At 46.2% G+C, this 144,179-nt stretch overlaps 2 protein-coding genes and 1 long non-coding RNA gene across 5 annotated transcripts; 2 read left to right on the top strand and 1 right to left on the bottom strand.

Annotated features, from left to right (window-relative positions):
- Nucleotides 1-34,075: 34,075 nt before the first annotated feature.
- On the top strand, nt 34,076-37,403 carry ppp1r15a (protein phosphatase 1, regulatory subunit 15A). The gene is made up of 3 exons (XM_039758137.1): nt 34,076-34,306; nt 36,110-36,843; nt 37,139-37,403. Exons 2-3 carry the CDS (start codon nt 36,115-36,117, stop codon nt 37,355-37,357), a joined length of 948 nt encoding a protein of 315 aa, XP_039614071.1. The 5' UTR covers nt 34,076-34,306; nt 36,110-36,114; the 3' UTR covers nt 37,358-37,403.
- Nucleotides 37,404-57,675: 20,272 nt separating this feature from the next.
- LOC120532267 (beta-1,4-galactosyltransferase 1-like) lies at nt 57,676-131,672 on the bottom strand. Its single transcript, XM_039758136.1, has 6 exons — nt 131,128-131,672; nt 74,044-74,279; nt 70,885-71,072; nt 69,577-69,699; nt 66,472-66,576; nt 57,676-58,678 (listed from the first exon to the last, which is right to left on the bottom strand). Exons 1-6 carry the CDS (start codon nt 131,420-131,422, stop codon nt 58,543-58,545), a joined length of 1,083 nt encoding a protein of 360 aa, XP_039614070.1. The 5' UTR covers nt 131,423-131,672; the 3' UTR covers nt 57,676-58,542.
- Nucleotides 118,885-123,391, top strand: LOC120532269. Of its 3 annotated transcripts, XR_005634270.1 has the most exons (4): nt 118,885-119,646; nt 120,299-120,561; nt 121,025-121,104; nt 121,217-123,391. It is a non-coding gene; the product is annotated as an uncharacterized LOC120532269 (long non-coding RNA). The 3 variants fall into 3 exon arrangements; XR_005634268.1 differs by having other exon boundaries at nt 121,025-123,391; XR_005634269.1 differs by lacking the exon at nt 120,299-120,561 and having other exon boundaries at nt 121,025-123,391.
- Nucleotides 131,673-144,179: the final 12,507 nt, after the last annotated feature.

Here is a 144,179-nt window from a genome sequence, read left to right as displayed (position 1 = left end):
CCCAGCATGCATCAGGCATAAGGCACGAGCAATCCACACACACGCACACACACTCACACTCGGCCAGTTTAGCAAGGCCAGTCTACGAAACCTGCATGCCTCTTCTTTCCTTATATTGTGAGATTTTAACATTTCTGATTTGTGCTCCTCTGGTTTTATTGACTGTCAGTGCAGGGCTGGGGAGGCGCCTGTCCTCTTCAAATCACAGGTGTGGACAGCCATGACAGGCCCAGAAGACTGTACACTGAAGAAGAAGAAGAAGAAGAAGAAGAAGAAGAAGAAGAAGAAGAAATTCTATCAAAGTACTGTGTTATAGAAAGGCAATATAAGACAGCTGGATAGATATGAAAGGCACTATATGATAGACAAATACACACCTAGACATATGTAAAAGGTGCTATATGATAGATAGATAGATAAGAAAGGCACTATATAATAGATAGATAGATAGATAGATAGATAGATAGATAGATAGATAGATAGATAGATAGATAAGAAAGGCACTATATAATAGATAGATAGATAGATAGATAGATAGATAGATAGATAGATAGATAGATAAGAAAGGCACTATATAATAGATAGATAGATAGAAAGGCACTATATAATAGATAGATAGATAGATAGATAGATAGATAGATAGATAGATAAGAAGGCACTATATAATAGATAGATAGATAGATAGATAGATAGATAGATAGATAGATAGATAGAGTGAAAGGCACTATATAATAGATAGATAGATAGATAGATAGATAGATAGATAGATAGATAAGAAAGGCACTATATAATAGATAGATAGATAGATAGATAGATAGATAGATAGATAGATAGATAGATAGATAGATAGATAGAGTGAAAGGCGCTATATAATAGATAGATAGATAGATAGATAGATAGATAGATAGATAGATAGATAGATTGATAGATAGATAGATAGATATGAAAGGCACTATATGATAGATAGATAGATAGATAGATAGATAGATAGATAGATAGATAGATAGATAGATAGATAGATCTTCTATGTGAAAGGGACATTAAGGTGAGACATCAAGAAGCTGCAGTTGGTGCCACCATTCCAGTGCTCTGAGATTCCTGTTCTTTGTTTCTGCCATTGTCTGTTTTATTTTTATTTTTATTGTATTTGTTTTTCACCCCCCACCTGGATAGTTTATGGAGTTCAGTAATTTTGATCTGAGTAGACGTGCATGGAGTCACATCACACAACACGTCACACAGCCCGCTGTGCGACCAGAAGCGCGACACTCCTAGCGGGGACATCTCGTGTCTGTTTTTTTACGGACTCCAGTGCCCCCGATTTGCAGCTCGTATTCCCGCACTTTCATATCGTCACTCCCAGATTAATTCCATCACAATGGAAGGTGCGCAGACCCCAAAAGGAAAGGGAGAAGAGAAAAGTTTGTGCCGCCATCCTCGACGAGAACTGGACGGACGGACGGACAGACAGACGGGCAGCTCGTACGTTCAGTGTGCGTGTCTTTCCGGTTGTTTCCTCCTTCAGGTCTTCTCCTGTCGTTCTTTACGCCAGTGCCGAGGAGAGACATCAAAGGGGGCTCCTGGGGGCGATGGGGACGTGTACCATGGCCGCTGATTCGATTGCCGCGTGTCAGGCTTTGAAATAACGAGCGCCACGTTTGTGTTCACCGCCATCAGGGCTGATCAACTCAAGAGCCCGACACACAAACACACACACGCGCGGTCTGCTCGCTGGATTCGCAAATCTCGTTTCTTTGATTTCATAAACTGTTTAACAGCTCCCACGTGGACGTGTCGTTGAGATAACGTGGAGCTGCGCCGCTCTTCGGCATTTCATGTTCTTATCAGCCGGGCCTTGAAATTCATTCTGCTGTCTCGTTTGAAACCTGAGCTCCGGGCCCGCTTAGTATGGACACGAGGTGCCCACCTCCAGCTTATTGTTCTTATTTCTGATGTTAACTCCACAAAGCCACATCTTTAAAATACGAAACCTGCTGAAGGCGCACAAGCTGCCAGTCGATTCCAGAAGCGCAGCATTTTCAGGGGCACAACGGCCGAGCGGGTTCGTCGTGCTCTCTCTGTGCCAAAGTGGCTTCACTCTCACACTTTGTTCATTTATACAGCATTGCCATTAACCAAGAGCTGCAGTTCATATACTAAGCCAGTAGAGGGCGTCATCACACAGTCAAAGCTCTAAAATGACAGGATTTGAGGGGAATGAAAAGGCAAATTTAGGCAAAGGCCTGCCAAGTGAACTGCTGGACTGCACCGTCAGAAAGAAAATCATTGCAGCTAGGGGGCTGATCAGTAGGTGGCACCCCTGAGCTGTCCACAAGCCTAATGTGGTGGAATTGTGAAAAAAAAAACTTTGGTTGAACCCCTGCTAGAGCACCCAGCCCAGCTCAAGTGTGGCCAGGACACTGCTGGCACAAAACATGTGGTCTCTTTGGCCTGAGAATGAGTGTGGCATGAGCGCCACCTGCTGACATGCAGCCACCTGGTCAATATTCAGTCAGCTCCTCATTAGATAAGGTAAGGATGAGCACTGTGCCCACTGGCATAGGCATATCAACAGACAGACCTGGCAAACTGAGTAGATGGCCATTGAGCTTGAATGAGAAAGAGAAGAGCGTAGCCTGCCATCCCAGCTCAGAGTACCAATGGAGCCCCTCAGGTGACAAGGCTGGCATCGGCCCAGGGAGTGACATGTAACATGCAGCAGTTGATCCTGTGGGCACACGCTTCATCACAATCAATGAAATCAGACCTTATATAGTGCCTTTCACCTGAGGACTAGCTGAGAGGCATTGTCCAAATTCCCAGTCCCTTTTTATGTAGTGCCTTACACCCTGAGCTTGACTTTACCTAACATCAGGAGGTGACACCCCAACTGAGTTGATCAAGTCCCCTTTATATAGTGCCTTTCATTTAAAGGTTAACTTTACTTTGGAGGTCTCCCCATTCACTTAATCACTTCTGTTGTTTATATAGTGCCTTTCATGCAGTGGGTCAGTTTATGTAGTATCAGGTGGTGATGCCCCGATTTTTATGTAGTGCCTTTGATGCTGAGGTGGACTTCATCTAATATTGGGGGGTCTTATCCCCACTCAGTCTATAACATCCCATTATTTATAGTGCCTTTCACACTTTGAGTGTTGCCCCACCTCATTTAATGACACACCATTTGTATATAGTGCCTTACACCCTGAGTTTGACTTTCTCTAACATTGGGAGGTGATGTTTGAGTTCAGGTAGTCACACCCCATTTTTATAGCGCCCTTCACACTGAGGTTGACTTTATCATTGAGAGGTGACACACCGGCTCAGTAAAAGACATGACATCTTATATAGTGCCTTTCACCCTGCTGGTGACTTTGTCTACACCCAGGAAGTGATGTCTCCACCTCTGAGGACATGCCTCAGACCCTGAAAGGCACTATATAGAGACAACCTCAGTGTGGCATTTGGACGAGTGGTGCTCACAAACTTCCAGCTGCCCCTCTGAGACCTCGGATTCGGTTTTGTTGCCCGCCTTTCATTTGCCATTTGAGGAATTCCAGATGGCTCGATGAGGACTTTGGAGGACTGAGGAGCAGAATCAGTGCAGGCTGACAAATGGCCGCCGCCGCCGCCAGAGTTTGATAAGCGCAGGTCAATTAATATCTGGAGAGCAAGTGGACCCTAAAGACACTGGACGGACCCCTGGACTGATGGGTTGGTGCTTTATGGGTGTTTTGACCAAGTTCACCCAGCTGATGTCATTTGTGTTTGTGACCACAAGGGTGACACCGGCTGTGACAAGACCCTGCCAAAGTGAACTAAAGCACACTTTAACTGCTTAAGGACCCCCAGGTGACCACGGCAGAGTGCTCAGCAGCTGGATGGCCACATGATGCTCGAATGTCACCACGGCCCCCCCAGACGCCTCCTTGTGTTTGTTTGAATTCCATTTTGGCCGCCCACTTAGCGTCCATTTCTGTTCTTTCTTTCTTTTTTTGCTCCTCTCGATGATTAGATTATGTAAAGCACTCGGTGACAGCGCCCGCCATGAAGGCCCCTCATGAAGTCCAAATTGATTCACTGATTGCCTAAATGATTGGAAAGCCTCCTGAATGGGTTTCATTATTCCTCTCATTTTCCATTCGAGGCGGCAAACAGAAAAGCAAACTCGATGCGTTCCGACGGCGTGTTTCCCATTACTGGCGGCTGGGAGCCCACCTGGCACGCTGTGCCATCGCTCTCTTTTATGTCGCCGTTGGACCGGCCCTTGCAGGCTTGGCAGTCTAGGAGCATCAAGACAGCAGATGCCCGTGTGGCTGGACCGGAGCTGGCAGCATCTGAAATGCTGAGGGGGTCCTGATGCTTTGTTGGGGTGGGCAGGCATCTGGTGGGCTCTTTTTAGGGGGTGATCGACTCGAGGGGTGGCACACTAGAGCTGCACATGATCTCAGTGGCGCTCATCAGGGGGACAGTCGCCATCGTATGTCACATAGGGAGGAGTAAAGGGGGCTTATTTAAGTAGATCACTCTGTGGCTTTTAAAGTTTATGTTGGCACAAAGGCTGCCCACTTTTTCAGTTATTGCCCGGGGTCTCGTGAATGTGTAGATGGTTTGATTTTTTGATATTTATTACGAATTATTCACCCGCCTGACGTGTTGAGCTCACTGATCTCATCTGATAAACGTTTATTAACTTCTGTCAAAAGTTTGCATAGTAAAATTGCAATATTTGCACGTACCAAGTATGCCACCTACCTATGTTTTGGTGCCCCAGTCAGCTTTGGCCCACCAGATCAGCTCCAGTCTTGCAGCCCCCCTCTCCAGTTCTTTACTTCCGTGTGTCTTTACAGATGAAATTCCACGGATTGTTAGCTCGGCCCGGAGAGGAGAAGCGCCGCCGTCTGCAGAGAATTACAAGATAATGTCGCACAATTAATTAGGGGGCAGCGGAGCGATGGTGGCAGCTGGCAGGCGGTTGGGGGTCTTTGTGATTTTTTTATCACACACGTCACCACACAACGCCCCTCATTTCAGATGTCCTTTGTGAAGTTTGACCTTTGATGTGAGGCCTTGTGACTTGTCACCTGGTGCCCTCCAGCACGTCCTGCCTGTCAACAGCAGTCACTTCCCAGTGGGCACTAGCGCCACCTGCAGCTCTGCTAAGGTATGCAGTGAGTTGACCTCCTGCCAACTTCAAATGACTTTTGTGACAGCAATCTGAAAATGAACAAGACGCAGGTGACTTTTTCATCAGTTCATCTACAAAGAAGAAAGGTGACAACAGGCTGAGAGGCGTGACAATAAGCTGACAATGGGCGCGCATTCTGAAATGTTACCATGACTTGAAAGGTGGCTGCTTTGATCCAATTTCTTTAAAGGAGGATTGCAAACACCAACTAGTACGGGGGTCCCAGGAGACCAAAGTGAGGGATCACGTGGTGAAGCCTTAAGTACCCCCCGCCCCACTCAGTCCACATCCCTGAATGTCAAGGTCACCTCAGGCACAGTGCCCGCCGTCACCTGTCCACTTTAAGCTCTGGTTACGCTGCACTCCTACCCAGCCCAGGGCACTCTGAGGTGACACCCCTTGGGTGACCCCCATTTACTGTCAATTAGCTCTTTGTTTGGTGCACCTTGTATGTTGAACCTGAGGAGGTGGAGCCTCCAGATCAAGGACCGCCCATCGCTCATTTGCATGTTTCTAATTTCTTTCAGCTTTGTTTTTTGATCACTCATTTCTTAGGTTGGTTTGGTTTTCTTTTGGTGGTCCTCGGTTTCTTTCCCCTTTTGCTTATCTTTATGATAATAAACTTTATTTCAGATGAATGAGCTTTGTGCCGGGGGTTTCATGGTTTCCCTCTCCCATTTGAGTCACATAAGTTTTGGCACTTTTGGGACCACAAAGCCTGCTTTTTGAGTTTGGGGGGCCGGGCCTGCTTCATACTGTTTTGGGAGGTAAAGCCCTGCAGGGTGACAGCAATGAGAGAAGGTGGGCAGCAGGTGCTGGTGCAGGTGGCGAGGGTCTTCTTTGGTTGGAGTTTCAAGCACACTGGGGGTCCCCTTTGTAGTTCTGAGTGCATTGATTGACTGGGGGGTCCATTTGGAGTTTCATAGATGATTATCTACACATTCTGTTTATATACCTCAGCAACTCGGACTACTGTATGTTTTGTGAGGAGGGCTCGTCAGGTTCCTGAGGGGGCAGCACAACCCCTACGCCCGGCCTTGCAGGACATCAGAGCAGTGAAAGCGAGAAGAATGAGCTCAGCTGTCAGAGGCAGAGAGCAAACAGAGAATATCAAAGCACACAAATCGAGCAGTTCAGCGAGACCACCACACACGGACCCCTCAAGTGTCCATTGAAAGAGAACAGGAGAACTAAGGATGTGTGTTTGTAGAGAGCCTTGTGCACTTCAGAAAGGCGCTATATAAAGTTAAGGCCATTTTGCTGTCACTTCTGCCCATAATTCTGAGTTGGGGCTGAATGCTCTTGTATATACCCCTCGTTTGGGAAGTCCCCTTGGAGTGGCACACTCTGCGAATGACGCTATATAAATGAATCGATCGATCGATTGATCAATTGATAGATTGGCATCTGGTCTATGGATGGTGTCACACAAGCCGGGCCTGACCAGACAGTTAGAGGCCCAAATGAACTCCTTACATTACTGGAGACTCAAACTCCTCCTTTATATAGCGCCTTTTGCAGTCTTAACAGAGCAAGTTCCTTAGGGGATGGGCCTATGGAGGAGCTGGGAGTGCAGTAGCAGCTTGTGTCCTATCAGTGGCGCCCTAAGGCCAATGGGACACTTCAGGAGGTCGCCAGTGTGCACTGATCTGGGTACTGTATGGCCTGTGCCAGCGTAGGGCACATGTGCCAGGCGACACTAGATCAGGCTTTGTCTTTGTCATCCATTGTCTCCTTTTCCAGCATTGTTGACAGGAAGCCTCCTTGTCCTCGCCCGGCTCTGGTCCATCGAGCACATTAAACGCGTCCCCATTAAATAACCGGCTCGGCTTCATTAGCTTCTTCAATCACACGGGCACCAGGAGTCCTTGAGAAGCTTTTAACTTTGCCAATTGGTCCTTGGGGGCCTTGCTTAAAAAAATAAAATACAAGAAGTCTGGCATCGATTTTCCCATCATGACTTGAAATGACATTCATATTGATTGCCAGAGGATAAAGGGGTGGGGGCTGTGACAACAGAGGTGAGATGCCTGGCACTTTCTGATGGGGCCGTTGGCCAGCGCCACCCAGAGGCGGGCACACATCTGGAACCCTGAGCTCTCGGCCAATCCAATGTCTCCTGGCTTTGAAGACCAGCTGTCTAGTGTTTGACTCCGCCTTCCTGCTGTGAGTTGCCATGGTAACACTTGTCTACACTTGTGGATTCCAGTAATGTTCACCTGTGGACTCTGCTGGGGACCTCCTGCTGGTCCTGAGTCTACACCAGAGCAAACCCAGTAAGGGGCACCCAAAGAAAGAGTGACTTGACTCCTGGTGACAACGCGGGGACCTGGTAACCCTGCTGCCACCTGCACACACACTTTTTTCCTTTTCAGAAGGGTGGTGGCCTGAAGTGCATGTAATCCTGGGTTCTCCTTCAAATCTTAGACCTGGCGCAGATGGCACCAGTTATCATACTACATTAGTATGAGCAAGCATTGTCACCTAAGGTGACTCTCCAATGCCCCATAAAGGCCAATAGGGACCACACTTTTTAAAATAAAGCGCCCTTTATTGGGCACACAAACATCAGGAAGGAGGGATGATTATAGGAAGACCATTAAAATGCCCTCCTGCACTGGGCCTGCTGTCTTTTATCTTTCTCCCCAAAGTGTCTGCTCAGTTGGTGCCCACTTCTTTCCATCTTCCTTACATGCCAGCAGTGGTCCCTCACAGCCCCTCCCCCATGCCACACTTCTATCTGTCATTGCTCAGCTCTCATCACCAATTTCAGGGATCAGATGACATCTAGTGGCACTCAGGAGAACTTCAGCCTGGAGTCTCGAGCAGCCGTTGGTTATGATGGTCAGGCCTGCCCTCTAATGCAGTGCCCCCTCCTGGTCTGGAGGTCAGTCCTGCATGGCTTCTCTAAGCACTTCTCATATGTTGGTGGCCACCAGAAGGGGGTGCAGAAGGACAGCCAGGAACAGGCAGAACGGGTAAGGCAGGTCACATTCAGTCCAAGGGCCACTTCTGTTTACTGAGCATCCAGAGAACTCAAATGACATCAGACATGGCTGAGTCTCAAAGTCTTGCCAACGTCTGCCAACCAGAAGCCCACCATCCACACGCCACATGACCCCCACACCATCCATCCACTTTCACACCTGGCACAATTTACCCACAATGCTCTGTTGGAAGCAGAGAGTGGCAGAGTCCTCCCCCACCTGTCATCTATCTAAAAGTGCCAGTGGGCATCACCATCACTCTCACAGTTTCATTCCGACAGTCCCCAGTGTCACAACTGGCACCCTGACATCTGACTGCCCTTGTACTACAATCCTGCCTTTTGGACTGGAGGGGTGCCAAGAGCTTGCTGCCAACAAGGGCCACTCATGAGGTTTAGGGTTGACAGCGTCTCTTTGATAAGCGACAGCACTGGCACTCTCTGGTTTGAATGGTTTGAGTCCCATCTGTCAGACTGGCATGCCATTAAAATGCTGCTGGCATCGTCTCCTACATCCACAGCTGCCTGTCCATGTGAGCACAGACACATGTTGTGCCATCAGTAGCGGTGCTCATGTTAAAGTGCCATACCTGCTGGGGTGCCTTCTTTGTGCTGTGCCAACACAGCACCCCCACTCTACAGGGGTAAGAAGTAGAAGAACGTAAGAAATTCAACAAGCGAGAGGAGACGATGGACGTATGGCCAGCCCTGCCATGTGGCCCTACTTCTTCCTGCAGTGCCAGGACATTGAGAATGAGAGCGGCACAGAGCCCACAGGAGCTGCTGGCACAGCAAGTTACTTGGGCCTCAGTGCCAGTCTAGGATATTCTAAATGAGTCATGCTGCAGAGCGCCCTCTGGCTGCAGACATAGACTGTAGCTTGCCAGCCTGGTCACTTTGGGTGGCATTACCCCCAAGTAGCAGTTAGTGGCCACTCCTCTGCCCCTCTTGCTGTAAGTGCACACAGGGATGGCAGCAGGTGTGGACAATTGACTGAAATGTGTGACAAGGTGCCATATGGCATCCGTGACAGACCCGTTTGATGTGGCCACCTCTGGAGCTTCCCGTGGACGGACCCTTCACACCTTCACTTCTCGCGCCTTTGCTTTCTGGTAGCTAGGCTCGAGTATTCTGGGATGCATTACCCACACAACCAAATGCAGACACAGGCGACTCTGATTGGATGACGCTCTGATGGTTCATTTGCATGTGCGGTGGACCCTCCTGGCTGATTTACACCCTCGTCTGTGTTGTGTTTGCGAAGCCCCCATTGTGGAGATGAGGGTGGGTTCTGACAGCGGATCTCAGCGGCACAACAGAAGGGAAATCCTCACTGCCAGCTCCTGCTCTCCGTGTGCGTCTGGAATGGACTTTCTGTCAAGGAGCAGACGTCCCGGGGTGTGGATGGTGGCCTTCCTAGGAGGACTAAACTTGAGGAGATGACTAAAGTTCAGAAAGACAAGGAGGTGGGGGGTCCACACGGCGTCACCTGTGCTCAGGTAAAAGACACAAGACTTGTCCCCATGATCAGCGCGCACATCAGGAGCCGACGTCCAAGGATTTCCTGGCACATAAACGGATGAGGGGATTTGTCAGAGCGCCGGATCAATAACTCATTTCCTTCGGGCGTCTGGGAGCAATTAGGCGGCGTCCTCTCGTTACAGACAATGACAGGGTGACACATCGGTGAGTGGCCATCGACGCCCTCTGGCTGTCATTGTCCACATCACAGGTAGTGGCGTCCTGCCCCTCAAAAGTCTCGTCACTTCATGCACACTAAGCACCGCCACTGTATATAGCGCCTTTCATGGCACCACCAGCCACAGAGCTGCACCTGCCGGAGAGCTCCGCCTGGCATTTGACTTAAGGTAGCCCACTAGAGGGACTGCCAGTCAGCCTTTGTTTATATAGCACCTTTCACAGCAATGCCCACCACAAGGTGGCATTCAAAGTCACTGGAGAGAAAACTGACGACAATGAGATACTTGAGGAGATTTCACATGAGACCCCCGTGTCCTCAAATCGAGTCTTCATGTCCACCCCTCTTACGCCTCTCTGTGACAGGCTGGCACTGTAAAGCAGGTAGTGACGCTGTCTACAGTGAAAGCAGCGACACCGGGGGTCTCCTTCAGGTGGGTGTGCGGTGTGTCCACAGCTTTGAGGAGTGCAGAATGGACATCACTCGGCCAAAGTGCAAGGAACATAAAGACGAGAACAAAGCAGGATGAGCGGGGGGCACAAAAAGGGTGGGTGGCCTTCAGCGGGATGTCACAGCTGGTGCTCTGCGCCATCACACCTGCTGACGGCTCCACTTTTAGTTTAATTTGCGATCTTTTGATTAAAATTCTTGTCTGTGCAGCCCAGTGGTGTGCGTTGATCAAATACGAGCGGAGTCGAGCAAATCGGGACACCCGAGCTGCAAGCCTGCTGTGCCCCCCGCGGGTAGGTGACTGGCATTACTCTGCTCTGGCACCTCCCATCGCCTCAGTCACATGGCAAAATATCAGTCAGCATGTGCCCACTCACACATGGGTGCCCCCCACAACGTGAGCTCCTCTTCGGGTTTTTCAACACACTTTATACATTTTATTACCTGGCGGACCACTTCTGTAGTCTCTGAGATTGGAGCAGAAGTGACGGCTCAGGGTCACACAGCACAACGTCGGGGTCCGCAGCCCGTGCCCCTTAACTTTCAAAAAGATGACGGCGCCACCAGTGTGGCTTAGTGGATTGACTGGCTGGGTATTAATGCTATTCAACAATTATTATTATTATTACAATTATTAATCATATCACGAAACATCTGATTATGAGGAACCAATAAACTGAATTCAATTTTACAATTAATAAACCTTCGCTTGGAACTTTCAATTGTAACAATTCAACAATAAAAATAATAACAATAATAATAATAATAATAGATAGAGTGAAAGGCGCTATATAATAGATAGATAGATAGATAGATAGATAGATAGATAGATAGAGTGAAAGGCGCTATATAATAGATAGATAGATACAGTGAAAGGCGCTATATAATAGATAGATAGATAGATAGATAGATAGATAGATAGATAGATAGAAAGGCACTATATAATAGATAGATAGATAGATAGATAGATAAATTTTTTAATTTTTTAAAATAATCTTTATTGTAAAAATAAGAACATCAACATAATATACACAGTCGAAATGACAAAAACAAATTTCAGAATAAACCAAAGAGCCATACATCAGACCACCATTACTCCCCCTTTACACTCCTCCTACTCCGCACGTGGTATTGATGCCCACCATTGCTGTCTCTTTCTCTTGCCCACCACAGTGAAATCAGAAGTTCATTTTCAGCCCCCCTTCATCAACTGAGCACAGCACCCGTTTCACCCCCCACACATTTTCAAACCCCCCCCATTCTATTCATCTGTTTATAATATTCATATTCCATTCTTATTCTTGAATAAACATTCAATTTAAAAATCCAACAAATATCCGTAAGTTCAGATCCACGTTGCTTATTATTTCTACTTTTTAAAATGGCCAGCTTTGCTTCACCTAACAGAAAGTTGAACAGTTGTATCCTGCATCGAGTTTTCTTATTATATTTACTTCCAAAAATGAACAGGACTTCATTAAAAGTTCCAGTCAATTCAGTACACAACGCTTTAAAAAATCTGAAGAATCCCGCCAGTCGATAACAATACAAAAACAAATGAAAAACTGTTTCTTTCTGTCCACAGAAAATGCAAGAATCAGTTTCAGCTTCTTTAATAATTTTTAAAAAGGACTTGGTGGCAATGATCCCATGCCCGATTCTCCACTGTAAGTCTGCAGTTCTTTTGTTGCTCGGTGGCTTGTAGAACTCCCTCCACGCAGGCCCCCTGTGCCCCTCCACTGCCAGCTTCTCCCTCCATGGAGTGTCCAGCACAGACGCCAATGCAGTGAAGTGAGTCACCTTGACGCAGTACTCATAGAGCTCTCTCTTGGACAGAGAAGCAAAGCCCACCACTGTTCCTTTGGTGAAGTGAACAACTGAATGTTCTGGTAGTAATGAGAGGTCCACTGCGGGGCAAACATCCAACTTATTAACAGTGGAGCCGATGGATTCATTTAGCAAGTGGTAATCTTTAGCTATGGAGGACAGAAACTGCTGAATCATCCTGACTGACTTTACTTCGAGAAGAGAAGCCAAGACATCAGCATCAATGAATGATTTGGTAGTGGCATCATAAATCTGTGCCAGTTTCAGTACTTGATGCTTAATAAGAATTGAAACAAAACTGTCACTGTGCAAGAGGGGGCATGAAAAGACAGAATTATAAATTAAAGGCTCATTTTGAAGCCACCCAGTTGTATTAAAGTTCCTCCTAAACACCACGTGCCATGTTAAAAGGACACCTCTGTAAAATTTTGGTAACACAGAAAGGTCCAGTTTTTGTAGATTTATAACCAAAAGTGCTTCATCAAACCTAACCCGCCAACACGATGAAGGAAACTCAGCGCTAACTCCCTCCAACTCAGGGAATATGAAACGCAGAAAAGCTTCTGTAAGACTTGGAGCCTGAGGGCTGCGACTTTTGAGGAGATATCTAGAAGTCCCTGACCGCCTTCTTCCAACGGTAAAAACAGCAGACTCTGCTTTAGCCAATGCAAGCCATCCCAGAAGAAATCAAGCAATATTCTTTGGATCTTCTTTAAAAGCCCCAGAGGGGGGTCACCACACATGAGTTTGTGCCACAGCATTGAGGCCACTAAATTATTGATGACGATCACCCGCCCTCTGTATGACAGTTTAAGTACAATCCACTTCCACCTGTTCAGACGAGAGGTCACTTTCTCCAAGAGTCCCTCCCAATTACTCTCGTCCACCCCCTCACTGCCCAGGACCACTCCAAGATACCTGAAGCACTTCCTGTTCACATCCAGACCAGGAGCCCAGTAAGAAAGCGTTACTCTTAGTCCAATTGATTTTTGCAGATGATATGTTCTCAAATAGTTGTTGACAATAAATTAAAACTTCAATGTCACCCTTCGATTTGACGAAGACAATAATATCATCAGCGTAGGCCAAGCATTTGAAATTAACATTTGGGCAGGATGGAAAAGTCACCCCTGTAGTCTCCGCTGCAGCTGAAAGAGAAACGGCTCGATGGCCGATGCGTAGAGCATGCCGGACAAGGGGCAGCCCTGCCGAATTCCCCTCCTGACTGGAAACGGTGCGCTCAGAGTGCCATTAACTTTTACAATCCCAAAAACGTTGGTGTACAGCAGTGCAATCATCTGACCAAAATTATCACCAAACCCAAAACATTTCAATGTTTTAAACAAAAACCGGTGATCTACTCGATCAAAAGCTTTCTCCTGGTCAATGGATAATATTCCTAAAAAGATTAGAGGCTGAAATGATATCCCGCAATGCAAAAATATTATCATAAATAGTCCTGTCAGGCACACAGTACGTCTGGCAGGGACTGACGAGCAGGTCCATCACAGTCCTCAGGCGGCTGGCCAGGGCCCTCGAGAAGATCTTATAGTCCGTGCACAGCAGGCTCACCGGGCGCCAGTTCTTTATTTGACAAAGGTCTCCTTTCTTAGGCAGCAGAGTGACTGACGACTGCTCTTCTGCAGCTCAATGGTAATTCTCCATCCTGTAACTTTGTAAGAACACCTCGTACACCTCGGCACCCAGCAGGTACCAGAAATGTTTATAGAACTCAGCTGGGATGCCATCGAGTCCTGGTGCCTTTCCAGTATTCAAACCAGCCAGTGCATCTGATAGCTCCTGAAAGGTGATGTCTGCCTCCAGCTTCAGCTTGACCGTGTCTGTAAGTTTGGGTAATCCGTTCAAATATTCCAACATGGCCGAATCATCAATTACACCATCCTTAAATAAATCAGAGTAAAAAGACACAGCAAAGTTCCTGATCTCCTCCGTGGTGTGCAGCTCGTGACCTTCAGCGTCCTGCAGCATGTGGATCACCTTACTCGGCCTCTTTCTTTTCCAGATTAAAGAAAAATTTAGTAGGCGTCCAAGTGATGTAAAGTTTGAAAACGCGAGCGCACCAATGCACCTTGGGCACGAAGCTCCAGGAGTTCAGCAAGGGATTGTTTTTTAGACTTTAAAACAGCAAGCGTTTCTTCACTAAAGTAGTCCTGTAAAACGCTGTGCAGATTTGTGATGTCCTCCTCCAAGCTCTTCATTTCGTGAAGACACCGCCTGGTCACATGCTGAGTGTACTGCTGGCAAAAGACTTTAATCTGCACCTTCGACACATCCCACCATTGCGAAGAGATGGGAATCTGGACTTGGTTTGAGTCCACTGCAGCCAGAAAAACTCCAAACACTTGAGGAAATGAGAATCCTCTAACAGGGAGACATTAAAGTGCCAAAGAGATTGAGAGGAAGGTTTTTTAGGGACAGAGACATTCATTCCCACCAGAGAGTGATCGGAGAATCCGACTGGGCAGATATAAGCCTTAGTGACCGTATTCAGCAGGTGCCTCAGACAGTAAAAACGGTCCAAACGCGCCATCGAAATGCACCCACCGCCCCCCTTTACCCAGGTGTACTGTCTATCTGACGGAAATTTACTTCTCCAGACGTCCACCAGGTCTGAGTGGTCTAATAAGGAGCGTAAAGCACGGACAGACGCTGGGTGAGGCTCAGCACCATTACGGTCCAGTAAGTTATTCTCCGTACAATTAAAATCTCCTCCGACCAACAGGATCTCCCCATTAACAAAGGTCTCCAACACCTTCCTCAGAGCTTTAAAAACAAAGTCTCTCACCTCCATTTGTTGGAGCGTAAGTGTTAATAAACACCAGATCTTGGCTCTTATCCTTCACCTGAACTACCAGGAGGCGCCCAGCCACCACCTCACTAATGTTAGTGATTTGTAAAGTTGACGTGTTAGAGAACAGTATGGCCACCCCAGCACTGACGTGTGAGCCATGACTCAGGACAGCCTGACCCCCTGACCCACTCACGTAACCAGTCCGGCTGATTTCTAACATCAGAGTGAGTTTCCTGTAAGAAAGTGACCTGAAGAGCCTTTTGGTTTAAAAGTCAAACAGAGCGGCCCTCTTTGCAGTCGCCCTACAGCCATTCACATTTAAACTCCCAATGTGTAAAGACTGCATTGATGATTCACAAATGGGAGTGAACAGTATTGCACAAGTCAACCAGAAATAAAGAAGTTTCAAAAAACTATCCATTATTTCTGAAAAATGGACTTTCGCACCCTGCTAATCACATTTTTAAGACGGGTAGTTTCCTTTTGGTCCATTCCCAGACGTGCCGCTTTGCGCATCACCCTTTGAGCGGACACCACAAACAATGGAAGGTCAGGAAGTGATCCTCCACTTTAACACCCTCTTGCCTTCGATGAAGTCTAAAACTTCCTAATACTTGCAGTATTATACCCGCCACTGAGTCTGTATTGGGACGAGGTCGTACTCCTCACTGAGACGTCAGTGTCACCGCCTTCGTGCTCACGATCACTCAGGTCGCTGTGACAATCACTCTGACTTCTAAGAATCCTGCTCGATACTTGCGATGGCTCGCCAGCCACGTGACTTTTCTTTGCAGATTTTTTAGTGTCTGATTTTTCTTTTCGTTTTCGAGTACGAACTGTAAAATCCTCCTCACACCCCCACTCCTGCACTCTCCCTCTGATCGGTCTCGCCACTCACACCCGCTGCTGTTTCACTCCTCTGTCCTTCCACAGAGCTCATCTCAGTGCGCTCAGTCAGGCGCCCGTCAGCACACGCCGGTGTTTCTGCGATCACGTCTGTAGCCATAGCTTCATTCACAGCGGGGCCGACGGGCGCGCACTCTCTGTGCCGATCATCGCCGTCTTATCCCTCCGCTACTGACCTCCGCAGTCTCCGGCTCATTTGTACTTAGTTCTCCTTCCACAGACTCGCACTGAGCACTTTGAACGGACTCGTTTACAACAGGATCGCTGGGCTCAGCCAACGCATTCCTTCGGTAGTCAGCAGGCTCGCCTCAGGAGCGACTGCTAACACTACAGTGGGGTGCAAATCACTCACAACCTGTGATCCGGTTACGAGCTCAGCTACCTCTGCAGTCTCCTCATCCTCCATACTGTCCACCTCCTCACCGCTGTCATACTCCGTCTCATCGCTTACTGAAGCAGGGGCAGCGCTTCGGCCCACCGGTAAAACGGTCTCATTTTTACATTGAGAGGCCTTGTGTCCGGCCCTCCCACAGTTAAAACACTTCATCGAGTCCGAAGTAACAAAAACCACATAATCACAGCCATCAACCTTGAATCTCAGAGCAACATTTATGTCCTCCTTCATGTTGTTTAACACCATAAAAACCTGCCTCCTAAATGAAACAACGTGTTTCAATTCTCTCATTTTACAGCCCAACGGAATCATCACTATATCTGATAAAACCTGGCCATAGCGGCGGAGTTCCTGCACCAAAACATCATTCTTTAGGAACGGTGGGACATTTGAAATAATAATCTTTACTGTAGGCGCTGACAGAGGTAAAACAGGAACCAAAGCGCCATTAATAATAATCCCTTCTACTACAAGTTTATCAACTAGAGATTCCTCGTTAAGAAAAACTACTACGGCTTTATTCATTCTGGAGGCTGAGCGAACATTCTTAAAGCCAACAACTTTACCGACAGCCACAACACACTCTTCAGCCGAAACGTGCGGCTCAACCAGTACTTTAGCCCCATGCCGGCGGGAAAGATTTTCATAAAACCTAGGCATTAGACCAGGCGACGACACTTTGGACATGGCCATGGCTACACGCCAAAAGCCGCGTCTTATTTGATAAAACCCCCTGATATAGAAAAATAAGAAAAGGAGTTAGAAATAAAGAAAAAACTTACAGAAGACAGAAAACACGTCCGACTTCCAACGCCACGACTCAGCCACGCCCACCCCAGACCACACTAATCGAAAGACACACCGACAGCAAGACAGTAGCAAGAGATAGATAGATAGATAGATAGATAGATAGATAGATAGATAGATAGATGAAAGGCGCTATATAATAGATAGATAGATAGATAGATAGATAGATAGAGCGAAAGGCACTATATAACATCAGCCTGGAGGGGCTGCCATTTCTTTTGTCCTTCTATGTGAAAGGGACATCAAGGTGAGACAACAAGAATCTGCATTTCGGTGCCACGATTTGAGTGCTCTGAGTTTCCTGTTCTTTGTTTCTGACATTGTCTGATTTATTTTTATTTCATTTTATTTTTATTTGTTTTTCTCCCCCCTTGATAGTTGGAGTAGTTCAGTACATTTGATCTGAGCAGACGTACACGGAGTCACATCACACAACACGTCACAGAGCCTGGCGAGCGACCAGAGACAAGACATTTCTGGGTGGGGACAGATAGAACTATATTTGTCCCAGGATGGACTTTATAATAATAATAATAATCCAAATGGAACAGCACAGGAGACAGAGATGCGGGACGTGACTCTATGCACTCCTGAAAACTTAAACTTTGCTTAAAAATGGGATGTTGGTTTTATTTTATTCCTTACTAGTTAATGTTATTTAATACAATGTTTGATTTTTAAAATATAATTTGTTTTAATTACTACTTTTATTTTTTACAGTCTATTACAACTTAATTTAGTTTCATTTTTGTATGAAAGGTGCTATATACAGATACATAATAATAATAATAATAATAATAATAATGTTTATTATTAATATTATTATTATTCTCTGCATTTCTTTGGATTTCTCGCCTCTTTATGGCCGCTCAATAAACTTCATGGCAGAGGACGCGGCTGGAGGTTTTGACACTTCAGGATGCCCAGCGAGTGTCCGACGTGATGCCCGCTCCAACACAACACCAGGTATTCGTGACTGCAGGCCATGCCAGGGCGATGTGTGGCCTTCCGGTTTCGTTGTATTCTTTTCTCAACGTCCACGAAGTGTCCGATTGTTTGTGAATTTCAGGTTCACGGCTGGACTTCTCGCTTTGACAGACATGGTGGTCGCTTGGTGGTCCGACGGGTCTGCAGCCCCGAAGTTGTCACCCTGAAGTCCATAGCCCTAAAATCCTCCATTGTTTTTTGCTTTTGTCAAACTGTATTGGCATAAGCGTCACTTCGGTGCTCCGCTGACCATCCATTGGAGTCTCCCTCCTGCTTTCTTACTGCAGCTCGGGGTATTGGGGATCCGCCATAAGTTCTGTCATTTTTGCTGTCCTCTCATTTTCTGTTGCTTATCTAAGATATGAAAGGCAAGGGGAGCAAACGTAACAAGGATGACGAGTGCCACTGCTGCCTGTCACGTTTCCTTGGATTTTAAGAGCAAGAATTCTAAGCAGAGAAATTAGAATAAATCGATGAGAGCGCCATGTTGCGGACCATCACGGTCCCATTTTGAGTGGCTTGACGTGTGTCACATTCTTCCAGCCTGTTCATTGAGCAGTGGAGTGGCGTTGGGAGCCCACTAAGCTGTGAGATGAGGTGACAGACTCGATCAGTGTGACAAATCTGAGATAACGAGGCCCTTAGCTGTCCGGTTTAGACAGAGAGCTGACTGGAGCTCAGGTGGGCAGCACATGTGATGACCACCTCTGGCCTTTACTGGGGTCGCTCACCATCAGCTCTGTAGACATTTCTGATGCCCACGCCATTCAGTCGACCAAAAGGTGAAGTCGACAATCACAAAAAGCACAAAGCGACGTCAAAAGTCACAGCCGCACAAAGTCATCGTGTCCGCAGTCCAATGAGAATCTCAAGGTGCGCTCATCCGAAAAGCACGACTGGAAAATAAAAAAATAAAAAAAAATAAAACGTGTTGAACGAAACGACGAGGCACATTCGGTAAAGGGCATGGAGGGCACGACAGGCACCGTCTGTAGGGGGCACGGGGCTCCTCCAATTCCTGTAGTTGGGGGCTTCAATGCATGCAATTCTGGAGCGACGCTAGAGAAGGAAGTAACGTCCGCCTTTGAGTCGGCAACCATAAGGTGATGGCGACAATGACAGCAAAACGGCAAACCTCGACGTGTATGAAATAAAAGAAGCGAAATCTCGAAAGGACTTTAAATTCGGAGCAGTGCTTTCATCTATCAGCGTGACGGAGACCGAAAATCACGAAATTGGCAGGAAGAGAAGAGAAGAGAAGAGAAAAATGACATGCAGTTGGCAGCGAGCAGCGCAGCGGAGACCGAACCCATTTGGCAGGTGGGCACACTTGTAGACTTGGACTTCACTGAACTGGCAGCACAGGAGGTGGCAGCATGGCATCGTCTTCACCGTGTAGATTCAGTTTCTCCTGTCTGAGTCTCGTTTGCTATGCCAGTTTGAGGATTAGTATTAGTGGTAATAATCGTAGTATTATTAGTACTGTGTTAGTGTTGTTGAAGTTCACAAATTTCACTTTCAAGTGAAGAATTTATTTTCATCTTGTTAGTTCAGAAAGTCGTGAACTTGTCACTCAGTCTTCAGGTCATACGTGTAAATTTCATGGACTTTGTATAATAATAATAAAAATAATAATCATAATAATAATAATCCATCCATCATCCAATCTGTTATATACCAACTACAGGATCACGGGGGTCTGCTGGAGCCAATCCCAGCCAACACAGGGCGCAAGGCAGGAATCAAACCCTGGGCAGGGTGCCAACCCACTGCAGAATAATAATAATAATAATAATAATAATCTGCATGGATAACAAACCCAATCTCCAGACACCCATCACAGATCCCACAGAGTTTTTTCCATGCAGAATGATGAAAGTTACCACATGAGCCATGAGCAGAGGAAAGGCGCTAAATACAATAAATACAATATCTTATTATTATTATTATTATTATTATTATTATTGTTGTTGTTGTTGTTATTTGGCTCACAAGGAGCAGCTTGTGATGGACTCTGTGAAGCTCCAGCCAGTACTTAACATCCGAGGAGCTCCCACACACACACACACACACACGGATCGCCGACTATGAAGGCCTTGGATGGCGTCGCACACACACTGCTAGCCCAAGCACTTCACTTCTACACGACAGACCCTCGTACTCACACACTGGTGGGACAGTGGAGGACACCACCATGTGGGCGTGTCATCAGCATCTCGGTGTGACACACACACACACATACACACTCAATGCACATGTGACCAGTGGTCTTTGCTCCCTTCACCCTCCCTGGTGGTGTCTCGCTTGCAGCCCCCCATCAAACAGATGACAACATGGAGATAAAGTCATAAACCAACACCAGCATTGCCCTGTAGGAGATGGATGGGCACCCTGGCCAGGAAAAGGGCTGGTTGACTACCCAGACAGGAGGCCAGGATGGTACAAATGTTGAATTGACCAACAGGATGGAGTGAAGCCTCTGTGACCAGCTGTTATAAGTTATGGGGGGATCATCAGAAACTGAAGTTGGCTTGGGGTCTACACCTGGACGGGACGCCCATAATGTGGAAGAAGAGGGGAGAGCAGTCACTCCTGCCTATTCTATTGTCTCCCCCACACAGTGGATGCCACCAACCCTGCATAGTGGTACCTGTTTCGACACCCTCAGGGAATGCTGGGAATTGTAGTCTGGTAGTGCAGCCCTGCTGGAGTCTGGCGGTGCCACCAGGGGGTGCTACAGGGAGATACATTCACTATTATTTGGGACTTCTGTATGATCCAGAAATGCTCCCAATGGGCGAAGCCCTGACACCTGAGGTACTCCCGGGTCCTCCCTAAAAGACCCCCACTGCCTTGTCCAGGAGAGTCGGAGCTGGGAGTGGAAGTGGGAGCAGCAGTGCAGAGAAGAGAGAGGGAGCGAGGAAGAGGAGAAATGGAGCCCTTCATCATTGTAATAAAACCCCCTTTGATTTGAACCCAGGACTGTGTTTGTGTGTTCATCGTTGGGGTTTGGGGCTCTGTGGCGCCCCCTAACCTTCACAGCCCCCATTACATCCCTCCTATGTGGACAACATAAAGAACAAGCAAACAATGACAGCGGCTGCCAGAAACAATCACAACACTCACTGGACCTGACAAGGGGACAACAGTTGAGACTCAGGTTGGGAGGGGACAGTGTCCTCAAAATGGCAACCGAATGGCGGCGATGGCAGATGGTGAGCTACACAAACACCAGGCATTCCAGCAGCACCAATACATGAAAGGTCCTCTTCCACTAAAACACACACTTCACGGCGTTCACGAGTCCTCGACACACCGGCATAAAGCCATCAGCACACACGCCATTCTGAAACACATGGTGGTCCTTCTGTGTGCTACGCTGGTGACAATCAGACCTGCAACAGGACCACCGCAAAGCAGCCATTGAAGGACTAAGAGAGGAGCGAAGGGATTCACACAACATCCAGAGGCGCCCACTCAGTGCCTGCCAGAGACCCTCATGAAGGTCACCAGCCAAAGAGCCAGCTGAGCCCTGCATGGCGAGATGATGGGCGACACAGAAGGGTTTCTGCCAGCCACACGGGGTCAAGGGGTAAACACAAGAAACGACAGGAGATCAGCGTGACACCCGTGACCAGCAGAGACAACTCAACATGTCACACCAAAGACAACAACGTGGGGCTCACAATCACTTGAACAGACCCTGCACTTTGACAGCCCCCCAGTCTCGAGTCCTACAAAGATGAAAAAAAAAAAACAAAATCACAAAAACAACTTCAAGGGAAAAAATGGAAGAAATCCTGGGAAAGGCAATTCAGAGAGGGACCCCCATAGACTCCTGACGCAGCGAGACGGTGTGGCAAACAGCAAGAAGTGGCACAACAACACAGACTTGTGGGCACACACGGACCAGAGGGGGGGGGCACTCGCAATGAAATGACAGGCACGAGTGACACAACCACACCAAAGACACAGAAGTGCGCACAACTGACGGGAGGAACACACCGGTAAAGAAGAATGGACAAGGTGGTCTCCACCACGGGGTCACCGAGGCGTGCGCGTCTGCCTTTTGTACTTTCAATATTCCAAGCTACGCGTCACCAGGGTCCTCGAGATCTTGTGGAAGCCTGATGACGTGACAGTAAAAAAAAAAAAAACATGCGCAGAACAACAGAACGAAAGACCGCAGCCATTGAGAATACACGTCACATGGTGAGGGGACCCCTTAGGACAAACACAAGCCCCTCATGCAGCGACGCTGCAGATTAACACAGTAGAGAAAACTGACCTGTATCTGAGTGGCAACCATCCGAGAAAATACTTGGAATAATAATAATAATAATAATAATAATAATAATAATGAATATTAATAATAATGATAATAATAATAATAATAATAATAATAATAATAATAATGAATATACTACTACTGATAATAATAATAGTAATAAAATAGTAATATAATAATAATAAATAATGAATAATAATAATGATAATGATGAATACTAATAATAATAATAACAATGTACTAATACTTAATAATGATGATGAATATTAATAATAATAATAACAACAACAATATACTAATACTAATAATAATAATAATAATAATCATACTACTACTACTGATAATAATAGTAATAAAATATTAATCATAACAATAATAATGATTATACTAATACTAATAATAATAATAATAATAATAATAATAATAATCATACTACTACTACTGATAATAATAAAAGTAATAAAATATTAATGATAATAATAATAAATATTAATAAATACTAATAATAATAATAATAATGATAATGATGAATATTAATAATAATAACAGCAATATACTAATACTAATAGTAATAATAATAATAATAATAATAATAATAATAATCATACTACTACTACTGATAATAATAAAAGTAATAAAATATTAATGATAATAATAATAAATATTAATAAATAATAATAATAATAATAATAATAATAATAATCATAACAATAATAATGATCATACTAATAACAATGCAAGTAGCTGCTGGTGCGGAAGGCAGGATCAAGCGCGGGTCAAACGCGTGCCCGAAGGAATCTCTCAGTCCAAAGGTTTGTTTTAAGCTTTAGTGGAAATTCAAATCAAACAGAAATAAAGTCACACACGTAGAATAAAAAGCAAAACCAAACAACTGGAAACTCGTCTCTTCCCCAAACTTCGCTTTTCTTGTCAAACTTCACTCGTTTCTATTCATTGAGATGTTTCGCTTCGCCTTCAGTAGGTGGCACTGCACGTTTCTTTCTATTGCGCACGTAAGGCGCGGTTTATAACTGCGAGCCCTCGGCGCCTGACACGCGACCGGGAAGATGGCGACTGTGGTCAGAGAGACGTGACAGTCCGGCTACAGCAGATAAACTCCGCTTGTGGGGGCTATCAGTGCCCCCTACACTACTGTGCACTAACATACAGGCAAACCTTCAAGATAATCCAATAACACGTAAATTGCTCTCACACATCCGGCCCCTAATGATTTAAGCGGTTACTTCAGCGTTCCAGTGAGAGCCTAAACATTTCAAGAATATTTTTATAAAGACTTCATCCCAAACTTAAATGTAAACTTCTACTTAAACGTTAAATCACAAACACAATTAAGCATGCAGATGTCAGATTAGCCATTCCAACTGACTGCTGTTTCTGTGGGCACAGTTTAGGTATTCCCAAGTCTGCCCACGCAGTGCCAGTTTTCTTTAAGGATTTGCTGCCAAGCACGTGAGTGTTGTGTGGTGAGCGAGTCATTCATGTGATGGAGTCTCCTCAGCCACTCGTCTTCTGACTTCAGGCTGTGAGTCCGCGTCTTTCCTATGGCTGTGCCCATCTTGATGGCTGGTCTGCTGGGTCTGTGATTGTGAGGGCTCCCTCATCACTGTGACTCTGTTGGTGACAACGTTTTTATAGCGAGCATTGTCATTTGTAACATACCTTAATACGGTGGTGCTGTCACTCCAAAAGGTCGACTCTGGCAGGACGATTCACAGGTTGTGTTTTTGCATCTTGTTGTCCATTTTGACTGCTATCACTGCTGCTCTAAATTCTAACCTTGGTGTGGTGACAGATTTCAGTGGAGCCATGTCTCTTATGTCCTTTATCAGTTAGGAGAAGGTAAGAAACAGTGCCATAGCCGTCTTTGGAGGGGTCTCCAAAGTGGTGCAGACATCATGTAACCAAGCCCAGTCGGTTTGATGCCCCTGCTTACATTGTAATCCACAAGAAGCTTCAAATTGTCCATCCATTGTTTCCATTACTAGACATTCTTAACCTCCACTTCTTCATCCCACCCATATTTTTCTTTACACAGCCCCCTTAAATAAGTTTGGCAGGCAATATAACTGGCAGGATACCATGTCTTGTTAGCAGCTTTACCTGGCACTTGAACCTGTCAGTCTGTGTGCCCCACTGAACACCTGAGGCTCTCTCAACTGGTAACAAATCATGGCTTAAGTCCAAGTCCTTCTGATCAATCGCCCGGTCTTCTTCAGGAATGGACAATAGGACTGCTCTGCTGTTACTCGCCCATTTGGTAAGATGGAGCCCTCCAATGAAACACAAAGGCTTGAAGAACTTTGGCCAGTTTTATGTCTTGTTCTTCTGTAGCCACTGACTTTAGATGGTCATCAACATAGAAATTGTGAAGCACACACAGGGTTAACAGCTTCTTCTGAAGTTGGGCCTCTGGCATCCTCTGCTGTGCTCCATAAAGCATACAAAGCACAACTGGGTGATGAAGTGGCACCAACAAGATGGACTGTCATTTTGTATTCCTCTAGTCCATTGTTTAGATTACCTTCAGGCCACCACAGGAAATAAAGAAGATCAGTGTCCTCATCTGGAACTGTCACCTGGTAGAACATTGACTTGATGTCTGCCATGAGAGCGACGGGCTGCTCTCTGAGTGTGTAAGTCAGGTCAGGTCCTTTCAGCAACTGATCATTCGGTGAGAGGCCTCAGTAGGTGGCTGTGCAGTCAAACGCCTCTCATTTGATGGACCTTTACGAGTGACGGCTGTTCTGTGGGTCCCTGAATGGCGTATCCTTTGTCTAAAATGTCTTTTGTGAAAATTTTGTAACCCTCGTAGAACGTTGGATTCCTTGTAAGTTTTCTCTCGAGTCCATTAGCATGTTGTTCTGCAATGCAGCGATTGTTTGGCACTTTAAGGGTCTTATCTTTAAGGGCAGGTTGATACAACTGCTTGGCAGACTCTGTGGCTATGGCCTCTGGTGACGTTTCCTCCTCCTCCTCCTCCTCCTCCTCCTCCTCCCAGCTCTGCTCTGGTAGGTCGCATTGTATTGCTGGAGTAACACTTGTTCTGTTTCCATTACGGATGCCCGATTGACTGAGTCACTTGGCAGTCTTTCGCTGTCTGTCCCTTTGTTGGGCCATTAACAATCCATCCAAGGACCGTCTTGACAGCGTAAGGGCCATCGCCTCTACTGTGTATGAGCTGCGGTGGCTCGCTGACTCCACGGACATCTGTGCCTATTAACAAGCCCACGTCTGCTGGGGTAGATGCACGTCTTTGAGGTAAGACCATCTGGAGATATCCTCTTGCACTGGGATGTTCTCCCTTTTCCCTGGTATAAAGCTCGCGGTGTACACCTTCGGCAAATCGAAGAATGTGGTTTCTTCTAGCCCGCCGACTTGTGGCCCCGACAACACCGAACATTTACGGAGTTTCTGCTTATTTCCTTTGTCCGTTACAAGTGTGTTGAGGTGGACTTGAGCTTTTCTTCCGGAGACGTTTAATTGCTCTTGCAAGCGATCCATGCAGAATGTGGCTGTGCTGACGTAGGTTATTAAAGCATACGTTGTGGCAGGTGGCTGGGCGTGGTCACCAATCAGCCACCTACTTAAGGAGCCGCCGCCCTGCAATCAAGCCTGGAGTCGGGTGAGGAGGAGGAGGAGGAGGAGGAGGAGGAGGACAAGGAGGACAAGGAGGACAAGGAGGACAAGGACAAGGACAAGAAGGTCAAGGTCGAGGCAGAGGAGGCGAAGAGAGGCCTGAGTATTTGTGTGAAGAGGACTGTGTTTGTGGACTTTGGGGAGCTGGGGGTTTGGTGGCGGTGCACTTGACTTTTGTATAGCATTGTGTAAATAAACGTGGGTGATGATTAAAACGGTGTCCGTCTGTGTGTGTCCGGGCCGCTATACTTCACAACGTCTCTACGCATCTGTCACTCAGTCGAGATCTCACTTTAACTGGGACCACCGCTGTGACATTCTCTTCACCGGCCCCGTCTAGTCCTTGCACATAAGTACAGTAACACCAGATGCTCTCCGTTACCGACTCGGCGAGCTCCCTTTTAGGAGGCGTGGCTTTACCGTCGCCGGTGCCCGTTTCCTTCTTCGTATGCAGAATGACTGGATGGAGATGAGCGCATATTTGGCATTTCATTTTTTTCCCCACGGTCTTTACTAAGATGTCCTTGCCTAAGGCACTTGAAGCATAAGCCCTTAGATTCCAAAAAGCCAATTCGTCAGTTTCTGGATCGCACCGCATTCGGCAAGATCGTGACTTTCACTGCAAAACAGACAGCACTTACCGCACGCACGACCGGCCACTGAGGTCTCCGTGCCCCCCCTTTCAGCAGCAACGGCGAAGCTTGGAGCTGAACGGCTCTTTCTCAGGCCGCCTTTCGCTGGAAACTTCCCCCGATCAGCAGGCTTGACTTTGTCCGTCTTGAAGGTACGGCTTGGAGGGGCTGAGCCGCACACTGCAGGACCCCACGCTATTGCTGCCTGCTCTTCCAGAAAGTCCACCAGGTCGACCACTCGTGCGCGTCTGTCTTCCGTACTTTCAATATGCCAGGCTGCATGTTGCCACGGTTCCAGCAGGTCTTGTGGAAGCTTGGAGATGAAAGTACAAAGGTTTGCGTGGGTGTCAAATTCACTTCCGTCCCTCAAGATGGACATAACGTCCATACAGTTACAAAGGAAAGCTGCGTAATCCCTCAGACCGACTCCATCGCCCGGCTTTATTTGCGGCCACCTCTTCGCTTTCTCCAGGAATGCACAGATTATCTGTATCTGGTTTCCGTAGGAGGTCTCGATCTTCTTCCTGGCCCTTATGTAGCCTTCCTCCGGTGGCAGGATATTCACAGCTTTGAACGATTTCATGGGGTGAGCCTTCGGTAAATTGTGCTAAGAAGTGTAGTTTATCTCGGGGGTCCTCCATAACTTCACCCACTGCGTGGTCAAATGCTCTAATAAATTCCACATAGTCCAATGGGTCGCCATCAAACACTGGAATCGTTCTGTAAGGTACGTGTGCTTTGTTTTGCTTCTCATAATGTTTTGAGCGAGATTCATATTTCCTTTCGCCGGTACGCAAACAGCTGCGCCACCTGCCTGCGCCATACGGCTCTTCATGCCTCTCGTCTGAGTTTTGAGGAACATCACAAGGACTTTAATTACTCAGAACGGGACTTCGTCCTTCAAGAGCTCTCAGTTTTGCATTGGATTCTACAACTGGAGCTTCTAACGTCAGCTGATCTCTTTGAGCCTTTCGCTGGGCTTCTTCAAATTCTCGTTTGGCTCTCGACTGCGCCTCTTCCATATCTGCCGCCTGTGGCGCGTGCAGCCCTGCGTGTTGCGCTTCTCGTGCCCTGATGGCCCAAACAGAACTCGCTGCTGAACTTGCTCGACTTTTAGTGTTTGCACAGACTTCAGCAGGAGTGACATCCTCATTAAATCCGTACCCCTTGGATTGGTTTGCAGAATCGGGAGGCGGCTCGAGGACACTTTTATTTTGACGTGTTTCCAAAACCCATTGCATCGTCTTTCCCATAAACGCACGTAAATGATTCAGTTTAGCATCAAACCCCTTGCGTGGCCTTTTCTGTTCGTCTTCGTCGCTTTGCACGGAGACTAATTTATAGCTTAACCTTGTGTACTTTGTTATCAGAGCGAGGGAATCTGTCCCGATAACTGTGTTTATTTTTTCACAGTTCGATTCATTTTTTTGTAAATCCTTCACGTGTTTCACCAGGCTGGATAACTGTCCGTATAGTTCGTCAATTTCGGCCTGGAGATCAGCATCTGGTTCTGAAGGGTCGTCCAGTAGTGAAAGTCCGGAGATCGACGCGGGCCCGGTGAGCGGCTTGCTGTCGTCATGGAGATGGTCCTCCTCTGTTGCGTCACGACGGCCACTCGGGCTCCCGTGTAGAGATGTCGTGTCGCTCCTGCACCAGGACAAGTTCCCTTTAAGGTACTTAAACTCCATTATCTTAGTTTATACAGTCACACAAGGAGCGCTAGCAGTTCTCTCAAATGTCCAACTCCGAGATTAAAAGCAGCCGTCGAGTCTTTCAAACTGTCCTTGTTTTCTTCCGTTGCGGACCGACGTCAGGCTTAAACAGGACGGTTTTAAACTGTTAGCGTAGCTGCTGGTGCGTAAGGCAGGATCAAGCGAGGGCCGAACGAAATGTCAGTCCAAAAGTTCGTTTTAAAAGATTTAGTGAAAATTTAAAGAAAACAGTCCACACAAGAATAAAGAAAAAAGGCAAAAATAAAAATTCGAAAAACGGTCTCTTCTCTAAAAGTAGCGTTTCTTGTCAAACTTCAGTCGTTTCTGTACATAAAGATGTTTCACTTCGCCTTCAGTACGGCGCTGCACGTTCAATAGAGCGCGCTATCTGTCATACTATTAGGTACGTAAAGCGAGCTCGGGTCATTAACTGAGAATAATTAGCAGTCAGAGAGACAAGAAACAGTCAGAATATACCAATTCAGTGCAGATCGTGGGGGTCGAAGAACCTCCCATAGACTGCTAGGCACTAATAACCGGGCATGACTTAAATAACTGGCTCTTACAATGAATGCATATAGCTTCTATCATACGAAAATAAAGCTCAAAGAACTTTTAATAGAGTGGGAAAAAAAAAGTTGTAATAAAAATACAAGATACAATTTTAAATATTAGTGTATTAAAAAACATATATTAGCATATAAGGAATGAAATAATTAAAATTAATATGCAGTCCTTAAGGAAAGTCTTCAATAGTGCATTTGCAGCCAAGCAGCTGAAGTCACGTTGTCATCGTGTTGGTCATTTTGAACCTTCTCGGTCTCCTCTGCTGCTCCATTTGGATTATTATTATTATTATTATTATTATTATTATTATTATATCCACTCCTCCACCCCATCATAGACACGCCCCTCACACTCTTAGCCACTGTCCCATCAAATCCGGACTCCTCATCCTCACTCACTCAAGGAAGCGTGCACGTGATAATTCACAACCATGCAAAAGCAACAAGAACTCTCAGTTCATTAAAGAGTCGGACTCCATGTGCAACTGAAAGTGCAAGGAAAGTTTCCTGGATGGGTTCAGGGGCTTCGTTCGAACCGAAATCTCGCAGCCCACCTCAGTATTTCAAGCGCTCATCCTGCTCACAGATCGACACTTGAATGCCGACGGACAGCATTCGTATTATTTGTGTTGTAGCCCCCAGAATGTTTAGGACAGCTTGTCTCCCAAAGGATGTAAATATAAAGGAGCGAATCGAAAGGAAAAAACGAAACGTGGCCAAGCAGAAAATTAAAAACGCGTTTAACAGCCGCGTATAAACTGGAAATTGTGAAAGTGTAAGATATTAATTAAAGACTGGAAACGTTCTGAATAAAAGAAAAAAAATCCATGCAAGCGGGAAAAGTTAACTTTGATGTGTGGAAAAAAAAAACCTGATGTGTGGATAATAAAAGGAAACTGATCTCGCAGACTGCGCAGATGTTCTGCGTAGAAGTCCCTCAAACTCCAAGCTCACAATCCGAAAGCGAAAGCCTAATGCGCAGCGCCGAAGTTAGAATACACCGAAAAGATAAGAAAAGAAAAGAAAAGAATGACGTTTGGATATGGATGCGTGTTGCGTGGTGAGCGGGTGCACGAAGTACTCGTGTGAATCCACACACACACTCTCAGACACACGCGCGCGCATGTATGTAGCAAGCCAGCCATTCAATCCGTGTGTAATTCGACGTACCCTTTTACTTATTTTAACAGTTTATTTACATCTTCTAAATTTTTAACTAAACCGACCTCGGCTGTTGGTGAAACACAATCTGACGGGGCACTGCAGCCAACCCGAGCAGACGAGCCGGTCGATGGGCGCCATCTAAAAGGGGCGAGCGCGTTCCGAACCACAGACACGACAAGGACAAACAAACACCCGCACAAACAGATGGCGGTCCGCAACTCTGGGTAATCCCAGGAAACATACCAATGACAAGGCGCCTTTACTGTATAGTGGAACTGCTCTTTTTGTCTTTAATCATTCATTTTAGAAAGTCTGATGTGACTTTGATGAGTGTTGTTATCTGATCCATCCATTTTCCAACCCGCTGAATCCAAACACAGGGTCACGGGGGTCTGCTGGAGCCAATCCCAGCCAACACAGGGCACAAGGCAGGGACCAATCCCGGGCAGGAAACACACAAACACACCAAGCACACACTAGGGCCAATTTAGAATCGCCAGTCCACCTAACCTGCATGTATTTGGAAGGAAACCGGAGCACACGGAGGAAACCCACGCAGACACGGGGAGAACATGCAAACTCCACGCAGGGAGGACCCGGGAAGCGAACCCGGGTCTCCTAACTGCAATGCTACCACTGCGTCACCGTGCCACCCTTGTTGTCTGATATGATATGATGTATGTATGTATGTATGTATGTTTCTATAAGGCTTCTGTAGAACATTAAATTTCCCCCTTGGTCCAAACTGAGTACTATCTATCTATCTATCTATCTATCTATCTATCTATCTATCTATCTATCTATCTATCTATCTATCTATCTATCTATGTACTTTATCCATCTATTTTTTACTGCCCTTTACGTCTTTCTATAACGTTAGCCCTCGGATTTTAAAATGTCTTTTCAGTATGCAGTTCCCTCTTTGATCGCTAGAGGGAGGCAGCGTATCGACACCGTGCGGCCATCCCTATATACATTTAGCATACGCGTCCCCGTTGAACGTCACGAACGCGCCTTTCTGCCTGCGCGAAACGCCGAGTTCCTCGCTGCGATGTCATGAGCAGGCAGTTCCTTGCACCCCGCATGAGATGGCTGTCCCACAGTCGCGCAGTGTCGCGTGGTGATCTTAAGGATGAAGCGAAGGCCCCCTCAAAAGTGCGTCTCTAATGCTGTTTATTCAACTAAGTGCATGTGCTGTCTGTCCACCTGTATGTCTGCCCGTCTGCCCACCCGCGTTTCTGTCTGCCCACCTTCATGTCTGTCTGCCCACATCTGTCTGTATCTCGAGTGCCACCCTTTAAGTGCAGCAGATGATTTTTTTTTCCATTCTAAGCGTCCGGCCCTTTGCCGACTCGCTTTGGTGAAGATCGGCACTTGAACCTGAGGTGCCATTCTGCTCGACCCCCTAATTCCATAATCAGGACTGAAGCTGTAAGACCACTCGCCAATTTTCGGAAATCCTCCTCTTAAATAAAACGTGACAAAGATGATAACGGAGAGCCCAGGGAGTTTTGCTCCTGCCTTGCAATTCTTCTCGTCGTGCCCACTTTTCATGTCTCGTCTTCAGGCGGCATGGTGCCATCTCACACCTCCCCAGTCTTTCAGGTGGGTTTCCCTGGCATCGTCGTATTTTGTTTTACCCCTCCGTGAAGTGAAGCAGCGGCAAGTCTAAACAGTCCAAGGATGTAGCGCCATTTCCGGCACACAGGGCACTGTATACTGCAGACCAGTCAGTGGCAGTTAGAGCCTGGCATACCGAGCAGGCAGCCAAGTCAAATATAAAAGTGAAAGAGTGGAAGTGCAGACGTGAAAGACGCAAACGAATCAGTAGCCAAGAGGACTGGCACTCATTTTTAAAACCCTCTTTGATATCCACCTCGATTGTCAACCTCTGGCAACAGGAATCCCTCCATACCTCCTTCATGGCTTTCTTATGGACCAATAGAGTTGATGGCAAGGTCCAAAGCCAGCACCTTTGATTGGGCTACACATCACCATGGCTCTGGTGTGGCACAGTCCCTTACAGAGGTGACTGGGGGCCCTCAAGGAGCAGAGTCACCAACTGCCCACGTACAGTGAGGGCACAAGCACCCCCCACCCAAACAGAATGACTGCCCAAGGGTGGCAATGGAGGATTTTCCATTTAGAGCAGACGGGTTGTTGTAAGCCCTGGCATAGATGTGGGTTACACAGACGTGTGGCTCAATAGCGCGAGCTGTTTCTCTGCCCTCTGTTCCCACACTGTCACCATTCATGATGGCTGTGCCATTCTGTCCTATTCGACTCATTTTGATGTTGTTCTCCCCCAATCTGCCACCAACCTTAATGCCTCTTTCACATCCGTGATCCATGGAGTAAGCACCACCTGAGGTGGGCACCACAGGACTGAGACAGAAGTGATGAAGGGCAGTGGTGGTAACACCTTCAGTGATTGTCATCCACGTGGCTGAGGGTCCTGTCTGTGCAGTGACCACTCACTCATCGTGGTGGCCTTCTGCTTCTTTCTACTCCTGTGCCCATGCTACCCACATCAGTGACACCACTTGTGCCAGGAAGGAGGAGGACAGGACTGCATTTTATACCTAAGCTTTCACACATATCAGGTGGGAATTGATATGATGAAACATGTCAGCCAATAAGAACTCATACAGGAGTCATGTGACACTGGTGTGCCATGTGGGCTGCACTGCCACCACTTTTGGCCCTTGTGGGCCTTCTTCACACATGAATGACCCAGACATGTGTGAGCCACTAATGTGATACGTGATGTGATCGTCACCACACACACATGGGCAGCACATTCTGACGCTTGTGCCCGACACTGCTGCCACCCCAATGCCATTCTCACCACTTCATTATGTGCACTCTTTGCTTCACCTGACATCCCGTCACACTCCGTTCAAGGGTCACTGCCACATGACGATGTGGACGCCAAGTGAAGTGGACTCACATGACCCTCGTGTGTTTACAAAGCAGACTGAGACTGTCTCTCGTCCAGAGTAGTGGCCTGTCCCCAAATCTCGTGCTCACCCGCCCACCGGCTGTGGTCTTCAGGACCACCGAAGGAGATCCCAGGCTCACTCAGCCGCTGGTGCTGACAATGCAAGGCACTACATAAAGTCGGGGCCGCATTACATAATCAGCTCCTCTGGCTGGGTCACAGTGCCCTCCTGCAGTCCTTCTCTCCAAGAGAGGACATCTGAGGTCACATTCACTCTGTGGGTGCTTTTCTAGGTGTATTATGGCGGTGACAGGAGAGAGGTCACCCTCCACCACAGCGAGGTGGCACTGTGCCCGCTCTCAGAGGGCACATGGACACGGAGTAAGTATTTCATTACCTTCTAGTATTAAATGACCAGGTCACCCTAAAGCAGAACCAACACTGGGCTGGCACGATGAGCACTCACATTAGAGTGGGCCTGTGCACTTCATCTTTGGATATAGCGCCTTTCATTGAGCGCATCGTCAACATGGAAGTCTCAAGGCAGATGTCAGCAAAAAGAAAACAACAACTGACCCTTCATTGAAAGAAACCTGCTGCCAAGAACACATTAGGAATGAAACAGGAGCTCTGCCCACACGGTCATCACACGTTACATTAGGCTGACTGTGCCCTGTGGTGGACTGGCACTCATCAGGCGCCGCTTTCTGTCCAGTTCCTGCCTGCTGCCTCAGCAGGTTCACTGGAAGTGACCCTGTGACATATATTCGTGAGTCACCTTCAGTAAGACACAAAGAGACGCGACAGTCGACCACCGCTCACCACCCCCACCCCGCGACAAGTAAAGCGTAAACATCACGTGCTGAAACCGAGCAACAGAGAAAACAACGCGTGACACAACGAAAACGGCGTTACGTCACATCTGCGGCGTACAATCCGGACTCGGCCAGTAAATTCCGACGGAAAGTCCCACCCACTCTCGGCTCTGGCCACTCGCACTGCGAGCATCCCCTGGCCACGCCCCGCTGTGCGTTTACGCTACGTCACGTGCCCTCTTAATAGAAAGGCAGACGTGCAGCCACTCCAGATACTCCGCAGGATTACAAGAAAGCAAATTAGAGATTCACTGGGAAAACGCGGACGGAATGGCGCTGAAAACGAAAAGAAGAAACGCCAAGCAGGACTTCGTCTTGGAAAATAACTTGAAGTTGCTGAACGCCTTAAATGACTTCTACACACAGAGTGAGCCACATCGTCCTGGATAGAAAGCTCTGGCGACCCGAATACGAGGTAAGTGGCGGCTTCGGCCAAGGGGACGGGACGGGACAGAACAGCGGGGTGCCGGTTGGGTCCGGGGCTCACATTAAAAATGAAACTCTAGAAAGAGCCGCTTGTTGGCCTGACTGTGGACGCCTGTGAAATGAAGCCTTTCAGTTTATGACCGAAACTCGAGTCTTCGGTTCAACTGCCTTTTTGGTCTCCTCGGTGCTCCTTCTGTCCCCTCGGTCTGGGCGATGGCCTGCTAGAATTGTGCCGAGTCCGGTGTTAAATAATGGAGTGTGTTGACATTGAAGTGTAATGTGTAAAGATGAATTGATTAGGAGATGGCTGACAAATAAAGGACCGCCGGCCTTCCACAACCCCCCAACGCCGCCTCGTGTGATTCTGTCATTTAACATGTTGAGTATGAGCTTCATTTATATAGCGTAATCCCCAAGACCCGTTAATAATTCTCTTTATTACACGGTGGGTGATTTGAATTCAAACGGCTGTTTGTTCTCTTAAAATTGTGACTCCTCCCTCCCCCCGCCATTACCCTCGGTGTTCCGTTTTTAGATTTCATTTCAGCCTCGTACGTCTGGAGTTTCTGTCTACACCTTTTGACTTTCCCTTTGGGCCACTTAGTTGTGTTGGCCCTGATTAAAGACCCCCTGGTGCCCACTAATGGGCTGCTGCCCCTCCAGGTTTGTCCTGTGGCCCCCCGCCTTTCCGGTGTTTGGTCTTTTTTTCGCGTGTCATCTCTTGTGGCGACTGCTCTTTATTTGTCACCGGTTGCTTGCGAACTCGTCCGTTTCGTTGTATTTGGTTTTATTTTTATCTTCATTTGCTGATTGATTTTTGTTTTTTCTGCTCCGCCCACTTCCCAGTTGACCGTCTGTGCGGCTGCCGTTCTTCTTAATTTTGTTGAATTAATGGCCGCCAGTGGCCTTGTTGCCTCATAATTTTCACTCCCTCAGTAAGTTTGTGGTCGGTGGTCTGCCTTCACTTGCAGGGATTTTAAAATCCCACCTGCTCTAATGAGCGACGTGTTGCCCGGCCCCCGTGGGCACAGGGTGGTCTGGATGCTTCGGGCTTTGATATTAATATTGAATATTAATAAAAGTGCGGCGTGTCCTAGAACTCCACACGACTCTGCTGCCATTGCAGTTCAGTGCGCGTATCGGCATTGAAATTAAAAAACGAGCGAACGAACGTTAAATGATCACGTAAAACGTGACCGGTGGTCTCTCTGTAAGCCACGTGCAGGCTTCACATAAACGCAAACGGCGCATGTTGTGCATATGAACCATAACGTCTTTGATGAGGAAGACCACCCTGTCGGGCTGCTCTTCTGTCCTTTGAAGCCACGGTGGGCAGCAAACGAGTCCTGGCGCACTAAATCTGCCCTCTGAAGCTCGTCTGGTTAGTTGGGCACTGAAGGGCTATATAGCGCCTTGCTCGTCACATTTCATTATCCGATTGCTTTCCGTCAACGTGAGTGACTCGCAGCGGCCGTTTAGGGAGGGAAGCCCCCCCCCCCATCAAGTGACCCACCTGTACATGTAATCGCACACCCCATCTTAGGTGAGTTAAGGGGTGTCTGCCCCTGGAAATTTGAGCTCCTCGACGTCTCGTGCATTCTGGACAGCCGGGGGCACCGAAGTTAGTGCAGGGGCTGCAGCTCTAGCCGTGGTGAACCACAGTCCTTTTAAAACGTTCAGTCGATTCTTCTCGATATGTCGCTACTTTTGACACCCCTTTGTAGCCCACCTGCTGTATGCCATTTGAATTGCTTCTCTGTGCCCCCATTCATTTTTGTTTCTGCTCATACAGGAGTGATGGCACTGGACGTCACACTTGTCACCTTCCATCGCTGTCCTTTGAAGTGCCCAGCATCGGGAGCTGACATCTGGACAGTTTCTTTGCCAGCTGCAGCAGCCTGTCGTCCACTGAAAATGAAGCCTGGCATTTGGTGCTTGTGGGTACCTGAGGATTTGCTTGGACTCTTAAGACAAGTCGTGTCAGGAGCACAGAGCTGCTGGAAAGGAGTGATGGAGAGGCTGTGGTCAGCAATGAGCTCCTGCAGTGGAGTAGATGTCCCTTTATATTATCTGGAGCTCACTGTGGTCAACGTATCCTGTGGTGGGCAGAGTGCCCACCTGAGTAAGGACACGTCCAGACATCTGGTTTGGGAGGACACCTTAAAGGAGTGTATGGATCAAAAGGAGGCTCAGCATTGTGGAGAGGACAAAGTCCTCTCGGAGTGTGAATGGGGGACGGACCCGGAGGCCTCGCTGGCACCAGGGGGTCTCACCAGTGACAATTCTGACTTGGAGGATGACACCGACAACTCAGAATGGTCAGAGTCCGACTGGGAAGATGAAGAATCAGAAGACAGTTCAGTTCTGTGGAACAGCTTCTTCCAAGATGACCCCCACAATCCGTTCAGACTGTACAGTCCAGAAATGGCGAAGGCACCAAAGATCAAAGACGACGTTCAGAAGGAGGGGGGCAAACCATCAGACGGGCAGGACCTCCAACAGCAAGATGAGAAGACCACCAAAAAGGTAAGCTGAGTAGACAGAGTGGGGCACCTCATTAGGGTAAGGGGCAGGTGGGCCCAGTGGGCACTGGGGATTTGGAAAATGAAAGTGATGAGCGCAGCTTCAGATGATGCAAGAGACAGAAAGTGTCGGGGGTTGTGATGAGTCATCTGAGTGCTTTACCGTCGGGGCAGCTGCCCCTCTTAGCTGTTTGTCGGGGGCGTATTTAATTATTTAAAATGTTTCATTCTTGGATGACCGCAGGTCTCTTTGTGAAGTCCTAAAGGCTTAAAGTTCCATTTGCTGTTTTCTTTCGCAGGTTCGATTCAGTGACGTGGTTCAGGTGCGACCCCTGGTGGTCTGGTCACACGCTGCACGTATGGCACGGAGCGGCGAGTGCTGGCAAGCCATGGCCAGGGACCGGGCCCGCTTCCAGAGGAGGGTCCAGCAGGTGGGCGAGCTGATCAGCCCCTGCCTCCAGCTGGAGCATCGGAAGAAAGTCCTGGAAAAAATGTGCTTCGGAGCAGCGGGGTCGTGATGTGCCCCCTGTGTGTGTGTGTGTGTGATGATAATAATAAACGGTGGTCTTCAATCCTGATGTGTTTCTTTGTTTGAAACTGAAAAAATGTCGGCCTTGGGGTTCACGTCTTAAAATGGGGGGTGTTAAGAGTGATGGGATTGCTGAGCAGGTGGGCACATCACATAGAAACACACAGTAGGAACCAAACCTGAGCAGATGTAGTAGTGCCAGTCCTTTACAGGACACCCTCTCCTATACATACACCTGGGGTGCCAATCACCGGGCCTCCTTATCTTTGGGGTGGTATGTGGGGGATTGGACACACTTGGGTACCGAGTGGACACGTGGGCAGAGTTCCGTTCCCAGTGCCACTCCTCACTGGTGCGCTGTTTTAAACTGGAAGACTCTGAACAGTCATTTCTGTTAAGTGCTGTGTGGGTTGGTGGGTACCACGGTCTGCACTGCCTCACGCACCCATTTAGGACATTGTCTGTCTGGAGCGGTAGCAGCAATTCGGTGCCAGCCGGTGGCACACAAAGTCCACGAGTTCGTCTTCACGGCGTTTGGTTTGTCTGAATGTTTGCGTTTCTGCTGTTGGCGCCCAGTCGCTGCGCTTTTCAGCAGCACGTCCCGCTGGGTCTTCACCTGTCGCCTCGTCTGGGCACACATTCAGTTAAATATCCTGACAATGACACGCCATGCCAGCGGCAGATGGCCGGCTCACCGCGCGCGGCCCCGACACGTTCTCGTGAAATGCGCAGACTCGTGCACGGCCGTCTGCTTTGTCCGCTCCGTTTATGACGCACTGAACTGTTTGATCGTAAACTGGAGGCCACAATTTGGCGAAGAGGGTGACGGAATATCTTCATCATTGTAACAAATTCAACGGAACTGAGTGCAGTCCCTGCGCTGTTAAAATAGAAATACATCTCATTACAAAAGGATAAGAAGAAATGAGGTAGGATACAAACACTCAACAGAAGAGCTTATTGCACAAGATGGCATCTATTGCACTGCCGCACTGGAGGGGATGAGGTGGCATTCAGTGCCCTGATAGCAACAGGCTAGAAACTGCCATTCAGTCTCGTAGTCTGTTGTGATGCTCCTCTTATATTCTGCTTGATGTCCTGAGTGGGATGTGACGCGTCTTTTAAGATGTTTTCCGCTTTCCTGGGGCAGCGAGAGATAAAGCGCAGCCGATGACCTGCCGCGCAGTCTTTACGATCCGCTCGAGTGTCGACCTCTGCGCTGTTGTGCAGCTGGAAAGCCCCCCGCAGATGCCGTGGAGCAGCGATAGAAGGGCGGCAGCAGCAGTTTTTGGGGGATGTTATTCTTCCCGAGGACTCTCATGAAATAGTCTCTGCTGAGCCTTCTTGGCCAGTTTAGCTGTGTTCACACCCCAGGCCAGGTCCTCCATGATGTGGACTCCCAGGAAGCGGAAGCCCGACACCCTCTCCACACTGTCCCCTCTGATGTAGAGTGGTTTGATGTCCTGAAGTCCACAACGAGCTACTTGGTCCGAATTGTGTGCCAGCCGCTCCACTTTTGGAAACGGAGTGACATTATGAGCTCTGAAGGAAGCTGGACGGTTACCTTTATAACTAATTTATTACCAACTGGCACACCCTCACTTTTGAGAACCACTGGCATAGACGATAAGGAGGCTGCCAGGCCCACAAACTGAAGATGACTTTGGCACAAAGTGCTCAGGCTATGTCGTCACCTCACTGTCAGCCCTTTACTGTCACCACACCCCACAAGTCCCTTAGAGGACTTGGTAGGATTTACTAAGATATAAATAAAATTAATTATAATTAATAAGATGGACACCTTAACAGCTTTGGGCAAAAAAATTAAGGAAGCTGGTTCGTATAAATGTGACATGAAGCCCCCAGTCTCAGCCCAATGTCCCCCACGGCTGCCTGTCCCCAAATTGGAGCCAAATGAACCTGCCGATGTTACAAAAATGTGAAGTTACGGCGTCACCTGAAAGAAAATTGATTTAATAAACAGGAAGTGACCTGCGGACAGGAGGCGCTCATCGAGTTCTGGTGAATTTAGGCGCTGTGGCAATAAACTTTATTATTATTATTATTATTATTTATTACTTTCAAGGCTGTGCAGTCCGTCGGGAAAGGCGACATAATTAAGCACCGTCAATGGACGCTTCTCTCCAGCAGAGGGCAGCAGCGCTCCAGTCTTTTGCGGCTCTCCTGCCCACAAAGTCACAGAAACTGCGAGGACATTAAAAGAGACTGAGCTGGTGTGACACCAATTAGAGGACAAAGCCAAAGGAGGGACAGGCGGCGAGCAGCTGTCTTTGTCCGATTCACGAGCGACAGCGGAGCTTTAAAGTCCTCTTTGTGACAGTGTTGTCTTGATTGCTGCCCTGCTGTTTGTCTTCCAGGGGTCTTCAGGGCTGCCCCTCGGTATTACAATTTTTGCGAGACCCTTAGGCGGAGGTCAGCCAAGCAGGTGCAGGCCTGCCTTTGTCTAACTCGCTGATTGTTGTAAAGTTGTGATGATGACCAATTCCGGTCACCAGGCCTGGGTGTCCACTGTGGAAGGTTCGTTTGTTTCCAGCAGGGGTCTGTGAAGCTGGTCCTGCATGGAGGGTGCAGTGGCTGAGGGGATTTGTCACGAGAAGTTCATTCTCACTGTTGAGGCACTCAGGCAGTCCCTCTTTTGTTGTCTCGTCACCCTTCACTGTGTCATTGCCGTTTTTTCGGCTCCTTATAAGATGGAAGGACAAAGGAACCAGCAGTTGTCCATCTGACACCTGAGCGAGTTCATCAAAGTGAGAACTGCTCAGCCATTCATCTTCGGAACGATATGAGAAGGAGCTGACATGGCAACGTGAAATAAAACACCCACAGGCCGCGCTTGGCTCAGCTCCAGTCTGTTATTGCCAGGGATCGGCGTCTAATGAGCAAAATCCTGCGAAGGACCATCGAATGTGCCTGAATTTAGGGGGGCTCAGCATTCCAGGTGACGGTGAAGTCACACCACGTGATGTCTTAACGAGGATCGGCATGGGCTGGAAGCTGGTGCCAGTGTACCCACCCACACACTCCAGATGGTGAGCCTCTGGGCCCCCGCAGCTTCCCACCCTGCCATGTATTTACCCACTGGCTCTGATCTATCTCCTTACAGGTGGCTTCCAAGTTCAACTGCAAAGCAGATCTGCGATAAGGAAGGGACAAAGACAAAGGGGGACGTGTCTGAGCCCAACGGCCACCTGCTACACCTGTCACCAACAGGTCCAGTGGGCACCAGCCCTGATCAGATGCCCCCAAGTTGAGCTGACTTCTGATTTGGGCATTCAGGAGGAGCAGACAGAACAAGGACAGAGGCTACCAAGGGCTTCCTGACAGATAGGGGGCAGCACAAGTCAAAAGATCTGGGACGGGGCACACAAGAAAATGCAAAATGGCCACTCAGAGGCAACCAGATTAAGAACGGGGGGTCTCCTAGCTGGGGTCCACGTGTGTGTTGTGTCTTTGTTGCCATTCCCTCCTGTTTTGTGTATCTAAACCAGGGGTCAGGACCACCTTACAATCAATGCCAGACTGCCGGAGGGTCTCCCACAACTCCTGGCAGTTCATTTCGAATGTGCTAGGGAGTTGATGAGTCTTCCTGCGTTCTGCCGAGCTTTGTGTCCAGTTCTGACTGTCTCACTCCATTTTTGGACTTTCCCATTGGATTGTGTTTTCGGATTTGTTCACGGATTGGCGTGCAATGTGGCACTTCATGTCCAGGCAGATACATTTGTCATTTTATAAAATCCATCCATCCATCCATTTTCTAACCCGCTGAATCCGAATACAGGGTCTGCTGGAGCCAATCCCAGGCAACACAGGGCACAAGGCAGGAACCAATCCTGGGCAGGGTGCCAACCCACCGCAGGACACACACAAACACACCCACACACCAAGCACACACTAGGGCCAAGTTAGACCCGCCAATCCACCTAACCTGCATGTCTTTGGATTGTGGGAGGAAACCCACGCAGACACGGGGAGAACATGCAAACTCCACGCAGGGAGGATCCGGGAAGCGAACCCAGACGGGTCTCCTTACTGCGAGGCAGCAGCGCTACCACTGCGCCACCGTGCCGCCCCATTTTATAAAATACTTGGGGTAATGATGACCTCCGGCACAAGTAGGGGGCGCTATATAACATCTGTAATAATATCTGTTAATGGCTTCTGTGGCTGTGGACCGTGACCAGCCCACTATGATTGTGGGGTCCATTTCATGACCACCATGGATGTTCTGTCCAGGTGCCCCCAAGTCTCAGTTCAGCTGGTCCACCGTTACTCCCAGTTGATCCTCATTGTCAGGTTTTCTCAGCTCTTTCTTGCCTGTGCGCTCCGTGGTGCTGGAGTTGGACTGATGGATCATCTCTGGATGTTCTCCCTCTGTTTGCATTTTCCTTTGGGTGGTCTTTGGATGGCAGCTGTGCCCAGTACTCTGGTTGGGGGTTTTTAGGCACATAGTTGGCACAGCATGGGCACTTTATAACTCGATGTCCTGCCAGCTCTTTGGGTCATTTCTCAGTGCTCTCCAGGTTGAAGTCCGTCTGCCAGGTCCTCATCGGAAGTCACCCCCTCCATTTTTAATTTTAATTTTTAAATTTTGTTTGCCGTTGATGTTCTTCTTCATTTGTCAGGTCTTGTGAGCCACACAAATACGAGGAAGAGCTATGATTTACCACCAGCATCTTTAAACAAGCCGTAAACTACAATTCATTTCAGGGACAAAAGCAAAGTGGCAGACACTTCAGAAACACAGAAGATGACACCCCAAAAAAACACAAAACCAGAGGAGTAAAGGAGCACGAAAAGGGCAGTGAAGCCTCTCGAGGGCACCGCTGGCATGATGGAGACACACAACGCCACCCCATAGGCCTGAGCCTGGGCAGAGCCTGCTAACTGGCAGTGACCACCAACAAGGGGTGCCAAACCTGAGGCTCAGTGTATAAGGGACAAGGAAACATCAAGATTAAAAGAAACTTAGAGGAGCGATGACCAGCTGGAGACTGGGGGGCAAAGCCATGACACCCACACCTCCATCCTGCTCACTCGGCTGTGGCTTCACTGACCTGGGCGTCTTCCATGAAACGTCACCTAATTCAGCTGGCCTGTCTGACTACAGATGGTTTCGGTTCCACCAAAGGGAATCTGGGCAGGTCACGTGGGGTAAGGGGGGAGCCAAGTGCCACCCTTCGGGCACACCATAGGGGCTCAGGGTGAAGCTCAGCGTGGAGTTGGGCCTCGAGAGGAAACTTCTGAGTGTCTGCGGATCTTATGGGAGCACATCAGGTGGTGCGTCCCTCTTCGTCAGAGTGTCATTTACATGACTCTGATATGTCTGTGACAAAGGGGGCAAACGTCAAAGGGTACGCTGAGCACTGGAAAGAGCAGCAAATATAAAGTGGAAAGTGTGGGGGGTGTGAAAGGAGCTACATAACAGACAGGTAGGAGGGGCTCTGATATGGTAAAAGGAAAGGCGCTATATCTCAAACATAAAGTGCGCAGGACACAGAGGTGTGTGACAGGAGCTACATGGCCAATAGACCTGAGAGGTGACAAATGTGAAAGGAGCTACACAAGTGGCAGAAAGGGCAGGCGCCCTCGTGAATATAAAATGCTCAGCGTCTGTCTGTCCACATGCAGGTCCCCCCAAGTTCTGCCCCATCTCCACAGGTCATGCCACCCTAGACAAGGCCGGTGGCTTTGGGTCCCATTATGCCGTTTGTCCTCATTGCTCTTTTTTGTTTTGGGGGACCTTCTGAAATGAGATGTAAGACTTTAAATGTGTCCTCCATGAATGCCACATCGTTAATTACAGAAACTGCCAACTTCAAGTCACCCAGAGACGTTCACAGTCATGTGGTGCCCAAGACATCGTCCGTTGTGCCCTCCTGTCCCCAAAGTGGCAGCGTTGATTGTTTGAACCAGAAGCCCCTCGTCCTGGCAGTATCTGTGCATACAACACTGAGTACCATGGAGGAAGTGCGTTGAGTTGGCCACCTCGATGATGAATGGCGCCCGCCCTCCTTCATTTTTTTTTAAATTGATTTTATTGTAATCATTCCATACAAACAGATCAAGTTTTACAAAAGTAGGATTGAAAACAAATCAACCCCTACCCCTGAGAAAGAGGGCATGGCTGGCAGAGTAAAACTTAAATCTAGAAAAACCAAATAAATGAATAAGTGAATAAAGATAAATGGAGAAGAAGAACAAAAGGGGAGGGAATCTGCCTGCTCAGTGCTTTAAATGTCAGTCATCATCCTAACACAGAGTCACAGGGGTCTGGCACAAGGCAGGAACAAACCCCGGGCAGGGCGCCAGTCCACCACAGGGCACACACACACACACCGAGTGACAGGATCGCCAATGCATCTGACCTGCATGTCTTTGGACTGTCGGAGGAAACCCACGCGGACACGGGGAGAACATGCAGACTCCACACAGGCGGGGAGGGCCTGGGAAGAGAACTTGGGTCTCCTTACAGCAGTGATACCACCGTGCCACCGTGCCACCCATGCTGCTTATTCAAAAGTGTTATTGATGAGATCCTGCCAGGTTTTATAAAAGTTCTGCACAGAAGTGAGAATTAGATTTGTTCCAATTTTAAATAATATATAACATCAGTTACCTGCTGACTTACAGTATAAAGAGGTGAGTTAGGATTCTTCCAGGTCAGTAAGATAAGTCTGCGTGCCAATAGTGAAGTGAAGGCCATCACAGTTTGTTTGTCCTTTTCCACTTTAAGCCCCTCTGTGAGCCCACCAGACACAGCTCTTAGTGGATTAGGAGGGATTGGGACCCCCAGGCTGTCAGAGAGACATTTAAAGATTTTGGTCCAAAATGATGTTAGTTTGGTGTCCACCGCCCAAACATGTGGCTTAATGAGGCTGGAGCTCGATTGCAGCGTTCGCAGGTTGGATCTCGCACTGGTACCATTTTGGACAGTTTTAAACGAGACAGATGTGCTCGATACATCATTTGGAGTTGATTAGTTGTAGGCTTTGCACACATGGAGCTCCAGGGAATTCTCTGCATTGCTACCTTCCACTCCTTTTCTGAGATGTTGAGTGAGATGATCCTTTTCCCATCGTCCTCTTGGATCTTTGAAAGGGAGGGACAGTAAAATAGTTTTATATGTTAGGGTTAGGGTTAGGGCTGTCCGAGTCCTCGAGACTGAGCGATGTTAGAGGGAGGTGGGAGGTGAGGGACGTCGGGCAGCTTCTGTTTAACAAAGTGAAAGAAATCGGATTGTGAAAATGGTGATAGACAACCACAGATCACCTCCAAAGACCTGCGAGAACATCTCGCTGCAGATGGTGTATCTGTACATCGCTCTAAAATTCAGCACATCTGTATGGCAGGGTGATAAGAAAGAAGCCACAAACAGAGTCGCTTGTTGTATCAAATGCTCATTTAGACAAGTCAGAGTCATTAAGAGCAAAGTGCTTTGGACTGACGAGACACAAATTGAGTTATTTGGTGAGAACAAAAAGCGTTTTGCATGGTGGAAGAAGAACACGGCATTCCAAGAGAAACACCTGCTACCTCCTGTCAAATGTGGTGGAGGTCCCATCATGCTGTGGGGCTGTGTGGCCAGTTCAGGGACTGGGGCCCTTGTTAAAGTCGAGGGTCGGATGAATTCAACTCAATATCCACAAATTCTTCAGGATAATGTTCAACCATCGGTCACAAAGCTGAAGTTACTTAAGCAGGGGTTGGATATTCCAACAAGACGATGACTCAAAACACAGTTGGAAATCTACAAAGACATTCACACAGAGGGAGAAGTCCAATGTCCTGGAATGGCCGTCACAGTCCCCTGACTTGAATATCATTGACAATCTATGGGATGATTTGAAGCAGGCTGTCCATCACATTGAACTGAACTGGAGAGATTTTGTATGAAGAAGGTCAGAAATACCAACATCAGAGTCCAGACACTCATCACAGGCTACAGGAGGACATCGTCTGGAGGCTCAAAGGAGCAAAAGGAGGCTCAACTGAGTATTGATGTCATATCTCTGTTGAGGTGCCCACCTGTCTAATTTTATTATGATACATATTGCATATTTTCTGTTAATCCAATAAACTTCATGTCACTGCTGAACTCCTACTGTGTCCATAAGGCATGTCGTGTATTAAAAGGAAGTTCAGCCAATAAGAAACAAATCCAAAGAATGAAGAGGGGCTCCCAGACTTCTTCATATGACTGTATGTTTGAGAAGGTGGAATAGGGGGGTTCTCATGCAGAGGTGCCACAGATAAAAGCTTCTCCATCTTAAAATGCTTCCTACATTGGCCTCATATTCTGAGTGAGTGAAGCACAATTGAGTTGTTAATAAACTGGCGACCACTTGGACTTATTGGGGTACAAAGCAGGGAGTATAAAGACGTGCTGCAGGATTGTGGACCAGGCCTGGGTGTGTTGGTCTATTTGTGTCCAGGTTTTTATAGCTTGTATGTTTGCTGCCCAGTAATAAAACTGAAAGTTAGGTAGAGCCATGTCACCTTAATATTATTATTATTATTATTATTATTACTACTAATAATAATAATAATAATAATAATGTATGTTTCCTGCCTTGCGCCCTGTGCTGGCTGGGATTGGCTCCAGCAGACCCCCGTGACCCGGTAGTTAGGATATAGCGGGTTGGATAATGGATGGATGGATAATAATAATAATAATAATACATTTCATTTATATAGCGCCTTTCCCATGCTCAAGGCACTTCACAGAATTTAAGAAAGAACGGCAGGGTATACAGTATATAGCATTGTACAAAGCAGATGAATAAATAGAGAAGATTAAGACAGTAAATTGAGAGAAAAGCCTAACAGACAACATCACTGATGATCTCACACACACAGGTGACATGAGCGTCTTGACATGGAGGTAAACGGAGAGAAGGGTAGTAAAGTCAAGGTGAGCTGACAGCCTTCCTGAACAGGTGAGTTTTAAAAGAATTCCTGGAGTCCGCTGACCTGATTAATTTCGGGATGTCATTCCAGAGTCTGGCACTCGCTATACAGCTGAAGGCCCTGCTGTCACCCATGGAGCGAAGATTAGTGGGGGGCACAACAAGATGGCCAGAAGCAGAGGACCTTAGTGGGCAGCCAGGCACATAGTGGTGGAGAAGGTCACTGATGTAGTTTGGATATTAGTAGGATTTTATATTCGATTCTGTAAGACACGGGGAGCCTGTGAAGACGGAGCAGGATGGTGTGATGTGCCCGCTGCTGCTGGTTCGAGTGGCGACTCTAGCAGCCGAGTTTTAAATAAGCTGGAGCTGTGATCTAAGATTAGAAGAGGCGCCTGCCAACAGCGAGTTACAATAACCGATGCGGGATGTGATAAAAGGAGGGACAAGTTTCTCAGCATTAGAAAAGGAGAGGAAGGAGCGAACACGGGATACGTGATGGAGGTGAAAGGAGGTTTCTTAACGTGATTCATGTGAGCAGAATAAGAGAGGGAAGAATCAAAAATGACACCAAGATTCTTAGGTCTTTGTAGGGTCGCTCTTTGGATACGTGGATGTTTTGAGTTCCAAATCAATGAGGTTATTGTTGAATCTAATTGCTTAAAATGATTTATTGATGTATATTGGAATGTGTTGTAATAAAAAGAGAAGCTTAGGGAGGATATTCATCTTAACAACGTTAATTCTTCCAGCGAGAGTGAGATGAAGGGTTGACCGTCTCTGCAAGTCTTGCCTGCGGGCACAGTGTTTTGTGATCTGATATCTACAGCACCATATCATCTGCAGACAGAGAAATGTTCTGGTCAAGTCCTTCTCTGATACTCCCCGTTATCTCAATAGCATTTCGACAGTGAACTGCCAGTGGCTCAATGGCAATTGCAAAAAGCAGCGGTGACAAGGGGCATCCTCGTCTGGTACCCTGTTCTAGTCTAAACTAGTCTGAACAAATGTTGTCCATACAAACTGAAGCTTCTAGACTGGCACAGCAGTTTGATCCATACACAAACGTTCGGGCCAAACCCAAATTTCTCTAATGTAGTGAAAACGCAGTTCCATTCAATTAAATCAAATGCTCTTTCTGCATCTAACGATAATAATAACTCGGGGGTGTTTGACTTTACAGGTGAATATATTACATAGCAGAATACCCGCGTGTGTTAAAGAAGTAATGAAAAAGAAAATTTGAAAAATAACGTAACATGATTGTCAAAGTAATTGTTTTGTCATTGGCATGAGTGTTGCTGGCATATAATATATATATATATATACTAGACATTAAGGCCGTTACAATAACGGGCGCTAGAACAGTAAGTAGTGCATAAACTTTAGTAGGAACAGTCGATATTAAATGGCAAGGGACCGTGAGTGTGGCTGTAATATGCGTCACTGGATTGTGAGCCTTTCATTTTCTCTCTCAGTAATACTGCTTTGTATTTCTGTAAAATGCTTGTAATTTTGTCTGACAGTAATACAGTGGAACCGAAGTAATTTCCCCCTTAGGATTGTATGTAAATACAATTAATCCATTCCAGACCGTATGAACTGTATGGAAATATATATTTTTAAGTTTTTAAGCACAAATATAGTTAATTATGCCACTGAATGCACAGCGTGATAGTAAACTAAATGTAAAAACATTGAATAACAGAGAAAACTAACACTGGAAGAGTTCGCACTACAGCCTTACGACCCGCTCGCTAAAAACACCTTTTTTAATGAGTTTTAAGCACAGGGGAAGAAATGAACATTTGAAAAATCTGAAATTTAATAAACAACCAAGAAAAGTAACATTACAACAATGCACACGCGCGCCTCTGTGAGTGTGTCTGTCTGTCTCTCGTGTGTGTCTGTCTGTTGTGTGCCTATGTGTGTGTCTGCACAGGAAGAGACTGAACACGCGCTGTGTGGCCCCGCGCACTTCACCAGAAGACACACACGGACACTGGACACACACAAGGGTTTTATTAAAGAGAGGATGATGATATATATATATATATATATATAGACACATACATACATATCTACATATATACACACACACATATACATACACCTCTATCTATCTATCTATCTATCTATCTATCTATCTATCTATCTATCTATCTATCTATCTATCTATCTATCTATTATATAGTGCCTTTCATATCTATCTATCTATCTATCTATCTATCTATCTATCTATCTATCTATCTATCTATCTATCTATCTATCTATTATATAGTGCCTTTCACTCTATCTATCTATCTATCTATCTATCTATCTATCTATCTATCTATCTATCTATCTATCTATCTATCTATTATATAGTGCCTTTCATATCTATCTATCTATCTATCTATCTATCTATCTATCTATCTATCTATCTATCTATCTATCTATCTATCTATTATATAGTGCCTTATCTATCTATCTATCTATCTATCTATCTATCTATCTATCTATCTATCTATCTATTATATAGTGCCATCTATCCTTCTCTATCTATCTATCTATCTATCTATCTATCTATCTATCTATCTATCTATCTATATATCTCCTTTGCGGTAAGAGGAGCTGTTGCTGGGGGTGCCAGAATCCATTGAGGAAGAAAAATGAAAAACATTATTTGTACAAAATCTTCATTTATTTATCCATTCCTAAATAATTCAATGGCAGGCTATTTTGTTTCAGTGCAATACGCTGCTTGTTAAAACAGATGACTCGTAATCTTATGTGCACTTAGTGCTGCGTGGGTATTATGAACTATCGTATCTGTTCAAGTTCTATTTAAATTTTAAATATAAGTAATTTTTATTTGGTCGACAGAAATATGTTTAGTAGGAATGAAAGTTAAATTTAATCATCATTGCATTAATTTTTCTCATCATTGCATTAATTTTTCTTCACCATAGAAATTTAAAGACTAAATTCAACTTCCATTCCTACCAAAGATATTTCTGGCGACTAAACAGAACCTACTGATATCCAAATTCGAGCTATTGAGCTGTCGCCTGCCTGCCTGAATAAGTCACCCTCGCTTCACTCTCACTTTTTTACCGTTCATGTAATCACGGCTAGTGGCGGAAAAATTATAAATTGGAAGGAGGATTACACTGAGGATGGCTTTACCAAAACAATTATTGATGGCGAATCGATTATTCATAAAGCTTGAATTGGTGATCTGTTTTTCTGTGTTGACCTCATATTTTTTATACTTCTTCTCAAACCAAGGGGTGCGAGGGTAAAATGAATCGAGAAGCGCTGATATATAAATATTGAATATATTGAAATAGTTTTACTATCAAATAATGCAAACAGTATGCGTCACGTGTTTCGCCCTAATTCTGGGCTCATCAGGCGTACACACTCACTGCACCCCATCTCGCGAATCGAACCTCAGAAGTCAGCGCTAAAGGCGAAGCCTCTCATGATGCGCTATGGTGTGTGGTTCGTTTATGTGACAGTATGTAGATCAGGGTGTGTATATATTTATTTTTATATATATATATAACTTTTGAGAATGCAACGTCTAGTTTTGTCCAGGAGGAAAGCAATGTTGCCTCAAATCAATGGCAACCTTTTGTAGTGTCTGTCCCTGAGACGTATTAATTGTCATCGTGAAGCAGAGCCTTGCTGGAAATTTGAGGCATTTCAATTGAAATGGGAGATCAGCGGGTATAACGGTGATGCCAGGGATACATTCAGAGTGTGGCGCTCTGCTGTTTTCTGTGTAGTTGCCTTCACACAGCCTCTCCGCTGCTTTATAAACGAACGCCATATAAGCCATCACCTTGTCAATTGTGTTTTTTGAACAGGTTTGATGCATGGAAGTGATCACTCGTACTGCGTTCAGTCAGTTCACGTGAGCTGCTCTCTTGTGTGATGTCCATGGCTTTATTTAATGTTAGCTAAGACCCGGCACTTAAAAGTTTCTGGCTGCACTCCGGTTGTGATATGATGAAGCTGCGCGAGGTCACTTTTAAGAATGCAAGTATGGTTGTCCAGGAGAAAAGCAATCTTACGTGAAATCAATGGCATCGTTTTGTAGGGTCTGTCCCTGAGACTTATTACTTGTCATCACGCAGCTGAGCCTTACTGGAAATTGGAGGCATCTGAATTGAAATGGAGGTGCGAGGGTAAAATGAATCGGGAAGCGCTGATCAATGTAATCGGTGTACCAGGAAACCATGCAGTGACAGAAGTTCCCGTTTGGTTGTAATGCAAAGTGTGATTAAATGCATTATTTTTTAACGCGTTATGGAGCACATGCATCGAAGCTTCTCAGCTGTGCTTGTGCTAAAAAAAGGAAACATTTTCAAAATAACGTAACACGATTGTCAATGTGACCTTTTGTAAGTAGTGCCTGGAGGATTCAGTGTGGAGAAACTCTAGAGACAGCGTGTGGATTAACTTGTGGATTTTTCTGTGAGTATTTGGTGGCAGCGTCACAAACTTGGTTCCTCAAGACTGCATTAGCTGCGGAGCTCAGCTCAGAGTGAATGGGAGGGGAGATGATGACGTGACTCCCCCACCCGCCTTAACTGTCAATCACCCACAAACACAGTCTCTCGGAATTTGCATAAGCACACCCCTTCACCTACAATTTTAACTTAGTTACAAAGCGATCAAAACTCTCGTTTATATCCTGCGTCCTCTCATTAAACTTGTATCCCGCATTACCTGTGGGCATGACAAACACCAGCGGCAGCCTGTCTATGAACTTAATTTAAACTTTAAGTTTACATCGTGCTTTCTTTCCAAAGCAGCAGAACTCATGAATATGGTAGTATATGTCACTCGCTCGCTTCTTATTGTTTCGCTGCCTTCTCAATTATATAATGCATGTTTTCTTAAGCACTTTTTGGAGCTCTTCCTTGTTCTCTATGTACTGCGTTGACAGTCAGTTCACGTGATTATGTGGGAGACGTGATGATGTCACACGAAACTCCGCCTCCCACGGCTTTCGAGCTCAACTCCATTACAGTATATGTAGAAAAATACCTTCCAGTTATGACCGTTAGGCGTAGAATTTCAAAATGAAACCTGCCCAACTTTTGTAAGTAAGCTGTAAGGAATTAGCTGCCAAATGTCAGCCTTCTACCCACACAGGAAGTTGGAGAATTAGTGATGAGTCAGTCAGTCAGTCAGTCAGTGAGTGAGTCAGTGAGGGCTTTGCCTTTCATTAGTGTAAATTAAACAGGCGCTAAGTGTCGGCCTTTAATAAATCCAGTTAGATCTTGTGATATCACCGAAGGCAGCACTTTCTCCATCCTTCTAGCTAGGACTTTGGAGAGTATCTTAACATCATTATTTAAAAGTGAAATTGGTCTGTATGATGCACATTCTTTTGTTTAGGAAAGACGGTGATTAATGCCTGGCGAAGAGTGTGAGGTAGAATTGGGTTGTCTCTAGCTTCTGTAAATGTTGCTTATAAGAGAGGAGTTGGCTGAGTGAAGAACTTCTTATAAAATTCGGCAGGGTAGCCATCAGGGCCTGCTGCTTTCCCCTTCTGCTGTGAGTTTATAGCATCTAGTGATTCGATTAGCGCCAGAGGTTTATCCAGTTCCTCTGCACTGAGAGTATCTATTTGTGGTATCTGTAACGTCTCCAGAAATGCATTCGATTACGCGTTGTCTTCTAGAATATAAGGATCTATAGTAGTCTCTAAATGTGTGCATTATATTTTTATGGTCAATGATTTTATCTCCGTTTGTGTTGGTGATTGCTGGGATTGCAAACTTCTTGCTTGTGGATTTGTTGAGCTCAGATCTTATTAGCTTTCTCTCCGTGTTCATAGTAATGATGTCGCGATTTAAGTTTGAGTTGTTCAGTTTCTTTGGGTGTTAAGAGGTTGAGTTGTGAATGCAGAGCCCGCCTTCTCTTATAAAGAGCCTCACTTGGACACCTGGCGTGTTCCTGGTCTGGTCTAGTACAATACAATACAATACAATCCAGTTTATTTTTGTATAGCCCAAAATCACACAGGAAGTGCCGCAATGGGCTTTAACAGGCCCTGCCTCTTGACAGCCCCCCAGCCTTGACTCTCTAAGAAGACAAGGAAAAACTCCCAATAAAAACCTTGTAGGGAAAAATGGAAGAAACTTCGGGAAAGGCAGTTCAAAGAGAGACCCCTTTCCAGGTAGGTTGGGCGTGCAGTGGGTGTCAAAAAGAAGGGGGTCAATACAATACAATACACAGAACAGAACAATTCCTTAATACAGCATAATAATAAAAATTTTAGAAGTACTGTTTAACAGTAGATGATATGACATAATTAGGTTTGGATATTTTAGAGTCCTGGAGACCTCATCCATCTAGCTGCCTCCCCATTTGGCCATGCCACGGCTGAAACGTTGCTCCGATGAAAGGACCCCTCTTTCCCATGATTCCTGTGATCCTCCATCAGGGATGACTTTACCATAGGCAGGCAAACAACTTGGCAGGTGGGCCGTGGCACCAATGGCCACATTTGGGTACCGAGAAAAGAAACAGAATAGGTGAGGGTTAGTATTCAAATATAATTATCATGTTACTTATGTTTTAGTGCTAATGACTAACAACAGAGATGCAGTCTGTACAGTTAATCAGCAGCTCTAGTCAGGATATGCTAAACTGAAGTAGTGAGTCTTCAGCCGGGATTTAAAGGCTGAGACTGAAGGGGCATCTCTTATGGAAGCAGGAAGACCATTCCACAGTTTAGGGGCCCTGTAACTAAAAGCTCGACCTCCCACTGTTATTTTATTAATCCTTGGAATCCTAAGCAGACCGGCATCTTGAGATCTTAATGTGCGCTCAGGTTTGTAAGTCATGATAAGTTCAGACAAGTAAGCGGACCTTGGCCATTTAATGCTTTATATGTTAAAAGGAGGATTTTGAAATCTGCCCTAAATTTAACTGGGAGCCAGTGTAAAGATTTAAGAACTGGGGTTATGTGTTCATATTTTCTTGTTCTTGTAATAATTCTTGCAGCGCATTTTGGATTAACTGGAGGCTGTATAAGAACAGTTTGAACAGCCAGTGAACACCGCATTGCAGTAGTCAATCCTACTAGAGATAAATGCATGAATTAATTTCTCACAATCCTGTTTATTTAGAAAGCGCCTTAATTTCCTAACATTTTTAAGATGGAAAAACATGTTTTGGACGACTTTGTAATATGTGCTTTAAATGACATGCTAGAGTCAAAGATAACTCCTAGATTGTGGGCTGATTCAGTAAAATTAATTGGGATTCCAACTGAGTTAAATGATGACAAAATATTGCTGTGATCAGCGTCATTCCCTCCAACAATTAACATCTCTGTTTTATCTGTATTTAAAGACAAGTAGTTCTCATTCATCCATTCCTTTAATTCACTAACACAACTAATTAAAGACAACATCGGAGAAACTTCATTTGATTTAAATGAAAGGTATAACTGGGTGTCATCTGCATACGAGTGAAAATTAACATTATGTTTCCTAATGAGAGATCCCAGTGGAAGCATGTAAAGTGAAAACAGTAAAGGTCCCAGTACTGAGCCCTGCGGGACACCATATTGAACTTCTGTGTATAATGATGGAGTCCTGTCAGCACATTTCTGTACATATTGGAATCGATTTGATAAATAAGAACTGAACCAAGCGAGCACGGGCCTGTAAGCCCAACATCGTTTTCTAGCCTGTGCAGTAAAATAGAATGGTCAATGGTGTCAAATGCTGCACTTAAGTCCAACAACATAATTACAGTGGAGTTTCCTTCATCAGAGGATATCAGAATGTCATTTACAACCCGTGTTAGTGCCGTTTCTGTACTATGACCAGTGCGAAAGCCAGACTGGAATTTCTCAAATAAATTGTAATGCGTAAGGTGTGACTGAAGCTGACTGGCGACTACTTTTTCTAGTATTTTAGAGAGAAACGGTCAATTTGAAATAGGCCTATAGTTATTTAGTATGTGTGGGTCTAGGTCTGACTTTTTAAGTAAAGGTTTAATGACTGACACTTTTAGTGCATCAGGTACGGTGCCATGCAGTAATGAACTATTGATAATGTTTAGAATAGGCGCTGCAAGAACATCCATTGCACTTTTTATTAGTTTTGTTGGCACCGGATCAGGGAACAAGTAGTGGGCTTCATTTTAGTAATTAAAGTTAAGACTTCCTGGTAGTTTCTAGTAATTTCACTGGTTAGCTCCGATGCCTTCTCGGTTTCCAATTTATTTTTGTAGGTAAGATATGAGATGATCTGTCCTCTTAAGAAGGCCTTCAGGGTTTCCCAGAGTATTCCTGCAGAGACCTCTGAGGATGCATTTGTCTCTATAAAGAAACAATTTCTCTTGATATGAATTCTGTAAGTTCTCGTCTGCTTATAAAACTGGGTTAAGACGCCATCTGCGAGATGAGTGTGTGGGGCATAGTGATTTTAGCTCCAAGATCAGAGGGTCGTGGTCCGAAATAACAATAGCATCATACTTGCAAGATTTGATCATAGGCAAGAAATTATTATCGATAAAGGAGTAGCAATGATGCACTGGTGAGTAGAAGGAATATGTTCTCGAGTTTGGGTTAAGAAACCTCCAGGGGTCTGATAAGTTGTGGTCAGTTACAAACTGTGATTGTCTTTGCAGTGTTTGATGTCATCGCTCCAGTGGCAGGAGACCATCTAAGAGTGGATTTGAAACACAATTAAAGTCCCCAGCCATTAGAGTTTGATGAGTGGTCACATTGGGAATGGATGCAAATACATTTTGGATGAAGTCCCTGTCCTTCGTTCTTCTGCTAGACCACCCATTGAGACTGAAACCTTCATTATTAAAATGGACAAGTCAGATCAGGGACTCATGAAGGGGATTCTGGCTCAGCTGTTTGAGGTCTCACCAGGGTCAGTTTGCCTTCACCCATGGAGTGTCCTTTCCTTGGAAATCTGATGGACGGGGGAGCGCGGGTTGAATGTTGAGGTTTTACGGCACCTGTGATGAGTCCTTGTAAAGGACTTTGAAGACCCCTTTGTGTTTCCAGATGCCTAAAGATATACCACATAAAAAATATGCAGGGTGGCACAGTGGCACAGAGGGAGCCCTGCTGCCTTCCACAACTCCCTGCCTGGAGTTTGCATGTTCTCTCCGTGTCCACAGGGTCTCTCTGACAATCTGAAAGCATGCAGGTTAGGTGGATTGGCCCCCGGTGTGTGTGTGTGTGTGTTTGTTCGCCCTGGCACCCCATCCTGCCTTGTGCCCGATGCTTGCTGGTATTGGCTCCAGCTTCATGTGACTCTGTTTGTGTTGAGTGGGTTTAGAAGACGAGCACTTGGAGCCAAACACGGCCAAGTCAACTCACTACAGCAAATGTCTGCCCGTTGTGCCAACGCTTCACTGTGGTTTGACTTTCTTTGCCTCTGCCACATTTCAGTACAGAGTCGGCCAGTGTTAAAAGACCTGGCACAAGGCCCTGCTTGGCATGTTAATTCCTAAAGCTATTTTGGATAGCGGGGACCTTCTCGGAAGTCTTAAGGGCTGCTGACTTCCCCTTGGAAGTGTGAAAGGGTTACCAGTGTGTCAAAAAGCCCAAATTCACTGATACACAAACAATGACAGCTGGCACTGCCCCGGTCAGAGTGGAGAAGTGGAGAGTGTCATCTGATGTTGGCAAATGCAGAGGACTTTGCGAGGCATCAACATGTCAGTGGTCCACAGAGTATCCCCCGTACTTAAGTGGTTTACTGCTCATGGCGCAGATTTGTATTTTCAATTGTGATGCCACATTAGGCTGTTTAGGCCTCCCCAATGCCCAGCGCTTGGATAGTCTGCACCTCTTGGAAGTTCTCATGTTGTCTCACCAGATGGAATTTGGCTTTTGTGACAGACAAAGACCCTTTGATGCCAAAGTGCAAGCAGATCAGTGTGACGTGGCCCAATCTAATGACAAATATCAAGTGCACAATAATGGCTGACCCCCTTCAAGTCAGCCATGCCAGCCTCGACTTGTGTGCCCAGGTCTCTCTCTCTCTCTCTCTGCAGCTCCATCAAGTTTCAGCCTGCATTCCCCCGCCACAGGGATGTTGTGTTTCATTTATTGGTATTATTGTTTCTTTTTTCATTGTGTGTGTGTGTGTGTTAAGAAAGGGGTGTGGCCTAAGGTATAATCCCTGTGTTTTGTGGGTGGCTCCCCAAGGGGCGGAGCCACCTGCCAATCACCGGCACTCTATTCAAGGAAGGGCCTCCCAGAGTTCCTTGCGGTTCATTGACCGTTTTGGTGACTTGCTGGTCTTTGCTGTTGCTGGCGTCTTCTGGATTTCCGTCCCTGTGCTTTGTTCTTCGTCTTCGTGGTGTGCTGTATTTGTGTAACGTGATGTTTCCTCTGGAGTTTGGACCTTCATCCTGCTGACGTCAGAGTCTCTCGTGTGTCGAGGCATCCTGTACGTTTTGTTTTTCACTTATTCTCCCATAAAGCTGTGACAGGTGATGTGCCCAGTCTCTTCAGTGTGAGCCGCTGTAGCTTGTGACTCCTTCAGAGCTCTCAGAGGACTCTTGGTGGCCTTCTTCAGGTTTTGTGTCACCCTCTTTCCATTTCTCCATGATTGGTTTCACTTTCTGGAGTTGTCCTCGTCCCCGTCCCATGACTGCTGCTCTTCATGGAGTTGCTTGATGTGTTCTTCTGCCTTCTCATTGGAGGTCATGTCAGCAGAGTGACTCCCCACAAGCTGGACCTTCAGACACAATCCAGTGAAACCCCAGACAGGTGACCCGATGACAGGACCTCCAACGCCAGTGATGTGCCACACTAACACTTTAAGTGTAGACCACCGTGCAGACATCTGTTGTCACTTTGACATTACAAAGTCTGTTTCTGGGGTTAAAGAGCCGATGAGATTCAATGGTGGATAACAAGAAAAATGGGAGAAGGTCACTGGAGTCATCCACAGAGCCGTCCTTCTAAGTGACATTGTCACATATGGCCAGTCATTTTGGGCCAGACTACCCAGTGGGAGTGACATTCAGAATTGCCCCTCGGCCCCAGACAGATTGGGCCTTAATCTGCGCACTTTGCCTGCGTGTTGTCACTCATCGAGTTGTCCAGATGCCATAAAGACCTCTTTTTGTGTCCTTCTGTTTAACTACAATGAAGTAAAACTGTAAACTTTCCCAGGGTATCCCATAATACTCTGAGCGCCCTTTCGGTGACAGGTACGTGTCTCACTCTGCTTTTTGAGCCATCGTTTCTGGATGGTGTGAGTGCCCACCTAATTGAAGACCACCCGTGCTCACCGTGAGGTAACGATAAACGTGTCAAGTTCTCCGGCGTGTATTCCCTCGTTCATCAAATTCTCGACATAGTAAGTAAGCCTCATGGAATAGGCGCCCCCCAGGTCTATTCATTTTATTGGATTGTTATATAGCGCCTTTCACTGAGGGTGGGCTCAGAGCACCTGCCATAATAAATAACAAAACCTGCACACCACACACAAATCAGAGCAAATCTGGATTGACTAACACATAAAAATAAAAACACAAAATGTAACAGAGACGCAGCCAGCCAGCAATGGAGGACAGGAAAGTAAAAAGTGCCAATAAGTGCAGATTGAGGGGGGCGCAGTCGCAGTCACAGTCCAGGGGACCTCGGCCAAATGGCTGCCCACCCCATCCTGGATATCCCATGAGCACATGTTGGCCAATCTAATTAGAAGATTAAATCCGTTCATCTTTGGTCTCCCTGGTGTCACCTCCCATGTCCTGGAGCAGCGGCTCGGTGACACAGCATGCCTCAGGTGGTGACACGTGCCATCAGGACGAATCCTCAGCCACAGACCAGCTTGGTCCAATCAACGGCTGAGGGTCAGTTGGCTATTGCTGGAGAGTTAGGGTCTGCCTCCTAAAAGTGATGACGACAGGTGGTGGTCTCCATCATCATGCCTAGAGGGACAAGCCCAGGTCACCAATGGGATAGGCTGCTTGGGCGAGGAGCTCCTCAAACTGAAATTAGTGCAGATGGCCTGTGGTGGGCACTTCTTGACTTCTGCCTCATCGACTTGGGTGGCTGCTTCTATCTCAAGGTCTTCTGAGCACAGTAGCCCACCAGAGTGACCACAGACCAAGTCTGTCCATCTGTCAAAGGCATAGTAATGAAGAGTCCGTCCAGAAATTCAAGAACCCCCAGGAGGTGGGCACAAAGGCACTTCGGGATCCATCGTGTGATACCCTCAAATGGCCCCTCAGCCTCACGTCTTCGTCATTAGTGGGAGGGACTTCCCACGTCCACGATGACTTTAGTGTACAGCGGCTGCTTTTGAACTTCAATCACTTTGTACGTCAGGGAGTTGAGGCCATCAGAGTTCATCGAGAATCGGGTGCGAGCGATTCGGTCAAACCTGCGGAGAGAAGAACAAAGGAGATGTGAGGACGGGCCCCCCAAGCCTGCTCATCTGCCCCTTCTTGGAGTAAATGGAGGTTGTGGGTGTGCCATTGAGGGTGTCTGCCCCTGGTCAGTGGGTCACAGAGGTGGGCAGCATGGCCAAGGGGCACAGGTGAGGGCTGGCTGGTGAGACTCCTTGCAAGTCTGTAAAGCAAAGCTGAGCACAAAGAAGGAGACATCATGAAAAACATCAAAGAATGACGAGGTGCAGGAATGAGGGGCAGAAAAAGCAACGAGCTGAGGTGGGACACACAAAAACTGGCACCGAGGACACAGTGGGTCCACATCACACAATGTGGGAGGGGCCTGTGGGTCCAAGAAAGCAAGCCACGCTGGCCTGCCCACCAGCCGTTACGACTCGAGCTTCTCTTTCACTTTCCTTGGGATGTCTTGAGACTCCAAATGTCATCTTGGTGTTGCCCAGGGGTCTTCATACCCAATGAATGGACTTGGGCTTCTGTTTTGAAGCTGATTGGTTTTTTTTTTTGCTATCATTAGCGAGGCCATTTTGGTTTGCTGTTGGGCATCGCTATTCTCTGCCATTTGTGACGCCCGTTTCCCGGTGTCGCCTGGTTCAGATTCAACATGACACACCAGTCCCGTCCTGTCATCTCCGCTTTCAGGCATGTCGGCGTTACGCTGCGGTGACCTGTGGCTGGAGCTTCGAATCACTTCATTGGCCAGGTGTGCTAATGAGGTCTGCCAGGACACACAAGGCCACAAGGCCAGCACAGAATAAGAAGATAAATACAAAGTGTGCCACACACGTGCGATTGGGGACGGCCAAAGGGTCCAACTCAGGACGTGGAAACACCAGAAAATGGACAGCAATGAGTACCAATGCCATCTCTCTTTCTCCGTACAGAGCCACCAAGGACAAAGTACATTCACCTCAATACTGTCCCTTTCCAGATGATGGCACTATCGTCCCATCCTTATGACCTCACTACTGTCCCTTTCCAGATGATGGCACTATCATCCCATCCAGATGACCTCACTAGTGTCCCTTTCCAGATGACCTCACTACCATCCCGTCCTGATGACCTCACTACTATCCCCTTCCAGATGACCTCACTACTGTCCCTTTCCAGATGATGGCACTATCATCCCATCCAGATGACCTCACTAGTGTCCCTTTCCAGATGACCTCACTATCGTCCCATCCTTATGACCTCACTACTGTCCCTTTCCAAACGATGTCACTATCGTCCCGCCCTGATGATGGCACTACTGTCCCTTTCCAGATGATGGCACTATCATCCCATCCAGATGACCTCACTACTGTCCCTTTCCAGATGACCTCACTATCATCCCATCCAGGTGACCTCACTAGTGTCCCTTTCCAGATGACCTCACTACCATCCCGTCCTGATGACCTCACTACTGTCCCTTTCCAGATGATGTCACTATATCCCTTTCCAGATGACCTCACTACTGTCCCTTTCCAAATGATGTCACTATCGTCCCGCCCTGATGATGTCACTACTGTCCCTTTTCCAGATGACCTCACTATTGTCCCTTTCCTGATGATGGCACTACTGTCACTTTCCAGATGATGTCACTATCGTCCCATCCAGATGACCTCACTACTGTCCCCCCCTGGTGACCTCACCCTACGTCCTCCCTCCACAATATAACACCTGACTCTTTCCTATTCTCCTTGTCGTTTAACTCGGCATCAGGTCAGCAATGGTCCTCTGTGCCAACTTGAAGCCACAATATGCGGGGTGACCGCCCAGCTCTGTCTGTCTGCTCTACAAGCCATCAAATCTGTTTCAGCACACAAGAGCAACACAAACAGAATTCAAATGTCGAGCCCGACAGCGCAGGCCTACAGAGACACGCAGCAGAAGCTCACACCTCGTTCCTCTGATTGCTCGCCAGGCCGCCGTCATGCACGGACTTGACTTTCACTGCACGAAGACATTTGCCCGCGGGTGATACCCTGGGTGAGTCAGCATTCCTAATTTGCCTTAATATCGTTGGCCGTGTTAGTCAGGTTGTTACTCAACTGTCATCTTGGTATGTCAGACGAGTGACTGCATGAAAAAATCACTAACAACAACGCTGATGTCGTTTGGTGGGCTTCCACTCTTCACTTTCCTTATTTGCCACACAAGCATATGACCAGAGACAGGAAGGTTACCCACAGGTCTCACTGCCACGGCCGTTCATGCAGCTTTAATAAGGCCAAGACCGAGCGGAGAGGTAAAGATGGCCGACCCGGGCTGCCAATAGAAGTCAAAGCAGTTCAAAGCGCTCCACTCCGGGCTCTTTAACTGACAAGAGGGCTTTGATGAACAGTGCAGGTGCTTTGGAGACCCCTGAGCCGGGGCTTGGTCTGTAAACCACAAGGTGACTGCCCAGGAATGGCATTGCATCGATAAACAGCTTATTGTCACTGACGGGTCCTTAAAGCAGAATTGTGTAGACGTCTTGTACTTTTAGATTGTTCAGTGTGGTACAGCGGGTCCACAGCTTAGGAAAGAGGGGGCCGGAGTGGGGCAGGTGAAAGCGATCTGCTCTGCGAGGCGGTCAGCCCACCGTGTGTTGACTTACGGGCACATGCGGGTGGTCCGATGGTCTCATTATCAGCCCGGGGCAGCAATCGGGCTATCACACCTGCAGCCGCATCCCACCCCATAAAAGAGAGCACAAGATCTGAAAGGAGGAGAATAGAATGGGGTGGGTTATTAAAGGGAGAAAGAGAGGGGGGGCAGTGTGAGCGAGCGAGCGAGCGAGTGGGTGGGAGCGAGACCAGCAGCTGGAGAGGAGCGGGGGGCCGACGGACGCCCTGGGGGTGAGTGACCAGCGGGAGCGCCGTGGCCTTTGGGGACCTGAGCAATGGGACGGCAGGGACCCCAGAGCTGTGGAAGGTCAGCTGTGTCTGTCGGTGGGGTGGACGAGTTCAAAGATCAATGCCCACGGCTTTTAGAACGGACACTGTCCGCCAACTGGTTTTAACGGATTGAGTTGTTCTAATTTTAACCTCCACAAATGCACCTTTTTAATTGGATTATTTGTTTATTTAGGAACTCCGCCTGCACTTTAATGAAAGCACCTTCCCCGTGCCTTGTGCGGTGTCCTCATTTGCCAGGCTCATCCCTTGGAAATGTTATTAGTGATGGCGGGTGGAGGAGGCGCACCATCACATTCAACCCTCACAGATTGGCATTTTCTTTCTCCTCCTCCTCTTCCTCCTCCTTCATCTGATGCATCATCCTCATCCTCACCATTCGCTCCTTTTTGTCCCTCGCTGGCGTCCACATCCTCTGCACCAGAGCCGGCTGACTAACTGACCTGGCCAATGATCTTCATCTGTTGTTCCTGCTCCGTTCTCTTTTTACATCAGCCAATTGAAAAGCAAGACAGGAGTAACGTTAACTACGGGAGACTCCTTTTATAAAGATGACGATAAGTCTGTTTAACAAACTTTGCTTATTTAAACATTATTAAAATATTAAGAACAAATATTGTATTTAGATTGGGGGGCTCAAAATCCAAGGTACAGGAGCGGCCCCCCAGTTTCCCAGTTTCGTTTGATGGTGCAGGATGCGATCCTCACCCACAGCTTGGCTTTCATTGCAGTTTCTCAATAAGAGAGACCTTCGCTTTTAAGGGTTATAAGGGCGTCTCTGTCCGTCTGTCTGTCCGTCTGCCTGTCCATCTCCCCTCCTTCCTGGCCACTATAGTAGCAGTAATGTCCACATCCTGCTTCAGAGGGTCTAAACACACACACACACACATTGTGTTCACGCTCTGCTTTTATACAGAAGTAATCAGCTACAGTTGGGACACCTGCAGGAATGGTTGGCATTGACGATCAAGGCTTTGATGAACTTCCAGTGTGTCATCAACTCGGAGTTCCAAAGTCTGAAGCTCTGCCAGCAATACCCACTAGAGGGGGAAATCCCACTAAAAGCCCCAGCACTTCTAAATGTAAGGATTCTCTTATATCTCTCATATCTATCTTACTGTGTGTATTATTATTTTTTTGATGCTGTTGTATTCATATTTTTTTGTCTAATTTGAATTTGCTTTTCTTTGCATGTCACTTTCTCTTTTGTCATCTTGTAAAGTCCTTTGAGGGACACTGTTTGTATGAAAATGTGCCCTGGAACTAAATGTGGCTGCTGTTGTTCACTAGACACCAATCTTATAGAATCTTCATGAAATAAAAGATTTTTATTCTTCACCAAAAATGCTCTCTGATAACCACGAAGGTCTATGGAGCCCAAAACAAAAAGACAATCAAACGTCCCACTCCGAAATCCCAGGAAAATCCCAAATACGGAGCACAATGTCCAAAACGTAGTAAATCACTAGGCCTTCACACAAAGCACAAGAGCTCACCTCACCAAGTCCTCCATGCTTTCTGTGGGAGACCCTCTGGGTTTATCGGGTGGGGGGACGGTGATTGGTTAGCGGGACCACCCATTAAACATGGGCAAAAATAAGAAAGACGGCCAGAATCAGAAAAGAAAGAAAGACGCAAAACATGAACCCTTGGACCCCGGCCAGCCGATGTGATGCACCGCTGGAGAAAACTGTCAGCCCTGAAAAATCAAAGAAAAGACCAAAGGCCACTTTGAAGACCACTCTGAAGGTGACGTCAGGTTTTGGGAAGGTACACGTTTATTATTGAGCGTCCTGTTGTGCCATTTCAGGTGACTCAGTGGACCTCAATCAAAACTGGCAGAGTCGAGCCTACTTGGCCAGCAGAGTGTGTGTGTGTGTGTGTGTGTGTGTCACACCTGTCCCCACGGCAGATAGCTTCAGGCTCAGGTGATGGTAATAACCCACCAAACCAGGGGGTGGCGCTGTGGTCTACTGCCTTCTCTCTTCCTCCCTCTGCAGAATGGAACCCTAAGTGCCACTCCAGTACTGATGTCACCTGTGCTGTCCCCATACTGGACCCTCCCCTTCCTCCACAAGGCCTACATATCCAGGAGGGCCAATACCCTACTTGAGCTCTGTTTGAACCCGTGTCTGTGAAGACGTCTCCACACGTTGGAGTGCTGAAATCTGTTCTACGGGTTCACCAGACCTTGGACTGAGTCGTGTCAGCTAAAGCAGCAAATCATAAAAGAGCCACAAAGGTTTTGGTCCCCAGACCGCCAGTCCCTCGTGGCCACATGGCCTGCTCTAAAGACGAATGCCACGGAGCGGGCAGAGACAAACACCTCGATGGCCGCCCTTCCTTGTGTTTCTGTTGCTTCCTTGTTCATTACAGATGAGTACATATGAAGACTTCAGTCATCTTTCATTTAACGTTGTGACAGACTGAGTGATGAGGGCTCATTGTGACGTTGCTTGTTGGCAGCAGATGTGACGCAAGGACACCAAAGTCACCAGTGTGTGGATGGTGGTGCCCTGCGGCCCTGACTTTGATTTGTGGCGGTGCCCGTTCTTCACCTTCCCGTTCATCTTCTTCCTGTCAGTTTTGTCGAGTTTGGCTTTTCCGTGTGGGCATCACAGGGCGGGCAGCCTTGGACCACTTCACCTGGGCTTTGTATTTTAAGGACGCGTGTCGAGACAAGTACTTTATGCCCCCTGTGCTTTTGTAGGATGTGGCGTGGCTGGGCCTCAGTGGGCCACTCCCTGTGACCTTAGTGACATATAAATACATTGGGATGCGCATATTAATACGACTCGGGGTGTGGCACAGAGCTCTCTACATAAGCAGTGGGCCCCGTCCTTCTCGAGCACAAACCTCAAGACCCCCAGTGGCTCCTGGGTAATCATTTCTCTTTTTCCCCCTACTACGATGCCCATGAATACGACTTTAATAATCCCGTGATTGTGACTGCAGCGCCGCTGGGCAGGATGATGACGTGTGACACGTGAACACACGCAGAGAGAGCCCATCACGCTCTGTGCATTTGGGTTTAATTTTAAACACTAAATTGGTCATTTGTGCCCATCGAGTGCCACTCAATCACCTGTCACGACAAAGTGAACTCACGTGATCAGAAAGGCGTCCAGCTGTATTAAACCTCACAAGATGAAGCCTCTCACTCCTCCTAACGGCCTTCAGACCCTTCATTCCGCGCTCTGTAGAATCCCCTTTGGCCGTCTTCTCAGGGAAGTCCCTACAAGCTTTGCACACCTGGCACACCTGGCAGATGCCCTCCAGCTCAGTTAGATTGGACAAGAAGCGCCTGTGAATGTTCTTTAAGGGTGAAGGGTGGGCTTTGGTGGTGCCACTCAGGGACAACTCCAGAGTTGTCTTCAGGTCACTGACCTGTCACCCCAGTCTGATGTTGTCTCTGTATCTTGCTGCATTCATCAACCCCATTCTGATCAGTCTCCCTGTACCCCCATAGTGTGATTCTACTGCCATCTGGCTTCAGAGATGGCATTCAGCAGGTGACAAGCAGGACCTCCTCTTGGCCAGCCCCAGTGCCTGGAGTTCATTCACTTTGGTTTCTTCAGAGAGGAGAATCTCAGAGTCCTTGAAACTGTGGCTGCTCTACCATAAGCATTGCACTGCTGGAGAGCTGCTGAGGTGGTCCTCCTTCCAGCAGGTTCCCCCATCTCAGTAGAGACGTTCATTGGGTGCTTGGTCACCTCCCTCAGCCGGGCCCATCCTGCCTGCCTCCTTAGTTTGGTGGCTCCAAACTTCTTCCATTTTACAAATACTGAGGCCGCAGTGCTACTGGCAACACCCTGAGCCCCCTTGCCTGAGTGGATTGAGGACGTCAACAAGGAGGTCCGTGGACTTCAGGGCTCGGTTTTGCATTGAATTGTGGGACCTCAGTGAATCAGTGAGTCACTCGCCCTGATAGACGCCCCATTGTCTTCCTCTGGCTTCATGACAGACCCCAGTGGTCCGCTGGCAGGCTGTGCGTGTTGTCGACTTGTTAAACGCTGCGTCTTATTATTCAGGCGCCCGTTGTAGTTAAGCTGTTTGCGGTTTTCGAGACTTCACGTTACCCGACCTGCGGCTCGATGGCGGCGTCTGCTGGGTCTCATTGCTCTGAGGCTGTTAGCAGTTGCAGGGGATGACAAACGATGACATGTTTGGTGACCCCAGAGCACGCCGACTGACATTCCCCGGGTGGTCACTTCTGGCCCTTTTGGAACAACAAACACGAGACGTCAGACAGACACGCTTCTCTTCTGTTTGCGTCGTGTGCTTCTGATGCGCGCACTGCATGTCCAGCTGAGCTCTGATTGGCCGTCAGCCCTCACACTCACATGCAGAAGCTCCACCCCATGACCTAAGACAGCACATGGAGCCATCGAGTGCCATACGCCGTGGACCGAGGACAATGGCCGGTCATTAAGATAACAATTTTCTTTTTCCTCCTTCTCGGGTGTCTTCTCGTGATGGCAGCCATCTTGATGTTTGCTTCGTAGATCACATGACGGCCTCTCCCTTCATTATCAAAGATGGCGGCGTGCAGTCCACGTTTTTAGATAATTGCAAGAGGAGCCCACACACTCATCTTCAGGGTCTTCTTCTTCTTCTCAGCTTGTGATTTTAGATTTGGATTTGCTTGTTTGGTTTACTTTGGTTTTGGCTTTGGAGGACTTTATGTTATTAACTTCCTGCCATTTTGATTTCCTGATCTCCAGCTCCTTGCCCTGTGTGGGATGTGCCCACCTCCTAATGGCCATTATGACCAAAAGCCTCCTAGCCTCCTGCTTCACCAACCAGTTTTGCCCACTTTGCCCAGATTGTGCCCACTGCCCACCGTTTAACCAGACAGAAGTAGAAGAAAACTTATCATGGGGTGAGAATACCTCTCTGGGTTGGGGTCGTTCTTCTTGTCCCTCTCGTGGATGATCATTCGGTATCTTCCGATGACCCCGTCAGGCCGGGACAGGCTCATGCCACTAAAAGTAATCCTGCCAAAAAGAAATTAAGGAGACATCAAGGAGAGGAAACTTCTGACAAAACCCCCCATCCCACCCCCACACACAGCTGTAGGGCAACTCCTGACCTCCATCAGCCATCAGGGTCACCAGACGGGGACACACAAGGTGTCTGTCACGAGCCTCACTATGTGCAGTGAACAGGACCGCCACAGGGGGCACAGTCAGATGGCACACTTGTCGATGGAGCCCAAGGGTCCCTCATGCCACGAGGACCAGCTGTGACCACTGAGGCTGAATGGACTCAAATCAGAAGAAACCTCAGGATGCAAACCTCCATGAGAAAAAAATCAAATCAATAATCCTGTCATGAGGAAGAGGAGGAGGAGGAAGACAAAGACAAGAAGAAGACGAGGAGGAAGAGGAAGTGTCCCTTTGACCACCACAAGCTTTTTGGAATGTTAGTGTCTTCTCAGTTGAGGATGACTGGCCAAGGGGCTACTGTGTGCTCAGCTGGTGTGTCTGTGTCTTTTAGGATCTCATTTCATGGAAGGTCCTTTTAATTGGAATTGGATCGGCCTGGCAGCACTGGCATGGGCCCACCTGAAGGTGTCAGTGAAGTAGGCATGGTGGGGCAGCACATCACGTGGACCCCAGTTCAGTTCACAGCTGGGGTCTCGTCTGCATGGGCTTGACGTGTTTGATACCATAAAAGGACACGCACTCCGAGGGTACGCTGGTGTTAATCCCCTCACAAGTGCCCTCTCTTTCTGAGTGCTTAACCTGATCAGCAGTTTTACGTTGGCACAGTTGTGCTTTTCACACACAGAACTGTGTGCCCAGTGAAAGGCGCTATACACGGATGACTGAACTGAATTGACTGGGCATGAGCTTGACTGAGCTGGGCATGACTGGGTTTGCTGTTGCTCAGTTAGGTGGACTGGCAAATCCAGGAGGACCCCCTGACACTGCCGCAGCATCTCTAGGCAGGGTGGACTGACGTGAGATTTTTTCCAGTGGGCCACAGGCTGTTGTTATGTATAAAAACTAAATAATAAATATCAACGTAATCTACAAAGCAAATCTTTCATCTTTCCACCTAATCGCAGGGGAACCACATCAGCACTAAAAACGTCAGACCACTGACAAAGAAATGGGGGGCAGAAAAACAAAAGAGAATAAAATCCTGCAGTCAAAATGGGTGAAAATAACCAAACGACTCACCCACCACGGACCCGCCACCCAAACCAAATCCTACGGCGGGCATTTGCACTTGTGTGGGCTCTCAAGATGGACGTCCAACATAGCCTCACATTAATCCTTAAGTCTCGGATACGAGAAGAAACGATGAAGCATCGATGTCGTGAGATGTGAGATTCCACACGCAGCTGGTCAGTGTTGGCACTGGTCAGTCAGGCACTGGGTAAAGGGGCGCTTTGGAATGAGACGTCGGGGCCCAGACGCCCCCTCAGGCCAGGAGGGGAGCTGACATCAGTAGAATTGAGCAGCCCTGTTGGGGACCCTGGGTGGCACCAAGGGGTGCTACTATGACCTGTGCCTTGGCACAACCCTGGTGTAAGGTAAATGGAGCCAAGAGAGTCAGAGTCGGGTGGAAGGAGGCCAAAGCTCACCTGGAGGTATGGAGGAGACGGAAAAGAGAAGCAAAGGGGAGTTGTTTGTGCCAGAAGACGCCATGCTAAGGTGTTATTGGTAATAAGTGACTTCTTTAATCCTGGGACTTGTGCCTGTGTGGCGGTGTCTGTGCTACGCCCCTACTGGGCACAGACATGCATGGAGAGGAAAGCAGAGTTGGTGTGGCGCGAGCATCGCACTCTGATACAAACGGCATGGCGCTATATTCTGTGGCATTTAGGTGGCATTTGGGCGACCTTGACGGAGCTTGTAGGCTGTGATTCCACAGTGGAGCGGATTGTGCCATGATGTCCACAGCAGGGTCCAGTGCTAGGGATGGACAGTACAAAGAATTCAGAGCAAAGGGGCAAAAGAAGAAGAAGCCACCACTGAATGTCCTCACACATCACTGCCCACTCCGTCCACGCCAGACGTCTCGCAGAGCAAAACAGGGTGAACAGAGGATGGGGGTCTCGCATGAGGGGCTCTGCTGGTGCTGCTGCAGTCACTGGTGGGCGAGAGCAAACGCGACCCACTCCTGAACTTCAAGTGCCAACATGTCTGATGTCAGCCTTTCAGATCGGCTTTGGCCACCGGCCGTGCGCTGCTCACTCTGGTCATCAGACAAGTGGCTCTCGAGTGTCACCTGCCTCTGGACGCTCAAAGTGGCACAGCAGTCAGTGGGCTCCATGGTGGTCTTTTATCAGAAGTGGTTTTGTGTTCATTTTTCATTCACTTTCAGTAAAGTTGTGTGCTCACACTCACGTCACCCGATCAAACACAAAAATGGACATGGAACCAGAACTGTGTCCCATGTAGCTGCAGTGTGACCATGCCAGCCTTGTCCACCCTGTTGTGCATTTAATATGGCTGGAAACTAAAGAAGCGTCTGAGCAGTGGCACAAAGTGGCACACTGAGAAAGGACAACTCGTAGAACGACCCAATTTCGTGCCCCCAATTCGTGTGGCCTTCCAGCGTTGTTCAGATTTGGAGTCAACCTGTGCATTTGGTGACTCGCTTATCGCCATCGTGCCCGCCGGGTCCAGTTTGTTTTTACTGCCTGTGCCACATGACTGAGTGGCAGCCCCCCAGTGTACCGAGTCACTTTAGTCCGCACACCAGAGTTCTCGTTTCGGTGTTTGGCCTTGGAGCTCCACAAGCCAATGAGGCCCAGGGCACCACCAGGCAATGTGGCATCATCTCATATAGTGCCCTTCTGGGCCGTGTCCAGATCCAGTGGCACACACATGTACTTGGGGTCACACAGGGACAGACCAGAGAGCAGAGACCAGACAAAGAGAGAAGATGGCAGCCGGCAGGAGGGCACGACCACAAGCAGACAGCCATTGAAGCACAGGGGTGACTCCCTACCCGTCGGCCTCACCCCCCTCCCGTCATACCTGTTGTAGAGGTCGTCGTCCTCGCCACCCCAGCCCCAATAGTTGTTGGGGAAGCCGTTGATCTTTTTGAATTGCGCCTTACTTAATGACGAGACGCCTCCAAAGCACTGCGCGTATGGCAACCTAAGAGCAACAAGACAGGGCAGTGAGAGCGGGGCAGCAGGGTGGTCCGCACGCGTCACTGGACCAGCTAGCTCTGAACATGACCGCCCTGAATAAATGTGGCTGTTCCTTCATTCAGCCCCTCACTTCACTTCACTTCACTTGGTGTTCCTTCTGCTTGTCCTGCCAATGGTCACCTCAGCCGTGACCGTCCTGTCCTGAGCTCCCCCTTGACTTGGAGTGGCTTGTGGCACTGAGCCCCCGGATTTGTGCAGGCTGACTGTGACACCCACTCAGCTCAATGGTGGTCCCTCACCCTGAAGTTGGTGGCCACACAGGACCCCTGCAGTCTGAGGTTGCCCCCCCCTCCCTTAGGCATGGGTCCCCAGTCTGGACTTGTAGCTCAATGGCACCCCATCTCAGGCTCAACTGCTCAGTAGTGCCCTCTCAGTGTGGTCCTAACAGAGTATGGCATACCCCCCTCACCCCATATCATGTTAATAACTGAATAGTGCCCCCCCCAGTCCTGGACCTGTAGCTCAATGGCACCCCAAACAAAGACCGATACCTAGATGGAGACCCCCGACTCTGGACCTACAGGTCAATGACAATCCCATGTCACTCTCAGCCAGTCACACCCCCTTGACTCGAGATCAAAAGCCCCCCTCACTGTGGACGTAAAGAAGTATGGCACCCCCCCATTTGAGGTTTATTCTTTAAAAGTGCCCCTCCCCCCCATTCTGGACCTCTACCTCAATAATGACCCATCTAGATTTGTGCCCCCCACCTGAGTCTGCATGGTGGTCACCATCTCAGGGTCTGAAGCTCAGAAGTGCTCCCCAAAGTACCAGTAACTTAACAACACCCCCTCACCCCAGACCTGGAGCTCAATGGTGTCCCCTCCCTTTGGTGGGTGTGTTTCTGAGGGTCTTGGTGGTCTTTTTGTTCAGCTTGTCCTCCATTCGCTCCTCATTTCATGGCAGGACATCTCTAGCCCCCCCTTCTGGACCACCATGTCAGTCTTATTTATCTTATCATCTGCCCCTTTGTATTGCTCTCACTTTTAAAGGCGCTATATTAAAGCCATAGCAGTGGACAGGGGTTTAACTAAAGTCTCCTCGCTGTGCATTTCAGACCCCCAAAAAGAGGTCATTGTGCCCACTCTGGCCCACTCAGTCGCTGACTGTCCCCCACCTCCAAGCTCACCTAAATCCAAACTTATCGACGGACACGGAGAGATGCCTGGGCTGGCTGTAGCACTTGTAGATGTTTCGATCGTCCATCGGAATGAGGTCCACATCGCTGAAGATAAAGCAGTCGTAGTCGTACTCCTTGAGGGCCTCAGCGTACCCGATGTTCATGAGCTTGGCACGGTTGAAGGTCTCCTCGCCACTCTGTGACAAACGACAAGTGAACGGTGACAGGTTAGTCTCATTTCTCCTAGACACTGCCTGGCTTTGTCCTCACCTTGCCAACTGTGGGCATTCTCATTGAGCCATGATGTACCATCCCATCGGTCTGTGCCAGGGCCCTGTGTCCTTGACTGTACGCTCTCTGCTGCCCTGTGCCTTGAGAAACTACAGAACAGCTGACCCTGACCTGGTGGCATGCACAAATGAGCCAAGGACAGGCCTGGGGTGGGCATATGCGACATCAGTGCTCCTGCTACCTCCCCCAGCCCCACCAGTCAGCCCCCCTTCAACGTGAGGATCTGTGACCTCAGGCTCACTGGCATGGACCTCGCTAGTTACCGGAATGAACTGCCACCTGAGGGGCTCCATCACATTGGGCACACATCACCTCAGCCTGGCGTCTCCCCCTCGCAGGCACTTGTCTCTCCATTGCTTTAGTTTCTCAGTATTTGCTTTGGCATCGTGCCAACTGTAAGGAGGCACTCCACCCATAGGGGTGAGATATGCTAGTCCCGCTCTGCCAAGCCAGCCTGCGGGGTTAGGTGGTGAGACAACTATGAGATAATAATACTGTATATAAAACGTCAGGCATTACAAATAAGGGGGGGCGCTCTGTGGTATAAGGGCAGACTAATTGGTTCACAGTGGTTTTCCTTTAATGCCCTCAGTAATGGGGTGCACTGGGATGGCACTTGATAGGAGAAAAACTTCAAAAGCCCCAAGTGAGAGCACTCACTGCAAGGCGCTATACACTCACATTGACCACAGAAGTGACTGGGCATTGACCACCTGCTCCACAAGGAGGGATGGGGGTTTGAGTCCCACCTCTTGGGCAGACGTGTCCTGGCATGCAGAGATATAAAGGTACCAGGGAAGTGGTGGGGGGTGGAATACCCCAAGAAAGTCCCTCCTCCTCCTCATCTCTCCATACACCTCCTCAGTAGGCCCCCCCATCCAGTCCCTTATCACTACTATGCTGATGACACACAGCCATAGCTGTCATTCCTCCCGTGGGCACCACAGTAACTTGGATGAAGGACCCCCATTTCCAGCTCAGACTAGCAAAGGTGTTCCTTCTTCTTATCGCGGCTCGGCTGTCTATTTGGTGCCCCATCTCTGTTCAGCTCAGCTCGTTATTTTCACTAACATCCACCAAGCTGGCATGTGACCTGGGCTGGTGATTGAAGATCAGCTCTTCTTCAGAAACCATGTCGCTGGTGTCCATCAGTCTCACAGATTCACAACATCCACAAGATCTGACAGACTATGTGGCACAACTCTTGGTCCACGTCTGCTCTTGTCACATGTGGCCAACTCTCCGCTGGCAGGAGCACCAGCAAGGGTCACCAAGCCACTGCAGAAGATCCAAAATTGCGCTCGTGCAGGACACAGGTCACTCCTCCTTTCAGATGTCTACACACATCGGGTTCAAATCCTTGACGCTCACATACAGAGTGGTCAGTGGGCCAGCACCTGCATACATGGAGACACTGCGGGGGTCCTCTGCTGCTGCTCGACCACTCTGGCCTGCTGTTGAATGGTGTCTGGTGATGCCACCCCTGCCTGCTATCAAATCTCAGCCTAGAATCTTTGCATGTGTAGCTGGGGAAATAAGCGGCCCACCTCCATGAGAACTGCTGACTCGCTCAAAGTGTTGAAGAAGACCCTCATTTGGTGAATTTCTCATATTAGCTGATAGGGTTTGGTAACTCACTAGCCTTTTGTTCTGAGCTCTTCACTGGTCAATTGTGTCACCTTGATCCCAAACTGTCCCCAGACTGATATTACTTAATTATGTTGACATCCTTTGTAAGTCACTTTGGATAATAGATAAATGGAAATGGTCCAGAACAGAAAGAGCTCTTAAAAACAGCAGCAAAGGTCCAGGCCCCCCTCGAAATCCTTCAAGTCAGACATCAGCAAGTGCCGTGAACTTGGATGTTCCACTCGCTGCACTCTCACCCAACATGGCGACACCACACACGACGGTGCCATTGTTATTCTGCCTCGTCACCAGCTCAAAACGCACAAGCTGGACCTGCGCTGCCCCTCCTGCCAAAGCTGTGCCAAACCAGCAGGCCTCACCATCTCAGTCAGCCAGACCTCAAACTCAAAGGATTTAAAGTCACAGCTGTCAAAGGGGAAGAGGAAAACCATTAAAGCCCCTGGCCCAAAACCGGAACATTTATTGAAAGAACTCAAAAAGGGGAAATGCACCAAAATAAAGGCAGCAACGGAAAAAAAGAAAAAGCACAAAATGAAGAATGGAAAACCGGAAACAGACCCCGCTATGGAGAGCAGAGGGCAAAACCAGGACGCCCAATGACAATGACAGCAGGAAATCTCCAGGCACCTCCCACTTTTATATTGCTGGGGCTGTCCCCAGTGGCCCCGCCCCCTTGGCCTCTACATACAGGGAACAGGGCAGCAAACAAAGAAAATGAACACAGAAAATACAAACCACAAAAGTGCAAATACCATATTATCCATCCAGTATCCAACCCGCGATATCCTAACTACAGGGTCACGGGGTCTGCTGGAGCCAATCCCAGCCAACACAGGGCGCAAGGCAGGAAACAAACCCCAGGCAGGGCGCCAGCCCACCGCAGAAACGCCACATTATCAAGAAACAAAATATGAATTAAATTATACAACATAAAAAAGGAAACAAAGACAAAGTCGACAAATTATATGCAAAAGAGATCATAAGATGCCAGGCTGAAACGTAACTGGCATTGGCAGACATGCGGCACTAGGGGACACAATATTGTCATGAAAATGTCTCCAACTAATTGTCAACTCGCCGACGTCACTGTCACACAAACAAAAAATTAAAACAAAAAGCACAAGGCAAAGAACAGCATGGCCGTTAATCTGGAAATACCGAGCATGAGCACCAATGAAGGCTCACACCAGAGTCACTACCCGATGGGCACACGCAGCGCCAGCCTACCTGTTCGATCACGTAGACCCCGTAGTCGAGCTGCTGCCGCTGGAGGTTGGGGTGCAGGTAGTAGAGCCAGTACTTGAGGTGCTCATCCCGCTTTCGGAATGGGATGATCAGCGCCACCTTCTGGAGAGCCTTACACTCCTTGGGCATATAGCGTCCCCCATCTCGAACCTCAGGATTTTGTCTCTTCACTTCATTCAAGTCGATGTGGTGAGAAAACTCCACCGGCTGGGCGCCCACTGCAGAGAGAGCACAAGGGGCGCTGGTGAGAGTTCAAGTGGCACTCGGCCCTTGACTAAAATGTTTATTAAAAGAGATGACAACAACAAACAACAGATAAATCATAAAGAGCGGTGAGCAGTTCTCAAGGGGGATTGTAAAACGGGACCCCAGCCTTCGGCACCCTGCCCAGACTCTTCTCCGTTCACTTTCCTGATTCTGAACTGCTTCACGTTAACTCTGATGCTCCCTGACTGTTAACTGTTCAGCCCCCAAGGAGGCGGAGCCCGTGACATCACAGCTGCACAGCTGCAGGGCCCGCCCCCAACCTATAAAGGCCTGAAGGCTCCTCAGGTCAGAGGTCAGTTTGCTTCAGCCTGCTTGCCTTCTTTTGTGCTTTCTAAGTTTTCATTTTTAATTCTGCTCTTGTGCAGGGTTTGCATTTTGATTTTTCACGTGAACAGGAATTGGAATAGTTGGGAAGTATTTTTCAACTTTATGAATACTCTTTTGATTTTTACATAAAATATATTAATATCCTAGAAATCCACCCACAGTCCAAAGACACACAGGTCAGCTTTCACACTACGGTGGGCTGGCGCCTTGTCCAGGGGCCTGATGACTGCATGAACGGGCTGCCGTCACCCTGCCCGGGATTAGCAGGATATGAAGGTGGATGGACGGATGGATGGATGAATGTTTTGTCCTACTGGGCCAAGGTTTTTATGCCGTTTCCTTTCTCCCTTTGTGAGTTTAGCTGGTGACATCATCTGACGCAACAAAGTATTAGAAAACAACCTGAAATCCTCCAACGCACCTTCAGTTTGGAAAATCTCAGTGGAAACCCAAGGGACTGCTCTGAAAAAAACACGACGTTCAGAAGAAATGGAAATCACCTCTGAGCTTGAGAGGCCTGATTCTGGAGGCCTCTTTAGGAGTGTGGTGAGCCTGCGGACCCCTAAAACGCCAAGGCGAGAGGAGCTCCTGAGCCACCGGGGGTCACCATCTGACAGACTGGCAGCCTGAGGTCACCCGGAGGGGAGGACGGGAGGAGACCGAAGCAAGCAGAGGTGAGACAGGCCTGTCATGGCAGACATTTGTCTGTCGTTTCTCGCGTGTGCTTAAATGAAGTTACGTATGGAGAAATACGCACACTCATGCTTTGGGGGTCTGTGGTCACACATAGAGAGTCCCTCTCTGACGTTCATTTCATAATAAGAGTTTTACATGTCAGTCTCAATGCCATTTTGATTTTCACTATCTTGTGTTGCCCAGTCTCATATGGCATTGTGACGATGCGCCAGCATGAAGGGCACCCAAGACTGGGTAACAATGACTGCTTTTGCGTGTGATTGTGTTTTTTTTTTTTGGGGGGGGGGAATACATGACCCCTCACATGTTCCTTTTAGACTCTGGTTTCTCGTTAGCATCTTTGGCTTTTTCAGTCTTGGTACCGACTTCCGGTTTTGATGCACACACCAATCAGCACATCCAGAAAGTCTGAAGCTGGCAGCCAACGAAACCAAAGAGCAAAGAGAAGGAGACGAGCAGCAAAATCCAGCAACATGCCAAGCAAAAGCAAGGACGAGTACGCGCTGAGACAAAGGATCAAGTTGATCCCATCAATGGCTGAAAATACCCACTAGAGGGGGAAAACCGTCAAAGCACAGCTAGACACACAAAAGGGCAAACGCAAAATCTTTGTGTAAAAATGATCTGTGGCACAGAAAGCAATGCCTACGAAAACCCAAAAGCAAATACAGTCTGAGGAGAACATCTAAGAGCAAAAAATGAACACAATTTCACAAAGATTGACGGGAGAAAACATTAAAAAGAAAAAAAAAATCACAGGCAAGCTCACTAGCCAATGAACCGCAAAGGACTGGGCGTTACCTCAGCCTTTAGAGGTCTGCCTTGACAGAGACGGACAGGAGGCTCCGCCTCTTGGGAGACACACAGAACATAGCAGAAGACCAGAAAACACGCAAAGCTACTAAGAAACGCGGAATAACACAAAAAACGAACGCTTTTCTCCACGTTGCTCTTTCTTCTTTGCTGAGAGCGCAGGATCTGTGTGAGCTACGTGCCTTCACGTGACTGAGTGTTTTGCTCTTATTTGATAAGAAGGGCGTGTCTTGCTGGAATCTCATGTTCCGCGTCCCCACGAGGTGGCCCTGGGACAAGCTCTTGGCACCAAGTGTCATGTTTACAGTCCCTGCGAGACGCTCTGTGGCCGGTCTTTCTTGTCTCGCAGGTCTTTTAAATGTCTTCCGAGAAGATTGCGTCTCGTTGCCCTGCTTTTCCTTTCCAGGATTTTTTTTTATAATAGAGAGAAATGGTTAAAAAAAAAAGTTTAAACAGGCTGAAATCAAACAAATCACCAGGAGCAGATCAGATTTACCCTCGAGGTCTTAAGGAGGTCAGCGAGTGCAGATAGAAACCCTTGGCACGTATTCTTAGGAAGTAACTGAGCACTGAGGAGATTGAAAAAGGACTGGAAAATGGCAAATATCATCCCATTACATAAAAAGGGTGAGCGGGCAGAGCCAAGCAACTGTAGGCCAGTAAGCCTAATGGGAATCACAGGAAAATTAATGGAAAGAATTATTAAGGATGAGATTGAGCAACACCTGGCAGGGACAGGACAGTCAGCGTGGGCTCAGAAGAGGGAGGTCGTGTTTTACTGACAGGCTGGAATTCAATGAGGAGGAAACAAAAGGAGACGACCCGAGTGGAGCAGATGACTTGATTGATCTGGACTGGCAGAAAGCATTTGATAAGGTGCCACATTAGAGGGTGGGCATCAAAACTACAAATTCACGGTAATGTTTTTAGAAGGGTGCAGAATTGGCTCAGACACAGGAAGCAGAGTGTGATGGTGAGAGGAACCTCATCAGAACTGGCCGATGTTAAGAGAGGTGACCAGCAGGGGGCAGTGCTAAGGCCGCTGCTATTTTTAAGATTCATACAGTAAATGATTTAGATAGGAATATAAGGAACAAGCTGGTTAAGACTGCAGATGATACCAAGATAGGTGGGCTGGTAGATAATCAAGAATCTGTTATATCGTCACAGAAAGACTTGGACAGCAGACAGGTTTGGGCACATTGGTGGCAGACGAACTTTAATGTCAGTAACTGTGAAGACTTACAGGTAGGAAGTAAAAATGTGAGGTCTGAATACACGATGGGGGTCGGAAAATTGAGAGTCCATCTGATGAGAAGGAAATAGGAGTCGTAGTGGACTCTAAGCTATCAACTGCCAGATGGTGTTGAGAAGCCATTAAGAAGGCCAGCTGAATGTCCGGTTATATAGCGCCTTGACATGTGCAGTACAAGTCACAGGAGGTTCTGCTCAAGTCTTTATAACACACTGGTGAGGCCTCATCTGGAGTCCTGGGTGCAGTTTGGGTCTCCATAAAGACAAGAAAGAGAAGGTCCAGAGAATAGCGACTGGGCTGATTCAGGGCTACAGGGGATGAGTTATAAAGATTAACAAAGCTGAGTCTTATCAGTGATGAAGAGGAGACCTGACTGAGGTGTTTAAAATGATGAAGGGCATCAGATCAGCGGATCAAGAGGGTGACTTTAAAATGAGTTCATCAAGAACACGGGGAGACAGTTGGAAACTTGTGAATGGGGAAATTTCACACCAGCATTAGGAAGTTTTTATTTACACAAAGAACAATAGAGAATTAGAACAGGCGACCAAGTAGGGTGGTGGGCAGGAGGACTTTAGGGACCCTCAAAACTTGACTTGATGTTATTTTAGAGGAATGAAGTGGACAGGACTGGCGAGCTTTGGTGGGCTGAATGACCTGCGCTCGTCCAGAGTGTTCTAATGTCCGCTGTCCCTGTGGCTTCTGATTTCTTGGCTTAGTTTGGCATTCATGATATTCTGACCACAGCTTATTGATAGATTTATCATTTGCATTTGTTGGGATGTGAGATAACCCTAACCCTAACCCTAACTTGATAAATGTTTTGTATGTCTTTATTTGTAATTTACACAAAGCAATGTCATTTAGCGTTACTTTGGTGTTTACCCCCCCTTTACGACTGTCTCTTTGTAATTTTACGACAGGATTTGAGGGATGCGTCCTAAACCAGTTTGGCGAGTGTTTCTCTGCTAAAGTCTTTCAACCCCCCTGCAAGGAAGCCAGGATGTTTAACATATGGTTTTTTTGGGCTTGGTGGCCGGTGTTCAGATGTTCTATTCCACCCATTGGTCTGAGATATGGCTGTCTGGATTGGCTGGAGGGTTTGGACAGAAAACCCATAAATCTGTTTGCTCAACCACATTCTCTCTCTCTAACCAACATATGATGAAGAAGCATCTCTCTTGCTAACCTGTGATGATGTAGAAGTATCTTTCTCTTGCTAACAACTGAAGAAGACCAGGGGGCATTCCTCTGCTTCCCTGGACATCCTGAGTAACTGAATGAAGAGCAGTTGCCCTGGCACCAAGTGTCTCGCATGGAGAGAAGGTGCCAGTCTGTCTCCCAGGCCTGAAACCTGTCATGTTTATCAGCTGGGGCGGCTGACAAAAGTCAAAAACAAGGAACATTAAAAAGGAGCTTTATTAAAAGAAAAAGAACAATGCCACTGTGTGCCCAGATTGCCCTCCTCCAAACTTGTGTAACCCTCACATGGCACAAATTTCTTCAGCAGACAATTAAGTTAAAGATCAATGGCTCCTTTTGTCCCATTTAGCTTATTTGAATATTTCCTTCTTCCTCCTTGGTGCCCAGACTGTTACGCCACCTTTATAACGTTGGCATATCCATACATGCTTTCACACATTGGTAAGATGCCATCAAATGGTGACAGTCACATCCCATCTGCCCTCTTCCTTCTTCCTTCTTCCTTCTCCATCAGTTTAATGGCCTCTTATATGGAAAGTAGGCCACAAGTCTCTCACCCCCAAGGCTCCTAATGCCCATCAGAGCTGCCGAAAACTTGAATCTCACCCCCCGGAGGTGACATGGCTGCTGTGGTGGCCCTCCAAAGAAAACAGCCCTTATGTGAGCTCCCTAAGTCTGACCGTTTCATGGGCTCCCTAAATCTGACTTCATGGCGAACGCCAGTTTTATGGCCTTTGGCACTCAGCAGGCTACCGCACTGGCAGCTTTTATCTTGTGCCACATCTTTCAGTGGCTTCAACTGACTTTGTTTTAAGCATCAGCGATAGTCAAAGCAGTTCATGTAAATGGCAGTTCAGCTAAACACATTTTGTGACTCAGCCTGTTGTGACAGAACAAACACAATGAGGGTCACTTCGCCTGTCTCGATGCAAATCAATGCAAAACCTGAACTGGCGCAGCCCACCACAGGCAGGTAAGGCGACCTGGGAATTTCCACGAAAACACAAATCAACAGGCACAGTTCCAGGTATGGCAGGGAGAAGGCACCGACGCTGCTCGCCATGAATGGAGGGCACACTGTGGCCTTGTCACATGGCTTAGTGATGCGCCACTTTTTGCCCCCAGGTATCAGTCCAGCCTATGTTTCATAAAGCGCCTTTCTTTGGAACAAAACACAGAATGGCACAACACCTCCACAAATCAAAGCCCCAACTTCACGCAGTGCTGCTGCCCCCGTGGTTCGGGCTCTTGGGGGATCACATTTGCAATTTCTCCAGTGGGTCTCGACCCGAGAGTCGCTGCCTCCTCATGGTAAGGAGGTCATGGCTTCACCTCCCCTGTCCTGCACTTTGAGGAGTGAGAAAGGCGCCCTAGTAATGTAAAGAGCTGTTACTATTGTTATCTTGACCCGTGCTCAGCGGCCACACCAGGGGGCTCACCGATGGACTTTAGGGTCTTCAGTGTGTGCACAGCCAGCAGCCTCCTCCATCTTCTCCGGAGCTGCTTCTCCAGGTAGCCCCACCCATTCGGTCCACTCAGGTGCAGACCAATCACGAGCAGAGCACAACAGCAATCCCATGGGACCGTCACGAGGGGTCACATAATGGAGATAACCGAGCATACGTGGAGAAGCATCTGCTCAAACGAGGGGCACTACGTGGCAGATTGGGGGATTCAGGTGCAGGAGGAGGATGAAGGAGCCAACAAGATCAATGAGAGGTGCAAAGGAAGGTGAGCTCAAAGAGTGGCCGGTGGCTTTGAGGTCAGCTTGACTGTTGTAGGAAATGACTGCACAGAGAAAAACAAAAGGGCCGCACCTGGGGGGCTCACCATGGCTGAAACCAGGAAGACACTCATCTGCTTTGAGTGGTTCACCCGAGTGAATCGTCCCACTAACTGCAGAGGAGCGTCACTACGCTGAGGGGCCACGTCTGCGTCTCCATCTAAAGAGGGCCGGTGTCTGCACTTCCCGAAAACGGAGACTTTTGAAAAGACCGTAGACCTCTGGGAATGCCGGCAGCGTGGATCGGTGAAAACGCAGACTCTAATCGCACGACAGAACAAACATTCTTAGCGCCCTGGCAACCCAACATGTGGTGTAGAAATGAAGGGTGCCAGCCTGCGGGGGTCCACACTTCTTTTAAAGTCACCCATTTGCGTCATCTGCGCCGGTGAGCGTGCTGTGCTCCTCAGACTGCCAAGAGCTTTGCGATACGCCAGTCCCAGGACAGTCTGGCTGCAGACCTGCACTCCGAGTGCCCCACCAGGCCTCAAGTCCTCGCATGGCAGAAGCCAAACGAAGCGGTGAGTCCACTTGATTTAAGAGAATCAGCGGTCTGACGAGAGTCGTGACTGGCGTTGAGTAAAACACTTGAGTTTGGACTGCAGGAGTCAAACGGGACACGGGGTGCAGCTTGACGTTCTTTACTTAACAAAATTCTGAGTGGTGTGATTCGTGTCACTGTTGCTTCTTCTTCTTTCAGCTGCTCCTGTTAGGGGTCACCACAGCAGATCATCTTCTTCCATATCTTCCTGTCCTCGTCATCTTGTTCTGTCACGCCTGTCACCTGCATGTCCTCTCTCACCACATCCATAAACTTTCTCTTAGGCCTTCCTCTTCTCCTCTTCCCTGGCAGCTCTATCCTTAGCATCCTTCACCCAGTATACCCAGCATCTCTCCAAACCAACGCCATCTCGCCTCTCTGACTTTGTCTCCCAACTGTTCAACTTCAGCTGACGCTCTAATGTCTTCATTCATAGTCCTGTCCATCCTCGTCACACCCAATGCACATCTTAGCAACGTTAACTCTGCCACCTCCAGCTCTGTCTCCTGTGCCACCATCTCCAGCCCATATCACATAGCTGGTCTCACTACCATCCTGTAGACCTTCCCTGTCACTCTTGCTGATACCCATCTGTCACCCATCACTCCTGTCACTCTTCTCCACCCACTCCACCCTGCCTGCACTCTCTTCTTCACTCCTCCACCTTCCTGTAGCCTCACCATTCCACTGGCCTCCCACTTATTCACACACATGTATTCTGTCCTGGTGGTCCTACTGACCTTCATTCCTCTCCTCTCATATCTCCACCTCTCCAGGGTCTCCTCAACCTGCAGATCACAATGTCATCAGCAAACGTCACAGTCCACAAGGACTCCTGTCTAATCTCATCTGTCAGCCTGTTCATCACCATTGAAAATAAGAAAGGGCTCAGAGCTGATCCTTGATGTAATCCCACCTCCATCACTCCCACCGCAGACCTCACCACGGTCACACTTCCCTCGTACATATCCTGTACCACTCTTTCGTACTTCTCTGCCACTCCCGACTTCCTCATACAAAACCACAGCTCCTCTCAGTCACCCAGGCCTTCTCTCTACTTCTCCATCAACATCCTCAGAGCAAACATCTCATCTGTGGTGCTCTTTCCTGACATGAAACCATCCTGCTGCTCACTAATCATCTCCTCACTTCTTATGAGCTTCCACTACTCTTTCCCATAACTTCATGCTGTGGCTCATCAGTTTTATCCCCCTGTAGTTACTGCAGTCCTGCATATCCCCCTTATTCTTAAATATCGGCCCACCAGTCCACTTCTTCTCCACTCCTCATCATCCTCTCACTTTCCAAGATCCCATTAAACAATCTGGTTAAAAACTCCACTGCCATCTCTCCTAAACACCTCCATTCTTCCACAGGTATGTCATCTGGACCAATGGCCTTTCCATTCTTCATCCTCTTCATCGCTGTCCGTTGCACTTCCTGATTCACTATCTCCACATCATCCCACCTCTTCATTCATCAGCCTCTCACAGTCCTCTTTCCATCTTCTCATCACACTCTTCCTCACTTATGAGTACGTTTCCATCTTTATCTTTTATCACCCTAACCTGCCGCTCATCTTTCCCAGCTCGGCCCCCCTCTGTAGCCCACCGGTCCTTTTCTCCCTCTTTAGTATCCAACCTCTCATACAACTCATCATATGCCTTTTCTTTAGCCTTCCCCACCTCTCTCTTCACCCTGTGCCTTATCTCCTTGTACTCTTCTCTACTTTCTTCCTCTCTCTGACTGTCCCAGTTCTTCTTCATCATCCTCTTCCTCTGTATACTCTCCTGTATTTCCTCATTCCACCACCAGGTTTCCTTTTCCTCCTTCCTCTGTCCAGATGCCACGCCAAGTCCCTTCTTGCTGTCACCCTTACTACATCTGCTGTAGTTGCCCAACTGTCTTCACTGCCACCCAGTGCCAGTCTCACCTCCTCCCTAAACTCCACCTTGCAGTCGTCCTTTTTCAGTTTCCACCATTTGATCCTTGGCTCTGCCCTCACTCTCTTCCTCTTCTTGATCTCCAACGTCATCCTCCAGACCACCATCCTATGCTGCTCAACTACACTTCACCTGCAACCACTTTGTAGTCTTCATTCTCCTTCAGATTGACTCTTCTGCATAGGATGTCATCTACCTGTGGGCATCTTCCTCCACTCTTGTACGTCACCCTGTGTTCCTCCTCTTCTTAAAATACGTATTCACCACAGCCATGTCCATCCTTTTGATAAAATCCACAATCCTCTGACCTTCTTCATTCCTCTCCTTGACACCAGACCTACCCATCACCTCCTCGTCTCCACTCTTCCCTTCACCAACAGGTCCATTGAAATCTGCTCCAATCACCACTTTCTCGTGTCACTGTTGTTATTGTCACTTATTGTGTTTGTCACAAATTGTAAATCTTCTACGCAAATCCACCACCATTTTAAGTGTTAAGTACCAACATTAGAAAACGCTGCACGGAATTTAAAGAAAGAAGAGAATCGCGACGAATCGTAGGATGCAGGATTCCACCCACTGCTTTCGACTTTGTCACTTCTTAATAAATCAAATAATCCAACACGGGTTTGCTGTTCCGCCTCTGCATGGTACCTCCGTGGACGCTGCTCTGCACTGAGGGGATGTGCGACAAGTCCTCGAGTGCCACATGCGGCAGTGAGAAATGCGACTGAAGGAGGACCAAACACCAGAGGGGACCTGGGCTGAGGGGCACAGACTAATGGCACCACACAAGTCATTGGGTGAGACCTGAACAAAGCCACCCAGTTCAGTCACCAGCACCGATAGGGACACTCTACCAGACGCCTGGCCTCACGTCAGTGCTGCGTGACTCAGAAGTGACCAGAAGATGCCGGGCTACCTTCAGGCAGAGTTACCAAGCAGTTCTTAGTCTAGCTGACCCGTACAGAGCAGAAAGCAACGACCAAATACAAACAAAGAGCTGCGTTGTGAACAGGGCCGGCTCTACACTGGGGCAAGAGGGGGCAATGCCCCCTTAAATAAATGTCCTGCCCCCTTAAATCAAACTTTTAGAGGTTTAGGAAGAAAATAATAGATTGCCACAAACTGAATATGGACAAGATTTACTACAGTAGCTGAAAAATCCACTGGAAAAGACATAAATGAGATGATAGGCTTCACCTCTTGTTCGCTCTTTCCCTCCGTGCTTTTTTTGTCCGCAGGCTCACACAGAACTCAGCAGAGATCCCCCACTCACCCTCCCCCCAGCTAAACATCCAATCACTGTTAGTATGCAAATGACCCGGTGTCAGGTTTCTCAGTAGGCAGGGCAGAGCAAAATGAGCTGCGCAACGGCGGGAGGCTTTGAGGAAGCAGCAAATCTCAGTCATCAATCACAGCGACTCGTGAGATAATTAACAACAACTAAAAAATACATCTATATTTGTACAGTCAATGGGGGACTAGTCCAGTGTTCTTCTCACTGTTTCAGTCTGGTAGAGAAGTGTCTCTTTCTCGATCCCACAAGCACCACTCTGAGCCTGTCTGCTACATAGAGCCGACTGGATGACCTGTGTCTGTCTGTCAGACTCCGACACAAAGCCCCACCCCAGCTTTCAACTAGTCTGCACTCAACAGTTTTCTCGTTTCATATACTGATGTAATCCCAGCGATTTTAGTAAAGATTATTCACTTTCCTCCCCAGCTTCCAGCAGCCCACAAAGGGAAAGTTAATGCTGTGAGATGCATCCTTTTTCCAAGCTTTTAAAAAGTGTGGCGCTGCCCCTGCCTGCACCAATAACAGTAACAATGATGCTGCTGCTGGTACATCAGAGACATCAGCTGGCATGTCTACTCCTGTGGCATCAACAGGCACTGCTTCTCCTGTACCTCTGCCAACAATTGCTGCCCCAAAACAACCCGCTCAGCTACCCAGTGACTTAAATGGCAATACACCATCCCAGCCAATACTGGGTAGTTACCCCAAACGTGTATTTGGTGGTACAACATTAAGATCATTCAATCCTGCTTGGTACCGCACACGACCATGGCTGGAGTACTCTGTTGTGCGGGATGCATGCTTCTGTTTCCCCTGTCGAAAATATGGCAGCACTGTTAATGAGAGGGATGTAGTTTTAACCTTAACTGGTTTTAACAACTGGAAAGCAGCACTTGATCGAGACAAGGGGCTCCAGAGATATATGTCCAGCCACAACCATGTGCATGCTTCAACCATCTGGACTGAGCATAAAGCAGAGAGGCCACAGGGTGACAGTGGATTCAATGTTGGTTGGTGAAACACAACTTGAAAAAAAAACATTACTGTGTCAAGAGTATCGGTAGTGCTGTAAGGCTTCTCTGTGTAAATGAGTTGGGGCTCCGTGGGACTGCAGAAACCTTGAGACATGATGCAGTGGGTAATGATGATGACATTGCTTCAGGTATTTTTCTAAAACTGATGGAATATACCTTAGAGAAGGATGAGAAGCTAGCAAGCATTTCTAAGGGTATCCCAAAAAAATGCAAAATACACAGCTAAGGATATCCAAAATGAAATGATCCAAACACTGGCTGACATGGTGCTTGGAGAGGTCAGGAAAAAATATGAAAGTGCTGATTCTGCAGGGTTTTGCCTCAAAAGTGATGGGACCAGCGATAGGTGCAATGTGGGAAATGTGTCTGTGATAATACGGTTTGTCAGAAATTCCATGCCAGAGGAGCATCTTATTGGGTTGCTTGACTTGCAACAACTTGACGCAGAGTACATCACCTGTGAGATCCTGTTACACCTTTGTGATGCTGGCTACAGTGCTGACAGAATACTGAGCCAGTGTTATGATGGGGCTTCTGTGATGAGTGGGGTTAGAGGTGGGGTACAAGCTCTGCTCCAAAAGAGTCTTGACAGATATGTCCCATACATCCACTGCTACAACCACCAACTGCACTTAGTGCTTGTGCATGCCATGCAGAGTGAGTCGTGTGCAAATAAATTTTTTAGCCTATCGAGTTCATTCTACAACTTTTTCACCACCACTATGTGCTCAATAAACATGATGCACCTTGTCTAAAAAGGCTGCTTGAGATCAGATGGACAAGCCACTATGAGGTGACAAGGTGCACTGTGGACAATCAAGAACAAATCCTTAGTATCCTATCTGAGATGACAGAGGATGATGATGCTGCAGTTGACCTGTGCACCGAGGCATCAGGCCTGCTATGCCAAATTAAGAGGCATCACTTCTTTGAGATTGGAAAGTTCCCAGTGCAGATGCTTGGTGTCTTAAAACCAGCAAATGCTATTCTACAGTCTCAGTCAGTTGATCTGTTCAGTGCCTCTGAGGTTGTTAGTTCAGCACTGGACTCCTTAAAACCATCCGTGAGGACGACTGTTGGGGAGTGTCATCTCCTGCTGAGGATGAGTCACATCCAACAAAGAGAAGGAGAACAATGAGCAAACACCTGGGTCAAAGTGTTGCGCTCTCAGCTTTGGGCCATACAGACTCTGGTGACCCTACCATTTCCCCCCATCAGTCTCTGAAAAGATCCCTGCTTAACATCCTTGACTGGGCCACTTCAGAAATGGAAACTAGATTTTCACACAAGAAGATTGACCTGATGAGAGCCATATCTAGTCTTGCACCCAAATCTAGCACTTTTCTAGATCCCTCCCTGTTGCACCCTCTGGCTGTGATGGCTGGCACTGTAGCAGATGTTGTAAATCTGAAAAATGAAGTTCTTGTGGCAAAACAGATGCTGCTCAAAAAATGTTCAAAGGAAACAGACCTGTCCACTGTGTGTAAACTCCTGCAGGAGTACAAGGAAGCCTTTCCTGAGTTGCATTAATTGTGTGTAACAGCCCTGGTCATTGGTGTGTCTTCAGCATCGTGTGAGAGGTCCTTCTCCACTTTGTCACGGGTCCTAACCCCCTATCGTCACACCATGTGACATAAAAGAAGGAGGAATTTGGTGATCTTGGCCCATGAGAAGTCCATAACAAATAACTTGGATATGATGAATTTGGAAGAGTATTTGCAAAGGGAAACAGGAGACTGTTGTTGTAGAGTGGATTGAGGAGAAAGGAGAGCAGAGCTGCTCAGTTACAAACAGAGAGTTCAGTGGCTTACAAAACAAACAACCTGAAAACAAGACAAAAAGACAAGAAAAGAAGAAAAAAGTTCAAATGTTCTCTTCTAGATCTGTTGTGTTCTACAAATTAGTTTGAGAATTGTAGGAAAAGACATGATGAATTGTTTTTTAATTACTATGTCAACCCTTTTTAGTTTTGTAAATATTGGTTATATTGAGAGGTCTTATTTTATTCTTACCTTATTTTGCAAATTTATTTGAGAATTAGGCCATCCAATTAAGATACATTTTATGTTGTTGGTTGTAAAGATCTGGATGGATATTTTATTTTATTCTTTATTTTTATTTTTTTACTCTATTTTTCAGTTTTATTTTTCAAGACTTGGTGAATTTTTTTTTGTTTTTTTGTTTATAACTTGGCCTACCCTTTTTAGTTTTGTTAATATTGGCACTTGTGAGAAGTGTTATTGTTGGGTTTGAATATATTTGATATAGGCCATCCAATTAAGGTAAATGTCATGTTTTTAGTTGTTATAATCTGATGAGGAATATTTTATTTTATTTTGTGTTGTTTTATTTTTCAGTTTTCCTCCTGAGGGATTGCCACCTTATTGTGGTCAGGGGGTTTACGTGCCTCAGTGACCCTAAGAGCTACACCAGCAGAAGCTTAGCCTTCAGGTGGGGCACCCAAGTTGGACAGGTCTTAGGGCAGAGAGGCCTGATGAAGTGCAATCCAATGACATGAGAAAAAAAGTAATCCAGAGCACCCCCACCCCCACCAGCCCACCCCTTTTCCGCCTCCGTCGCCACCATGTGCCCCCTTCACATTTCTGTTCTGCCCCCTCATATATGCCTGTCTAGAACCGGCCCAGGTTGTGAACCCTCAGACTGACTTGTGTCACCAAAGAGGGCACAAGGAAATCACGGGAACAGCACCAGGCACAGAGAAAATGCAGGGAGCCCACCTGTGCTGGCCTGGCCCTGTCGTCAGAGGCGAGGATCAGACAGTCCAGACTGGAAAAAGACCACATGGATGACTGAGGAAGACATGTGGACACTGACGCCAAAGACAGATGAACCGAAATACATGGGCACTGCTGATTAGACCGCAGTGCACACGGTGATTGAGTCCGATTGTTACATTTATATCTATATTTATTTAGTTTGTTTACAGGCAGCGCGATGGCACAGTGGGTAGCGCTGCCACCTCGCAGTAAGGAGATCCGTCTGGGTTCACTTCCCGGGTCCTCCCTGCCAGTGTGGAGTTTGCATGTTCTCCCCGTGTCTGCGTGGGTTTCCTCCCACAGTCCAAAGACATGCAGGTTAGGTGGATTGGCGATCCTAAATTGTCCCTGGTGTGTGGGTGTGTGTGCCCTGCAGTGGGTTGGCACCCTGCCCGAGGATTTGTTCCTGCCTTGCGCCCGGTGCTGGCTGGGTTTGGTTCCAGCAGACCCCCGTGACCCTGTGTTAGGATATAGTGGGCTGGATAATGGATGGATGGATGGATCGGATGTACCCTAACCCTGATCTTAACTTTATTGTTTTGGGGCCTATTTGTTCAATTTTTAATTATTTTATTTTTATAGTCCTGCTCCCCCCCAACACCTTATCTGAATCCCATTGTTTTTGTTCCCTTATGTTAATATTTTTATAGCCCTACTTTTTCCTAATTTATTTATTTTTGTTACCTCTTAATCCTATAAAAATGTTGGCCTTTATTTTAAACTAATTTTGGGGCCCTGAGGTTAAGAACACTTAGAGGGGCCCTAATTTTACCCTAAACCAAAGTCCTTCCTTTTTTATTATAAAAATACCTGCAAATTTGAAAACACAAATTGAGTTATTTATTTCATGTTTAAGTCTGTTTAGTCTATTTATCTGTTTTGGATGCAATTTTAAAATTTGGACAGTAGGGGGCAGTCTAGTTGAGCCCCATATATTTATTGTATACTGGACAGATTTGAATTATTTTATGACACTATAGCAAGACAATATTTAATGAATAGTGAACTAAATGTTCGAATCTTTTATGGTTGATGATGGTGTAGGGTGAATCAGACATTAACTAGAATGCTGCTTTACAGTATCAGTATGTATGTGCCAGCGCCTTGCCCTCAGGCTCTTATCGCCTTCCTGAAGCTCAAGCATCTCCTTCACCTGTTTAGGTGTGCGTGCCCTCTCTGTCCCCTCAGATGGTTTAAGTTTTCAGACAGCATTTCTCATTACCGCATCGGGTGACAGGGACGTGGGTGCCACACCTAGGCTGTAAGCCGACACTTGCCATCTCACATTAAGGCTCTGTCAAGCAGAACGTTTCATCTCCAGGCTTTCAAATGACACCTTGAGGTATGAGAAGTGCAAAGGAAACCCGCCGCTCGTCACGGCTAACTGCCGTCCTCATGGTGACCCATCACTGGGTGTGAGTGAGCGCCGCTGGTCAGCGGCTGTGCACGTCTGCTGGTCACCATCACGCGGAGCATGTTGGCGTTAATTAACGGACGCTAAGGCCGACCCATCGGTCTGCAGAGCAGCAAATGACAGCTTTCAGAGTCGCCCAACCGTATTGTCACTCTTGTCACAGTTTAGCATTTGAGCAAAAGCCTCCCCTGCGTCTGCTTCCTAGCCAGTAGAACAAGAAGCTGTCACCCTGTCACGGTCCGTTTCTGGAGGACTGTCACTGCAATTACACAGTATGCTGCTTCCACGTTCTGACCAATAGGGGCTCCAGGGTACGACATGGTAAAAACGCCACATGCAGACATGCAGCCCCCATAAAAGTTCTCACATCGTCTGGTTCCACAAAACTGAACGCCAGTGCAGTGAATTTGTCTGTTTGGACCCAAAGGCTCTTTAATGCCAAAGTGAAAGCAGATCTCCACAAAGTGGGCCAAATGCCATCCAAATAGAACACACAAGATCGTTGCTCATCCACCCACTTTAATGTGACACGTCACTGGTGCAGCCCACTGGCTTTACAAGCCCCCTCAATACATAAATGGAGGTCCCCGCTTCAGTCAGAAATCTGTTCTGTGTTCTCTCTTTGCTTTGTAGTGAAGACGTCACTTTGGGATGCCAAGCTCCGTTCACATTAGTGTGGTGCTGCGCTCGGGTCCTCATTTGGGATCCTGAGATGACTTGTCGTGTGGCGGGTGCAGCAGCGAGCTGTACCAGCCCCTCAGGGATGGGGGCCATTTTTATACAGTGACCAGGTCGTGAGTATCTAAGCCATATGTGGTCACTGGTGGGAGGTGACGAGGGGGTCACTAAAAGTGTGGGATGACTTTGAAGCTGATTTGAGATTTGTAAAGGAGCTTGGCATGGCACCTGGCCTACGTTGTTTTATACTCCTGATTATTTGGGGGGTGTACATCATTTTCGATTTTCAAGCACAAGCAAAATTTTAGCGTGACATCTAAGCGAGGTTCTGCACATGAGGTCTCGGGTCTTTAGGGCATCACAATTAGGCACAGGGATGTTTGAGGACACCTTTGAGAGGTGTGTGTGGAGCGAGAACCACAGACACGATCCACACGAACTCGGGCCGAGTTCTTGAAACGCTACTGGGGTCTCTCCATCAAAGCGAACTGAATGGACTGGCAGAGAAATGTCAACCCATAAGCCCATTTTGGTGGGACATCATGCTCCTTCCTGGCCACCACAGTGTCACAGGGTCAGAGAGGCCTCATGAGTGACATGACAAACAAGCCGGCTGCAGCTGAGCGGGCACAGGTCCTGCTCTTCACAGCACATTTAAGAGAACACATCGCCATCACGGCTGAGCAGTTAAATGGCAATCCAGACAGACATGAGGACGTCTCCTTCTTCAAGATGACAGGCTTGGTTTTGCTGGGCAGCCAGGAGGAGATCACAAAGCAGGCCAGGCCTCTGGACACTAGAGGAATATCATCAACTTTAAAATGGGAATAAAATAAAAACACAGTCAGCCAATAAGGGGGGCGGGGGGGCATCATAAGATCATGTGACTGCACCCCCCCTTGTCCTTCACGTTGAGGTGGTCAGCCCTTCTGGATAACACAGCCTAGACATGTCCCCACGTGGTCACACCGGTCACCTCGCACCGGACAAACGGCTGCCCATTGGAGGCAAACTTCAGGCGTTAGAAAGAAAGAAAGAAAGAAAGAAAGAAAAAGAAAGAAAGAGAGGCCAATACGAGTTCGGTATTACCGCCCTAAATAAAGACCGAGTAGCGGGAGGGCGGCCGGGTCGGTGGGCTGCACATCGCACACCCCCTTGACTGGACGCGGCGTCACACGGACTGGCACACCTCGCATTCCAAACTTCACTCAGCCGCAGTTCAAAACGCCGAATGTCTTTCGTTACACGTGGGACTCCCAGGGGCGCAGCTCGAGTTCGTGCCCCTCAGGGCGGGGCGGGGTCTGTGCTTCAATTTGCCGCCCTTCAAAATGTCTGAATATGTTAAGTTAACCTTTTGAAATAGAAAATTAAAATGACATATAGAGAAAAATTAAGATACATCTTGCATAGAGAAACAGCAATCATTTTTCACATATAATTATAAGCATCAACTAGAGAAGAATAGAGTATACAGTAGATGCGGCACTGACAAGCTGTGTTCTAATTATTAGTTTCATATAATTACGCTGCGAAAACCAGAACCAGCGTAGTGTACACGTGATAGGTGGGGATGAGCAAGAAGGCATTCGGATTGATAACGAAACAAAATTATAAATTGTAAATGAGTTGTTCGTTTTCCTATACGTTCTTATTGGTGTAATGTTTGTGTTTATTGTTGTTTCTGCCTCATAAATTTCAACTGTTGTGTCTGATGCCGTCACAGAAGGACAGTCGGGAAATTATTTGTGAAGCATTTCTAGATAAAAATCAGACAATTTGACTTTTGTCATTCATGAGTGATATTTCTCTCATCCCTGCTGCTTACACACGAATTGTACTGAGCCCCCCTCCGCCCGCTCGTAGCTACGCCACTGAGGACCCCCTGCTTTGTTTTAGTGCTTTTGGTGTTTCATTCGTTGAAGATGCCCGAAGTCAGGCCCACTGAAGCGGCTGTCACCTCACGCGACTGCAAAGGCAGAGGGCGGCGCTGCGAACCACTAAACGCGTGGGACACCGAAGGCTGATCACGCGTGGAGAGCTGAGTCCTGAATCTTAACGGTCTTCCCATCGTTGTACTGGAAACAAAGAAAAGGACGCTTTGTGATGTTAGGGTGGGCGACGTGGATCACAGAAGTCTCCTAAATCGCAAAGTCCCCCATCCCTGGCATTTGGGAGAAAATCAGCTCACTGATAGTCCTGAACTTTCTTTCTAAGAACACAAAGGCGCGGACACCCTCGGGGGCGGGGACAGTCACGTGTCTGACAGCTGATCATTTGAAGTTGCGTCAACTTCATTGGTGTGTTTAAAGAGAAAACGAGAACAGCGTGTCATGAGGCATAGAAAAAGAAAAGAGAAAATCGTTTAATCGAAGAACTGAATTCCTTGTCAATATAATTTTATTTGCGCAATGCGGATAGGACCGGGAAGGGCGGCACGGTGGCGCAGTGCAGTGGTAGCGCTGCTGCCTCGCAGTAAGGAGACCCATCTGGGATCGCTTCCTGGATCCTCCCTGCGTGGAGTTTGCATGTTCTCTCCGTGTCTGCGTGGGTTTCCTCAGTTCAAAGACATGCAGGTTAGGTGCATTGGCGATCAGAAATCGTCCCGGATGTGTGTGCCCTGCCCGGGGTTTGTTTCCTGCCTTGCGCCCTGTGTTGGTTGGGATTGGCCCCTGCAGACCCACGTGACCCTGTAGTTAGGATATAGCGGATTGGATGATAGGACGGGCAGCGCTGCTTTACGTCTGTAAAGGTTAAGCAGATAGGCTAACGTGACGGCTGCCCAACTAACTTTAGTTCAAGTTCAGGCACTTTATTGTAATTGTGTAACACAACGAAATGACTTTTTGTGACAACCCCAAGGTGCATTTAAAGAAAAGTCAAATAATTCCAAATATGTCGTATACAGTGTTAAGCGATTATTATTGCTCAGAGTTCAGCAGCATAAACTGTTATTGCACTTGTTAATGAACAGTACCTTCCATATTCTCTATTGTATTCCACAAGTATATTGCACATTACCAATATAGCTTATTGCACAACATGTTCAATTAAAAATGATCTCAGACTGAGGAGATTCAGACTTTACAACGTTTATGGCAGATGGGATCAAAGTCTTTTTGTGTCTGTCTGTGCAAACACGGATTGACGTGACGTGATTCCTGACGGGAGGAGCTCAAACAAAGACATTCCAGGATGAGTTTTGTCCTTGAGAATGTTAAGCAAATGAGCAAATAAAAGCTAAGTGGTAGAGGAGCGACTTCAAGCTGATGATGATCTGCATTGCTCTGATATCGTTTACTTGTTCCGCATAACAGGTGATTAGCACGAGTGAAATTTCCATATTTTCTCCACATTACTTTTTGCTCCACCCGCTGACGATTTCTTACGTGTGTTTGTCTGTTTTCTCATCATACGTGTCTGCTCTGCTTCGGCCGGATTGTAAACTGGATCTGCTTCAAAAATCTGCAGGGTGGGATGCATTGATATTGCATTGTGGTCGCCGTCCGAGGATTTACTAGAAATTGGGACCCATCAAGTCTGCCTTGCTCTTGAACGTTGCATTACGCAGAGCTCTTTGTGTTTGGCATATCATCCCAAAGTATTCAGCAAACATAATGAAGTATCAATAGCTAAAGTGACTTTTTGGGTTGTCCATCACAGAGTCGTCTCCTGACCTTTTCTACTTACAAACTTAAATCAGGGGACATCAAGTTATTTCTCGGTTCATGAGTACTCAGAAGCCGCAGGCTAAGATCTAACAAAATGCAGTGGGACTGTAACTTGTGTAAATTTGCCACCTCCTCCAAAATGGGGTTTTATTTGATGTACCACAGGTCAGATTGGACCCTCTTATTTAAAATTTCAAGTCCAAATTTCGTTTGGCAGGCTCTAGTAATTGCAATGTGTTTCCAGCCGGGCTGAGTTTTCCCCATAGAAGCAGAGCAGAGGTCCTTGCTGTGGCATTGCCATTTGAGTGACACAGTGGCTGATGCTAAACGGTGACATAGGGCATTAAATGACGTATTATGCCCGTGTTTTGGAGGGATGCATCCCGTGTTTAAGATCAAATTATCTGTTAAACTGCCAAGAGTGAGACCACCTGGCACTAAAAGAGCAGCCGACACGTTCAAGCTAAAGCCCAGCGTTGGTGACCAGCACATCACCATTCAGGGTGGGTTTTGTTGTTGCTCTTGAACTGTCATTTAGCTAACTGCCTGCTAACGTAATTAAATTATGTGACAACTTGTCTGTTTGGGTGCCATTGAGATAAATGAAGGATTGAAAAGAATAACCACAGTAAGTCTTGAATCTACGTACACTTGATGCCTGCAGGCACCCCCAAAGTCCTGGCTGAGCAGCTTCAGGAATGAGGATGACGCGCATCAAGACTCTGCTTTTAGAGGGCTGAGAACTAACCAGACTTGTCTGGAAAATGCAGCTTGCTGACTTGACACCCATTTGGATTAGTCATGCTGGAAGTTCACTTGCTGCTGGGCCGGTTCTAGACAGGCATATATGAGGGGGCAGACAGAAATGTGAAGGGGGCACATGGTGGCGACGGAGGCGGGAAAGGGGTGGGGTGGTGGTGGGAGTGGGGGTGCTCTGGATTACTTTTTTTCTCATGTCATTGGATTGCACTTCATCAGGCCTCTCTGCCCTAAGACCTGTCCAACTTGGGTGCCCCACCTGAAGGCTAAGCTTCTGCTGGTGTAGCTCTTAGGGTCACTGAGGCACGTAAACCCCCTGACCACAATAAGGTGGCAATCCCTCAGGAGGAAAACTGAAAAATAAAACAACACAAAATAAAATAAAATATTCCTCATCAGATTATAACAACTAAAAACATGACATTTACCTTAATTGGATGGCCTATATCAAATATATTCAAACCCAACAATAACACTTCTCACAAGTGCCAATATTAACAAAACTAAAAAGGGTAGGCCAAGTTATAAACAAAAAAACAAAAAAAAATTCACCAAGTCTTGAAAAATAAAACTGAAAAATAGAGTAAAAAAATAAAAATAAAGAATAAAATAAAATATCCATCCAGATCTTTACAACCAACAACATAAAATGTATCTTAATTGGATGGCCTAATTCTCAAATAAATTTGCAAAATAAGGTAAGAATAAAATAAGACCTCTCAATATAACCAATATTTACAAAACTAAAAAGGGTTGGCATAGTAATTAAAAACAATTCATCATGTCTTTTCCTACAATTCTCAAACTAATTTGTAGAACACAACAGATTTAGAAGAGAACATTTGAACTTTTTTCTTCTTTTCTTGTCTTTTTGTCTTGTTTTCAGGTTGTTTGTTTTGTAAGCCACTGAACTCTCTGTTTGTAACTGAGCAGCTCTGCTCTCCTTTCTCCTCAATCCACTCTACAACAACAGTCTCCTGTTTCCCTTTGCAAATACTCTTCCAAATTCATCATATCCAAGTTATTTGTTATGGACTTCTCATGGGCCAAGATCACCAAATTCCTCTTTCTTTTATGTAACATGGTGTGACGATAGGGGGTTAGGACCCGTGACAAAGTGGAGAAGGAACTCTCACACGATGCTGAAGACACACCAATGACCAGGGCTGTTACACACAATTTATGCAACTCAGGAAAGGCTTCCTTGTACTCCTGCAGGAGTTTACACACAGTGGACAGGTCTGTTTCCTTTGAACATTTTTTGAGCAGCATCTGTTTTGCCACAAGAACTTCATTTTTCAGACTTACAACATCTGCTACAGTGCCAGTCATCACAGCCAGAGGGTGCAACAGGGAGGGATCTAGAAAAGTGCTAGATTTGGGTGCAAGACTAGATATGGCTCTCATCAGGTCAATATTCTTGTGTGAAAATCTAGTTTCCATTTCTGAAATGGCCCTGTCAAGGATGTTAAGCAGGGATCTTTTCAGAGACTGATGGGGGGAAATGGTAGGGTCACCAGAGTCTGTATGGCCCAAAGTTGAGAGCACAACACTTTGACCCAGGTGTTTGCTCATTGTTCTCCTTCTCTTTGTTGGATGTGACTCATCCTCAGCAGGAGATGACACTCCCCAACAGTCGTCCTCACGGATGGTTTTTAAGGAGTCCAGTGCTGAACTAACAACCTCAGAGGCACTGAACAGATCAACTGACTGAGACTGTAGAATAGCATTTGCTGGTTTCAAGACACCAAGCACCCGCACTGGGAACTTTCCAATCTCAAAGAAGTGATGCCTCTTAATTTGGCATAGCAGGCCTGATGCCTCGGTGCACAGGTCAACTGCAGCATCATCATCCTCTGTCATCTCAGATAGGATACTAAGGATTTGTTCTTGATTGTCCACAGTGCACCTTGTCACCTCATAGTGGCTTGTCCATCTGATCTCAAGCAGCCTTTTTAGACAAAGGTGCATCATGTTTATTGAGCACATAGTGGTGGTGAACAAAGTTGTAGAATGAACTCGATAGGCTAAAAAATTTATTTGCACACGACTCACTCTGCATGGCATGCACAAGCACTAAGTGCAGTTGGTGGTTGTAGCAGTGGATGTATGGGACATATCTGTCAAGACTCTTTTGGAGCAGAGCTTGTACCCACCTCTAACCCCACTCATCACAGAAGCCCCATCATAACACTGGCTCAGTATACTGTCAGCACTGTAGCCAGCATCACAAAGGTGTAACAGGATCTCAGAGGTGATGTACTCTGCATCAAGTTGTTGCAAGTCAAGCAACCCAATAAGATGCTCCTCTGGCATGGAATTTCTGACAAACCGTATTATCACAGACACATTTCCCACATTGCACCTATCGCTGGTCCCATCACTTTTGAGGCAAAACCCTGCAGAATCAGCACTTTCATATTTTTTCCTGACCTCTCCAAGCACCATGTCAGCCAGTGTTTGGATAATTTCATTTGGATATCCTTAGATGTGTATTTTGCATTTTTGGGATACCCTTAGAAATGCTTGCTAGCTTCTCATCCTTCTTAAGGTATATTCCATCAGTTTTAGAAAAATACCTGAAGCAATGTCATCATCATTACCCGCTGCATCATGTCTCAAGGTTTCTGCAGTCCCACGGAGCCCCAACTCATTTACACAGAGAAACCTTACAGCACTACCAATACTCTTGACACAGTAATGTTTTTTTTTCAAGTTGTGTTTCACCAACCAACATTGAATCCACTGTCACCCTGTGGCCTCTCTGCTTTTATGCTCAGTCCAGATGGTTGAAGCATGCACATGGTTGTGGCTGGACATATATCTCTGTAGCCCCTTGTCTCGATCAAGTGCTGCTTTCCAGTTGTTAAAACCAGTTAAGGTTAAAACTACATCCCTCTCATTAACAGTGCTGCCATATTTCGACAGGGGAAACAGAAGCATGCATCCCGCACAACAGAGTACTCCAGCCATGGTGTGTGCGGTACCAAGCAGGATTGAATGATCTTAATGTTGTACCACCAAATACACGTTTGGGGTAACTACCCAGTATTGGCTGGGATGGTGTATTGCCATTTAAGTCACTGGGTAGCTGAGCGGGTTGTTTTGGGGCAGCAATTGTTGGCAGAGGTACAGGAGAAGCAGTGCCTGTTGATGCCACAGGAGTAGACATGCCAGCTGATGTCTCTGATGTACCAGCAGCAGCATCATTGCTACTGCTATTGGTGCAGGCAGGGGCAGCGCCACACTTTTTAAAAGCTTGGAAAAAGGATGCATCTCACAGCATTAACTTTCCCTTTGTGGGCTGCTGGAAGCTGGGGAGGAAAGTGAATAATCTTTACTAAAATCGCTGGGATTACATCAGTATATGAAACGAGAAAACTGTTGAGTGCAGACTAGTTGAAAGCTGGGGTGGGGCTTTGTGTCGGAGTCTGACAGACAGACACAGGTCATCCAGTCGGCTCTATGTAGCAGACAGGCTCAGAGTGGTGCTTGTGGGATCGAGAAAGAAACACTTCTCTACCAGACTGAAACAGTGAGAAGAACACTGGACTAGTCCCCCATTGACTGTACAAATATAGATGTATTTTTTAGTTGTTGTTAATTATCTCACGAGTCGCTGTGATTGATGACTGAGATTTGCTGCTTCCTCAAAGCCTCCCGCCGTTGCGCAGCTCATTTTGCTCTGCCCTGCCTACTGAGAAACCTGACACCGGGTCATTTGCATACTAACAGTGATTGGATGTTTAGCTGGGGGGAGGGTGAGTGGGGGATCTCTGCCGAGTTCTGTGTGAGCCTGCAGACAAAAAAAGCACGGAGGGAAAGAGCGAACAAGAGGTGAGACCTATCATCTCATTTATGTCTTTTCCAGTGGATTTTTCAGCTACTGTAGTAAATCTTGTCCATATTCAGTTTGTGGCAATCTATTATTTTCTTTCTAAACCTCTAAAAGTTTGATTTAAGGGGGCAGGACGTTTATTTAAGGGGGCATTGCCCCCTCTTGCCCCAGCGTAGAGCCGGCCCCGACTTGCTGGCTTCTTTTTTCTCTTTTTGTTACTCAGTTAGAACAACACAATTGGAGAGAGGTGACCACTCATCACCTGGTTGTCTACCTTGGAGAAAAGGAAGAGGACCTGTTCAAGGAGTTTAATGTCAGTAATTTATCATCGTGGAATTTAATACGCCAGACAAAAACCTGCTACAGGGGGCTGTAATTGTAACTGAAAACCTTTTCATGTTGTCGTTGCTTTGATCCCTTTTATTGTGATATGCCTAAAGTAGGAGATGATTCACTTCATCATATCTCTCTATTGTATAAAAAACTCCTGTGACGAGATGAGACTTTTTGGAAAAGTTTTATTCAAATCCCGTGAGATGAGACTTTGGCCATGAGATTGGTTCAAGTCCCGCCCTCCTCTCAAACCACACCCTCTCACGCTCCTCTCACCTCTCATTGGTGTGAATGCTTTTGACAGACACAGTTCCTGCGCTCTCAGCTCGTATGCATTGTAATGTTTTCCTCTCTTTAAGTTCCCAATTAAAGAAGACTGATAATGTCCATCCATCCATTATCCAACCTGCTGTATCCTAACACAGGGTCACAGGGGGTCTGCTGGAGCCAATCTCAGCCCACACAGGGCGCAAGGCAGGAAACAAACCCCCGGGCAGGGCGCCAGCTCACCGCAGACACTTATAATGTCCACATCTTAATGAAGAATTTCATCACAAAGGGAACAGAAGAAATGAGAACCCGGGCAACCGTAGCCACGAGAAACGAAGAAGTCAAACGAATTAACGTGAAAATCGGTTACACCGCAGATTGGCTAAATGCGCATCAGTAGCTCAGCGTTTCCCAACCTCCGTCCTGGGGACCCCCTGTGGCTGCAGGTTTTTGTTCCCACCAGCTTCTGTTTTTAATTGGGCTAATGAAGTTCTGTGTTTTGAGGACAATATCGAAATTAGAAAACTAAGTTTAGTAATATATAGATATATATAAGTGTAAATGCAGCAGTGTTTGATTTACAGTACAACTGTTAATTTCAAATTAGTAATCTGTTAGACGAATCATATGTCATGAATTACAGATTACTGTATTTTAAACTGTGATACAAAAAGCAATACAATTTCACAAGATAACTGCGTTAAAATGATGTTTTTTTGTCAGCTACTTTTTTTAGAATGCCATGTTACAATTAAAACAAATTCAAATGTTATACTCTAGAGATAAGAATCTGCCCAGATACAGTAAAATGATGTTAACATGAGTGTCGTAAAAAGCATTATTGAGTATTTAACAATCAATCAGTAAACTGCATTACACTTGAGCTTTTTTTATATCCTCCCTAATAAGAGAGCTCATGACTTATTAGAGCTTATGGATTTTCAAACATCTGAGTGTTACATTGAAATGTTCCTTAAAACCTGCACTTTCCTATTTATCTTCACTGTACAAAATAAAACGTGCTCAGCATAACTAAGCGCATGTGACTGCAGTGAACATGCAGCATGTTGTTAATCTTATATTGTATACTAGGGGGCTTCACTCGCCAAACCCGTTTTTGTTTTTCTGGTGTGGTCCCCAGCTGGGACGCCCAGGAGGACCGGAGGAGGGCTTGTGCCTTCTCCAGACCGCGAGGGGGCGTCCATCCTGGTTATGTTGGGGGCCTCGGGTGAAGGGCTTGGAAGCCCAGCGCTGTAGGGACCCGTGGCCACCGCCAGGCGGCGCCCCAGTGCCTGAATATCCCAGGAGCCCAGCACTTCCGCCACACCAGGAAGTGCTGGGGGGAAGACGACAGGGGACACCGGGACGGCTTCCGGGTGCGCAGCCGGCACTTCCACCACACTGGGGTGTGGCTATGGAGGAATGCCGGGTAGCAGCTGGAGCCCATCCGGGTTCCTATTTAAGGGGCCGCCTCCCTCCAGTCATCGGCGAGAGTCGGGTGGAAGAGGACGGAGCTGAGAGAGAGAGGACGGGAGGCGGCCAGGAAGGCATTTTGATTGTGAGGCCTGGACATTGGGGGAACGGTGCAAGAGGCACTGGGGAGTGCACTGTAAATAATTGATTTCTTAATAAAGGGTGTGTGGTGAACTGCCTGTGTCCGGGTTCAAGTCCACAATGGCGCCCAACAGTCCACAGTTCCTTATTCCTTCCGGGTCTGGGCAATCAGTCCTTTACTTCAACCCGGGAGCACGTCGTTCCTTCCGTCACATGACTGTGACATACATCCGGGTCATGAGGCACAAAAGAGCCCACAAGCCCCCCTACAGCGACTCCTGGTGGCCCCCAAGGTATCCAACAGGGCTGTGTAAAAAGTCCATAAGGCCCTGCTGGAATTCAGGGCACGATCCTGCTGTCGGGAGAGCTCCTCCTGGTGGCCTGGGGGTGAGGGCCGGAGCACGAAGCCGGCAGTCCTCCACACTGGATTCACACTTTTAAGATTTTTTTTCTTCGAATTGTTTCTATTTCATTAGTTTCACTTTTATTTCAGAACTTCTGTAATAACAATATTTGGAATCATTCGAGTCCCAATGTTCTGCATCTTGTACTGTAAATGAGCTCCGTGAGACGTAACCTGGGGCCTCATGTACAAACGGTGTGTAGGCACAGAAATGTTGCGCAAGAACTTTTCAACGTTCAAATCGCGATGTATAAAACCTACACTTGCTGTAAAGCCACGCACTTTTCCACGGTACCTCATACCTTGTTGTACAGGGAGTTGTCCGCTCGGTTTTTCAGACTGGTGGCACCCAGCGTCAAAGCAATGCTACTGTTCCTGTGTGGTTACTCTTTATTTGTTAGAACCACATTCCTGACGTGGCTTTATAAATACACTGAAACTAACCGTATATTGTTTATTAGTATAATGCATCTCATTGTAATGAACTTGTAACAATATAATGGTCCAGTGAACAGCCATAGTACTCAAATACCAGAACTGCTTTAGCGTTGTTACTCTCACTTCTTCTTCTTCTACTTCTTCTTCTTTCAGCTCCTCTTGTTAGGAGTTGCCACAGCGGATCATCTTTTTCCATATAACTCTCACTGCACGACTCAGAGTATTTATATCACTGTATCTGAGTGGGAATCACAGCAGCAGCTGATCAGAAAGAGAATTATCGGTATACAGCTTTAAGCACACGCTGTCTCAGCCACGGCAAAACGTTTTAAAGCCTTTCCTGTACGGACCTCGCGGTTCACAAACAGTTTCATCCCAAGAACTTTAAACGCACTCAATCAGTCCATCAGGTGCTCCTTGTAGAACGGTTAGGACTTCTAAGTACAATCACCTCACTGTAAACTGGCACTACAGTTATAATATCTCACAACCTGAGCCACTTTATAAAGCACGTATTTACATATGATGACGAGATCATTTTTAAGGTGAAATGCAGCAAAATATGTTTGTTAAATTATATACAGATAAAACTTGAACTTCATTTAAATAATCTATATTCTTCACTGGGAGTGTCATGAAGGACACAATAATTAAACATGTACTACGAAGATATTTCAATGTTCTTTAAACGTTTTGAAGAATCGGCGCTAAGCTCACAGATGGCTTAACTTCTATTACAGAGCTGATTGTGTGGCGATCGGTGACTTGGAGAAAGAAAAGCACGGACTGCAGTGACGGCTACGCCAATAGATATTGAATATAAAACAGAAAGAGAAAATAACAACACAGCTAAAAACGCAGCGACAAATTTCGCCAAAAGTTAAATGCTTGTGTCATGAGCACGAGGCGGCTATGCAGTGTCAGCACCAGACGTGGCCATCCACCGTGATAAGCTGCCTTACTGACATTGGTGGGCGAAGGAGCCACCGATTCTTTCTCTGCCCAGTGCCACCACAAGCCCAGAGCCGCCCCTGAGTACTGCTGCAATAAATTATTTAATCGAAGTGAAACTCCTGTTTAATAATGTGCTTTAGCTCCTATCATCATGAAAATGACATCACGTATACATCTCAGTATTTTAGTTATTCAGAGAGCTGTAATATCACAAATGTCATGGACTCTGTGTCCAGTTGGAGGAAGAGAGCCGGTTTAAGAAGCAAGTAGTGATTCACACACAGAGCACATAGAAGATCAAATACAAAACAAAGCATTTAACGTGCGACTTTAATTACGATGTGATTTGTGAAACTGGTTAATTAAACGATTTTAAGATGAAGTTTATGATGTTGTACTAAATGACAAAATAAACTACGTGATTAAAGTGGAAATGTCAAGATTGAAGTTGACATTTTGTGCTTTGTGTCCCTATTTTTTTTTTTCTCTGTACCCTAATAAGCTTTCATGTGACACTCAGACGGTGGGCTTACAACTCGGCTTTTCACGGCGACTTTGATATGTGACTTCTTTTTTATTTCCGGCACTGTGTGATTTTGTGGATGTGAGCTTTCAAGTTTCTCCAACACGCTATGTCACTCGATCAACTTCATTTTGTTGATTATTCCACGGTTTATTTGAACAAATTGTCTGTTTTTCCTTTGCCTCCACTTGGTATTCGCTGAAATTCTTATATTTTCCCCCGTGCTTTTCCCATTGTCTTTTCACAGAAGGCTGCGCTTAAGGGCGATTTATATTGATTTGCATATTCAAATAGGCGTAATTCTGGGAGGAGTTGGGGCGTTACAAAATGCGCGTGCACGAGCGTTAGTTTTCACGCTGACCGGGATTTATGTAGCGGAAGAACGTGGAAGTGGAGTATTCACAGATTCCTGCATCTGGATTTTTCTGTGCGTAAGCACATTTCGGCTTTTGTGTTCACGCCATGTTATAGTGCGAGTTCTACGCACGGCGTTACACGTGAGGCCCCTGGGGCCTCATGTATAAACGGTGCGTACGCACAGAAATGTTGTGTAAGAACTTTTCCACGTTCAAATCGCGATGTATAAAACCTACACTTGGCGTAAAGCCACACACTTTTCCACGGTACCTCATACCTTGTCGTATGCAAGTTCTCCGCTCGGTTTAGCAGACTGGCGGCACCCAGCGTCAAAGCAATGCTACTGTTCCTGTGTGGTTACTCCTTATTTTCCTGACGTGGCTTTATAAATACACTGAAACTAACCGCTGTGAACGCTGGCCCCAGCACAGACAGACGGACGACATATTTTGCACCCGCACACTGTTTATTATACACAATATATACAAAGTCACGTGCACTCACACTCCAGTGTCTCTGCACCGATTTCCCCAAAGTCCAGGGCCCACAGTCCTTGTGCCTTCCTGGCCGCCTCCCGTCCTCTCTCTCCAGCTCAGTCCTGCTACCTCCTGACATCCACACTGACTGGAGGGAGGCGGCTCCTTTTATGGGGAGCTGGATGGGCTCCAGCTGCTTCCCGGCACTTAACAGCGGCCACACCCCTGTGTGGCGGAAGTGCCGGCCGTGCACCCGGAAGCCATCTGTGTCTCCCCGGTCGTCTTCCCCCCTGCACTTCCTGGTGTGGCGGAAGTGCCAGGCTCCCGGAATAAACAGGCACTGGGGCGCCGCCTGGCTGTGGCCACGGGTCCCTACAGGGCTGGGCTTCCAAGCCCTGTACCCGAGGCCCCCTGCATAACCAGGACGGATGCCCCCACTCGGTCTGGAGGAGGCACTCGCCCTCCTCTGGTCCTCCAAAGCGTCCCAGCCAGGGTCCAGCCCCAGCCGAGGACCGTACGGGATAAACCGGCATCGGGGCGCCGCCTGGCGGTGACCATGGGCCCCTACAGGGTAGGGCTTCCATGCCCTCGACCCGTGGCTCCCCACTGAACCAGGATGGATGCCCCCTCGCGGTCTGGAGGAGGCACAAGCCCTCCTCACGTCCTCCTGGGCGTCCCGGCAGGGCTCCAGCTCCGGCCGGGGACCACACTGCATATTGTTCATTAGTGTAATGCATCTGATTGTAATTAACTCGTAACAATATAATGGTCCAGGGAACAGCCATAGTATTCAAATACCAGAACTGCTTTAGCATTGTTACTCTCACTTCTTCTTCTTCTTCTTCTTCTTCTTCTTTCAGCTCCTCCCGTTAGGAGTTGCCACAGCCGATCATCTTTTTCCATATTTCTCTCACTGCACCACTCAGAGTATTTCTATCACTGTATCTGAGTGTGAATCACAGCAGCAGCTGATCGGAAAGAGAATTATCAGTATACAGCTTTAAGCACACGCTGTCTCAGCCACGGCAAAACGTTTTAAAGCCTTTCCTGTACGGACCTCGCGGTTCACAAACAGTTTCATTACAAGAACTTTAAATGCACTCAATCAATTGCTCCTTGTAGAACGGTTAGGACTTATAAGTACAATCACCTCACTGTAAACTTGAGATACAGTTATAATATCTCACAACCTGAGCCACTTTATAAAGCGCGTATTTACATATGATGACGATATCATTTATAAGGTGAAATGCAGCAAAATATGTTTGTTAAATTATACACATAAAACTTGAACTTCATTTAAATAATCTATATTCTTCACTGGGAGTGTTGTGAAGGATAGAATAATTAAACATGTACTACGAAGATATTTCAATGTTCCTTAAACTTTTTAAAGAATCAGTGCTCTAAGTTTACAGATGGCTTAACTTCTATTACAGAGCTGATTGTGTGGCGATCCGTTACTTGGGGAAAGAAAAGCAAGGACTGCATGGACTCGTGCACGCGCATTTTGTAACGCCCCAACTCCTCCCAGAATTACGCCTATTTGAATATGCAAATTAATATAAATCGCCCTTAAGCGCAGCCTTCTGTGAAAAGACAATGGGAAAAGCACGGGGAAAATATAAGAATTTCAGCGAATACCAAGTGGAGGCAAATGAAAAACAGACAATTTGTTCAAATAAACCGAGGAATAATCAACAAAAGGAAGTTGATCGAGTGACATAGCGTGTTGGAGAAACTTGAAAGCTCACATCCACAAATCACACAGTGCTGGAAATAAAAAAGAAGTCACATATCAAAGTCGCCGTGAAAAGAAGAGTTGTAGCCCACCGTCTGAGTGTCACATGAAAGCTTATTAGGGTACAGAGAAAAAAAAATAGGGACACAAAGCACAAAATGTCAACTTCAATCTTGACATTTCCACTTTAATCACGTAGTTTATTTGGTCATTTAGTACAACATCATAAACTTCATCTTAAAATCGTTTAATTAACCAGTTTCACAAATCACATCGTAATTAAAGTCGCACGTTAAATGCTTTGTGTTGTATTTGATCTTCTATGTGCTCTGTGTGTGAATCACTACTTGCTTCTTAAACCGGCTCTCTTCCTCCAACTGGACACAGAGTCCATGACATTTGTGATATTACAGCTCTCTGAATAACTAAAATACTGAGATGTATACGTGATGTCATTTTCATGATGATAGGAGCTAAAGCACGTTATTAAACAGGAGTTTCACTTCGATTAAATAATTTATTGCAGCAGTACTCAGGGCGGCTCTGGGCTTGTGGTGGCACTGGGCAGAGAAAGAATCGGTGGCTCCTTCGCCCACCAATGTCAGTAAGGCAGCTTATCACGGTGGATGGCCACGTCTGGTGCTGACACTGCATAGCCGCCTCGTGCTCATGACACAAGCATTTAACTTTTGGCGAAATTTGTCGCTGCGTTTTTAGCTGTGTTGTTATTTTCTCTTTCTGTTTTATATTCAATATCTATTGGCGTAGCCGTCACTGCAGTCCGTGCTTTTCTTTCTCCAAGTCACCGATCGCCACACAATCAGCTCTGTAATAGAAGTTAAGCCATCTGTGAGCTTAGCGCCGATTCTTCAAAACGTTTAAAGAACATTGAAATATCTTCGTAGTACATGTTTAATTATTGTGTCCTTCATGACACTCCCAGTGAAGAATATAGATTATTTAAATGAAGTTCAAGTTTTATCTGTATATAATTTAACAAACATATTTTGCTGCATTTCACCTTAAAAATGATCTCGTGCAAATTTACCTGCTTATGTGCGGTCTAATACTGATCACATGTCTCTTGTCTTACTGTGTAGATCAGAGGTGCACACACTTTTTCGGCATGCAAGAAACTTTTAAAATGACCAGGTCGAAATGATCTACCTACATTAAAAATGATACACACACACACAGTGGTACCTTGACATACGAGTGCCCCAACGAACAAGTTTTTTGAGATATGAGCCGTCATTAAGTCAATTTCTTGCCTTGAGTTACGAGCCAATATTCGAAATACAAGCCATCAAAGAGCTTGTCGCCACACATTCCGAGGAACTGATGACAGAGGAGTTGACGGAACTACAGACGCAGCAACATACGGAGGTTCTGCAGGAGATCGGCATTGCGGAGGAGGTTGTCTCTTAAAGTGAGATAAAGGAAGTGTTTGCAATGTGGGAAAAAGTTTGAAACTTTAAAGAAAAGAAAAGAAACACCCTGAAAAAGTTGCAACTGATCGCACAGCCGTGCTATTTAATGACACTCGCCTAACTCATTTCAGAAACATTCTATAGGGGAGGACGAAAGAAAGCTCCTTGGACAGGTTTCTATTGAAACGGCCTGCGAATGAAAGTGACGAAAGCGTGGCAAAAATGGAAAAAAACTAGTGAAGAAGTAAATTAAATTAAGCAAAAGTGAAGTGAAAGAAAACTACATTACAATATGCTAATTGGCTTCGCCAACATCTGTTTATTTCTTTAGATTCTCTTTTATGTTTGTATACAATATTTGTTCATTATAAATACATTTTTCTTATGTTGAAAACATTCAACAAAAAAATGGGGTGGTTTTTTGGGGGCTGGCACGAATTAATCTCATTTCAGTTAATTTCAATGGGGAAAATTGATTTGAGATACGAGCATTTTGACTTACGAGCTTGGTCACAGAACAAATTAAACTCGTATCTCAAGGTATCTCTATATATATATATATATATATATACTAGCAAAATACCCGCGCTTCGCATCGGTGAAGTACTGCCTTAAAATTTTTATTAAGATGAAAAGTAAACCTGAGTGTAAATCTCCCAATAATTATCTGTTAAGGATCTCTTTGTATACCACGTTGTCAGTTCGGCCCTCCGGTTGTAATCTGACCAAGCTGTGCGCTGAGCTTACTCTTGAGCATGTAACGTACAGTCGGCCATGTGAACAGTAATCTTGTCTCAAATCTCACAGCTTGGATTGCTGCTGTTGTAATCGGTTTGAGTTTCATGGTTTGTTTCAATGACGACAGTATTTGTAGGACTTGTTGTGTTGAAGTGACATTCGGCATCTGTCAAGCGTTGTAAGTGTACAACCGGTTTCATCGATAAAATCACATCCAGCTTTTGAGAGTTTAAACATTCATAAACATCAAAGTGTCCACTACTGAAATCGTCACCTGTCAATCTAAGATGTTGAAGAGGCATTGGCGGTTGTCCAAAGGTGTAAAATATTTGGCCATTTCTGTACACTTGAAAGTGACAACTGAACAATTCAGCGGCAGCCATCAACTCACATGCAGATCCACAGGTGAAGGGCTTAAGCATTTCACTCTTCTAGTGCTCCTGTGTAGTCTAATTATCTCCTGTACGTCATCAGTCCACACCTTGAACCTGTCCAGTCATTCAATACATAAGACACAATGGATATCAAGAGTGAGCCTGATATGGCCGTGCAATATGTAACACAGAGAATGGAAAAGGCAGGTGACATCTCTGGGCATGGAAACCACTCGGTAAGTGACAGTTCTTTGATCGATGGTGATCACCTCGATAGACATGTTAATGGGGAATGCGGTTGGAATGATAAAGGAAATGGGGACCTGAACAATGTAAAGTAAGTCTAAAATACCTAAACAATAACTATAATCGTAATAAATGAACAATAAAACAGCGGAGAAGCCGTGGATTAAAAAAAAAGGCTGTAGTTATCAGCAGGGAGACGTGAATATCATGGCGAAGCAAGGAAGGGAATGTAGATATATATATATATATATATATATATATATATACCAATAAAAGGCAAAGCCCTCACTCACTGACTGACTGACTCATCACTAATTCTCCAACTTCCCGTGTAGGTAGAAGGCTGAAATTTGGCAGCTCATTACTTACAGCTTACTTACAAAAGTTGGGCAGGTTTCATTTCAAAATTCTACACGTAATGGTCATAACTGGAAGGTATTTTTCTACATTTACTATAATGGAGTTGAGCTCGAAAGCCGTGAGGGGCGGAGTTTTGTGTGACATCATCATGCCTCCCACGTAATCACGTGAACTGACTGTCAACGCAGTGCGTAGAAAACCAGGAAGAGCTCCAAAAACCGCTGAAGAAAACATGCATTATATAATTGAGAAGGCAGCGAAACAATAAGAAGCGAGCGAGTGACACATACTACCATATTCATGAGTTCTGCTACTTTGGAAACAAAGCACGATGTAAACCTAAAGTTTAAATTAAGTTCATAGACAGGCAGCCGCTGGCGTTTCTCATGCCCACAGGTAATGCGGGATACAAGTTTAATGAGAGGATGCAGAATATAAACGAGAGTTTTGATCACTTTGTAACTAAGTTAAAATTGTAGGTGAAGGGGTGTGCTTATGCAAATTCCGAGAGACTGTGTTTGTGGGGGATTGACAGTTAAGGCGGGTGGGGGAGTCACGTCATCATCTCCCCTCCCATTCACCTCATTTCGCTCTGAGCTGAGCTCTGCAGCTAACGCAGTGTTATGGAAGCGACTTTGTCAGACTGCCACCAAATACTCACAGAAAAATCCACAAGTTAATCCACACGCTGTCTCTAGAGTTTCTACACAATGAATCCTCCAGGCACTACTTACAAAAGGTCACATTGACAATCGTGTTACGTTATTTTGAAAATGTTTCCTTTTCTTAGCACAAGCACAGATGAGAAGCTTCGATGCATGTGCTCCATAACGCGTTAAAAAATAATGCATTTAATCACACTTTGCATTACAAGCAAACGGGAACTTCTGTCACTGCATGGTTTCCTGGTACACCGATTACATTGATCAGCGCTTCTCGATTCATTTTACCCTCGCACCCCCTTGGTTTGAGAAGAAGTCTGAAAAAATATGAGGTTAACACAGAAAAACAGATCACCAATTCAAGCTTTATGAATAATCGATTCGCCATCAATAATTGTTTTGGTAAAGCCATACTCAGTGTAATCCTCCTTCCATTTTATAATTTTTCTGCCACTAGCCGTGATTACATGAACGGTAAAAAAGTGAGTGCGAGGCGAGGGTGAATTATTCAGGCAGGCAGGCGACGGCTCAATAGCTCGAATTTGGATATCAGTAGGTTCTATTTAGTCGCCAGAAATATCTTTGTTAGGAATGGAAGTTGAATTTAGTCTTTAAATTTCTATGGTAAAGAAAAAGTTGTGCAATGATGACTACATTTAACTATATAAAGTCAAAAAGTTGTATATATAAAGTCATTCGCGAATATATAAAGTCAAAACTTTAATATATAAAGTCAGCGCTGGAATATCCATCCATTTCCCAACACGTTGAATCCGACCACAGGGTCACGGTGGTCTGCTGGAGCCAATCCCAGCCAACACTGGGTGAAAGGCAGGAACCAATCCTGGGCAGGGCACATGTATCATTTTCAAAACATTAACCGAACTGTGTTTTTTTAATTTATTTTTCTGAATACGTTTTTGTTCACTTAGTTCAGGTCAGAGTCGTTTCAATCAATAGATTTTGACTTTCACTTTATATATTCAGGAGTGAGTTTATATACTCCAGTGCTGACTTTATATATTCAAGTTTTCACTTTACCTATTCTGTCGCCGACTTTATATATTCACAAAATCAATTCATTTGCCTGTTTGGCACCCCATAGTATATGTGTGTGTGTATATATGTACACATGTATGTATGTATGTATGTATGTATGTATATGTATATATAATATATATATATGCCAGCAACACTCCTGACAATGACAAAACAATTACATTAACAATCATGTAACGTTATTTTTAAAATTGTTCCTTTTCTTTTTCATAACTTCTTTAACACACTACTTCTCCACTGCGAAGCACGGGTATTCTGCTTTTATATATATATATATATATATATATATATATATATACAGTCAGTCAGTGAGGGCTTTGCCTTTTATTAGTATATATATATATATATATATATATATATATATATATATATTGTCAGAGATGTACGGGACACTGCCCGGCCGGGACGCCTGGACAGTCCCCAATGGGGACAATACTTCTCCTCGGCCACGAGAGGGCAGCCGCCCGGGTCTATTTGGGGGCCACGGAGACAGAGCTGGGATGCCCGTGAGAGGACGTGGCCACCGCCAGGGGGCGCCCGGTCAGTTGGGGAGTCCTGGATGGCAGCATTTCTGCCACACCAGGAAGTGCTCCCGAAACAGTTCAAGACGACCCGGAGTGCTTCCAGGGGCTTTCCTGACACTTCCGCCACACCAGGAAGTGACGTCAAGGGGAGCACCTGGGACTCATCCGGGTCCTGATAAAAGGAGCCGCCTCCTTCCGGAGAGCGAGCCAGAGTTGGGAGGAAGGAGACGAAGCTTGTGAGGAGGAGGAGGTCCAAGAGAAAGAGAAAGAGAAAGAGAAAGAGAAAGAGAAAGAGAAAGAGAAAGAGCGAAAGAAGAAGAGAAAGAAGAAGAAAGGAAAGAGTTAATGAGAGAAGGCATTGTGGTGCAGTAAATAAAGGAGCGTGTTTCATACATCCTGGTGTCGGTCTGACTGTGTTGGGGGTACGGTTTCCACAATGGCGCCCGAACAGGGACCAACCCCCTGCTAAAAGGGGGACCCGTCTTTATAAATATTTTGTGGAGCCAACCCCGCACAACAGACGAAGGCGCACTACCGCCGCGACACGCAAGCCTGCGCTGACGCCTCTGGAAACGCCCGCTGTAAACCACGCCAGACGGACGTCTCTGTTATGGGGAAGAAAAAGGGCAACCGGGCCCTGAAGGTAGCGATGCCTCTACCCGGCGTCGTCGTTGCGGCTGCACGGGGCGGCGGGGCGGCGGAAGAAGCCGCCCGGCGACAGCGGATTCGAGAAGACGGGATTCGGGAGGTAAGTCTCACGTCGGAGGGTGATACGCTTGGCGGGACTTACCCTGCGGTCGCCTGGTCATGTTTTTTAGCAGGGGACTGCCCGAATCCGCGTCTGTGGCCGAAGCATGCCGACCCGTGGTCTGACAACGAGACGACGACGGGAGACGAAGAGGAGCCGCTCTCGACTGCAGAATGGCTGCGGGGCGGAAGCTGCCCGGAAGTCTCTTCCCCGAAGACGTCTGCTCATAGGGTGGAGGGAGCGTTGGAAGACCGGAAGTTCCTCCCCAAAACAAGTACGGGATTGGACGGTGTGTGTTGTGTCCCCGCCGGTGAGTACAAGAAGGCGGGACCAACGAACGTCAATCCTGGGACACCCGAAGACCCAACGGAGCATGCGCAGGAGCTCCACGGCTCCCAGCCGGCAGGTGAGTCAGAGAAATGTACGACTTCAGTGCCGGCTGGCTTAAGTGACTTGTTATTGGCTGTACAGGAGTTAGAGAAAGTCTTTCGTCCTGTACAGCCTCTCTTGCAGGTATTACAGAACCTGACGAGTGTGCTCAAGACGCTGGAGGAGACTACGGACGCGCCCCTGAGAGCCGTACTGGGGTGGTTAACGCGGCGCGACGTGGGATTCTCCAGTAAGTCTGATGCGTCGGTACAGGTAAGTGACACCGGTACCGAACAGGATTATGGAATCCTTAGCGAAAAGAACCTGGATGTAACGGAAGGGATTCAAGTAGCAAGGGTTCCGACAGTAGATCGGGGGACGAGTACTGAGACCGCAGTACAAGCAGAGTCGGGGGGGCGGTGCCGGCTTGTATGTGTCGGCACCCAGACCACCCGGCGCCAAGAAGCGGCGGTGCTCGGAGCCCGATCGAGAGGGGTGCAAACGGCAAGGGGTCCCGCTTTAATTCATAAGGGGATCCAAGCTGTTTCGGCACCCCAGAGCAACGGGAGGCCCGGAGAAAAATGGAGGGTCTCCGGACAGGGCGAAAAGAGTGAGCAAGAGCTCGTGTGCGGCGAGAGAGATCTCTCCGAGGCAATGGAGGGCTGCCCCGAGCCAACCTGAACGGATACCGGCACGGGCGTTCCCGTCCTGTTTTCAGGCCCGGAGAACACCTGAATTACAAGGGGTGCGCCGGTGTTACAGGTGCCATGGAGCTGGGCATTTGTGGAGGCGTTGTCCATATGCCCCGAGCAGAAATGCCATTAGGCGGCGTCGGGACGACGTCTCCGCACCTGTGTCTTCTTTTTCAGGTCCAGACCATGGAAGATGGTACGCGGGACGAAATGGGAAACTGTTGACCCTCGGGACGGGCCGCTTTGCGGATGGGCTTCAGCTGGTGAGGGGGCAGTGTCAGAGATGTACGGGGACACTGCCCGGCCGGGACGCCTGGACAGTCCCCAATGGGGACAATACTTCTCCTCGGCCACGAGAGGGCAGCCGCCCGGGTCTATTTGGGGGCCACGGAGACAGAGCTGGGATGCCCGTGAGAGGACGTGGCCACCGCCAGGGGGCGCCCGGTCAGTTGGGGAGTCCTGGATGGCAGCATTTCTGCCACACCAGGAAGTGCTCCCGGAAACAGTTCCAAGACGACCCGGAGTGCTTCCAGGGGCTTTCCTGACACTTCCGCCACACCAGGAAGTGACGTCAAGGGGAGCACCTGGGACTCATCCGGGTCCTGATAAAAGGAGCCGCCTCCTTCCGGAGAGCGAGCCAGAGTTGGGAGGAAGGAGACGAAGCTTGTGAGGAGGAGGAGGTCCAAGAGAAAGAGAAAGAGAGAGAGAGAGAGAGAGAGAGAGAGAGAGAGAGCAAGAGCGAAAGAAGAAGAGAAAGAAGAAGAAAGGAAAGAGTTAATGAGAGAAGGCATTGTGGTGCAGTAAATAAAGGAGCGTGTTTCATACATCCTGGTGTCGGTCTGACTGTGTTGGGGGTACGGTTTCCACAATATATATATATATATATATATATATATATATATATATATACACATATATCTGATTAACTGCGATTTTAGTTCCCTCTCCTTTCTCTTTCTCAGATCGCTTTTCAGAAGGACATCAGTTTCGTAGTTTTTCTGAACAGTTCCAAAGTGCCTGTCCACATTTTCCTTCTTTGGAATAGCAATGACAGATTGACAGATCAGACAAACGCACTTCGATTGTGACATTGTGAGAGAAAAATCCTCTTCCAATTCCACATCCAGCCCATAAACAAATTGTTTTTAAATCCCTTCTTTAGTCGATACAAATTGGAAGGCTAACTAGATCACTTAGATAGCCGGAGTTTTGCAGTAGCTCACTCGTTTCATCGTGCGTGCGGGATGACCAGTGTGTGAGAAGAAAAGAGATCTCAGACTGGCTGCCCTGTATGCCAATCAAGTGGCAAATGCCATAGGGAGGATATAAGATAGACTAATGTTTAAAAAATTTTTTTTGGAATGCAGCGCGATCTACCAGTTGATCGCAATCGACGCATTGGGCACCCCTGGCGTAGAGAGAATGACTTCAAACAATTTGGAAGTGCCAGGGTTTTCTCAGATATGTTACTGGATTTAAAAGATTTGGAGGAAAATGGAATCACTACAGGTGCAGGTGAAAAGGTGAAAGGGGCGCTGTATTGTATTGCAGGGGACAATTTGGGTTCACACAGCATTGGTGGGTTTGCTGAAAACTTTCGTCATTCTCAGTACTTTTGCAGGTACTGTGAAACCACGCGAAGTCAGCTTCATAGTGATGATCCAAATTTATGTGGTCCGCAGCGCACACCTGAAAGTTATGATTCTGCTGTTGGTAATCTACAAGCTGAAGACAGTCAAGATATCAAAGGCATAAAGATAAACTCTGTTTTCGATGCTCTGAAATCTTTTCATGTTTGCCAGCCTGGTCTACCACCTTGTTTAGGCCAGGATGTATCTGAGGGTGTCTTATCCTGTGATGTTGCACTGTACTTGAAGCATTTTGTTAAGAAAAAGAAATGGCTTACAATATTCGCTTTTGAACCGGCGCATCAAGCAGTTCAGGTACAAAGGATCTGATGCTCTCACAAAGCCATGTGCTGTCAGCTCTGAGGCGTCCAAGCTTTTGGGTCAAGCCATTCAGAATTGGAGTTTCTTAAGGTTGCTGCTTGTATTAATTGGTGACAAAGTGCAAAATCCAGAAGATGATGGGTGGCAGTGAAATCTACAGCTTTAAAGATATTGTTGATATGATTTGTGCACAAAAGATTTCATTGTCACAGGTAGCCTGTCTTGACATTATAATCCAAGAATATCTGGACTCAAGAAAGAGTCCACTAAAACCAAAACCCCATTTCTTGCGGCCCTACTATCCAGCACTAATTTTGAAATTTGGCCCCTTGATCAGATTACGGACAATGCGTTTTGAAAGTAAACACAGCTACTTCAAGAGATGTGCCAGACATTTGAAAAACTTTCAAAACATTTTCCTAATTTTATCTGAAAGACTTCAGATGTTTCGGGCGTATCTTTCAGCCGGGCCAGGGTGCAGTGAGCTGCTGCAAATCACAGACGGTTGCACTTTTTACCCCAACCTTTACAGTGACGCAGTTAAACATGCAGTGAGTGACTTTGGCTTTTCAGAAAACAGTGCTTGTGTCTCCACAGACATACTGTATAAAGGTACATCATATAATAAAGGCAATTTTCTTTTGTCAAAAAATGAGGAGTCAACTTAGTTTGGGGAACTTCTCATTATTTGAATTCAAAATGATGCAGGTGTGTATTTTGAGCTGGATATGCGTAATGCAGACTATCATTCTGAATACCACCTGGACTCGGTGACAGAACAGACTACAAGGTTGCAGTGTTATAACATTAATGACTTGGTAGATTTGTATCCGTTACCATCATACATTCTTAACGGGCACCAAGTCATTCCACTCAAACACAGTGTGTTGTCAAAATAAACACCATCTCGGCCGCTGTGGTAGAGAAACAAAATGCATATGTATGCTTAGTAAAAATAATAAAATACTATTTGAGAAATATGAAAGTGATCGCAGTTTTTACTTTGAGTTGTACAGAAATAAAAAGTGCAAATCCTCACTCATGTTATGTACTCAAAGCAGAGGTTCCTCTTATCGGTGTACAGTAATCCCTCGCTATATCGCGCTTTGACTTTCGCGGTTTCACTCTATCGCGGATTTTAAATGTAAGCACATCTAAACATATATCACAGATTTTTCGCTGGTTCGCCGCTTTCTGCGGACAATGGGTCTTTTAATTTAGGCTACACGCTTCCTCAGTTTGTTTGCCCAGTTGATTTCATACAAGGGACGCTATTGGCGGATGGCTTAGAAGCTACCCAATCAGAGCATGTATTGCATATTAACTAAAACTCCTCAATGCTATAAGATATGCTTCCCGCGCGGTGCTTGTTTGCTTCTCTCTATCTTTCTCACTCTCTCTGCCTGACGGAGGGGGTGTGAGCAGAGGGGCTGTTTGCACAGAGGACACGGACGCTCCTCTACAAAATGCCGCTTTATCGCGGTGCTTCTGTATACTTAAAAGCATGTATTGATTTTTTGATTGTTTGCTTTTCTCTCTCTCTCTCTGACATTCTCTGCTCCTGACGGCGCTCCTTTGAAGATAAAGATATGTTTGCTTTCTTTTAATTGTGAGAAAGAACTGTCATCTCTGTCTTGTCATGGAGCACAGTTTAAACGTTTGACTAAAGGGTGTTATTTCATGTCTAGAGGGCTCTAACAATGTTAACAGGGTGGGAGAGTTTCTAAGGGCTTAAAATATATAAAATTAACCACACAAACATATGGTTTCTACTTCGCGGATTTTCACCTATCGCGGGGGTCTGGAACGCAACCCCCGCGATCGAGGAGGGATTACTGTATATGTACAGTGTTACTTGAATAAATGTCCAATTACTCCTGTCTTTTATTTGTAATCTTGATAACTGGTGTCATTCTTCCTCGATTCCAGAAATGACTGACTTGGAGCAAACATTTCTACTCACCGCCATCACTGATCTCTTGCCTGACCTTCCAGAGGTCACAAAATAGATTCTGGAAGAAAACTTGTGATCCCTTGTGGCGGAGACATACGATGATTTTTGGTTTATTGAGGAAGCCAATTTGCTGTCAGAATTGAGTCCAGTATAAGCCAGGAAAGTCCTTGCTGCTTGGAAGCTGAGATGTAAGTTAAGTATTACAGTCCAGGATACAACCAGTACCCAAAGTAGCCACCATAAAAGATCAGTCAGAAATATAGAAACAATGTTCCTGGTAATTCTTTTTGCATGTATGTATGTGTGTGTGTGTGTATTGAAGGCCAGACTCCTGAAAGCAGCAGCTCCTCTGTTGGTGCCTCACCAGGACCTCCCGCATTCTTTCAGTCTCCTTCACCCAGTTCATCCTTTGCCTCTTCCAGCAGCAGCCAAAGCCCTGATTATAGACTGGGTGGATGCCTTTATGATACCATGGAATAGGTTCCCAGAGGAACTGATGCAGTCATTGGAGAGAGGAAAAAGACCAGGACCACGAATGAGAAGAGAGATGGTCCGGATTGTGGTTTATGAGATGATGTGTAAAAATTCTCGCATAAGTAAAAGGAACACTACTGAAGTTGCCAAAAAGATGGTGACAAAGTATCCAAAATCTTAGCAAGACATAATAGAGGGAGAAGTGATTGGGCCAGGGTGTCACTCTCCAGTCAAACAACTGCAAAATAGGATAGAGAATGTGAGGCGATCTACGACGCACAAAATAAGAAACTGAACGTATCGTGCCAATAAGTCTGACACAAATGAAGTCGCTCCAGAACGGAGAGCAGCAATCCAGGGCACTTATGGACTTATTAACTGGGATTTAAAAATCCTGCCACTTTTGAGAGACCCCAGAGAGCCAGCAGGAGAAGAAAGAAAAACTGAAGACAACGTCTCAGCAAATGAATGTAAACCCAGAGGAAGTCAGACTTCTAATGACGTTGACTTTCTACACACAGCGCAAACAAGTCGATCAAGGGGAAAACACTGGAAGAGTGGCCATTTTGGTTCGATGAACTTGGCATGGCACTCCACTTCAAGGAACTTTCTGGAATTGGGCTTAAAGAAACTTTCACCTGGAGTGTGGATCTGAAGGGGAGACGGCTGCTGAACTACACGAATACCGTTTATGTGAACAAGAACAAAACGTTCCTACAGGCTGTAACACATTTTAAAGTGATGAGGGGAGAGCTGAGTGGTTGCTCTGAAGATGTCAAGAGATGTTGCTGTTTCTGCTGTCCTACTTTGACGAGAAGGAAGACATGATGTTGTGGTACGTAGAGGACACTTGTCTGGCAGGGGAGGTACAGACGGACCAAGTTCAATTGACTCCCACCATTGTTGTGCGTGGTAAGTTTACTTTTTCTTTCTTGCTAGCTCTTTCATTCTCTGTTTTGAGAAGTCAAGCAAAATGGCAACTTTTATTGGCTAACTGAACAGATTACAATATGCTAGCTTTCGAGGCAACGCAGACCCCTTCTTCAGGCAAGATGTAAACTTTTCAGTTATCCAATAAAAGGTGTCATTGTGCTTGACTTCTCACTACATTCATAATGGCTAACACGGTACAACACCCTCGTACTACAGTCATACAATTCTCTGTTTTGTCTTTCTCTTTTATTGCTTCCTTTTCTTTCTCTCTTCTCTCTATTTGGGCACACATTCATATTGCACAGTGTTTTTTGTTACTGTAAGCACTTAAGGTTACTGACACTGTAAACCCTGCAGTCCAAATAACTTAATTCTTAAGCTGGGTAAACTTAAATCTTTCTTAAAAGTTCCACTAACTTAAAAATGTAATGTTGTTCTAACTGACAATATAATTTTCAGGTTTGTAAACTTGATTTATTTGAAGATGTACAATTTAGTATTGGATGAAGTACCTATTACTTATTATAAAGTTACTGTCACTGTGAATTCTTGAGTTATGATGTTAATGTGTCTGCATTATTAGATAGATAGATAGATAGATAGCGTAGTTGGCAGGATTAGATAGATAGATAGATATGAAAGGTACTATATGATAGATAGATAAGAATGAAAGGCGCTATATGATAGATAGATAGTACGTCTGTTCTATGCGCCTCTATGGCTGTGACGTGGGAAAGAAAGACGAAAAAACACTGAGTAAGTATTTATCGTAATAATATATAACATAAACTCAAAAATAACCATAGACTTGTTCGTTTGTTGATATGTATGAGTCCAGTGTGTAAAACTGAATTTATGTGTCTTAATCCGACGACCTTGTCATTGCAATAGCTCCGTGTTATTCCTGTGGTAGAAAAAAGACAAACCGAAGAAGTGTGCATGAACAGCCAACAAGCTCCGCTCATTTTTGGCTCTTGCTAAATTACTTTGTCATTTTAACGGCGTCGCGTAAGTTATGTTATAATGCTAATGCAACTAGTAGTTGAAAGTTTCTTTGTTTATCGTTAAGTAGCTTATTACCAGCAACACGCTGTGACTTTCAAAGAGTACTTCTTAATGACATGCATTAGATGTTAGTGGCGAGGTGGGGTTCTTGAAAGCATGAAAGCTTGTTGATTTTCTTCTTTTCTTCTACTTTTTCTGAATACTTGTTGGAAGTGAATCGTGCATTTTGAGAAATTCTGATGTAAACTGAAGTGGATCCTGCTATCCGTTTATGTATTTTTAAGATCTGAAATGAAGGTGCGGCTATTACAGCAGTAATGGTATTTAAAAGTATGGATTGAATGCTGTACTGAGGTAATCTCAATATTTTATGTATTTCAGTGAGGTGCAGTTGAAAACATTGCAAAAACTGTTTTAAAAATCATTAAAACAGAGTCCGCTCGTGTTCAGCTGAGTCACAGAGCTGCCAGTGCGTCAGTGAACAGGTTTGATCATTTGATTACTTTGATACATTTTAAAAGTAACTGTAAATTTCAAAATCAGAGTCTTTGTTTAATCTTGTCAAGTATTAATGTCATAACAAAAGAGAAAAGAGAGAATCAACCTCTGATTGGAAGGATGACGCAGACCACATTTGCCCTGAGACGACAGACCATCATCCAATCCAGCCCACCAGTGAAAGAGATCCTGGACCCCTGGCCCGCTCTGCGCATAGAGTCGGAGGTAAACTGGTTTGTCTGTTGTTTCAGTGATGCTCCAGTGCTTATGTCCCATTCTGTGTAAATAGTATTTCTGTTGAATTGACATGTACTGGTGTTCTGTTACTGTTTACTTGGGTGTGTGCAGAACTGCAGCAGATCACAAACCAGAACCTGCGTAACACGTTGTATGCAGAGCTTCATCGTCACATCCCCAGCTTGATGGCCTTGATAAGGCAGAAGGCATCCAAAACTGGAAAGATTGCAGATTCTTCGGCTGGCATTTTGAAAGTCCGTGCCGAACAGTTAGCAGACTTGTGTGTGTGTGTTGTGTCTGTGTGTGTGTGTGTGTGTCTGTGTGTGTGTGTGTGTGTCTGTGTGTGTGTGTGTGTGTGTGTGTGTGTTATTATCCAGCCTCTGGAGTTTTTGTTTTGTTTTTTCTGTCCACCCTGGCCATCGGACCTTACTCTTATTCTATGTTAATTAATGTTGACTTATTTTTATTTTTTATTGTGTCTTCTATTTTTCTATTCTTCATTTTGTAAAGCACTTTGAGCTACATTTTTTTTTTTTGTATGAAACTGTGCTCTATAAATAAATGTTGTTGTGGAATGCTCTTCAGTATGTATCTTATTTTGAGTGAAGTGCTAAATCACTGGCTACTTGTCTTTTCACAGAATATCACTACACGTGTATTTCATGGCCCACATAATGCTTGGGATGTTTCAGGGTTAGGACATTGACGACACCTTGATTTGCTGCTGCTAAGGGGGTGACATTGTTTGGATCACAATGCAGGGTTTGCTGTTTGGTTTAGTCACCATACTTTGGACACAGTTTGCGCCACCACCACGTACTCAAAGCTTCATGATGCTCCAACAATGATGGACGGATTAAAAGGCAGAAGTCTACGTGACCATCATCATCATCAAGCCCTTCCGTGAGAATCCTAAATCCAAAGAGGACTGTTTCATTGAAGTTAGGTAGAATGCCCAGAGGGGACTGGTCAGGCGGTCTCATGGTCTGGAATCCCTACAGATTTGATTTTTTTCTCCAGTCATCTGGAGTTTTTTTGTTTTTTCTGTCCCCCCTGGCCATTGAACCTTACTCTTATTCGATGTTAATTAATGTTGATTTAATTGGTTTTATAATTGTGTCTTTCATTTTTCTATTCTTTAATATGTAAAGCACTTTGAGCTACTGTTTGTATGAAAATGTGCTCTAGAAATAAATGTTGTTGTTGTTGTTGAATATAAAACTAAGACAGCCTAATTCTTATTTAGTTCAGTTTAGTTTATGTTACACTTTCACTTCAGACAGTCCTCTCTGGTGTTTATTTTATGAACTTAATTTATATACAACGTAATAAAATGCAATTCTGTCTACAATTCTGTTCTCCTTAGGAATTACATGATATACACAGACGACGTGCAGCTGTTCTCCAAGCACTTCCTGTGTTTCTGCTGTGGATTTTTGAGAACAGGTAAGGTCGGTTATAAACTTATCACACATTTTAGACTTTAAACATCCTGCTTGTGATTGTGTATTCTTTTAAGTTATTGATTGTGAAAGAGCTGTGTTTCCATTTCTTTCAGGATATTATTGATGAGGCCGAGCTTGTGAATGCCCCTTATTACAGTGCACAGGGACAACGCCAGCCGTCCAGTTCACTGCCAGTCTGAAACATTCTTGGCTGTTACTGAAAGTGAAGCTGTGGTGACCCTTCCCAGGTTTGTGGATGCCCTTGTGCTAATGTTCAGTCTCCTATATGCTCGACATCTCAGTTATCCCAAAGGACTGGCAAACACTTTGGAATTCTTTGAAAAGATTGTGCTTAGTTTGGAAGATGGCAAATTGTCACCCAGACTGCAGACTCTCAAGAATGATTTGATGGTCAATACCTAGAAACTGATCTGAGAAAGTCATGTCCAGCCTTTAGAGAACTGTATTGAAATAACACACTTTGTTTGATGTGTGATATTCTGAGGCACAGGAGTTGTTAAATGTTGCCTGTTTCACTCCGTCTCGCCACAAATGTTGAGTTTGAACCAGCGTACTGAGCTCGGAAGAATTCAATATGTTCATGTAATGTAGCAATTTCTATCAAGCTTCACAAATAACATGCACTACTTCATGGCAGCCTGTAGACTCGTCCTTTGTGGGTGTCATTGTAGAGTTTCTTAACTTGAAAAGACAATTTCAAATCCAATATTCTTAATGACATGAGAGGAAGTCCAAGATGTGCACGTATTAAATTGTCCTTCAGTCTGAAAATTGTTACAATCTGTAGCATAATGAATGGGACAGTTGGGGACACAAAAATCCTGCAATCCAGAGCATTCGATCTGACACTGATGTAGAGGTAGCCAGAAGAAGTAGAAAGGGTTCAAAGTTAAAGAAGGTCGCGTTCTTTTAGGTAACCTGCAGCTCTGTCTGTGTGTGTTTTGTATTTTTAGGATCGCATTTTATTAATGTTGCAGTAAATAATGTTCAAATAAAACTTTTGAATGACAACAGTACATGCCTGAGTTTTATTTAATTAAAGGTGTAATTACAACTTAATACATTTTGTCTTTAGATAACTCGAAATAGGCAATGCTTTTAACTTATCATTTTTGAGTTACACTTTCTTAATTTGATCTGAGAATAACATTTTTAATTATTATTACATATTACTAAAATATTTGAGTATAGTAATTTAACCTGAGTTAAATATTACAAGTCACTTACTCAAAATAGGTTTGAAAAAATTAACATTTTAAGTTCATTAATGTAATTTTTTGTGAAAACGTATTGCCTCGTTTTTTTTTTTTTTTTTGTTTGTTTTGCTAACTTGTTTGGGTTTACAGTGAAAGCGTCCTTAACTGAATCTGCACATACTGTACACCGACTTCTGTACTGATGGTAAGCCATTTAAATGTCCTTGAAACACTCAAACTCCAAGTGCTGTGTCAAATGTTTTAGGAATACAAGACTTGCTTTCATTTGGTTTGAATTTTTTTTTTTTTTCTCTATTTTGGACGATCCTGCGATTTTTCAAGACGGTTCCTGCTGAGCGTAGATCAAAATATTGTCTGCCCTGTGCAGGATGTTTGGGAGCTCTTATCGCTTTGGCACCCGTTACCCGTCAGAGCTGGCATCAACCCTGGAGTTCCTGCAGAGGTGTGTCTTTTTGAATTGGCTTTAACTCATTTTTACACTTTACTGAACTGAAGCAAATCTAAAGTAGCTGCTGCATGTAACTTCAAGGTTAACGTGTCATTGTACGTCTTACTTTTATAAGAGGCTTTCAAATATTAGCTAGACTTTTTTTTTTTTCTTGTCAATAAAGTGGGTTTGTTATTAATATGCTCGTCTGTGTTTCTTCTTTTTCCCAAGGTGTTTGTGTTTTTTTTTGTTTTTTTCTGCCAACCCAGAGAAGGGCACTGAAGTGCAGAAGACAAACAAATCACGTCTTCATGTGAACCCCGCGGTCCTTACCTTGATTCAAGAACTTTGGGATCCTGAGTGGCGTGACGTCTGACTATGGACAGTAATATTGAGGGTATTTATTGATGCGCCTCACTCGTAGTTTGAATTTCTGTTTCAGTTCATTTTCTGCTCAGCTGTCCAAGTTCAAGAGGCAAGTAAAAGTTTCAGACAAAATTGTTACAAAGTGTGTAAGAGTTGTATTGGTCTTGTATTTCATAAATCACCCCAATCCTATTATGTGATGTCATCCACTGTTGTATTGTGCTCTGTACTTCTAAAATGTTTATTTTTATACTGTATTGACGATTGTTCTGTGTATTGTATTGTATTGACCCCCTTTTTCTTTGTGACACCCACTGCACGCCCACCCTACCTGTTAAGGGGTCTCCCTTTGAACTGCCTTTCCTGAGGTTTCTTCCATTTTTTTTTTTTCCCTACTGGGTGTTTTTTTGGGAGTTTTTCTTTGTCTTCTTAGAGCGTCGAGGCTGGGGGGCTGTCAAGAGGCAGGGTCTGTTAAAGCCCATTGCGACACTCCTTGTGTGATTTTGGGCTCTACACAAATAAATAAATTGTATTGTATTTTGTCGTTTCCATACCTGTACCTCAGTTTAAAGAGCTGGCATGAAAATATTTGTATAGGGTGGTCCAGATCTAATTATGCAACTTTTAATTCAATGCAGGACAACAAATTGTTTGAAATATCTTGTAATAAACTGTAATAGACTTATATTGAACTAATTCACAAATTTTCCTTGAAATGTCCCACTTGTCCTCCATTCAGTTGTGAATTCTTTATGTAATAAACTTAAGTTATAGCGTAATGAACCTTACATAATTAGATCTGGACCGCCCTGTTACATGTGTTCTATTTATTCTAGTAAGGAAATGCAGTAACCCTTAAAGGGTGTTTAAAAACTCTTACATTTATTCATAAAAAATAAGCCCTTAATTGTCCTTAAGACATTTTTAGGAGGAAAGTCCTTTCCGTCTTCCTTGCCCTCTTTCTCTGTTTTTCTTTATTTCACTCTTTCTCTTCATCTTTCAGTTCCAATAAGAGAACCGTTCATCTGTGTTCTGATGTTTGTAGGGATGTGTATGTTGAGCCCAGACATCTCATTTTTCACTGCTTTGAGGTTAACAGGCCGAGGGAGTGCTGGCTCTGAGGCTGGCAATCAGAAGGTTGGCGGTTCGAATCCCCGAAATGTCAGTCGGGACACCTTAGCCTGCAAATGCTGAGTGCTTTGAGTGGTGAGAAAGGCGCTATACAGCAATGTAAAGAATTTATTGCTATTATTAATAGATTATTGGAAAAGCAACTTTAAAACTGCAAAAGACCCTAAAACGACATTTCAGTAAACAGTCACTTTTCAGTTAAAGGACAGACTTTCTACAGTTAAACACTTTTGTTTGGTATACACAGTAAAAAAGAGAGACCTGTTTTTATGAAAACAAACTGGCAGCTGTGCTTGCCAGAATAATTCTGTAAGAATAAAGTGAAGATGCATGTGAACGACTTTACAGAACGACCTGTCATTTTACACTTTAAAACTGTTGTTAATTAAAAAAACTAGAGTACAGTTTAAACTGGGAAATCCAACGGCTCGGCCCTGCTGAATTAGCTTGATTACAGTAAAACTGAATGGAGTTCAATGTAAAGTTAACAACTGCTGCATTCATTGTACGTGTTCCCTAAAAATCAGTTTAGTGGCAGTGTGGTCAAGCTAATTCAGCAGAAAAGGACTGTTGGATCTACCAGCTTAAATTGTGTGTGTGTGTGTTTTAACATAAGTAACAGTTTTAAAGTGTAACATGTACAAGTTGTTCACGTCTTCACCGCTTTTTTTTACAGAATTATTCTGCCAACCACGGCTGCCAGTTTGGTTTTTTGTAAAAACGGCAGATTTCTCTCCTTTACAGCAGTGGATTTACACGATTCAGGACCACAAGCTGTGAGAATCGGTGGTCCTGCCGCCATTAAAGCTACGACAAGTTTCATTTCAAAGAAACCCAATTCGGTCAGCTTTATATTTAGGATCCCGGAGGAGATCGAGAGAGTTGAGCGCATTAGAAATTCTACCGTCAATAATGGAGACAAATCCACACGTCCAAAAGTATCGCACTTTACACGAAATTTATCTGCAAAACCCCCACATGCATTTATTGCTTACTTGGCAAAATCAATGATTACCCCCCTGATGATGGCGACCGTTTTGTCCAAACGGAGAGCGTGAGGGTACAAAGTCCTTCAACACCCGACCTCATTGAAAAGACTCAAAAGAAAGAAAAGAAAAAAGTGTTTCAAGTAAAGACCTAAAGCGTCGGTTTGTTCAGCAGAAATGACTGACTAAGGCGGCGATGATCGATGACTCGGTGATTGTACCGTAGCCTGTGTTTGTGGTCTGATTAATGTCGAGTCTCGTGCATCGGTTATGAAGTGCAATCGTAAAGGGCTCGATAGACACCCCTTACAGTATATTACAGTGGATGTCTTGTTAACTGAGGATACTCCTAGAAAATTAAGGAGAGGGATAGATGAGCGGCTGACCGGTGAGTGAAGCACTTTAACTGAAGTAGTAAACTTGTTGGTTTGTTTTAAGAACTCTTTCTGTGTTACGATATGAGTGTGAAGGAATCAAAGACTCGTCTCAGGCCGGAGTCCCAGCAGATACAATGGGAGGCGGGTGGCATTTAATGGGATTGGCAACGCACGCTGGAAGTCATTCTGTTGAATTATTAACGAGTCATCTACCAGGTCAGAATGAGAGTCCATTTAAAGAAGGCGAAGAACCACAAGCTTCACAATTTAAAAAATGAACTTCGTGAAAATGACGTCAGCGCAACAGCATATACTGTACGTCTTCTTTCAATGGATCACGTTTGACTATTTTAATAATGTTAATTACTCGCTGTAATGTAAGGCAGTTGGTTCTATTATGCATCTGTAAAAGTGACCAGCATGAAAATAACAATCTCTTTAAATTGCACAGGCGAGTGCGGGTCTGTGAAGTGCCCACCTAACCCACTTTCACGGCTCTGAACTGTGAAAAATAGTAATAAAAAATAGCTAACTATACGCAAAATAATCATTACCTTAATTAATACAAATGGGTTTTACTCTTTATCTTGATTATTTTCATTCTGATTCAATAAAAAAATTAAGAATAATGTTAACATATTAGTTTTCTTAAAATGTAAACATTTTTTATAACTTATTCTAAGTAAAAAATATATACAGTGAATTGACCACATTTAAGTTATGTTCAATTTAATGACACGTCACTTCCTCTAACATCGATTTCTTGGTCTTTCAGCTGTAACGCTTATCCATAATAAGACGCATGTGTCAGTATAAAGCAGATCAATTCCGTAATGAATAATAACTAGTGTTTCATTTCTTATAGTTACAGATGTAAGCATTTGTTGTTTTCACGAAACCTTTCCCTTCATGTGGGAAACACGGCGGCCAAGGTAGCGTCTTTCTAACAACTTACCTCGTTGGGTTGCTTTAAAAAGCGAACGCATTTCTCGGATAGTTACGTATGTTCATATGATTTTTTTTTTTTTATCGTGTAAAACTTTTATGTTACACAGAAAAAGAAAATGACACTTTGAGATTTGAAGTCTGAGAACGATGGGGCGTTTGTCCTAAACTACGACCTGTAAGCAACATATAAAGACGTTATTTGGCCTCTTATTTAATTCGTGTTCTACACACGTCTTGTATTTTCTGGTTACTTTTTAACACTGTGATTTATTTCGCGATGTTTGATTTCCTCTTTTATTTCAGGATTTTCGCTATCGCATACTGAGAAGTCGTGGAAAGGCGGCCATGCATTTAAGAGGATGTTGGCGTCAATGCAGGACGTGTTTGAAGAGCGGCGCCTGCCGCAGGACTTGACTCGCACTCTCCGTCTCCTTCCCGTTGGCCTCTCATTCCTGGGACATCATTTGATTGAGAGACACGTTTTGAAGAACGTTTTAAAAAAGAAAAGGACATTTGAATGTCAGTAATTCAGTACAAATTATCCTCAGACATTTGATTTAATGTTCCTTTGAAAATCTAACTCCGTTGTTGTGACTCTCAGTAAGTTCAAATAAATAAAGAGATGTGGACTTTTAGCATTTCTTTCTTACACAGTCATTACTGTCCAGCGTTGCATACTCACTTTTTTTGAGTACTTTAATTCACATGAAAATCGGAGTAAAATGAAACCATTTTTGCCACTACTTATATTTAATCAAACTCATTTATTTTAGGTAAATTTGAGTTAATTAATAAATTACGTTTACTCAGTAGTGCAGTATATTAAATCTACTCAAAAATATAGCTTGTAATTTGTTGCCTTATTTTTTTTTTTTTTTAAGTAATTTTAACCGAAGTATTTTTTTTACAATGTGTGAAGTGCCCACCTTCACGGCTCTGTGTGAAGTGCCCACCTAACCCACCTTCATGGCTCTGTGTGAAGTGCCCACCCGGGCGAGTTGGAAAATAAGGAGATTGTTCTCCGCAGACCCCAAACAAAGAGTTGAAAGTTGCAAAGAAGTTCTACTGTGGCAAAAATCTGACATCCTCGTGCACTTTCCTAAAGAATGACACATCACAATGCTAACTTAATTAACACGACGAGATGACTTCTTTAAATAATAGAGAAACAATCACCAATCCTGACAATGGATCGGACCAACGGATGAATGTATTGACGTAATGCTCAGTCCAAACAAGGATATCTTCAGGTGCCATCCTGTCCCATTCAGACTTCTGACGGCTGCCAAACACCATCTGTTCCTGTTGGTGGACCAGCTTTGCCACCCTGAAGTTTCTAGTGAGCTTCTGTGTTCTTGTGATACTTCATATCGGCGAACACAAAAAGCGAGTTCAGTGAGCCTCCATAGCTACTATGTGATGGCACTGGCACTGGCACTGGCACTCGCTGCTCAGGCTCCGCCACTTCATGTAAGCAGATGTGTACACCTGGGAGTCGGATTGGTTAAAATCAAGTCGCGTTTCTGTTACTAAACCTCTGGATGTAATTTTGCATTTTGTTCTGCTAGGATATGGAAGAGTTTGAGGAAAACATGACAGGCAGGTATTGAACAAAACCATCGCCAAGAGCAGCAGGCTCCAAACACTACTGGTGTGCCAGGGCGCTCGCCGTGCTTTGCTGTGAATGTCAGCCATGCCAAGTGTTTCAGAAACTGAACTTGATGGACTAAACCGCAGTGCCAAGTCATGGATCTCAAGTAGGGCATTTTCTAAGAAGACGTTTCTTTCAGACCCCTGCCAGTCTCCAGTTTGTTTTATTATTTCATCCATAAAGAGCTTTTTCAATTGTCAACACTTTCATTTTGGTCGATTATCTGCTGTTGAAAACGTGTTTGTTAATGGCTTTAGTAACCCTGAGTTCAAAGAATAGCCTTCGATCAGAGTGGGTGGCATTGTGTGTTCGTAGCTCGTGCCCTTTGTTAAGCACTCCGAGTGACGACGTTGTATTTTTCACAATGTTTCACATCTGGCAATAGAAGTCAGGACAGGATGGACATGTTTGACAATTGAATATTCCATTCAGGCCTTTTACGGCCATTTGTTAGACAACACTTTTAAAAGATGTTGACTTTCATCTCGCCTGAAGAAGGGGCCTGAGTTGCCTCGAAAGCTGGCATGTTGTAATCTTTTTAGTTCGCCAATCAAAGGGGTCGTTGTGCTTGACTTCTCCCTACATTCATAAAGGCTAAGACGGCACAACACCTTCGTACTAACGGAGGACCCCGTAATGTAACCTTCCGGCTTTCACGTGATGTGCTTATCTTTAAAGAACAAAGACAAACCTCCACACCCACATAAAGCCATAAAAGCCTCTGATTCAGAGAAGCAATGAGACACACGATGAAATCTGACAGATAATGGAGGGCGTTATATGGACATGAGAACTTCTACACGCGTCTCTCCTGTCGTCTAAATGGCTCTTTCTCTTTTTCTTTTTTTCTTTTTTCATTTGCATTCGTCAATTCGGTGCCGTTTCAGCGATCTGCCTGAGTGAACGCCCACCGGTGCGCGCGGTGTTCGCTGCTCCTTTTTAATAACTTTGACTGTATGTATTATTATGTATTTTACTTTTGATTTATTTCCTCGTTCTTTTTCTTGTTTTACACGTTCGACCTGCGCGGTGTCTTTACCGGATGCCCGCAGGTTTGGTTCCTGGCAGGTTTGCTGTGTAGTCTCACTTTCTAAGAAACGCGGCGCTCTTGTTCGTCCCTAACCGTTTGTTGTCCTCTTTATCCCTTAAACGCCCCCCGTTTCTGTGGCCCCAGGACTGAGCGGTTAACCGAACAGCGCGTCCGGATGAAGAACGGCAAAGCGGACGGCGCGCACTAGAGGTAGGCTTAGTGGCGCAGTGATGAACGCTTTGAACTTCAAGCGCTGGGTTCAGGTTCAAATCCCACCCGTGACAACGTCGCATGTCCTGTCCGTGGAAAAATGGAACCGAAATGTATGTGAGATGATGTAAGTCGCTTTGGATAAACGCGTCAGCCAGATGGAAACGAACGCGCTATACAAGTCGAGCCCTGCTACCGGCCTCGTGTACTCCATGAATATCGGTGATCGTTTAACGGAGCGTGCGGGGGTCGGCCTTTCTTGTTTGACTTCTCCCGGGCCAGACGAGCTCTTTCCTTAGGTGGTCCGGTCGGGTGATCTACAAGGACTGACTTTTTTTGAGTCTCTTGCACGTGAAGCCTGAGCAGCCCACCCTCGGAACCCCCGGCGGGTCTGCTTTGTTTGTTTTCGGTCTCACATTTCAGTGGCCCGGAGACACGCGACAGGCGCGTCGCTTTATGTCGCATTCTGAGTGTTTGGACTGTCAGATTCGGCTTGGGGTCTGAGAACGAAGCGACCTCCACTTGTGTCTAAAGCTGAACTAAATCAAAATGAATCAACCTTATGAAGCAAAAGACAATATTAAGTTATCACGAGACGCCACTTCAATTTCACATTTAGGGGTTTTCTTTCTAACATTTTTAGGGTTCTTCGGATTTCACTTTTCCCGGCAACACATTTATTATTATTATTATTATTATTATTATTATTATTATTATTATTATTATTATTATTATTATTATTATTATAGCTTCTTTAATTTAAATTTCACTGCTTTTGTCTTCATCGGCCGGCCTTTCGTATCGCACGCCACCTTTTCAACGAGTCATCGCACTTTATGATTGATGTCACCTGATGGGCACATTTCCACACGCGTTGTGCCCATCGAGATGCCATCCTATCTAATGGCCGACCCTAACCGTCCGACAACGTCTCCAGACTTAGATGTTGTTCTCCTTGTTGATCTCCTGGGGAAATGCAGACCACCCGAAGCCCCCCTGCCGCTTTTGACTCCTCGACAGTCTGACACAATCGGTTGCTTTTTTATTTGGATTTTTTCAACCTCCTGGTTGCTTCAGAGGTGTCACCACCGGTTCGGTCGCCAGCCGATTGTTATAAGCGGTTCTTTTCATTTACGGCGGCCATCTGCTTGTATCCTTATTATTTATTTTTTCTCCAGCCGTCTGGAGTTTTTTTGTTTTTTCTGTCCCCCCTGGCCATTGAACCTTACTCTTATTCGATGTTAATTAATGTTGATTTATTTTGTTTTATAATTGTGTCTTTCATTTTTCAATTCTTTAATATGTAAAGCACTTTGAGCTACTGTTTGTATGAAAATGTGCTCTAGAAATAAATGTTGTTGTTGTTATTAAAGGCGATTTTCAGAGCACTGGGCGCTGATGGTTACATATTTGGATGCCACCTTTTCAGACTCTGACCTCTTAAAGGTGCCGCAATTCGAACACCTCAGCCGGTGCTGTCCGGTAGTGAAGTGCGCCTGCGCACGGCGGGCCGGCCCGTCTCTAACTGGACCCGGTGCTTCTTTCAGGTGCGACTTCGCGCGTCTCTCGGTGCCACCTGCTGCTTCTGTACACCACCTGCACAAACAGCCACCACCGATATCAGTCTCGCGCTATAGCCCCCCCACCACGCACGACTCACCCAGATGTGGCGGGGTGTCCGGGCACGGCGGCAGGTCGTCAGATCGGGTCTTTATCTCTGGGGACGGCGATGTCCTCGAGTTCGTGTCCGGTCCGCTGGTGTTAATTGCTGTTCGCTCCCAGGTCACCATGACCCGCTTGTCACCCGCCATCTGCTGCTGCTGGGCTTGTATGAAGGTCTTCATAGCCTGGAAGGTGTTGAAGTAGTAGAGTAAGACCACCACTAAATGAAGGGCGAAGATGAAGACTACGACGGTGCAGACCCTCTGGAGAAACGACGGGCTGGGGCCGCTCATCGCGACGAACTTGAGATGACGCAGTCAGAAGATCCGCAGCCCCGAACGGCGATCGATTGTCACTCCAGCTGGGACAACAGGGACTGACGTGGTGACAGCAGACGCGTTTACTGATGGTAAACTCAAAGAGGAGCGGCAGGTGTTTAAGTGGCCGGTGAAGCGAGTCGGGAAAGGAGTGGCGCTATAAAAGCACCGACTCGTCATCAGGGCGGCCAGTACATCGCAAACAGCAAAAAGGGACACGAGGGGGGCACCGGGTACATAAAACGAAAGGTGACACCAGGCAGAGAAGAGCCGCGGGCGCACCTGGCTGCATCCCAAGTTATTTTAATAATCTGAGCTCGCCCTAAAAAGGAAACGCGTTAGTCGTCGCCGTGAGAAAACTCCGGGAGCGCTCGGGAATCGGTCGATGGGCACTCCTGGTCCCGCTGGACCGGCCGGGAAAGCAACGGGGGCTTCGCATTCATCCTCTGCTCCTCAGGTGCTGTGCAGTAAGCGTCCGTCCATTTTGTGACCAGTTTGGACAGCTGGCACCGTGTGTCACTGTGTCACTCACTGGGTCACCGAGCACGTAGGTCTGTGCGCTAGCAAGTCAAAGGCGAGGCGACTGTTTGGTTTGCTTATGGCGGCGAAACGAGCCGCTACTCCACTTGTTAACGGCAAAAGAGAACGAACGGAGGGCTTTGTCTGTGTCACGTCGGGCAAAACGACACACGACATCGTTAGAGTCAACAAGACCCGAAGTGACAGAAACGCCGTGAAGGCGCGCGTGCCCCGCACTCGAAAGGTTGGGACACACAGAAGGACGTCTAAGAGGGGCTGCTTTTCAGTTCTGGACACAAGACGTCAGAGGAGGAATTTGGGATGGGCAGGGTAGGTAAGACAGAGCAGGAAGTCCATGTTGATAGGAAACCTCTGCTGAAATCCCCACAATGACGTAACGTGTGTCCCACTTGTTGTCACACTGAGAGGATGGTCCCCACGTCCATCACACATTCAAATTCGAACCCTGTATTGTGTTTGGATATTTACGAATGATAATACCAGTTTACTTAAATGACAGCTGAGCAACATCTTAATGGGCAGAGCAGCGCTTACTGGTGTGGCACAGCAGTTAAGGCTTTGGGCTGCAAATCTTGAGGCTGCGAGTTCAGATCCCACTACTGACACCAAGTGACCGCCAGCGGGTCACACCACCTGCCTGTGCTCTGTCGGAAAAACAAAGTCACCCTGGAGAAAGGAGTCCGCCAAATAACTAAAGGGGAATGGGAAGGGCAGGAAAAACAGAGAGAAAAAAAAGAAAAGGCACTATAAACATAAAGGAAGAAAGTTAAATGGGAAAGAAACTATAAGAGAGATAGAAATACATGACGGCTATGACATAGTAGAGGGATAGGATAGGCACTATGCAATGATAGATAATATTTACACATGAAAGGCACTATATAACAGATAGATGAAAGGTGCTATATAATTAATAGATGAAAGGCGCTATATGATTAATGGATAGATAGATAGATAGATAGAGTGAAAGGCACTATATAATAGATAGATAGATAGATAGATAGAGTGAAAGGCACTATATAATAGATAGATAGAGTGAAATGCACTATATAATAGATAGATAGATAGATAGAGTGAAAGGCACTATATAATAGATAGATAGATAGATAGATAGATAGATAGAGTGAAAGGCACTATATAATAGATAAATAGATAGATAAGAATGAAAGGCACTATATAATAGACAGATAGAGAGAGATGAAAGGCACTATATAATAGATAGATAGAGTGAATGGCACTATATAATAGATAGATAGATAGATAGAGTGAAAGGCACTATATAATAGATAGATAGATAGATAGAGTGAAAGGCACTATATAATAGATAGATAGATAGATAGATAGAGTGAAAGGCACTACATAATAGATAGATAGAGTGAAAGGCACTATATAATAGATAGATAGATAGATAGATAGATAGATAGATAGATAGAGTGAAAGGCACTACATAATAGATAGATAGAGTGAAAGGCACTATATAATAGATAGATAGATAGATAGATAGATAGAGTGAAAGGCACTATATAATAGATAGATAGATAGATAAGAATGAAAGGCACTATATAATAGATAGATAGATAGATAATGTGACGTAGAGGTTAAGGCTTTGGACTTCAAACGGTGACCCTGTGGGTTCAAATCCCGCTACTGACACTGTGTGACCCTGAGCAGGCCACTAAACTAATGGAACCCGTGGTGTCTCAGATGTACACTAAATGATCATCTTTGGTCCCACTTGTGTGTGGTCGATATCTACGGCCCACCTTGTCCGCACAGCTCAGTCCTGCCCCCCATTCAGATTTTTACCCCCCGCCTGCGCTGTGGCCTCCCCCACTTTCTGTTCCCCTGGACCTCCACCCCCATGCCCACCTATTCCTTGTCTCTCCTCATCTCGTGCCCACACCACCTCAGTCTTTCTTCGCTGTCTCTCCCACTTTTGTTGTTCCTCTGATTGTCTCTTTTCTTCTTCTGTCCTCTTTGTCAAACTCTGCATGTCCTTCATCTCCACATTCAGCTCCTTGTCTGCTGCTCTGCCCTCACCACGCGAGTCTCGGCTCCAGATGTCACTGCTGGTCTTACACTGTCTGACCTTTAACCTTTGCCGTAGTTCTCTGATCACATGACACTCCAGATGCCACCTTGCTCTTGCTCCATGCACACTGCAAATCTCGTTCTGCCAGTCATCCTAGATTTTTCAACTTGTCCACGCTTTACCGTGGCTCTCCCTGAGTCCTGGTCATCAGTACACCTCGTATCTTCTTCTTCTTCTTCTTCTTCCTAATTATTTTTAACCCTCTGATTTTCAAACTCACTTTCCATTCTTCGTAATGTGGAAGTGAAAGATATTGTGAAGATTCTCACTTTAAATGAAGGCTCTAGGAGTCCGAGGACAGGCACACAGAGTAATTAGCTTTAAACTTTAAATAAAACGATAACACGGACTCAACCCAATGAGGCCAAATGGAGCTGAGCCCCGAACAAGCCAGGAGTTCCAGTTTCGATAATCATTCATTTCTTATCATGCTGACCTCCCTCAAAGGCGGCTCATTCGCTGCTCCGGCTGACCCCCTTCTCAGCTGGTTTTCATGGAGACCACCGATGTCTCCCATATTTTGTTATTCGCCTTCACTTTTTGCTTCTCTTATTTTTAGGTCGGCCTTGAGCCTGCAGGTGTCCCCCTCTTCTGCTCTTATCCATCATCTCCTCCCCTTCTCTGCCCCTCAAGATGATATGACATTGGGGGCTACAGCTACAGAAACATGGCGCGCGCCCTTATGTGACCATTTGCCTGGTAGGCCTGACTTGTATTAATACCTGCGCTCAGGTTAAAGCTTATGCGTTTTTCTATATTTATTTATGCTAATACGTGAATTTCTTATTTTCTGTATATTTCCTCTCTTTGAGGTTTAATCAAGCCTCACCATCTAACCTGAAGTTCCTAAAGAAAGGTAGGGGACGTCGGTAAGAATCTTCCTCGGACCCTAATACCGGCCCCTCATAACGCCCATCGACACCTCGGGTGGCACAGGAGCCATCAATCAGCAGAGAGAAATAAAAGACGTAGATAGATAGTCAAAAACATGCAGAATTAATAACGAGTACCCTTAAAAGTGAATAACATGATACATGAAGGTCACAAGAGGAGAATGCTTACATAAGACTTATAAAAAATGATCAAATGATCGTCCATCATAAGTAATGAGATTCCTCTTCACCCCGGGTACTTGTGCACCGTAGAGGGTCACCTCCCTGCCCGGGGGAGCGGTTGCCAGCACTTCACTCCTCTTTTGTAAAATATCATCCAACAAAAGCGATGTCCGGCCTTGGGGTGGGCTGCGATTCACAAATCTGGACGTTCATTTCTTTTACAGCAGTCTTGGTGATGAAGGACCTGGCAGCGGGCAGGGCACAGCAGAGCAGCACCGTAAGAGCCAGTAAAACGAGCCCTGCCGTAGTACGTGAAGACGTCCAGAAGCTTAGCCCGGCGGTTCTCAGCCTGCTTCCTCTTCAAAACCGGTCCCCCCACACGCAGCCCACACGGCGTTTCTCGATTCCTATTCCTCCTCTTCAAACCCTCCCACACACCCCAAGCCGCTCTTTTCAAGTCCTATTCCTCCTTCAGACTACCGCGTTCCCCGCTCCTCTCTCACGACCCCAATGGTGTCACGTCACTGCCCGATGTCTCGCCTGACCGCGTGACCTTTCACTTGCCTGCTACAGGAAGGTCCTCTCTCGACCATTGCCATTGGTTTCGCTCCTTGCTATTTTCGTTACACTGCGACGGTTGTTTCCTAAGCCTTTGTTATAAAATGAACGACAGTTTCGATGGGTTTTTGTACAACGTCATCTCTATTCCAGGATCCGGTAACTGCCTGTCCTATCGGTGGGTGATTTCTTGACACAAACGGTTGACGAAGGCAATGCACTCGCACCACGACACAGGGCAGGAGATCTCGTGGCATCACATCGGGACAGATTTGGAGACGTTCTTCCTGTCGTTGTTTCAACGCAAGTCACGAGTTCTATCAATACATGGCACCATCTGGAGTTTATGGAGGTGAAGCTGAAATTCAAGCTCTTTCCGAAATTAGATCTTTCGACTCCTTATCTGTCGTCTCCAGCAAGACACCAATTCACACCTGCGTCTTTCAAGAAGTATTTCTTTCCTCTTCATTTCTGAATTCCTTTCTCACCGATTTCCGTTGCTATTCTTACAACGCCGTATGCTACGGCGGGCATCCACGACTTTATTATGTTGTACTATACTGTTATCTTTCAATCTCGGACTTGCACAGTTTTGATAAGCGGATCAGGATGCATTGCACTGCGTGTTGTCCTGCATAACTAAGCATGTGACAAATAAAGGATCTTGAACCTTGAATCTTGATCCATCACTCTTCTGTGTTTCCAAATAGCTCCAAAGAAATTAGCTGAGTCACTGAAGACGGTGACACTTTTCTGATCCCCCAACCTGCATGATTTGGGGAGGGTTTGAGCTCAGCCAATTGTGCCGAGCGCAGCAGATCGCATTTTTGAGAAAGTCGTGTTCTGAACTTTCCTCCAACGTACTCCACCACTCCAAATCCTGCATGAAGGCCTAGATGGTTCAACATAAAACACACGGTCTGGATTATGGAGTCCAAATCGGGGCGCAGCTTTGTGAAAGTTAGTGAGTCTGCAATGCAGTCATGTGGTTCTCCTTCCATGGGAACAAACTCGGAAATGTGACTCAGTGTGTCACACCTCTGGATGGTGACATCTGGATTCGTCAACAGCAAAGATGCAGCAATCAGTCTGGCAGGCGTCGTTACAAACCTTCCATCCATCCATCCATCCTCCAACCCGCTATATCCTAACTACAGGGTCACGGGGGTCTGCTGGAGCCAATCCCAGTCAACACAGGGCGCAAGGCAGGACACAAACCCCGGGCAGGGTGCCAGCGCACCGCAGGGCTACAAACCTTCCTTGGTTAATCAGTTCTACTATCTTATGGGGCGCCAGGATGTTTACTGGGTATCCCACTGTAATAGCAGATGCTTTGCTGTATGCAAACTCAACTGCCGCCAGCCCTTGAAAGCAGGGTGAGAAACCCTGAGCCACGCTGTCCAGTTTGGTGCTATACTAGGCAATAGATTGTCATCTCCTTCCAGTATGAGGACGGCAGTCGCAAATCCAGAGCACGGATTTCCCACGTAAAGCAGAAATGGTTTGTCATAATTTGGTAAGGCAGACTGAAGTTCCTGTTTAATGGCATCAAAAGCCACATTCACATCTACAGTCCAGTCTGGTGGATTTCTCAGGTGCTGCCGTCCTGCCGACTTCATGAGATCCCTCGTCTTCAGCATGTAGTCGGGAATCCACTCAGAACTGAACCCCGTCATACCTAAGAAGGTCATCACTTGTCCTACACTCAGTGGTTTAGAGGCTTTGCTGATCCCTTCCAGTTGCTCGCACGAAGGCTCGCCAGCCTCGAGAAACGATTCGACCCAAATACCCCACACTTGGCTGACAGGGCTCCTTGTGCCAACTCCCAGTGCTAACCTGAGCATCAGCTTTATTGAGTCCTCGTCACATTACACTTGTGTGACAGAACAAAGCAGAAAATCGTCACAACGTATTGAGTCACCACACTTTCTAACAGCAGGTCTTCTAGATGTGTTCTCAAAGCCTGACTGAACACATGAGGTGAATACTTGAACCCGCGTGGCACTCTGGTGTCCCTTTATACGTAAAGGCAAAGAGAGGCCGACAAGCCTCTGCCAGTGGAATACTAAAATGGCTGAACACAAATCACTGACAGTGAAATGTTCTGCTTCTTCAGATACCCTCGGCGGGCCAGTCCTCAGTTATGGCATTCACTGCCCTTAAATCACGAACAAGCCTCCATTTTGATTTGTCTGCTTTCAGGACCGGTAAGAGGGTTAGGGTGTCTCTTTTAACACACCCGCTGCCAATAGGCCAGTAATTGTGCCCTGAATGCCCTCCTCTGCGTCTGGCTTGAGTGGGTACTGCAGTCTCCATGCTGGGCGGTGGGCAGGCTTAACTTTCACCTCCTCCGGACATAAGCTGGGCGTGACATTTTGAAATAGTCATTGGAGTGAAGGATTAGCCGTCGCCTCCCATTCCACCTTCTCTGCTCTTTTCACCACGGGACCCACATCTTTACTTTCAAAACCAGTAAGCAACCAAAAGTAACGTCGCACGTGGAGCAGCGTCAGGAGCCCAGAACCGTTTGTCTGTGAGCTGATTGTGTTCAACTCGCTGAGCTGCTCCCAGTTTGCCAGCTGTAAAGTATCGGGAGCGGAGCGCGATGTTCTCGCAGAGCCGTTTGTTCTGAAGGTCCTCACCGTTTTCAGTGCCATAAATCACAGTGCAGTGGGGTCTCTGGCTTGTGGCAGTCGGGATGACACGAATTGTCCCCACTTTTGCCATAACTGGGTTACTGATGGGGTGAATGAGTCTGAAGGCGTATCTCCAAGTAAATAACCAGCGGCTACAGACATCTGGGTCGGGTCTAAATTGGTGGCTCTCAGCCTGTGGGGTGAAGTAGCAAAGCAGGGGGGCACGAAGATGTGAATAAAAGAAAACCAGAATCAAGAAGATGAAAAACCCATCAACTGAAACCAAAACAAATGAACTTAAACTACCTGCTGATGCTAGAAAAAGAAATACAGAGTGAGATGAATGTCGAGAAAAGTGAAGACGGTAGAATAAAACTTGTAGCAAAAAATACAGGAATACATTTTATTAGAGTTTCAAAAAAACGTTAGGGGGGGGGGCGATTAAAACTTACGAAAATACTTAAAGGTTGAGAAACGCTGGCCTAAATGCACTCCAGCCGGGGTGCACAGAATCGCAAGGTTCCCTTCCCAAAAGATTTACTGCCGATTGATCCGAGACAAGCATTGGGATTTTTGCTCTACTGGAGCCGTTAGCAGAATAAACTGAGCTCGTCCTGAGAATCCTAGCGTCGTAACATGTCCTCCAGACAAGGGAAGGTGTGTCGCGTCTTTCTTTTGGACACGGGTGTATGTGGCTCGGGCAGCTTGGTGGCGCAGTGGTGGCGCTGCTGCCTCGCAGTTAGGAGACCCCTAAGGGTTCGCTTCCCACGTGTCCTCCCCGTGTCTGCGTGGGTTTCCTCCCACAGTCCAAGGACATGCAGGTGAGGTAGATTGGCGATTCTAAATTGGCCCGTGTGTGTGCTTGGTGTGTGTTTGTGTGTGTCCTGCGGTGGGTTGGCACTCTGCCCGGGATTGGTTCCTGCCTTGTGCCCAATGTTGGCTGGGATTGGCTCCAGCAGACCCCCGTGACCCTGTATTCGGATTCAGTGGTTTGGGAAATGGATGGATGGATGTACGTAGGTCTGGTGTCTATCGTTGCTGAGATGGCTTTACCGTCTTCTTCTCCATTCATAGCTGGGTCACCATCAGCACCCCCAGATGGCATTGGGTACTGCTCTTCCCAAGTAGGGTTCTCTGGGCCTCCCTAAAAGTCTTGAATGAACCCCATCCAAGGATTGGTGGGTCCTGACACAGTCTGATGGTGACCCCCGTTAAACTGGTTCTGAGCTTGGGGTCCATTATAACTCATCTGGTTCTGGAGCTGGGGAGTACTGTAATTTGTCTGGTTTTGAGCCTGGGGCACATTAACCTGGAAATCTGGATTATTCTGGGCTGGCTGATGCTCTAGCTCGGCAGCTCCTTCTGATATGACCTGGTTGGCCACATCCCAGGGGGTCCCACTAGTGTTCTAAGATTTCCAGCCCTTGGAGCTCTCTGTCATCCCCTTCCACCACCGGGTTGCTGGTATGGAGCAGGGTACGTATACATAGGCGATGGCTGTGGTTGGACAGGGGCAGTCTGCTGGGAGACCACTGGCACCATTACCTCGCCGTCCTCGGCTGGGCCCGATTCCGGGGTGCGGATCTTCTTTTTATTTTTCTGTGTCAGTTCCTCCAACTTAGGCTGAGCCAGCTTTCTCCACATCTCCCTTTCCTGCTCACTCAGCCTTTTTTCTGATCACAGGACTCTCTCTACGACTTCACCTCCAGGTCCATTGTGTCCTCCAGCTCCTCTCTCACCGGTCCAGGCAAGGCAGCAGTACAGTCGTTAACGGATCCTTGTCCGTCTCCAACCTCCACTTTCTCAACTGCCTGTCCACAGAAGCAACAGGAGTCACCAGTGGGGTCCTCCTTCAACATATTTGGCTCTATTTTAGTTGAGTACTCTTCCTGTAGGACCCTCCACAATGCTGCCCTATGAGGGTCATACACAGTGGTGCCCAGCACATCTGATAGATTGGCTCTCTCGAGCATATTGGACGTTGTACTGCTGCCCCCTATTCTCGCCATAATGCTTTAGAGCCCCCCACAGCCAGCAGTTTCCCTGCCGTTCTTTCCTCAAATGCTCTCCAGATCCTGTGCCATCCATACGGCGCTCGGCCTCGCTTGATCAACACAGGGTGCTGTCCTCGTCCCAGTCGAGCTGGCGCTTTCCGTGTTTTTTTCCGGTTTCCTAATCTGTTTGTGTTTTCTTCCTGGCCGACACGAAGCACTTGATCTCATCTTTCCAGGCTCAAATCAATGACTTGCCTCTGTAGGCCCCTTACTTACTCTTTTTCTCTTGGGGGTCCCCACTAAAGCCTGTCCTCTTCCCTGCGCTCCCTTTGTAATTTGCCCTTTTTCGTTCCTTACAGTTTTATGCCCTCATCCCAATCCTCATTGTCTTCAGATTCATCTCCCGACTTATGATGCCTTTGTTTCCAATATCCACGATTTTTACCTTCAGCCTCACCCGTTCCAGCTGTCTTTCAATGGAGTGTCCTCTGCTAGTAGGAGTGTGTGTGTCAGTTCTCGGACCTCGGGGTGTTGAAAAACGGACTTCTCGTGTCGTATTCCCATTCTCGCTAGTTTTTTCCAGTCTGTTTGCCCCATTCCTCTGCCAGTCCCAATCCTGGATTCTCAAGTTCCCTCATTATGGTCCTATACTAAGTCTGTCCACAGTCTCTCCGTATTTCACCTTTCCTCAGGTCGCTGCTACCTGCGCTCTTTTTATTCTCGGCTTTCGGCTCCTCTTGAGAAGCTGCATGTGTCCTCCCACCACATAAGACTTTCATTTACGTTATTACTTCGTGCCTGGTGCCGTTCGCGAGCCGATCTCCTGCCTTTCTTCTCCTTCTTATTCTCCCACCTCATCTCGCACTTCTATCTGTCCTTTAAACTCCGCTTTTCCTTCTATCAGCGGGAATTCATATGACGGGGCCGATCGGCTCCACTGGCTCTCCATCGCTAAAGCACTGACTCGTCTTTTCTAGCCTTGTGCTTCTCCTCGTTACTTCAGTTCACGTCCAACTGGGAGGAGGCCCCGGGGAAGACCCAGGACACGCTGGAGGGACTCTGTCTCCCGGCTGGCCTGGGAACGCCTCGGGAATCCCCCGGAAGAGCTGGAAGAAGTGGCCAAGGAGAGGGAAGTCTGGGCATTTCTGCTGCCCCCGCAACTCGATCTCGGATAAGTGAAAGAGGATGGATGGATGGCTGGATATTCTCACTAACATCTTTTGTCTTAGAATTCTTTATTTGCTTTATCATTTTCTCGCACAGTCCCAGATTAAACAAGCCTTTTTTGGGCCAGCGGGTCTTAAGACCTTTTGTTCTCTTATGCCATTTTTGGGACAATTTTTCAATGAGTTCCTGATGGTGAAGAACTTTACGCCCCAATATGTCCACGGGCAACTCTTTTCCATCCATCTCAGCTCCCTGCAGTCTTGGGCTTCCTATCGCCAGCTTTAAACTGGGCTCTCAATTTAGATTAGGACTTTTGCCACTATGACTGCTGCAGCTCGTATCTCCCTACGGCGTTTCTTGGATGCCAGTTTGCGCTTCTCGCTGTCACATTGATTTCAACGCCAGGATCGGTTGGCACCTCCTTGTCCTCTCTCAAAGCCACGATTTATCTCCCTCCTGTAAATACGGCCTTAAGTGTCCTTCAAAAGGAATCACAAAGCAGTAAAGTGAGGTCTCTTAGACTCCGCCAGCTCCTCCAGTGCGGCTCCCGACTTTCTCACCGTCCATGTTCTCCCAATCTACTGTATATAGAGTACACTGTAAAAAATGTCAGTAAATTTAACGGTACAAATACTGTAAATGGTGAAAGTAAAAGACCTTTTCTGAAAAAAAGGAAAGTTACCTTATGTTCTACTGAAAATTACCTTTATAGCTCAAACAATACATTTCAGCCAAGTTCTGTAAAATCAATATTTTTCTACCTTCAAAATATGCTAAATACCGTGTATTGATGCATTACAGTTATACTGAAAAAAAATCTGTTAATTTTACAGTGTAAAACTGCTAAATAACGAAGGTAAGCAACCGTAAAATGTAAAACGGTAAATCACAGTGAAAGGAAAACCGGCTATGATATTTGCATAAGGACACGCCCCTTTTGACAATATTGCTCCTGGTGACCCGCATACCTTTGAATAGGAGGGGAAAAAACTTCACCTGAGTTAGCAGACTTATTTTTCCCCACGTGCTGAAGGGTTTTTGAGGTTATGGAAGCTGATTTATGGTGGATTGTATTTGATAAGTAGGACAACATACACCACAAAAGGGAAAACTTTACTTCCCTACCAGGCACGTGGCGTAACTTCCTTAAGCATCAGTGATGGGAAGTTCGGATCATTTTACCGACTCGGACCTTTGAGTCTCGTTCAGCGAAATGAATGAATCTTTTTTCGAGTCATTTCGTTCAATTCTGTTTCCGGCGCAGACTGAGTTGGTTAAGCTTATGGGGCTGTCACGTGACGAACGAGCGACTTGAAACAGATGAATCAATTCCAATGCAGACACTATAGTAAATTGCGCAAATGCGCATGCGCGAATCACTCCCACGAGACGACTCGTTCTTCCCGAGTCACATAATTCAAGAACGACCCATCACTATTAAACATTAAATTGTTTTCAATAAGTTTAATTAAATGGCATATGCTTGCTATTGGTTGTTGTTAACTAACTGATGTAAACTATGGACTGGGGTTTGACCTTTTCAGTACATATTGTTTATTGACTGTCAGATTTTTTACACAACATGAATTCTTTGTTATGGTTAAACATTCCCTTCCGTTGGAGTTTGTTGCAAAGACCAAATAGCTTTTACTACAAAATTATACTGTAAACCTAAAAATATGGTCACCTTATTTATTACAGCAAAAGTTTGGCAACCCAGCCTCCAGTATTTTACCGTAAATTTAACATTTTTTTTTTACAGTGTATGGCCACTCTCCCAGCACTTCACCCAAATTCGACATTTCTGTAGGTCTCAGTCAAAAGTCTTTATCACCCTCCGTTAGTTGGCACGGCTGACCTGCTGCGATTTCGTAAATCTCCTCTTTCCAGTAGTGTGTGTGCACGGCGTGAGTTACTCGCAGGCTCCTCTTGGCGATGTGCTCTTCTGCCATTAACATCCCTGCTTCACTGTCCCACAATTCATGTCCACAGTAATAAACCTGCACTTTCTTTCTTTCTTTCTTTCTTTCTTTCTTTCTTTCTTTCTTTCTTTCTTTCTTTCCTGAGTCTCAACCTTGCAGTATTCGCAGGACTTTTCCTGTATGCTGATCTGTAACTCCTGCTACCTTCTCTCGCTTTTCTTCAGCAATCTGCAGTTTTCTTATTTCAGACTTCCAGGTCCTTTGTATTCCTCCTCTCGCTGTCTCCAACGTGTAAGCTCCAAATCGTCCCACTCAATGTGTATGTTTGGGTGATTAGACCTAAGCCTGCTTCCCATCAAGCACACTTCCACTTCTTGACTCTCCTTCGGACACGCATTGTACAAACGTTCAAACCTATCCTGCCTCTTGTGCCCCACAGTCGATATCCTCTGTAACGATAGTTTTCTAACGGTGCACAGGACCAAAACCAGAGATCTAAACAATAAGTCTAATTTCTGTTTAGGCCTAATGAACACTTCTGCACTATTTTTCCTGCCACAAGGTTACATTTATTCACTTTAACTTTTACACTCATAGGTCTCCCTTCTCGTCACTTTCTACTCTTAGTATCAATGCACAAGCTATATATATATATCCATCCATCCATCCATTTTCTAACCCGCTGAATCCGAACACAGGGTCACGGGGGTCTGCTGGAGCCAATCCCAGCCAACACAGGGCACAAGGCAGGAAACAATCCTGGGAAGGG

Source organism: Polypterus senegalus, chromosome 7, assembly GCF_016835505.1.
Source record: "Polypterus senegalus isolate Bchr_013 chromosome 7, ASM1683550v1, whole genome shotgun sequence".
NCBI classification, from domain to species: domain Eukaryota; kingdom Metazoa; phylum Chordata; class Cladistia; order Polypteriformes; family Polypteridae; genus Polypterus; species Polypterus senegalus.
Note: the sequence above shows the minus strand (reverse complement) of the source record. Positions and strands in the feature narration are given on the sequence as shown.

Excerpts from the sequence above, each read along its gene's own strand:
- ppp1r15a (XM_039758137.1), top strand. The coding sequence starts at position 36,115 with ATGGCACTGGACGTCACACTTGTCACCTTCCATCGCTGTCCTTTGAAG. Across the intron at positions 36,844-37,138 it reads ATGAGAAGACCACCAAAAAG|GTTCGATTCAGTGACGTGGT; the intron begins GTAAGCTGAGTA and ends TTTCTTTCGCAG.
- LOC120532267 (XM_039758136.1), bottom strand. The coding sequence starts at position 131,422 with ATGAGCGGCCCCAGCCCGTCGTTTCTCCAGAGGGTCTGCACCGTCGTA. Across the intron at positions 69,700-70,884 it reads GTCGATAAGTTTGGATTTAG|GTTGCCATACGCGCAGTGCT; the intron begins GTGAGCTTGGAG and ends TGTTGCTCTTAG. Across the intron at positions 58,679-66,471 it reads AACGACCCCAACCCAGAGAG|GTTTGACCGAATCGCTCGCA; the intron begins GTATTCTCACCC and ends TTCTCTCCGCAG.